The sequence below is a fragment of the Globicephala melas genome, chromosome 3 (assembly GCF_963455315.2).
Source record: "Globicephala melas chromosome 3, mGloMel1.2, whole genome shotgun sequence".
NCBI lineage: Eukaryota > Metazoa > Chordata > Mammalia > Artiodactyla > Delphinidae > Globicephala > Globicephala melas.
In genome coordinates this window covers 132,861,037-133,005,215 of record NC_083316.1, presented here as the reverse complement: position 1 = coordinate 133,005,215, position 144,179 = coordinate 132,861,037, and the positions used below count along the sequence as shown (strand labels likewise).

Here is a 144,179-nt window from a genome sequence, read left to right as displayed (position 1 = left end):
GGAAGTTTCTCAAAAAAACTGAAAATAGAACTACCATATGACCCAACAATTCCACTCCTGGGTATATATCCAAAAAAACAAAAATGCTAATTCGAAAAGATACATACACGCCAATTTTCATAGCAGCATTATTTACAATTGGCAAGATAGGGAAATACCTAAGTGTCCATCCACAGAGGAACCGATAAAGAAGATGTGGTATATATATATAACAGAATACTACTCAGCCATAAAAAAGAATGAAATAATGCCATTTGCAGCAACATGGATGGAACTAGAGATTTTCGTACTAAGTGAAGTAAGTCAGAAAGAGAAAGACAACCACCATATACCACTTATATGTGGAAACTAAAATATGACACAAACGAAATTATCTATGAAATAGAAACAGACTCATAGACATAGAGAACAGACTTGTGGTTGTCAAGGGGGAGGAGGGATGGGGGAAGGAAGGATTGGGAGTGTGGGATTAGCAGATGTAACCTATTATATATAGAATTGATAAACAACAAGGTCCTACTGTATAGCACAGGGAACTATATTCAATATCCTGTAATAAATCATAATGGAAAATAAAATAAAAAGGAATATATATATATGTATATCTACATATAACTGAATCACTTTGCTGTACACCAGAAAGCAACACAACATTGTAAATCAACCATACTTCAATAAATTTTTTTAAAAATTAAATTTCGCCATTTGCAGCAACATGGATGGACTCAGCGGGCATAATGCTAAGTGAAAGTCAGGCAGAGAAAGACAAATACTGTATGATATCACTTATATGTCGAATCTAAAAAATATGGCAAACTAATGAGTATAACAAAAAAGAAGGAGATTTACAGATATAGAGAACAAACTAGTGGTTACAGTGGGGAGGGAGGAAGGGGTACTATGGGGACCGGGGAGTGGGAGGTACAAACTATTGGGTGTAAGATAGGCTCAAGGTTGTATTGTACAACACGGAATATAGCCAATGTTTTTGTAATAACTGTAAGTAGAGTGTAACCTTTAAAATTGTATTTTAAAAATAGTATTGTAGGGCTTCCCTGGTGGTGCAGTGGTTGAGAGTCTGCCTGCCGATGCAGGGGACACAGGTTCGTGCCCTGGTCCGGGAAGATCCCACATGCCGCAGAGCGGCTGGGCCCGTGAGCCATGGTCGCTGAGCCTGAGCGTCCGGAGCCTGTGCTCCGCAACGGAATAGGCCACAGCAGTGAGAGGCCCGCGTACCGCAAAAAAAAAAAAAAAAAAAAAAAGTATTGTACCAATATAAAAAAAAATTTTGGAGGTTCAAAGTGCTGAGCTTTACTGGAATCTACCCATATATCCCCATCTTAATTTTCAGGATCCCACTCCTGCCAACACGAAGCATAAATTTAACATACGAGACCTTGTGAGACTTGCGAACTCCATTTGTGTTGTAATTCAGCCACTCACAGGATTAGACTTCGGGTCTGATTTTCAAAAACCTAAGCCCATGGTTACAAAAGATAAGCTTTTTTCTTTTTTTCAGAGAAGTCATAGAAGATTTGTGTTTCCTTACTTGGCCTTTGCGCTAAGAATTAAAATCCCTGAGCTTATTATTTTCTTTCTCCAAATTCTCTGGTGACCTTGAAGTAGTTAATCAACTGCAGTCCTTAAATTTTTACTTCCACTACAGTGTTTTATGGTAGCAGCTACTTGGTTATCTTGCCTTCCATAGGCACTTGGCTCCAGGTGACTACAGGTGATCAGTAAAGTAAGTGATTTGCCACTATATACCACATACTATCAGTGACCCATTTACCACTGGCAACAGGCTCATTTATGCCATAAAATCAAATCTGATCAAACAGCTAATTCCAGACTCCAATCTTTATGGTTTGATTTCCTGGAACCATTCCAGTACCAATAATCGTATCAGAGAGGGTTCGGTCGGGGAAGCAAAATCACTCTGAGTATATAAAATAAATACTTTATAAAATAAATACTTTAATATAGAAATCGGATCTTACACAATTGTGAAAGAAATTGTGAAAGAAATAAAGGTCAAGTAGGGAAAACCAGATGATCAGAAGAACCACTAACCTGTTAATCTGAGAAGCCAAGAGCAATCAGCCTCTGAAGTATGACCACAAATAAGAAGCTTGTGGAAAGGTCTATGGAAAGCTGTTGTTTCTGTGTTACTACTGCCTCTGTGGGTCCACAGCCAAGCAACTAGTGCTCAGTCTGGGACCCACAGTTAGGAAGACCTGAGAGCACCAACGACAAACTGGAACCCTACCAGCACCTGTCTGTCACCACGACTGACCACAACAACCCTCTGAGAGTAATGGCCACTTCTTCACTGCCACCTGCCCAATCTCACAAAATCTCCTCTTTCAGCCAACTCTTAACACAGAACCATACAGGGAAGGGAAGTCTGGGAAATGATTCCCAGTTAAACCAAGCTGACCCAGCATAATCTAGCACGTATAGTATACTACAACATAGGCATATCATGCTTTCTTTGTTCCTTTATTGATTATATGTACTTAAGTTGACTCTATTAGGTGTTTAAAAGTGCTCCAATAAATATCCTTGAGTATATATCTATATCTATATCTATCTATCTATATCTATATATATATTTTTTTACCAGTATTTTTTTAGGTAAATTCTTAGAATTAAAATTGCTGGGTCAAAGGACATATGTATTTCAAGCGTTTATGGATGAGTCCAAATTGTCCTCCAAAATGGTTATGTCAATTTATACCCTTTTCTGCCTTCTTTCCTTGTCCACACTGAATATCATTTGCCAATATGATAGAGAAAAATGGCATCTTGCTTTTTTATATCTTTCTATCTTTCATATGTCAAGAGATTTACATTTCTTCTTGCAGTTAAGATTACAGTCTTTACTCTTTTTATACAGAGTTATCTTTTTCTTGTTGATTTTAGGAGTTCTTTATCTTTTAATATATTTTAGGTAAATATTTACAAATATTTTCACTCAGCCTGTAGTTTACATTTTAATTTGGTTTATACTGTTTGACTTTTTGTTTTATTTTGTTTTGGTTAGGATCCTATCACTTAATAATGAAAAATGTCAACGTGTGCTTGTGGGCTTAGTGAAAATATGACTCTATCAGTGTAAAAATTCCCCACTTCAAGAAAAACCACAGATGTATAGATCCAATTGATGGCAGGTTAGAAGCAAAGCTGTCCTAAATGAAGCAAAGAATTATAGCTATTCCTCTGCTCTAAACAACCCAACTGTAATTTTGAGGAAGTTCACAGAATCCCAATTCTGAATACAGAAAATCTCTTTGAATATTTAACAAATAATCGCATTAGGTTTCAGAATTCCAGTTGGAATTTCTTAGAGCCTATTTGACCAAGGGATATTAAAAATGAGGCACCCATGCTATCATCACCACCACCGTCCCTTTTTTTCACCCATGGTAGACAGTGCTAATTGATTATTCTTTCTTTCGGAGCCCAGATGTGTTCTAAAAAGCTTTCTCTATGAAGCGTTCAAGGGAGCTGTTCCAATCAGCCAGATAAAATCTCTTTTGCCACCCTTTTCTAATCTAACCTCCCATTTTTAGAGGAATAAATGGGAGTCCAAGGCAGGGATGTGACTTACAAAAGAACATTCAGCAAGTTAGTTGCAAAGCCAGAGCTCAAAGCTAGCCTTCTGCCTCCCAATCTAACACTCCTTCCATGGGACCACTGTATCTTGCCACCACTAGCAAAAGCCCTTCACGGAGGATTTGGCGAAGACCTTTTCAAAGAATGAACACTACATAAATGGTTAATCACAGCATATGTGTCAATAGTATCCTGATAGCTTTAGAGCTGGGTTAACAGGGGACTAAGTTGGGCAATTAATAATCTATAAGAGGCACTGAAATACAATGACAAATCAAAGAAAGTGGAGACCTTGTCTCACTAAAAGCTCCACATGGAATTGGATGAAACATTGAGGATAAGTTGCTTGCAGAGGGCATAGGGAGCAAGGGTCCCATCAAAGAGCAAGCTCAGTACCAAAAGATCGTCTCTAAACTACTGCTCTAGGGACTTCCCTGATGATCCCGTGGCTAAGACTCCGCGCTCCCAATGTAGGGGGCCCAGGTTCCATCCCTAGAACTAGATCCCACGTGCTGCAACTAAGAGTTCGAATGCCACAACTAAAGACCCCGCATGCCCATCCTGCATGCTGCAAAGAAGATGCCGCGTGTGACAATTAAGACCCCGTGCAGCCAAATAAACAAGTAAATATTAAAATAAATAAATAAATAAACTAGTGGTGTAATTAACTTTTGTTTTGCAAAGTGGAGCAATAATAAATTGTTGGGGACAATCAAGGAGAGACTAAAGGCTAACAGAAGCCAGCCTCCTCTCTGATCCTCCCCCATGGCATGTTCCACTTCACCTCTGAACTGATCCTGAATAAATATTTAAGGACTATCAATTTAAAGGATCACCATATTATTGGTCTGCTCTGAGCACCAAATCACTGATCCTCAGGAGGCAGTCCCAGGTCTCCAGCTAACTCCGTTTACCCCCGCCCCAAACTCTACCCATCCTTGCATCTTAACTACTCTACAAAAGCTTTCCTGATTCCCACCCTGCCCACTGTTATCCGTTTCTCCTTTTGCTTCTCATCTGCATCTTGATTAGGCCCTGGGAATGTGCCACCTGTTATCAGCAAGTAGCCCTCTATGGAGGGACAACCTGCTTCTTCTTCTCTACCAGGCACAAACTGTGCCTTTTCCTTATTTGTATGCCATGCAGCACCTGGTTGACACAGTCAGTGCTCAAAAACTGTCTGTTGATTAAATGGCAAAAAGGAAAATTCACAGTGACTCCTGGGCTTGACTTTCAAAGGGTCTGTGGAGACTTTGGAAGCACACAGAGTTCCATTTCCTCAAAGGCCTGACTGGGTCCTGTGCCATTTGTGGAAGGGTTCTGCTTGGAGAGGAATGATTTTGAATTGCCTACACTGTTTTTTTGTTTTTTTGACTGACTCCCATTTTACCATAATACTACACATACAGTAGTAATTTGTTTCTATTTGCTCTCATGCCTAAGTCTAGCAACAATTTGTTGTGAGACCCACAATGTAATTTATGTTATCGTGTATCATAAGGGCTGGAATTAGGGAGAGAGATGAGAAAGAAAGAAAAGTGGGGCAGGAATAAGAGGAGGATGAGGTTGTTGGTAATGTGAGTTCACTGATAAATGCAAATCTTTATCTAGAAGAGTGGCTCTTAACTAGGGGGAGACTGTCCCCCCAGGTAGGTTACCACATTAAATATAGTATCCAGTTAAATTTACACATTCTAAAATTTATTCATTGTTTCTCTGAAATTCAAATTTAACTACGCACCCTGTATTTTTATTTGCTAAATCCGGCAATCCTACCCAGGGGACACGTGGCAATGTCTGGAGGCATTTTTGATTGTCATGACTTAGGGGTTGTTAAAAGATAAACTGAGGCATATTAAAATTCTTAAGAGTTTATTTGAACAAAAATCAATTCGTATTGGGCAGTACCAAATGGGAAGTGATTATGAACCTCCTCCAACAGGAGCTGGGGGCAAGACTTTTAGAGATAAGACCACAGAAGCAACACAAGGAAAGTATTTGATTGGCTATGGCTTAAGTGGTTGCCCTATTTGGGAAAGCCTAGGTTAGCTGTTTGTGCTTGGTTAGCCTTAGGCTTTGATACCTCAACCTTGGGGCATTTACAGCCTTAGTCGTGGTTGCTTACATAGACTAAGTAAGGCATTAGAACCACCTCAATTTAATGGCTTCCTTGTTTAATTAATTTCACAGGGTGCCACTGGCATCTACTAGGTAGAGGCCTGGGATGCTGCTAAACAGTCCCCCCCATAGCAGAGAATGATCTGGTCCAAAATGTCAACACTGCCACTGCTGAGAAGCCATGATGTAGAAGAATAATTTTCATCCCTAAAAAGTACCTAGTATGGCTAAAAAAGCACCGTAGGAAAACAGTATGCATATGTATACATAAGCATATATATATATATATATATATATATATATATATATAGTACCCAGAAAACATGTATGCAAAGCTTTTCTAATTTAAATCTACAAGCTGTGATGATCTACGGTTTTATCACAATAACTTCTCCAATTTCTCCCAGGGGAGATAAGACAAAATTCAGATCACATTTGGAGGAAAAATACTTAGAAATAGTAAGTGATTCTCCAGGATCCCACAGAGCCCCAAGGAAAATAGAACTAAAGCTCACAACTGCTAAACACACTACTCATTCCAGTAAAGCCAGCCTCTCTGCACCTCCCCTGTTCAGCTCTCACCACGCTCAGAATAAGGCAATTGTAACGGGGTTTTCGTTTCCAAGAGATCAAAAGTTTTCACAACTGATTAGTATCCAAAAAGCAACAGCCTCCTTTAACCTGGAGATGCAAATAGCCCAAGATTGTCAAGGGATCTGAAGAGCTGGAGGATCTGATTAGTTTCACATGCAGAGTCACAGGATGGTCCTGCCTACTCTCCTCGAGCAGGAAAGCTGTAATAAGACTCTGAGCTTTATAAACTTGGACTAATTGGTCTGTACCCATCCAGCAGAGTTCATTATTGTCATCCCCATTTCATAAAACACAGAAGGTGGGTAGAAATCTTTTTACTCCACCACCACTGGGCACGGGCTTCTTTATTTCCCTCTTTGGATCACTATACATAAACTCCAGGTACCAAAGGTGGGGATTGCTCTGCTAATTATTCATACTAGAGGGAAGGAAAGGTCTAGAATTAAGTCAAATCTCATTGCATGTGCCTCTTAACATTCCACTTGAAGGTGAGTCCTGGCCTCAAAAAGGTTTAAAACAGTTCAGCACTCTTATCTAACAGTTCAGGAAACCAGGGAGGAAATTGCTGTCAATTACAGCCCGGACTTTGGAGCACGAGCTAAACTGATTTTGAAAGACCTGATTGCTGAACCACTTCCCGCACACTGGCGGCCAGGACTGGAGCCACGGCTGACTTCTCCAGACATGCCGTGGCAATCAAGATCCAGCCAGTTGGCCAAGTCCATTCTGCAGCCTGTTGTCACAATGGATTTTCCACTCACATATGTACAGTTATGTCTGCATGTCTTTTGTCATCACCTCGCTCTCTGAAGGGCAGCATGTCAGCCTCCTCCAGGACCATTTAATGGCTGGAGAATCTTCTACCAGGAGACCCTGCCTGACCAACGAGGTTTATGACAATCCCAGACTCTCTAGGGTTTTCACCTTGATGTTTCCCTTCCTCTGGCACTGATGAGGCTTTATCTTATGCAAGCTGGCAGCTCGCTTTCTCAAATCGGCCAAAGGATACTGGTGGCAAAGACTTGCCTGGAGAGAGTGTGGCCAGCCAAAGATGCTGGTGGTATCCTCGCTGCCAGCATTGACTCTGACTGAACAGCTCGGCACTGACTCCCTCACCCTTTAGGCTTTCCCCTACCTATCAAGAAAAAGGCAAGCCTGATAACAGGAGGTCCAGGCCCTAGAAAGATTTCTGTCCCCCCTTACCTCTCGGGGATGCTTTTAACAGTAAGGTGTGGTGGTTAAGAACAGGGCTCAAGTTTCTGCCACTTTGCTAACCTCATACAAGTTACTTTTTAACTGCCATTTCCTCATCTATAAATAGGGGATAATGATACTGAGACCACAAAGAGTTGTAGGGAGCAATAAATGAACCATGGGCACATGGCAAGGACTCAATAAATATGACCTTGTATAGTGGCGGTGGTGGTGTGGGCTCCCCCTGTCAACCAAAGTCATAGGCAAATTTAAGCCTCAGGCCCACTCTATGACCCACGAAAATCCATCAATCATGGAAAAAACAAACTCCAAGTGGCCTCATTTTCTTGTTAGCCTGTTACCCTCTAAAACCACTCTCTATCCCCACCGAGTCCCAGTGCACTACTCCTGCCCTGTTTTTAACAGAAATCTACACCACCCTTTGACCTTCACTCAGACAGCCCTTTTACATGCACCCTGGCACACATTAAAATCCTGCTGCCCATTCCATCAAAACTCCTGTTGTCTCCATCACTCTAGTCTCCTCCAGCATCACAGCATACACACTGGGCTGGCCCTGGGCACTGGCAGGTCACACCACTACCTTCAAAGGGTGACTTGAGGAATGTCAGGAGGCCATGCTTGTCCAAGGACCTCCCCGCAGTGGTCAGTCTCAGAGCCTTCCTTCTTTCCTTACTGGCCTAAAAGGCCCAGTGTGAAACTTCTAGTTTAGACAACATCAAGTAACCCATGAGTTACTATGGAGATGTTCATTTATTACATGAGAGGTGAAGGAAAGCCACTTCTCTTACTAGGTACCCAGTAAGTCATTAGTTCACCAAAATTGATCAGATTAGTGCATTGAAAAGAGAGCAGACTGAGAGAGCTGGGCCACAGATGGGGAAGTTTTGCTGGGATCATCGGGGAAAACATTTTACTGTATGAAGAACAGGCAGCTCTGGGGACCATAATTATTGGGGGAAGAATGAGGGCTTGATATCTAGGAACTTAGGAGGTAAGAGGCCCAAGACTGTAGGACAGAGATATAGGAAAGGTCAACTTCTCCCACTTCGTGTCCTGTAGCCTGAGTCCTGCCTCCCTGAACCAGAAGGCAACAGCTGACTGGCTGGATATGCATGTTCATGAACCCATGCTGCTGCGGACAGAAAGGCATGAATATTTTAAATCTACATTTTCTGTTTCTGTCAGGAGCTTCAGAAACTTTTGCAATCAAATTGTGGAAGGCAGGAAATCTGAGGGTAGAAGTCATTACCTTATTGGGCTTAAAGAACAATAAACTTTTTTACCTGCAGGGTCTGTTGGGTAACATATCAAAAGAAAGGGGTAGCACAGGGAACTCTACTCAATACTCTATAATGGCCTATATGGGAAAAGAATCTAAAAAAGAGTGGATATATGTATATGTATAACAGATTCACCTGTTGTACACCTGAAACTAACACAACATTGTAAATCAACTATACCCCAATAAAAATTAAAAAGAGGGGCTTCCGTGGTGGCACAGTGGTTAAGAATCCGCCTGCCAATGCAGGAGACACGGGTTCGAGCCCTGGTCCGGGAAGATCCCACATGCCACGGAGCAATTAAGCCCGTGCACCACAACTACTGAGCCCGTGTGCCACAACTACTGAAGCCCGTGTGCCTAGAGCCCGTGCTCTGCAACAAGAGAAGCCACAGCAATAAGCCTGCGCACCACAACGAAGAGTAGACCCCACTCGCCGCAACTAGAGAAAAGCCTGTGTGCTGCAACAAAGACACAATGCAGGCAAAAATAAATAAAATTACATAAATTAATTTTTAAAAAATTAAAAAGAAAGGAAGGGAGGGAGGGAGGAAGGAAGGAAGGAAGGAAGGAAGGAGGGAAGGAAGGAAGGGGTAGGGAGGAACTCCGCACTTCCACTGCAGGAGGCGCAGGTAATATCCCTGTTCAGAGAACTAAGATCCCACCTGCATGCCGTGCAGCGCAAAGAAAGGGTCAGGGGAGGGTGCTCCATGTGGGGCTTTTATCATGTGCCTGTGGTGGGTCACTTTATATGGGAAAAGAATCCAAGAGTAGAAAGAGCAATAATAAATGCAGGTGAGAATAGCACATATTGTAAAGCATCTCAATTTATAAAGTCATTACTTTAGGTGACCTGAAACACTTGAAGTATCAAACGTAATTTTTTTGACTTCTACAGATGCCATTAATATTTGGCATCTAACTCCCTGATGTCTGCACACCTAAAACTAGAGGAAAAAAAGTAGGCAGACACAGTAGGGTAAAAACTCTCCCCCCACCTCCCCAAATCTCAGTGATTTGAGAGATAAAGGTTTATTTCTCATTCCCATCACAGTCCAGTGTGGAATGCAGTTCCTCAAGCACCCAGATCCTTCCAGTGAATTCTCTCTTTGGAGCTGGTCAAGAAGGGAGAAGGAGAGAGCCCAAAGAAGGCTTCCTTGTGCTTAACCGGCTCAGCCCATAGGTGACTTACATTACTTGAGCTTATATTACATGGGTGGGAACTAGTCACATGGCCCAGACTTAATACAAGGAGCTGGAGAAACATAGTCCAATATATGTGCCCAGGCAGAAGAGAAAACGGATTGGCAAGCACCTAGTCTCTACCATAGCAAGTGACATTAATTTTAGCATCTAGTCAGTTTCACATTTGGTTTTCCCTTCATTAGCACAATATATAGTGCAGATTATGGTTGGGTTGAGCAAGATTCTAATTCAAAGCAGTCAGAGGAATCATCTTTCCCTAGATTGCCACATCCTTGGCAGGTTTGCTGTCACTTCCTATTTCCTGACCATAACAGACATAGCTCATTAATCATGACATTCTTCCCTATAACTCTAGTCACAGCCCCACAATCCTTCTCAGTATAGAACTACAGATATTCAGGACCAATGGATCAGAGGCAGCATGCAATACAAAACGTATTTTCATCAAGAATCATTGGATTCTTTCCACCCCTTACATTTTATAGATGAAGGAACAGAAACTCAGGGAAGTAAAATAACTTCATTCACTGACAAAGTTCTCTTTTGTCCCTACTATATATTAGACATGCTAGGTTTAAACAATACTCCTTCAAACAAGATACAGCCCTGCCTCCAGGAATTTAAAGGACAGTGGGAAGTCAGATGAGAGGAGGGTAATTACAATACAGTGTGACAAGTGCTACAAAAGAGGTAGGGGCAGGATGCTATGGGAGAACGTGACTGACATCTAACCTGCTCTTGATGAGGGTTAGGCAAATCTTGCTAGAGGAAGAGCCATCTACGCTAATCATAAAAATGAACAGACTCTAGCCAAGGAAAGGGTGAAGCTGAAGGATAAGAACATTTCAGGCAGAGGAACCAGCCTGTGCAAAGATCAAAAGGTAAAAATCAGGGCTTCCCTGGTGGCGCAGTAGTTGGGAGTCCGCCTGCCGATGCAGGGGACACAGGTTCGTGCCCCGGTCCGGGAAGATCCCACATGCTGCGGAGCGGCTGGGCCTGTGAGCCAGGGCCTCAGAGCCTGTGCGTCTGGAGCCTGTGCTCCGCAATGGGAGAGGCCACAACAGTGAGAGGCCCGTGTACCACACACACACACACACAAAAATCAGGGTGGCAATATATAGAAAACTGCAAGAAATTTAGCCTGACTGGACCCCACAATACAGAGAGATTAAATTAAGGGTGTATCAATTAGCTGCTGCTGTGTAACAAACCACCCAAAACTTAGTGGCTTAAAATAATAACATCATTATTATTGCTCATGAGTCTGTAGTTCAGCTGAGCTGTTCTTCTAGTCTTGGCTGGCTCATTCATGTATCAGCAGACAGCTGAGAGCTGGGCAGGTAGTCTCTCTCTCGCATGTCTGGGCATTAGCTAGCTGTAGACTGGTTTAGGATAGCCCTGGCTGTGACAGCTGGGCTCTCCTCCAAATAGTCTCTCATCCCCCTGCAGGCTAGCCTGACCTTGTCCACATGGCAGTGGCAGGATTCCAAAAGAAAGAGCAAAAGCACTCCAAGCCTCTGATGCCTGGGCTCAGAAATAACACAGTGCCACTTCCAGTGCATTCAGTAAGCCAAAGTGACAAGGACAACTCAGAGTCAAGAGGTGAGAAAACAGACTCTACCTCTTGATGGGAGAAGCTACACAATCTTTTTGCAAAGCATGCGCATACAGGGAGGAAGAATTTAGTCTATTTTTTAAAAAGTCAACCTGCCACAGAGGGAGAGCAGTGGCAAGAGGTAAACCTGCAAAGATAGACAGGTCCAAGACATAAAAAGTCTTGTTTTTCAAACTCAGGTGTTCAGAGAGGCAATGGAGAAACAGGGAAGAGCAGCATGTTCAGATGTGAACTCTAGAAAGGTGTTACTTTAACCCAAAAGATAGTTGATGAAGGCCTGGATCATGGCAGGAGAGATGGATTGCACAGTGATTAGATTCAAGAGAAAACTACAGATACTACCTGTTGTGGGCATGGAAACGAGGGAAGCACCTAAGGTTTTATAGCTGGTGAGCAGAAGAGCTCAGATTAAAGCCAGGCCTTCTACATCCCAATCTCATGTTACTGCCATTCTTCCCACGAGTACAGTATTTTAATTAAGTTCATGGATTTTTCCATCCCTCCCCTACCAGTCACCGTGTTTCCTTGGCTGCTTTCTGAATCCATTACCAGGAAACAGAGGCACCAAGGCCATTCTAAGAAGTAAACCTCATTGAGATATGAAGCCCTGCTTATCAGAGCTAACTATCAGCGGTAGAAAGCCTTTAGAGATAGGGAAATAACAATAGACCCTAATAACAAGGGTGTCCACCTGGTGTGGCCTGGAAAATCATTAACCATTGTTAAAGAAATCCTGCTTATTGCTTACCCAGGAGCATGCTTCTCAAAGTTGCTTATGTGATAAGCAGCTCAGTTGCAAATCAGCACCTGTCATTAGGAGCATTCACCCTTTTGACTTTCAATTTAGGACTCATATTTGAAACCATTTTGTTTTTTTCTCTGCCTACAGCATCTCAGTCCTTTGGCCTGTCTCTCCCAGTCAGCAGTCTGCAGGCCTCAGTTCAATTTTAACTGCTCTAAAGAATGGCTTCTTTAGAGAGAGCTCCTCACAAGTGAATCCCATGCATGCCAAATCAATATTGCCCATATTTTGTCTGATCTTTGCAAACATACCCTCCAAACCTGATGAAATCTACCTAATTGATTTTGTAGGTCATGGTGACAAACAGAAACTACTTCTGCTTATTTATAGTGGATAATTGCCCATACACTGCACTTTTCTAGCAAGGGGCTCAAATCAGTTTTTTTTTGTTTCGTTTCGTTTTGTTTTGTTTTTTTGCAGTACGCGGGCCTCTCACTGCTGTGGCCTCTCCCGTTGCGGAGCACAGACTCCGGATGCGCAGGCTCAGCGGCCATGGCTCACGGGCCCAGCCGCTCCGCGGCATGTGGGATCCTCCCAGACCGGGGCACGAACCAGCGTCCCCTGCATCGGCAGGCGGACTCTCAACCACTGTGCCACCAGGGAAGACCTCAAATCAATTTTTGAATCTTCTTTCATTTAATATTACACCTTGACAGGTATGAATCAGCTATCATTATTCCTTTCTCTTTTTCAGGTCCATTGTGACAGTTGATCTCCAAAGATGGTCTCAATAATTCTGCCCACCCTTTATATTGCATACCCTTTTTCAGCAATTCCCACCAAGAAGTGGAATCTGTTTCCCCACCTCTTGAATCTGATTTGGCGTCTTCACTCACATGAACCAACAGAATATGGCATAAGTGACACTGGGCAACTCAATTGGCCTTGCAGCTTCTGGTGTGGCTCTCCCGGAGCTGCTGCCATGTTAATTAATGGCAGCCTGCCAGATAGCCTGCTAAGCTAGCCAGCTAGCCAGCTAGAGGATTAAACAAGAGAATGTGTACTAAGTCCCTAGCACATAGTAGGTATTCCAGTACATGTGAGTTTCTTGCCTCATTTTCTATAGTAATCAGTTCCTATCTAGGTAAGGCTTGATTAAATCAGTAATTTCTGCACATTTCTTTTTAAGAGTGGGAGAATGGTTTTTCCCTCTTCCTTGTTCAGAAATGTACTAAGAACCTGGTGTGATGGTGGCCAGTTGAAGCGTGTCAAATATGATTACCATCTGAAGGACAACAGCAGGGTTCTTCAGAAACCCTCTGCCCCTTAGTGAGAGAAAGGGTTCACTTTGTAATATGTTCTCATCAATGAGCACAGAGAGGACTTTGAGTTCTGAATACTAAGTATAGTTCAAAAATCCAACTTATTGGAAAGGAAAAAGGAAAATCACAGGTTTTACAACAAAGTCACCCTTCAGGTTCTCGGAATCAGTTTAAAAGACCAATTCTACTGTTTGCCTGCCAAACCTGAGTATTTTCGTCCTATGGCTGCTAACCGCATAGGTCTCCATGGGTCACCAAGGCCTCAGAGACTGGGCTGCTGTAGCAGGAAAAACCAGTCAAACTGGTGGAGGGCAGTGCAGGAGGTGGCAACTTACCTTGGAGTCCTTTGAAGTTTACAAGGAGAAAGGGGCGTGGGAGGTGGGCGGTGGCAGTGGTGAGGGTAGTGTGACATTTTCTTGCCAAGACTGTGTGACAGCAGCAGTGACAGAGCTGATAACAGTCCAAAATCTGGAGAGACATTAAAAGAAAAAAATACAGTGCCTGCTAAAACCTCCTGACCACCAGCAGGAAATACGATCAACCAGGGTCTGTGGTCTTTCAAAAGCACCCATCCAAGACTCCAATGCATGCTCTTCCATTCGCGGAGGCTGTGCCCATATATAGGGTGCTGTGGGTGCTAGGGACTGAGAACAGAGAAGGGAGAAGTGAGAAAGTCAATAAGCCCCACAATCAGGCGGGGAAGGTTACTCCTATGCCAGTCTTCTTTGGCATATGAGTTGATGCCTGCCAATACTTGCAATGAATTGAAGTCTGTATGAAAGTTATTTTAGTGAGTAGAAATTGTGACCCGATTTGAGCAATGTCACATTTTTTTTTAAAATAAATAAATTTATTTATTTATTTATTTTTGGCTGCGTTGAATCTTCGTTGCTACATGAGGGCTTTCTCTAGTTGCGGTGAGCAGGGTCTACTCTTTGTTGTGGTGCGCAGGTTTCTCACTGCGGTGGCTTCTCGTTGCTGAGCACAGGTTCTAGGTGCGCAGGCTTCAGTAGTTGTGGCATGTGGGCTCAGCAGTTGTGACTCGCAGGCTCTAGAGCACAGGCTCAGTAGTTGTGGCACACGGGCTTAGTTGCTCCGTGGCACATGGGATCTTCCCGGACCAGGGCTTGAACCCGTGTCCCCTGCATTGGCAGGCGGATTCTTAACTTGCCACCAGGGAAGTCCCAATGTCACATATTTTTATTTTTATAAACCACACAAAATCCACCTTCATGTCCCAGACGACAAGGTCAGTGAGAAGATGACAACTGTCATCAGTCATTTTTGTGGCTTCTCTCTGTCTTGGTTTGTATCAGAGCATGGGTGTGGTGCACTTCTGGAAAAAATGGAGGTAAGAGCTCTGTTCAGTCCCTGCTGGTCACTATCATCACCACTGTGCCTTCTAATATGTGCGCAAGGGTTGAGAGCTGCTCCCTCCATTTGTTGGTACTGGCCACTCTGTGTGCTTACTCCTTCAGCCTTCCTCTCCCTAAGTCCCTAGGCCACAGGGGCTGAGACATTCTTCCCAAGAGCACAGCAGCTACACAACCACCTGCTGGCCAAGGGCCTGTGATTTTTGAAGGGTTTTGTACAAGAGGCAGCCCAGATTTCAGACACCCTACACAGGAGTCTACAATTCCCATCCCGCCCCCGTCTTCAGGACAGAACTTCAGCACAGCGCTCTTATCTGGAAAATAAACAAGGTGGTCAATGCACCCGTGGACCAGGAACCTGAAACTCAAGGCTGCCTGACCTTCCTCAGATGTGAATGGAAAATCTACCTCCTTATTCTTTGGCTCAGAGTCCACCACAATGAATAAAACAAAGCATAAACTAAGTAATTATTAATGACAGCCTCCCTGATGCTGAACCATGGTCATTTCTCTGTCTTTCCACTGTTGGTAAATAACAGTAAACCTTTCCTGATAGACAAAGAAATGCAAAGTCACTTACACAACGTGTCCATGCTTTCTCTGTCCAAGCTACTGTGGTCTCTAAGACAGTCAATTCCCAGGGAGTCATCACCAATTGTTTACTTTCCAGTATAATTACAATATGATGCACAACTAGGCAGTTATGTATAATGATCCCTTCTAATAATCATCATCATCATCATTATCATTATCATATATTATCATTTATTGGGAGATTATTTTGTAATAAGCACTATGTCAAGAGATATACTTGCATTACCTCATTTTATCCTCAGAACAACCCATAGAAGCAGGCATTATTATCCCCATTTTCCAGCTGTGAAAATCAAAGCTCATAAAGATTAAATTGCCCATGATCACTAGCTAATACATACAAGAAGTGGGGTCAAGGATACATTGTCTGACTTGAGAGCCCAAGCTTTGAACCTCTAGGATACGTAGTCTTCCTACCACATACAGGATATGCCCAAGCGTGGCTTACTAAGCCCCCGCCCGCCTCTCCGGACTTTTGTACAGCCACACATGACATTTCAGGTCCAGCAAAGAACATACAACTCCCTGAACACGACCTGCTGTTTTACACCTTGGAGCCTCAGTTTCTATGGATCACTCTGCTAGGATCACCTGCTCCCCACCGCTTTTGCTCATTCATCTCACACAAATCGGCTGAGACGTAAGTTCCCCAGGAAACTTTCCCCAGGCTGGGTTTGTGTCCTCACTCTGTTGTCCCCTAGCACTCTAGGCATTCTTCTGTCATTGTCCTTACCACATCATGTTGTAGTATTATATTTCCTTTTTATTTATCTGTCCTACTAGACTTCAAAAACAGGAGTTATGTAATATATGTTTTTATATACTATATAGTCATATATAATTTATATAATATATATTATATTATATATAATATATATGAGTCCCTTGAGCCACGGTTAACTAAAGCACAGATGAAATGACAAGGTAGCTGTGTCAAAATACTAAAGCATATCTGTATATCAATCAGGTAAATGGTATTTATATATATATACATATGTCCTGTTATATATATTAATGTTATATTTTATGATACATTTGTATTTTATACATATATATATATATATATATTTTTTTTTTTTTGCGGTACGCAGGCCTCTCACTGCCGTGGCCTCTCCCGTTGTGGCGCACAGGCTCCGGACGCGCAGGCCCAGCAGCCATGGCTCACGGGCCCAGCCGCTCCGCGGCACGTGGGATCCTCCCGAACCGGGGCACGAACCCGTGTCCCCCGCATCGGCAGGTGGAGTCTCAACCACTGCGCCACCAGGGAAGACCCTATATATATTTATATATATATATTTTTAATCTCCAACACGTCGTACATTCCCTATTGTGTATGAGATACTCAATAAATATTTGCTGACTTGTACTTCCAACAATGTTAAGTGAGTTTCCAGATGCTTATCTAAAAGTATTACCCACAGCTTTGAAACAATGTTAAAAATGACCACCATTTAATTCAACCAGTATTTATCACAGTCACTAAAAGAGCACAAAGAGACCTTGGAGAAAATTTAGTTCACAATGGCATATAGATGAAAGACTCTGTCTGGAATGGGAAGCAAGGAGCTGAGTTCAAGTCCCTCTTAGCTACTTTCCAGCTCAGGCACTCGTGACCTCCCTGAGCTTTGGTTGGCTCATCTGTGGAACAGGGTGAATCGTACCTTATCTACCATGAGTGGTTGGTGTGAGGATCAATTAGAATATTTATGAATGCTGAAAACATTATATAATTAAATAGCTTTGTTTTGTTTTTGCTTTGCGTAGAGCCTGGGACATAGTAAATGTCCAATAGTTGCCAATAAAAGGAATTAATGATTAAACTCTTCATTCTCTGGTTAAGATATCAGAGGTCAGATTAAATAACTTGCTTAAGTTTCCCCCTAAACTATAAGCTCACAGAAAGCAAGACATTTTTTTTATCCCCAGCACCTAACACCTGGCCCATGGTAGATGCTCCATGCGTTTGTGGATGGAAGAAAGGGAGGGAAGAGAGAAGGAACATCATACAGCTGGGAGTGACTGAAAAAAGGCCCTTCCGCCTGATTATGGCATTAGGTACTCTAGGTCAGTGGTTCTCAAAGTGTGGTCCTGAGAACCAGCAGCATCAGCATCAAGTAGAAACTTGTTAGAAATGCTCATACTTCATCCTAGACCTTCTGAATCAGAATCTCTGGGGGTGAGTCCCTGCAATCTAGGTTTTAACAAGACCTCCAGGAAATTCTGATGTGTGCCAAAGTTAGACATCATTGCTGGAGGAGAAACTCTTCATCATCCGCTTATATTTGACACTAAATGGACAGAAAAGGGTGAATGTATTTATGGCTTTTAAATAATGTCTTCAAAAACCCTAATGCATATTATTTTCATTGTCATTTCCTTCTGACTTGATATATTTATGATACAAGGGGGGTACATTGCTGGAAAGATTGCATCAATAATGCAATATGTTTTTGGTTAAAAATAACATTTACTGAATTGTTTTCTAAGTATAGAAGACTACATGATCGTTGCTAATAATATGGATAATACTGAAAATTGTAATGATACTTACATAGTGTTACTATATACCAAGCACTATTTTATGCACTTTTCCTATCTTAAATAACTTATTACTCAAAACAATCCCATGAGGCAGGTATAGTTTTTATCATCCTCATTTTACAGAGGGAAAACTGAAGCATGTAGAGGTTATGTAACTTGCCAAACAAAGGTCACATGGCTGTAGAGCCAGGATTTATATCCATGCGGTCTAGCTCCAAAATTCTTGAGATTAACCATGTTATACCATAAATAACCCATAATTTAGAGATAATCACTGATTATTAATATTTACAGAGAATTCAGAATTTTCCTTGAGGTTGGTAAAATATATATATATACATATATAAATATACACACATATCTGTGCATTTACTTATATGTATATAATATATTGATAAACTATTTACTTATTTATAATTTATTTATTTACATGTAACTAATCGTAATACTTTTTACATTTTTAACTCATTTTTATATTTTTTACAAATACATTTATTTACAATTTAAAAAATAAAACTGGCTACAGATTCAATGCAATCCCTATCAAACTACCACTCCATTTTTCACAGAACTAGAACAAAAAATTTCACAATTTGTATGGAAACACAAAAGACCCCGAATAGCCAAAGCAATCTTGAGAACGAAAAACGGGGCTGGAGGAATCAGGCTCTCTGACTTCAGACTATACTACAAACCTACAGTAATCAAGACAGTATGGTACTGGCACAAAAACAGAAAGATAGATCAATGGAACAGGATAGAAAGCCCAGAGATAAACCCACGCACATATGGTCACCTTATCTTTGATAAAGGAGGCAGGAATGTACAGTGGAGAAAGGACAGCCTCTTCAATAAGTGGTGCTGGGAAAACTGGACAGGTACATGTAAAAGTATGAGATTAGATCACTCCCTAACACCATACACAGAAATAAGCTCAAAATGGATTAAAGACCTAAATGTAAGGCCAGAAACTATCAAACTCTTAGAGGAAAACATAGGCAGAACACTCTATGACATAAATCACAGCAAGGTCCTTTTTGACCCACCTCCTAGAGGAATGGAAATAAAAAGAAAAATAAACAAATGGGACCGAATGAAACTTCAAGGCTTTTGCACAGCAAAGGAAACCATAAACAAGACCAAAAGACAACCCTCAGAATGGGAGAAAATATTTGCAAATGAAGCAACTGACAAAGGATTAATTTCCAAAATTTACAAGCAGCTCATGCAGCTCAATAACAAAAAAACAAACAACCCAATCCATAAATGGGCAGAAGACCTAAATAGACATTTCTCCAAAGAAGATATACAGACTGCCAACAAACACATGAAAGAATGCTCAACATCATTAATCATTAGAGAAATGCAAATCAAAACTACAATGAGATATCACTCACACCAGTCAGAATGGCCATCATCAAAAAATCTAGAAACAATAAATGCTGGAGAGGGTGTGGAGAAAAGGGAACACTCTTGCACTGCTTGTGGGAATGTGAATTGGTTCAGCCACTATGGAGAACAGTATGGAGGTTCCTTAAAAAACTACAAATAGAACTACCATATGACCCAGCAATCCCACTATTGGGCATATACCCTGAGAAAACCAAAATTCAAAAAGAGTCATGTACCAAAATGTTCATTGCAACTCTATTTACAATAGCCCGGAGATGGAAACAACCTAAGTGCCCATCATCGGATGAATGGATAAAGAAGATGTGGCACATATATACAATGGAATATTACTCAGCCATAAAAAGAAATGAAATTGAGCTTTTGTAATGAGGTGGATAGACCTAGAGTCTGTCATACAGAGTGAAGTAAGTCAGAAAGAGAAAGACAAATACCGTATGCTAACACATATATATGGAATTTAAGAAAAAAAAATGTCATGAAGAACGTAGGGGTAAGACAGGAATAAAGACACAGACCTACTGGAGAACACACTTGAGGATATGGGGAGGGGGAAGGGTGAGCTGTGACAAAGCGAGAGAGAGGCATGGACATATATACACTAACAAATGTAAGGTAGATAGCTAGTGGGAAGCAGCCGCATAGCCCAGGGAGATCAGCTCGGTGCTTTGTGACCGCCTGGAGGGGTGCGATATGGAGGGTGGGAGGGAGGGAGACAGAAGAGGGAAGAGATATGGGAACATATGTATATGTATAACTGATTCACTTTGTTATAAAGCAGAAACTAACACACCATTGTAAAGCAATTATACCCCAATAAAGATGTTAAAAAATAAATAAATAAACTGGGTCATATGCTGCTATAACCTAATTATTTTATTTAATAATATATTGTATACACATTCCAATATTACTAATTTGTAATGGCTGTACTGAATTCTCTTCTAATTTATTTAATCAGTTCTCTATATTGAACAATCAGGTCATATCCAGTGTTTTGTATGGTAACACGGTAATGAATATTTCTGAACTTAAAGTGTGACAATCATGCACTTCAGTTTTGAATCTCTGAATCACTCTTCTTTATTTATTTATTTTATTTTATTTATTTTGGGCTGTGTCGGTCTTAGTTGCAGAATCTTCGTTGTGGTGTGGAGGCTTCTTTCTAGTTGAGGCGTATGGGCTCAGTAGTTGTGGTGTGTGGGCTTAGCTGCCCCGTGGCATGCGAGATCTTAGTTCCCAGACCAGGGATTGAACCTGTGTCCCCTGCATTGGAAGGCAGATTCCTTCCCACTGGACCAACAGGGAAGTCCCTGAATCACTCTTAAACATGGGCCCACATAAATAAAGAAAAATAACTCTATCCAAACAGAACATACAGTCCATAAACTTTCTCACTTTAATACTTTATGACAGCAAAATCTAATTATGCCCCACTGCCCAGCAGCAAGACTATCTAATAATTGTATGTGTCATTTAAAAATACTCTGAGTGACAATTTTATTAGCTTTATATTAAGGAAACCACAGGCACTATCTTCAGAGATTCACAGATGCAGTAAAGGAAGAACTGAATAGCAATAAAAGGTCAAAATATTTATGAAGGAAAATAAAAGCTCTCCTTGCATCTAGATTCATCCCAAAGGCTAGACAGTGTCTAGAACGTAGCAAATGTTTTGTGAATGAGTATCCATCTAATACCAGTAAGTAGATGAAAACATGAGAGAAACTAGAGAAAAGGAGAAAATAGGCCCTTTTTCCAGACTTCTCTGTAAAAGGCTCTTGATTCCATTGTGGCAAATAATTTGGATATGATTCATACACCAACACTAGAGAGAAATATAAATAGCAAAGTGATTCATTTACATACCACCACATTCCTGGTGCAGACTTCTAGGGCCTCGATGTGTTTGGATTTGGCCTGAGGTTTTTCAAATCCAAACTCCCAAAGAACTTGAGGGAAACCAAAATATTTAAGCCCAGGATGTCTGCTGCAAGCTAGTAATAATAGGATCTCTGGGTCCACACCTGTTACAGTGGGAAGGGGAGATGCAACTCTACTAACCCAGATTTAACTGGAGGATTGGAGAAGAAAAAATAATGATTGAAATAGATGTATACTGCCAGGAGTGAGTCAGTCATTTCAGTGTCAGAACCTACCGAGACCTCGTTTCCCATCATTATCTCATTCATACTTTCTTGCCAAAGTAAAATTTCGTACTGTGGAGAGACAGGTTCTTCTGGTATAACTGATCCTTTTGGATCATGTAACTAAATTTTCAAGGCATACTGTTGGCTTAAATATTTAAAAAGCTTAAGATGCTGAAGTTGGAAGGACTTTCATGTTCAACAAATCTCAGTCTAGCATTTCTCAGATGAGAAAATTAAAACCTAAAGAGACGAAGAAACTTCCAATACCACAGAGCAAATTAGTCACAGCCAAGATGAGGGCCACAATTTTGATTTCTATTCCCATACCACATGGCCACTACTCCATGCTTGTGGCCTCAGTATAATGATATTACACTTCCTCAGACCATCAGCCAACAAATTTTATTTTACCCCAATACTGCTTAATTCCTTTGCATTCTTTTATTCAACACCTATTTACTGAACACTTTCTAGATGTCAATGTTCTAAATGCAGGTGAGAAAGTAAGCAGCAAGATGTGTCCTTGCCTTCACAGATTTAGGGGGATACAGACAAGGAGCAAGTAAAGAAGATAATTTCAGGTCATGATAAATGCTATGAAGACAACATAATACTGTGGCAAAGGGTGTCTAGGATTGGAAGAGGCTACTTTATAGAGAGTAGTCAGAGAAGGCTTATCTGAGCAGGTGACAATTGAGTTAAAACCTGAAATATGAGTAGGAGTTGGTCAATCAAAGATCTGGGTGAAAAGCATTTCAAGCAGGGAAGAAAGTAAGTGGAAAATCCCTGAGGCAGGAGTGCCAGTTCCAGGTAAGATGATGTAAGCACATTCTCTCCCAGTAGATATGGCTAGAAAGCCTGAAGTTTTCTTAACTTAAACCATAGAAGGCAAATTAGAGAAGATCAGAATTTGAAGTACCACCAAACCAGCTGTGAATTTCCCCTTTTTTCCCTGGTATCCCCAACCTGGTTTCTAGACATCCTGATATCCAGAGCTTGTCAGGAGGCAGAGAAAGAGAGGTCCAGGAGAAGTCTTCTAGAGCTGGGCTAATGCTAAGGGAGAATGGAAATTTCTTGGGGGTGGTCCTTTTCTCTGTGCTCTCAAGCACCAGCCCTCAGGCAATCCCACAGTAGCAACGACAGCAACAGTAACAGCAGCCACGACAGCAACAGTAACAGCAGCCAGGGCCTACAGGTGTCTACTTTCTGAGGAGGGGAGCCTTTCTCTCTCATTAGAGGGACTTTGAGCCTAAGGAGTTGGGGAGAACACCTATTGCTTTTTACTTTCTTACTGTTCTCCCACCACTGATGCAGGCACAGCTGTAGGAAATCCAAGGCTGAGTGTTGTACCTAAAGGCCTGAGGACTGAACAGGGGAACACCAGGAACCTGGAAACTACAGGGAGATCATAGAAAGGGAGGAGTCAGAAAGAATTCTTTCATAAAAAAAAGGAAATGCCAATGACTCTTAAACATATGAAAAGATGTCCCATCTTGCTCATAGAGAGAGAAATATAAATTAAAACCATGCTGAGATACCACTTCTTACCTATCAGATGGCAAAAAGTCCAAAAGATTGACCACATATTCTGTGATGTTACTTTGGGGAAACAGAACTTTTCATTCCTTTATGGTGGGAAGGCAAAATGGTACAACCTCTGTGGAGGTTAGTTGGCAATATCTACAAAATTTTCATTTTCTCTTTGACTCAGAAATTCCACTTCCAAGTTTTGATCCCAAAAATACACTTACAAAAATAGGAAAATTTCTGTGTATGCTGTGCCAAGTGCAAATTGCATTACTTGGAACAGAAAAAGACTGGCTACAACTTAAGTGTTCATCGGTAGGAAGCTGTCTGCATAAATAATAGTCCATGCTCACAGTGGAGTTCTCCAAGCTATAAATATGCTATGAAGTGATTTCCAAGGTATAACAATGAGTGAGAAAACAAGACAGAGAAAAGTTATTGCAGTAAGCTCCTGTTTAAATACATATAGGCTTATACATACATGATATCTATGGTATGTATATACACACACACATATTATATATATATTTGCGTATATATAAAAGAGATTACATATATTTAAAACAAAATGTTACCTGCTGGGGAGAGAGTGAACAAGATAGAGGGAATAAGATGAGAAACTAGACTCTGCATATAATGTGTTTTATAGATTTGACTTTTAACCACCTAAATGTCTACATGATTAACTAACAAAAATAAAGGCACTTCCTAAGAAATAAAAACAAAATAAAACAAAAACTAACAGTATATTGAAAGGAATTACTTCACATGGTTTTAAAACATAGTACTTTGGCTATGTATCCCTAGTAAAGAAAAGGAACTGCAAAACTATCTTAAAGTATGTTTAGTAATCATATTGTTAGTAATAATATTGCTGTTATTATTCTGAAACTATTATATTCATGGTAGAATAAAGCAAATAAGTAATTGTTAATGTTGTTAGGAACCAAGATTTTCAGATTAGGAGAAAATAGATACAAATACTATGAAAATCAAAGATATTACATAATACCCTGTAATAATAAATTTGTATTATTATGAACTCACGATGTCTTTCCTTTTTAAAATAAAAAAAGTATTGCCAAGATCTCTCCACTGCAATGTCATAAAAACAATAATAAACCCAATAGAAATGAGCACTGCTAATCTTCAGATCATGGCCTCCAAATACCATTTCCTTGGTAAAATAGTTGACTTGAGGTTGAAGCAGAAAATGTAAAAGACAAGTCTGGATATCGTGTGATAATAAAAAGCGAGGAAGCAGTTAAAGAAGTCTGGTGTTGCGTCAAAAGGACTCAGGAGCCATAGTGAAAAAGTTCCCCTTGGCCAAAGTTGGAATAATCTGAACATTAAATAGAATAACAACTGTAATTAATTCAAACAAGTCAAATGTACTAAACTTCATGAGTTCATTTTAAAAAAGAAGCGTTTCTGAAAGATGCTAGGGAACCAACTCACTATTCTGAATACTGGTGAATACAGAGAAAATCAAGCATTTATTTTTGTTCTCAGAGTTTCCAAACAATTGGTGAAGGAAACATTTCTCTTTAGAAAAACAAATAAATCCCAGTTGAATGAAAAAGTAATGATAGAATTAGAATGTGACCATTTTTGCAAACCCTGAATGAAATAATGGATCTAGTCAATAATCCTCAATGGGGCTTCCCTGGTGGCACAGTGGTTGAGAGTCCGCCTGCTGATGCAGGGGATGTGGGTTCGTGCCCCGGTCCGGGAAGATCCCACATGTCGCGGAGCAGCTGGGCCCGTGAGCCATGGCCGCTGAGCCTGTGCGTCCGGAGCCTGTGCTCCGCAACGGGAGAGGCCACAACAGTGAGTGCGAGGCCTGCGTACCGCAAAAAAAAAAAAAAAATCCTCAATGATAGCTTATATTGCCATAGAGGGAGACGACCTCTCACTATGTGCCTCGTGATAGAAATTCCCAACACCACCTGTGTTCGTTTTCTAGCCTGGGTGGCTGAAACAAAAGAAATTCATTTTCTCACAGAGGCTAAAAGGCTGAAATCAAGGTGTCAGTAGGGTTGATTTCTTCTAAGGCCTCTCACCTTGCCTTGCAGATGGTCCATCTTCTTGGGTTTTCACTCTGTAACTGTCTGTGTCCAAATTTCCTCTTCTTATAAGGACACCAGCCATACTGGATTAGGGCCCACCCTAATGATATGATTTTAACTAAATTACCTCTTTAAAGATCCTGTCTCCAAGAACAGTTCACATTCTTAGGTACCGGGGATTATGACATCAACATACAAATTTTGGGGAGACACAGTTCAGTCCATAACAACATCCATGACATATTCTTGCCAAAAACTAGAATCTGAATTAGATCACAATTAAACACCAGTTTACAGGGAATCTGGGGCGGGGGGAGGGTGGCAGTGTTGTGGGGGTGAGAAACATGTTAAACAACACAATGGGAATGCAGTCCGCAAAATTCAGAATTTGGAAAACTCCAAACTTCCAAGTGACCTGCTTCTGCAACAGATAAATTGCAAGGACAAAAGAAAAGGTACCCACAGATTATCAGAGACCTAAGAAATACATGGATCAAATGCTATCTATGTGCCTCATGGATCCTAATGAAACCAAGCAATTTTTTAAAAGACATAGTTGTGAGACAATTGGGAAATTTGAACATTAACTGATTCTGAGATTTTTTACATTATTAAGGAATTGTTTTTAGGTGTACTAATGTAGGTTGTGTTTTTAAAACAGTCCTTATCTTTTAGAGATAACATACTAAAATATTTACGTATGGGTGATATGATGTCAGGGATCTATTTAAAAATAATCCAGTGGGGAAGGAGGCAGACAGAGTGCAGATGAAAAAAAGAGTGGCAATGAGTTAATGCTCACAACTAGGTGATGGGTACATTGGACTTGCTTATACCACGCTCTCTACTTTTGGGTATGTTTGAAGTTTTCCATAATAAAAAGCTTATAAATCAATAAATGAATGAACGAATGGGTGGTCATACCACGCATCCCACTGGGCAAGAGCAAAACAACTGAGATGAAAACAGGGAAGATTAACATACTAAGGGAAGCAATTGGGAATAAAATGTAACTAACACATAATAGCAACTGCCCTTTGTTGAGCAACAGGTAGATTCCAGGACAAGCACTAGGCAACATCATACATCTACACGTATAGCCACAAATCTCTACTGCTTTTCATCTTTATAATGTTCCTGGAGCAGGGGAGAAACTGGGTCATTTTACAAATAGAAAATCCAAGATTCAGAGATGCCTGAAACCATACACTGGTAAGGACCTGAGATAAACCAGCACCCAAGACTTTGGTCTACAATGTGTATCCCCTTTCCCTTATCCCACTGTACCTTGGGGGTTCAAAAGGGAATGAAATAATGGCCAAAACTTGAGTCAAGAGGGAGTGGCTTCAATCTGGAAATAAAACTTTGTTTTCTTTCTTTGTTCTTAAGGAAATTAGTTTTAAGAGCTTTCTTAGCTTTGTCCTCTATTAGTACTCTTCATTTTTTTTTCCAGAAAAAAAAAAAGTACTTTAAATGGTCCTCATCCAACAGAAATGCTTGCAGTCACATTTCTCTGCAGGTTCACTTTTACAGTAATGAATACAAAGCCTTTTCTTCACCCCCATGATGATATATGGAGAGCTATGACACCAACGTGGAAATATAAAGAAAACAGAGATAGTGTGGAAAATATGTGTGCATTTTTTATCTTCTGCTATGAGTTTCTAGGTATTCCTCTCTGCCAAAATAAAACTCTTCAGACATGATTCACAAGCACATGGTATCTCAAATAAAATGTCATCCATCTTTTTCATTTGTAGACTACGTTTTGGTTCTGTTTTTTATTTTCAGTACACTCTTTTTAATAACGTGGGGAAGTAGACTCCATTTTAGAAAGATTTCCATCAAGACAGATGACACTGAAAGGATCAGCCCATGAAGCTGAAGCCTGGCTCACCTGTGATTCTATACAACCAGCCATTACTCAAGCTACTAGAATGTCAGCTTCTCTCTCCCCTTAGATTTTTATCTTCCTCATGAATGTTAGGGGAAGAGTTGAGGTGGAAGTGGACGTTAATGATTTGTCCCTTCCAGAATCATCTGCTTGACTGCTCCTTCAGGCTACTTGGTCTTTGGCCACTTCTCTCTGCAAAGGTGGTGGGAGGGGTCTGGGGAGAGAGGGCCCTTACTTCCCTTTATGAATCTGCCTTGAGCACAAGGATTGGGAGTAGAGGGGTGCAGAGGGGGCTTTTGGTCTGGCCTCCCATTCATGAACGGACTAAAGTTCTCCTGTAAAGATTTTTCTCAACGGGCTTATAAATAAAGATAGGAAGATAAGGTGACAGGACTGGAAGATACTGATGTTTGCCTTGCCTTTCAGCTTTAGGCTTGTATCCTATCCCTGAGCTACAGTGTCCACAGTACGTAATTTGTATACCATTGTAATTACCGCATAAAGAGCGCAGTTTTACTGCTTGTATTTTTCGTGTGTGTGTTGCAAAGCATTAATTTGTCATATATAAATGTTTAAAGCATACCAATATTTTGCAATCATACTTTGTAATTTCCTTATTTGTTAATACACTGGTAGCCTCAAAAAATGGAAGTAGCTCTGGCTACTTTCGCTGTCTGAAAGGCCTTAAGAGGGACTTCCCTGGTACTCCAGTGGTTAAGACTCTGTGCTTCCGATGCAGGGGCCTCAGGTTCGATCCCTGGTCGGGCAACTAAGATCCCACATGCCACATGGTGTGGCCAAATTAAAAAAAAACAAGAAAGGCCTTGAGAAGAGGAAGAGGAGAAGGTATGGTAACAATAGGCACAACAGTGAACATATACTGAGCATTTTTATGGGCCAAGTGCTGCTGGGTATCCTAATTTAACTCGTTAATTAGCACTTTTTTAAAAAAAATAAATTTGTTTTTTTTTTTTGGCTGTGCTGGGTCTTCGTTGCTGCATGTGGGCTTTCTCCAGTTGTGGCGAGCAGGGGCTACTCTTTGTTGCGGTATGTGGGCTTCTCATTGTGGTGGCTTCTCTTGTTGTGGAGCACAGGCTCTGGGATCACGGGCTTCAGTAGTTGTGGCATGTGGGCTCAGTAGTTGTGGCTCGCAGGCTCTAGAGTGCAGGCTCAGTAGTTGTGGCGCACGGGCTTAGTTGCTCCACAGCATGTGGGATCTGCCCAGACCAGGGCTCGAACCTGTGTCCCCTGCATTGGCAGGTGGATTCTTAACCACTGCGCCACGAGGGAAGCCCTAATTAGCAGATTAATTAACATGTATTAATTTAATCCTCACCTAAGAGGTAGATATTATCTCCATTTTACAGATAAGGAAATTGAGTCACAGCTAATAAGAAGCTGTGTATCAAACTTTACTGAAGGGTTGGAAGAAGCCAAAGGCAATTACAGAGTATGAGGGAAATAGTATACAACTAAATACTAAGTATAACTTTTCGTGGTTAAAAGGAAAAGCACCTAAGAGGTTAAACCCTCCATAAAGGGAATTTCCTTCCTGGAATCCCCCCAGACCCTAACCTTGTTTCTGGACCCTCATATTCTCATATGACAGCACCACCCTCCTCTCTAATCTCTGGAAAATTCCACCCTTTCTCACAAGGACTGTTTTTGCCCCAGCGCCATATCTCTTCCCCAACCAGGGGAGGTGTTTCCCCTAGGGAAAATATCTCAAATTCTGAGTTACTCAGTCTGACATAACACTCAGATATTTGTCGAGGAGGTGCGCTGTAGGGGAGGGGGTTGTTGATACTCCAGGTGTCCAGTCCTCTTTTGGTGTCTCTCTTGACATGGTAGGTGACAAAGATCTTCTATCTTGGCCTGTCAATAACTTTTGGACCTACTTGTATCTTCCAAAACTTAACATTAATCATCAAAGGCAGTTAAATCTAAACCAATCCACAGGGATATAGAGAATCATACCCAAATGCTTCATAATTTGCAAATGTGTCTTTCTCAACACTGGAGTTAGTGCTCTGGATTACTACGGTTCCTTTATTTGGTTCACTGTCCCCCTCCCCTCAAATAGGGTTCCCTTGAGCAAACTATCTTCCTCCCCATAACTACTTGGGGTGGATGGGAGGTGCGTGGACGAGGGTATGAAGACTTAGGTCTTCCAGCTGCACCACAATGTAAATAAGGTCATCTGAGACTTTTTTTTTAAAACATACTTCCTCCATATTCTAAGTCATCAATAAAAGACTATAGTTGATACTATTCAGTCACATTTTACCCCAGTACCAAAAGTATTCGTTGAGAGTTCCCTGAGAGCTTGGTTGTTAATAAACGCTGTATAACTACTTTCTGTGAGGCAAGTACCAGGGCCTGGCCCTTACCGAGCTAAGTTGTAAGAAATCTCATATTAATGTTTTATTATTGTAAACATCAGTTGGGGCTGGTCCCAAGCACAGGGATAAATTGGTACTATAAACAATTCAAGGGTAGTTTTTAGAATGAAAGCAATGCCTAGAATAAGTTTTCCAAAGCACTTTTACACCTACTGCATTGTTTCAGTCTCAACGATAACTCAGAAAGGTCCTTAAACTTGTCATTATTACCTGCGTTCATAGAACAGGAAATTGAGAGTTTAAGTGATTGGGCAAGGTCACCCAGTTAATTAATCAAAGTGCAAAGCTTGCTTTCGGACAACCTAGTCCAACTTTTGCCAAAGCATTGACATTTGCCTTCTTTATATCTGTAATGCATTTCACAGGATTAAAACTCATTTAATCCTTGTGATGGTTAATTTTACGCATCAACTTGTCTTGGCTAAGGAATGCCCAGAGAGCTGGTAAAACAGTGTTTCTGGGTATGTTTCTGAGGGTGTTTCAGAAGCGGTTAGCATTTGAATTGGTGAAACGAGTAGAGCAGATGGCCCTCCTCAATGTGGGTGGACATTATCCAATCTGTTGAGGGCCTGAATAAAACAAAAAGGTAGAGGAAGGGTGAATTCACTCTCTCCCTGTGAGCTGGGACATCTGTCTTCTCCTGCCCTTGACATTATAACTCCTGGTTCTTGGGCTTTCAAACTTGGACTGGGACTTACACCATTGTCCTCCCTCAGCCACCTCCCTTAGTGGGTTCAGCATTGTGTTAATCAAGAATACAAGTCTGGGACTTCCCTGGTGGTGCAGTGGTTAAGAATCTGCCTGCCAATGCAGGGGATACAGGTTCAAGCCCTGGTCCTGGAAGATTCCACGTGCCACAGAGCAACTAAGCCCATGCGCCACAACTACTGAGCCTGTGCTCTAGAACCTGTGAGCCACAACTACGGAGCCCATGCACCACAACTACTGAAGCTTGCGTGCCACAACTACTGAAGCCCGTGTGCCTAGTGCCTGTGCTCTGCAACAAGAGAAACCACTGCAATGAGAAGCCAGCGAACTGCAATGAAGAGCAGCCCCCACTTGCCACAACTAGAGAAAGCCCGTGTGCAGCAAAGAAGACCCAATGCAGCCAAGAATAAATAAATAAATTAAAAATAAATAAATAAAACAAAATAAAAATTAAAAGGTAGATATGGGGGGAAAAAAAAAGAATACAAGTCTGAGATCCTGGAATGACCTCTGAAACAAAAGTACCCAAATTGAAGGAGACAAAAATTCTTCATGGAAACTAAGAGCCAGCAATAATTCTAGTCATTATTATTGACATTAGGAATAACTTCTGACAGTTATCATCAATCAACTAAAATAATTCATTGGGAAAAGAATAATCTTTTCAACAAATGGTGCTGGGACAACTGGATATTCACAAGCAAAGAATGAAATTCACACCATATACAAAAATTAACTCAAAATGGATCAAGGACCTGAATCTAAGAACTAAAACTACAAAACTCTTAGAAGAAAATATAGAGGTAGATCTCTGTGACCTTGGAATATGCAGTATTTAGGTACGGCATCAAAAGGACAAGTAACCAAAGAAAAAAAATTAATAAATTGGACTTGATCAAAATTTTAAAATGTGTGCTTCAGAGGACATTATCAAGAAAGTGAGGGACTTCTCTGGTGGTCCAGTGGGTAAGACTCTGAGTTCCCAATGCAGGGGGCCCAGGTTCAATCCCTGGTCAGGGGACTAGATCCCACATGCATGCCACAAATGAAGAGTTTGCATGCCGCAGCTAAGAATCTGCATGCCAAAACTAATTAGTCTGCATGCCAAAACTAAGAAGTCCGCATGACACAACTAAAAGACCCTGCATGCCACAACTAAGGATCCCACATGCCTCAGCGAAGATCCGGCATGCCTCAATGAAGATCCCACGTGACAGAACTAAGACTCGGTGCAGCTTAAATAAATAAATAAATACGGACTTCCCTGGTGGCGCAGTGGTTAAGAATCTGCCTGCCGATGCAGGAGACATGGGTTCGATCCCTGGTCCGGGAAGATCCCATATGCCACAGAGCAACTAAGCCCATGTGCCACAACTACTGAGCCTGTGCTCTAGAGACCATGAGTCACAACTATGGAAGCCCACACACCCTAGAGCCCCTGCGCTGCAACTACTGAGCCCACACACCACAACTACTGAAGCCCGCGTGCTCTAGGGCCTGCGAGCCACAACTACTGAGCCCGCATGCTTCAACTACTGAAGCCCATGGGCCTAGGGCCCATGCACCGCAACCAAGAGCAGCCCCTGCTTGCCGCAAGTAGAGATAGCCTGCGTGCAGCAATGAAGACCCAACGCAACCAAAAATAAATAAAGTTAAAAAAAAGGACTCAATTGACTGGTCTTAAATCATTATTATAAATAAATAAATAAATAAATAGGTTTTTCTTTAAATTTTTTTTTTTGATTTTTAACTTTTATTTATTTTTTTTTTTAACATCTTTATTGGGGTATAATTGCTGTACAATGGTGTGTTAGTTTCTGCTTTATAACAAAGTGAATCAGTTATACATATACATATGTTCCCATATGTCTTCCCTCTTGCGTCTCCCTCCCTCCCACCCTCCCTATCCCACCCCTCCAGGCGGTCACAAAGCACCGAGCCAATATCCCTGTGCCATGCGGCTGCTTCCCACTAGCTATCTACCTTACTACGCTTGTTAGTGTGTATATGTCCATGACACTCTCTTGCCCTGTCACAGCTCACCCTTCCCCCTCCCCATAACCTCAAGTCCGTTCTCTAGGAGGTCTGCGTCTTTATTCCTGCCTTATCCCTAGGTTCTTCATGACATTTTTTTTTCTTAAATTCCATATATATGTGTTAGCATACGGTATTTGTCTCTCTCTTTCTGACTTACTTCACTCTGTATGACAGACTCTAGGTCTATCCACCTCATTACAAATAGCTCAATTTCGTTTCTTTTTATGGCTGAGTAATATTCCATTGTATATATGTGCCACATCTTCTTTATCCATTCATCCGATGATGGACACTTAGGTTGTTTCCATCTCCATGCTATTGTAAATAGAGCTGCAATGAACATTTTGGTACATGACTCTTTCTGAATTATGGTTTTATCACAGTACATGCCCAGTAGTGGGATTGCTAGGTCCTATGGTAGTTCTATTTGTAGTTTTTTAAGGAAACTCCATACTGTTCTCCACAGTGGCTGTATCAATTTACATTCCCACCAACAGTGCAAGAGGGTTCCCTTTTCTCCACACCCTCTCCAGCATTTATTGTTTCTAGATTTTTTGATGATGGCCATTCTGACTGGTGTGAGTGATATCTCATTGTAGTTTTGATTTGCATTTCTCTAATGATTAATGATGTTGAGCATTCTTTCATGTGTTTGTTGTCAGTCTGTATATCTTCTTTGGAGAAATGTCTATTTAGGTCTTCTGCCCATTTTTGGATTGGGTTGTTTGTTTTTTTGATATTGAACTGCATGAGCTGCTTGTAAATTTTGGAGATTAATCCTTTGTCAGTTGCTTCATTTGCAAATATTTTCTCCCATTCTGAGGGTTGTCTTTTGGTCTTGTTTATGGTTTCCTTTGCTGTGCAAAAGCTTTGAAGTTTCATTAGGTCCCACTTGTTTATTTTTGTTTTTATTTCCATTACTCTAGGAGGTGGGTCAGAAAGAATCTTGCTGTGATTTATGTCATAGAGTGTTCTGCCTATGTTTTCCTCTAAGAGTTTGATAGTTTCTGGCCTTATATTTAGGTCTTTAATTCATTTTGAGCTTATTTTTGTGTATGGTGTTACAGAGTGATCTAATCTCATACTTTTACATGTACCTGTCCAGTTTTCCCAGCACCACTTATTGAAGAGGCTGTCCTTTCTCCACTGTACATTCCTGCCACCTTTATCAAAGATAAGGTGTCCATATGTGCATGCGTTTATCTCTGGGCTTTCTATCCTGTTCCATTGATCTATCTTTCTGTTTTTGTGCCAGTACCATACTGTCTTAATTACTGTAGGTTTGTAGTATAGTCTGAAGTCAGGGAGCCTGATTCCTCCAGCTCCATGTTTCTTTCTCAAGATTGCTTTGGCTATTCGGGGTCTTTTGTGTTTCCATACAAATTGTGAAATTTTTTGTTCTACTTCTGTGAAAAATGCCAATGGTAGTTTGATAGGGATTAAATTGAATCTGTAGATTGCTTTGGGTAATAGAGTCATTTTCACAATATTGATTCTTCCAATCAAGAACATGGTATATCTCTTCATCTAATTGTATCATCTTTAATTTCTCTCATCAGTGTCTTATAATTTTCTGCATACAGGTCTTTTGTCTCCGTAGGTAGGTTTATTCCTAGATATTTTATTCTTTTTGTTGCAATGGTAAATGGGAGTGTTTCCTTCATTTCACTTTCAGATTTTTCATCATTAGTGTATAGGAGTGACAGAGATTTCTGTGCATTAATTTTGTATCCTGCTACTTTACTAAATTCATTGATTAGCTCTAGTAGTTTTCTGGTAGCATCTTTAGGATTCTCTATGTATAGTATCATGTCATCTGCAAACAGTGACAGCTTTACTTCTTTTTTTCCAATTTGGATTCCTTTTATTTCCTTTTCTTCTCTGACTGCTGTGGCTAAAACTGCCAAAACTATGTTGAATAAGAGTGGTGAGAGTGGGCAACCTTTTCTTGTTGCTGATCTTAGTGGAAATGCTTTCATTTTTTCACCATTGAGGACGATGTTGGCTGTGGGTTTGTCATATATGGCCTTTATTATGTTGAGGAAAGTTCCCTCTATGCCTACTTTCTGGAGGGTTTTTATCATAAATGGGTGTTGAATTTTGTTGAAAGCTTTCTCTGCATCTATTGAGATGATCATATGGTTTTCCTCCTGCAGTTTGTTAATAAGGTTTATCACATTGATTGATTTGCATATATTAAAGAATCCTTGCATTCCTGGAATAAACCCCACTTGATCATGGTGTATGATCCTTTTAATGTGCTGTTGGATTCTGTTTGCTAGTATTTTGTTGAGGATTTTTGCATCTATGTTCATCAGTGATATTGGCCTGTAGTTTTCTTTCTTTGTGACACCCTTGTCTGGTTTTGGTATCAAGGTGATGTTGGCCTCGGAGAATGAGTTTGGGAGTGTTCCTCCCTCTGCTATATTTTGGAAGAGTTTGAGAATGATAGGTGTTAACTCTTCTCTGAATGTTTGATAGAATTCGGCCGTGAAGCCATCTGGTCCTGGGCTTTTGTTTGTTGGAAGATTTTTAATCACAGTTTCAATTTCAGTGCTTGTGATTGGTCTGTTCATATTTTCTATTTCTTCCTGATTCAGTCTTGGCAGGTTGTGCATTTCTAAGAATTTGTCCATTTCTTCCAGGTTGTGCATTTTATTGGCATAGAGTTGCTTGTAGTAATCTCTCATGAGCTTTTGTATTTCTGCAGTGTCAGTTGTTACTTCTGCTTTTACATTTCTAATTCTATTGATTTGAGTCTTCTCCCTTTTTTTGTTGATGAGTCTGGCTAATGGTTTATCAATTTTGTTTATCTTCTCAAAGAACCAGCTTTTAGTTTTATTTATCTTTGCTATCATTTCCTTCATTTCTTTTTCATTTATTTCTGATCTGATTTTTATGATTTCTTTCATTCTGCTAACTCTGAGGGTTTTTTGTTCTTCTTTCTCTAATTGCTTTAGGTGCAATGTTAGGTTGTTTATTCGAGATGTTTCCTGTTTCTTAAGGTAGGATTGTATTGCTGTAAACTTCCCTCTTAGAACTGCTTTTGCTGCATCCCATAGATTTTGGGTCGTCGTGTCTCCATTGTCATTTGTTTCTGGGTATTTTTTTATTTCCTCTTTGATTTCTTCAGTGATCACTTCGTTATAAAGTAGTGTATTGTTTAGCCTCCATGTGTTTGTATTTTTTACAGATCTTTTCCTGTAATTGATATTTTGTCTCATAGCATTGTGGTCGGAAAAGATACTTGAAACAATTTCAATTTTCTTAAATTTACCAAGGCTTCCCTTGTGACCCAAGATATGATCTATCCTGGAGAATGTTCCATGAGCACTTGAGAAGAATGTGTATTCTGTTGATTTTGGATGGAATGTCCTATAAATATCATTTAAGTCCATCTTGTTTAATGTATCATTTAAAGCTTGTGTTTCCGTATTTATTTTCATTTTGGATGATCTGTCCATTGGTGAAAATGGGGTGTTAACGTCCCCTACTATGAATGTGTTACTGTCGATTTCCCCTTTTATGGCTGTTAGTATTTGCCTTATGTATTGAGGTGCTCTTATGTTGGGTGCATAAAAATTTACAATGTTATATCTTCTTCTTGGATTGATCCCTTGATCATTATGTAGTGTCGTTCTTTGTCTCTTGTAATAGTCTTTATTTTAAAGTCTATTTTGTCTGATATGAGAATTGCTACTCCAGCTTTCTTTTGTTTTCCATTTGCATGAAATATCTTTTTCCCTCCCCTTACTTTCAGTCTGTATGTGCCTCTAGGTCTGAAGTGGGTCTCTTGTAGACAGCAAATATATGGGTCTTGTTTTTGTATCCATTCAGCTAATCTGTGTCTTTTGGTGGGAGCATTTAGTCCATTTATATGTAAGGTAATTATCGATATGTATGTTCCTATTCCCATTTTCTTAATTGTTTTGGGTTCGTTATTGTAGGTCTTTTCCTTCTCTTGTGCTTCTTGCATAGAGAAGGTCCTTTAGCATTTGTTGTAAAGCTGGTTTGGTGGTGCTGAACTCTCTCAGCTTTTGCTTGTCTGTAAAGGTTTTAATTTCTCCATCAAATCTGAATGAGATCCTTGCTGGGTAGAGCAATCTTGGTTGTAGGTTTTTCTCCTTCATCACTTTAAATATGTCCTGCCAGTCCCTTCTGGCTTGCAGAGTTTCTGCTGAAAGATCAGCTGTTAACCTTATGGGGATTCCGTTGTGTGTTATTTGTTGTTTTTCCCTTGCTGCTTTTAATATGTTTTCTTCGCATTTAATTGTTGACAGTTTGATTAATACGTGTCTTGGCATATTTCTCCTTGGATTTATCCTCTATGGGACCCTCTGTGCTTCCTGGACTTGATTAACTATTTCCTTTCCCATATTAGGGAAGTTTTCAACTATAATCTCTTCAAATATCTTCCCAGTCCCTTTCTTTTTCTCTTCTTCTTCTGGAACCCCTATAATTCGAATGTTGGTGCGTTTAATGTTGTCCCAGAGGTCTCTGAGACTGTCCTCAGTTCTTTTCATTCTTTTTTCTTTATTCTGCTCTGCAGTAGTTATTTCCACTATTTTATCTTCCAGGTCACTTATCCGTTCTTCTGCCTCAGTTATTCTCCTATTGATCCCATCTAGAGTATTTTTAATTTCATTTATTGTGTTGTTCATCATTGTTTGTTTTATCTTTAGTTCTTCTAGGTCCTTGTTAAATGTTTCCTGTATTTTCTCTATTCTATTTCCAAGGTTTTGGATCATGTTTACTATCATTATTCTGAATTCTTTTTCAGGTAGACTGCCTATTTCCTCTTCATTTGTTAGGTCTGGTGGGTTTTTATCTTGCTCCTTCATCTGCTGTGTTCTTCTGTCTTCTCATTTTGCTTATCTTACTGTGTTTGGGGTCTCCTTTTTGCAGGCTGCAGGCTCGTAGTTCCCGTTGTTTTTGGTGTCTGTCCCCAGTGGCTAAGGTTGGTTCAGTGGGTTGTGTTGGCTTCCTGGTGGAGGGGACTAGTGCCTGTGTTCTGGTGGATGAGGCTGGATCTTGTCTTTCTGGTGGGCAGGTCCAGGTTTGGTGGAGTGTTTTGGGGTGTCTGTAGACTTATTATGATTTTAGGCAGCCTCTCTGCTAATGGGTGGGGTTGTGTTCCTGTCTTGCTAGTTGTTTGGCATAGGGTGCCCAGCACTGTAGCTTGCTGGTCGTTGAGTGAAGCTGGGTGCTGGTGTTGCGATAGAGATCTCTGGGAGATTTTCTCCATTTGCTATTATGTGGAGCTGGGAGGTCTCTTGTGGACCAGTGTCCTGAAGTTGGCTCTCCCACCTCAGAGGCACAGCACTGACTCCTGGCTGCAGCACCAAGAGCCTTTCATCCACACAGCTCAGAATAAAAGGAAGAAAAAGTAGAAATAACGAAAGAAAGGAGTTAGGGAGAGAGGGAGGGAGGGAGGGAGGAAGGAAGGAAGGAAGGAGGGAAGGAAGGAAAAAAGAAAGAAAGAAGATAAAGTAAAATAAAATAAAGAAAATATATAATAGTTATTAAAATAAAAAATAATTATTAAGAAAAAAATTTAAAAAAAAATGAAAACAAAAAAACGGACGGATAGAACCCTAGGACAAGTGGTGGAAGCAAAGCTATAGAGACAAAATCTCACACAGAAGCATACACATACACACTCACAAAAAGAGGAAAAGGGGAAAAAATCATAAATCTTGCTCTCAAAGTCCCCCTCCTCAATTTGGGATGATTCGTTGTCTAAAGGAGGGAAGGAAGGAAAGAAAGAAAGAAGATAAAGTAAAATAAAATAAAGGTATTAAAATAAAAAATAATTATTAAGAAAAAAAAATTTTTAAAAACAAACAAAAAACAAACGGACGGATAGAACCCTAGGACAAATGGTGGAAGCAAAGCTATACAGACAAAATCTCACACAGAAGCATACACATACACACTCACAAAAAGAGGAAAAGAGGAAAAAGTCATAAATCTTGCTCTCAAAGTCCACCTCCTCAATTTGGGATGATTCATTGTCTATTCATGAATTCCACAGATGCAGGGTACATCAAGTTGATTGTGGAGCTTTAATCCTCTGCTTCTGAGGCTGCTGGGAGAGATTTCCCTTTCTCTTCTTTGTTCTCACAGCTCTCAGGGGCTCAGCTTTGGATTTGCTCCCGCCTCTAAGTGTAGGTCGCCGGAGGGCGTCTGTTCTTCGCTCAGACAGGACGGGGTTAAAGGAGCCGCTGATTCGGGGGCTCTGGCGCACTCAGGCCGGCGGGGAGGGAGGGGCACTGTGTGCGGGGCGGGCCTGCGGCGGCAGAGGCCAGCGTGACTTTGTACCAGCCTGAGGCGCGCCGTGCGTTCTCCCGGGGGAGTTGTCCCTGGATCCCGGGACCCTGGCAGTGGCGGGCTGCACAGGCTCCGCGGAAGGGGGGTGTGGATAGTGACCTGTGCTCGCACACAGGCTTCTTGGTGGCAGCAGCAGCAGCCTTAGCGTAGTATGAGTTCTTTAAATCCCTTGAGTGTTAGAATCATTCAGAGAGCTGTAGTTTTTAACAGCTAAATGTCCTGGATTTTTGAGCAAAATCCATTGTCCCTGGGAGTATACTTGGTACTTTTGGTACTTAACCAGAGTATATATCCTAGATTTGGGTTCATTTATGGCCCTTGAATTTGAGACCCCAATTTATGATGAAATGGCCAGGAAGGGGAAATACCAGGCAATTCTAGAATTCCAGTCTTTGTGAGATATTTAGAACCCTTGCAGTAACCTTTCCAGTTGGCAGGTGTAACCATAGAGTAGAGAAGTGTGGCTTCACTAGGCTTAGATAGCTTGCTGTGAATGTGGTAAGGATTCTTAACATAAACCTGCTCCCTTCCCACCTCCCCACCCCTTTTTTGAAATTATAGAATTTTTTTTGTTTGTTTTTGTTGATATGTCTCCACATCTTTTCCTTACAACTTTATTTATTTATTTTATTGTGAAGAAATTACCATAAAATTAACCATTTTTAAAGGGAAAAAAATGAGAGAAAGTACTTGCAAATCATATATCTAATAAGGGACTTGTATCTAGAATATATAAAGAAGTCTTACAACTTAACAACAAAGACAAAAAATTCAATTAGAATATGGGCAAAGGACTTGAATATATAATTCTTCAAAAAAGATATACAAATGGCAAATAAGCACATAAAAAGATGTTCAACATCATTATCCACCAGGGAAACACAAATCAAAACCGCAATGAGGTAGCACTCACACCTACTAGAATGGCCATTATCAAGCTCTAAAGAGGATGTGAAGAAACTGGAACCCTCATACATTGCTGTTAGGAATGTATAGTGGTGCAGCCACTTTGGAAAACTCTCTGGCAGTTTCTCAAAAAGGTAAACATAAAAAAAAAAAGTAAGCATAGAAGTATCATATGACCCAGCAATTCCACTCCTAGGTTTATACCCAAAAGAATTAACATATGTCCACACACAAGTTTGTACACAAATGTTCATAGCACTATTTATTCAAGGTAACTGAAAAGCAGAATGAATGTGCATCAACTGATGCACGGATATACAAAATATGGTATATTCATACAAAAGAGTAATATTCAGCCATGAAAGAGAAATGAAGCACTGATGTATGCCACAAATGAATGAACCTTGAAAACATCATGCTTAGTGTAAGAAGCCAGACACAAAATGTCACATATTACATGATTCCATTTATATATATTGTCCACAGTAGGCAAATCTACAGAGACAGAAAGTACATTAGTGGTTGCCAGGGACTGGGAAGACAGGGAGATGGTAAGTGACTGCTAACAAATACAGGTTTAATGATAGTGTTCAGGAATTAGTGCGATGTGAATATGCTAAAACTCACTGAATTCACACTTTAAAAGACTAGTATGATATGTGAATTATATCTCAATTAAAAAAATAAATTCCAGCTTCTTAGAGGTGCTACATTAAGGAAAACAGATAAATCAATTCAGGGCATCTAAGCCCATCATCAGGGAACCCAGTGAGGAAAGAATAATGCTCAGAAAATCACCAGGGAGGTCAGATTGGTTGTTATGACTCTAAAAGTATTCTAGTAGCACTCCATGTCAGTCTCTAGGAAATTTGCATCATGCTTTATACGATGACTAGCCCCAAAGTGAAGCTATGGCCTTAGCTGTTTTCATTTCTCATTAACCTCTATCTTGCCATCTTTCAGGTGTTTCCTCTGCAGTATCAGAAACAAGGACCATCAAGTTTATGACTCTCAGATAACTGAACTCAATTCATTCAACACATTTTATTGAGTACCTGGAAAGTGCCAGGCACTTGCTATACGCAGGGAATCAGATGTGATCAGGATAAATGCTCCCTTCCCTTGATGAAACATATTCTAATATGAAAAATGGATAATAAAATATATGCTGCTTCTCTTCAATGGCTCTCCCATCCCCAACCTATTCAATGGCCTTTTCTGACCTGCTTCTGGGGAGGTAGGGTTCACCTCTGAGAACTGTGTAAACCAGGCTCCCTTTTACTAGCAAGAAATTAGGCAGCAGGAAGAGAGAGATGAGGGTATTTCTTCTCCCTGCCTCAGCCTCTCAGTTCTGGCAGTAAATTTCAACTACTACATCTCCTGTAGGATAGACTTCCTCTATAGCACCAGATCTCACTGGAAATTTTACGTTCTTCCTCTATCTTTTCATACTGAAGCATGTGTGGCAGATTATCTGAAAAGACAGCTACTAATGATTCATTTCAACCTATATGTTCAAGCTGATCCTCCCCTTAAAAAGTAGTATCTAGTTCACCTCCCCTTGAATCTGGACTTGCCTTGTGACTTGGTTTGACCAGAAAAATGTGGCAAATGTGATGCTCTGCCTGTTCTGGGACAAGTCCTTAAGAGGCCCAACAGCTTCCACTTTGACTTTCCCGGGACCCAGCCACCTAATAAGCGCTCAGGCTAAATTATTAAACAGGGAGAGATCACATGGAAAGAGAGACAAGTCTAGCCCACCATTCACCAGTCCAGCCACCCCAGCACAGAGGTACCAGATGTATGAATGTACCTATCTTGGACCCTCACTCAGCTCCAGTGGAATTTTCCCAGCCAACTCTACCAAGTACAGAGCGGAGATGAGCCATTTCTACCAAGCCCTGCTCAAACTGAATAATCGTGAGCAAATAAATGGTGGTTGCTTTTTTTAAGTCACTAAGTTGTGGGCACCTTGTTACATAGCAATAGAGACCTTAAACTAATGGTAATGGGTCCTCAATGCTGCTTAGTCCCAGATGCCTCGACATCCTTATTAATACCCTTAACCCTGACCTTGGCTCCATGAAGGGTCCACTGGCTTCATTCTCTTCAATTAAACCCTCTTGAGTTCTGTTTTATGTTCTGTTTTGAGTTCTGAGACACTGCCCAACACAACAAGTAAATAAATGAATAAGACAATCACAGATCCTTGTTGGTACCAGGATGAAAATAAGCAGGCTGCACGATAGGCAATGGCAGAACCAACTTCAGGCAGGGTATTCAGAGAAGGCCTTTCTAACTAACTCTGCTTAAGCCAGCTAACATCTGCAGCAAAGAGGCTGAAGGAAATGCAGTGCTAGTGGAAGCAAGGTTGGTGACAAACTCAGCTGAGGAATACACTTCAGGTTCAAGTCACTTTTTCTGGTGTCTCTGTCCTATGCCACAGAGCTAAGGCTTGCAACTGCTTTCATATCTCTGGGTATATCACTCATTTCATTCATCCCATTAGGCTGAATATTTGAACTAGAGGAAAGACAAACAAAAAGAATGGGAATGGCTCCTTCCCTGCCATGCTTGCCTCTCATCTCCCAACATACCTGAAAATACAAGTTTGAAGGGTGTGAGCCATAATGCCTAAGAAGAACCAGGACTAAAAAATGGGAGGGATGTTAAAAAGGACTTTTACATAAGGTATGAAAACATATTTTTTTCCCACAGTTAGGAGTAATTTGAAATTAAGGCAACATATTTTTACCAATACAATTGGCAAAAATTCTAAAGAGCAATAGCATCTAGTGCTGGTGAGGATGTGACAAAATGGGCTTTTCAATATGTTGCTTGGTGAGAGAAAGAACTGCTATCCTCTCTTTGGTATACAATTTGCCAACATCCTTAAATAAAAAAACATATAACATATCTTTCCCTGGTCCCACTTTTGAGAATCTACTCTAAACACCATATGTAAAGATAGATGTGCAAAGATCTATTTTATTGCAATATTGTTCACAGTGGCAAAAATAAAAAGTAGGAACAACCTGATTATCCATCAATAAGAAAATGGTTCAATAAATTATGGTACATTCATATTAAGGAATCACACCAGTATTAAAAAGAATGAATTAGATCTATATTTATTGAACTGGAGGGCTATCCATAATATATTATTAAGCAGGTATTTTAAAAAGCAAGCATCATGTATAGTATGATCCTAAAGCAAAAGTTACATATGTGCACATATATTTGTTTATATTTATAGGAACATGAAGACAGTGTGGAAAAATACATTTGCTTTTAACAGGATTACCATAGAGGGGTGAAAATAAATGGAAAAGGATCAACTTTTCTTTACATATTTTTGTACTGTTTCATTTATTGAAATGAGTGTATATAACTTTCATTTTTAATTCTGCTGTCCCCACCCTTCTTTCCACCTCAGGCAACCAGTTCTGACTTACTTCACCTTAGATTAATTTTAACTGTTCTAGAATTTTATATAAATGGATTCATAATTTTTTGTGTCTGGCTTCTTTTGTTCACTGTTGTGCCTGTGAGATTCATCCAGGTTGTTGTATACATTGGCAGTTCATTCCTTTTTCATTGCTAAGTTGTATTCCATTCAAATGGTGTATCACAATTTGTCCATATCCTGCTGATGGACATTTGGGTTGTTTCCAGATTTTGGCTATTATGAACAAAGCTGCAGTGAACATTCTTGCATGAGAATTTTTTTTTTTAATTGAAGTATAGTTGATTTACAGTGTGTTAATGTCTGCTGTACAGCAAAGTGATTCAGTTATACATATACATACCTCCTTTTTTATATTCTTTTCCATTATGGTTTATCAAAGGATACTGAATATAGTTCTCTGTTGCACAAGAATTTTGACATAGATTTCCATTTCTCTTGGATAAATACCTAGGATTTGAATTGTTGGGTCAAAGCGTAGATATATGAGGATGTATGAACATATTTTACTTTTGATAATTAAAAAAAAAAAAAAACAGGCTTCCCTGGTGGCGCAGTGGTTGAGAGTCTGCCTGCCGATGCAGGGGACGCGGGTTCATGCCCCGGTCCGGGAAGATCCTACATGCCGTGGAGCGGCTGGGCCTGTGAGCCATGGCCGCTGAGCCTGCGTGTCCGGAGCCTGTGCTCCGCAATGAGAGAGGCCACAACAGTGAGAGGCCCGCGTACCGCAAAAAAAAAAAAAAAAAAAAATTTTGAAGGAAGAGGATGAATCTGTACTTCAAAAAGATAATAATCCTTGCTATCTTTTTCTCCATCCTTCCCCTCCCAATAGGTGTTTGCATCTGTCAGTTCTTAGGCTTCCCAGGCCAGATCAGTGACCCACTACTTTTCAGGATGAATCATCAAAGATGGGGAAATTCTAACGTTATACCTGCCCAACAGGAACTAGGTTTAGATAACGCCCACCAGAAGCCTTAAGATTCAAATGATAATTCAAGAGAACTGCTAACACACAGGAAAAGCGGCTTCTATAGTCGGAAACTTATTGCAAACCAAACAAAACTCATGACACTCCTTTTCTATAATAACAAGTTGTCACCAGAATAGATACTTAGCATGAAAAAGAAGAAACGAGTCAAATCAATACATCAACAAGAGTAGCAGAAGTAACCCTACTGCAAGGGAGGGTTTACAAACAAATTGTGAACCAAACCTTGGCAACTTTCCAAACCTAAACTGACAGTCCAAGATGCTATAAAAATCCAGTCAATACCATGAAGACCTATTCTAGGAAGGATTGGCTGGAATAAACATATTTTTTAAGTATATATATATATATATATATATATATATATATATATATATAAACATATTTTTAAAAAAAAGGGGTACTGCCACACTGTCAATGACAGATTTTAGCACCCTTTTTCTCAGAACCGGCCTTGAGTCTTAACCCATAAGAGGGTCACAGTTTCAGTATATCCTCCAGGATACAGCTGTTTAGACCAGGGATGGACCTCAGACAGTTCAAGTTTGGATTCGAAGTGCCATGGGAAGCCAATAAAGTATTTTGTGCAAGTAGTAACATGGTCTGATTTATGATTCAAAAAGATCTTGGAAGAATAAATTAGCAAGCATTTGCAGTAGTTCAGATGAGAAATGATTATGGTTGACGATGGCAGTGGAGAAGGAGAGAAGTCCTAGGCAGCCCCTCAACATCTACAAGCCAGGGAGAGAAACAAAGGGTTTCTGAAGGTGTCGACATGGAGACCTAAAAGACTGTGGGGTCATGAAAGCTAAGAGAGAGGGAGTTTTTGAGAAGGAAGAAGTGATCAGCTGCAGCTTCAGAAGTACTGACGAGGAGCCTGTTTGTGAAGAAGACAGCCTTCTGTTAAAAGGAGCAGAGAAACGGGGCGGTAGCAGGAAGAAGATAAAGTGACAAGGAAGTGACTAAAGCATGTTTGTAGCTTCTTTTGCACTGCAGATAGAAATCTAAAAGGCCATGTTCTTAACTTGCCATACAAGTCCCTCCGTAGCGAAACTACTTTTATCAGTCAGGTTCCCAGTAGCAGACACTGGCACACTCAGAGTTTAGCTGAAGAGAACACCGTAATGGGACAATTTACAGCCATGCAGGCAGGGTGAGGAAACACATCATTTGGGGAAGCACCCAGGTGTTAGCTTCAGGGTGAAAACATTGCCACAAAAAGCCTGAAGAGAAAAGGGAAGGAAACTTAGAGCTGGAGCCATGGAAGGGGGGCCACCTGACACCAGCAGTGGCCACAGAGGGCCAGAACCCTGTTGCTAAAGCAGGAAGGAAGGAGAAAGAAATATCTCTCCCCCTGTTTTCTGATCCACCCTCACAACATTGAACCCAACTGGAAACCAGAAGCCATGAGAATGCAGATTATGTACTCCACAGAGGTCAGGAGGGCACAGAGAAAGGCAGAGAAATCCCTGGGAAGTTGATTGAGCAGTTGATTCACCAGCACACCCTTGCTCACCTCCCCAGCTCATCTCTGACCAGTTTCCCTCCCCTCACTCCCACACTGAGCCTTCTTTCACGTCCAGGAACATGCTGAGCTGCATGCTACCTTAGGCCTGGGTACGGGCTGTTCTTTCTATCTGGAATACTATTCCTCTCTCTGCCTTGTTAGCTCAAAATTATCTTTCCACCTTCACTTTAGATGTCACTTTCTCAGAGAGGCCTTTCCCTGCCCTTGTCCCTATCCCATCTTCAGGAAACACCACTGTTACATTCTCTCATAGCACCCTGTTCTTTTTCTTCTACAGCATTCTTCATCGTGTGCAATGATAGCTTTACCGCAGCGTTATTTGTTTAACATCCACCTACTCCCTCAGACTAAACATCATGAGAACAGGAATTAGTGTCTGTTTTCACAGGATGATTTTGGCAGTGGGGTAAATGCCCAAACACATATTTATTTAAAGACTTAATGAACCTGTTATAATACCCTCTCCACGTCACCCATGATCTCTGAACACAAACGGTTTAGCAATGATAACAGATCTTATTTAATCCGTCCTTGTTACATGTCAATCAGTGTGCTAGAAATTTAATGTATGTCATCTCATTCACCACCCACAGCAAAGTCCTAAGAGTCAGGGACTCTTTTCAGCCCCATTTACCCAGAAAGGGCGCCAAGGCATGAGAGGTCAAGGAATTCAGTCAAGGTCACACAGCTATGGGTTGTGAACCAAATCCCACTGATATCACAGCCGGTGCTCTGACCTTCCTCCCCCCACCACCCCCACATTAAACATCTCCCTCTGGTTTTTGCTTGTTTGTTTATAAGTCTATCTTCCATATTAGACTATAAGCCCCTTGGGTAACAACAGGTTTTAGTCAACTATTTAACCTCACTGCACATTGCAGATGCTCTATAAACACTGAACGTCAACTCTTTCCTACCAGAAAAGCATGTCTTGCGCTGACTGACCTCTCCCCTCACCTCCAGTCTTTACCCACATTCATTCTGTTTATTAAAGAACAGTGGTCTCTCAGTCAGACTCTTTTGATGTCCACTGCAGTGAGCTCTTCCACTACAGCACAATTCTTTTAATGAACTGATAAAGAGTTCAAGGACCAGCAAAGCCTCCTGTGAACTCTGAACACCTAGGGGCTTTTCCAGGACGCTTGCCCTTATGCAGAAAGACCTTGCCTCAGAAACCAGCCAGCCCATCCTTTCTGACATCCACCCAATTCAGCCCTGAATCTCACTTGACAAAGCAGGATCAGTTCCCACAGTCACAGGCTGCCTAGTTGCTTCACTGACGGCAACTTGGATTCCTGTGAATAGAGCTTTCAGAGGCCCAGCCACTGGGAGCAGCACATCTACTCTGGGCTCCCCTGTGGTCAGGGGACAGAAGGAGGGAGAGCATTCCAGGAGGCAGAAAAATGATTCCAAGAGCACTTCTGCCTCCATCTCACCTACTGCCAGCACCTGCGCATTCTTGCAGAAGGACTTGGAATGTGTTAGCCCTTTAGAGAACCTTCCAGGCTCTCTGAATAGGTTCACCCAAGCCCTCTAACAGCCCTGAAAGGAGACTGAATTTCAGCCAAGAAGAGCCCAACTGTCAGCAGAACAGAGAGTTAGGGAGGGCATGCCCTCCTACCAGCTTACCTGCTGCACAGTGCTGCGGCTCCACTTAACTCCTTACTTCTTCATCGCTTCTTTTTCTTTTCAATTATCCCCATGGCACTCTTTTCTCTTTTGCTCTCCACAACCCAACTTCTGTGTGATGTGGACCAAAAAAAAAAAAAAAAAAAAGTCAGAGCTAGAAAGAACCTTGTGTCATCTAACCCAAGGCATCCCAAGTCCTGGCAAAATCACTTAAGAGGTTTTTTAAAATACAGATTTCTAGACCGTACCTTAGACCTGCAGTAGTAAATAACTATTGCTTTTGTCTGTCGAGGCATGGCTTTCTTCAGCGTTTCTTCAGAGAACTTTTCTTTCCCCAGTCTACATGGTTCTCCTAGGACTAGCAATTCCATAATGCATGGCCCCAAGATAGGTACATGAACCAAACTGGGCTACTCAGTCATTCCCAGTGCTATCAGACTCAGTGGAGGAAAGATTAAAGTGTCCCTTTCCCACTGGTTGCCTAATCGAAAAAAATGCAACCCACTCTCCACACAGTAGTAGCCCTATTTCCTGCCAACTAGAAGAAACTTATCTGCAATGAAGGAAAATGAAAATCAGAGAGAGTTCTGACCATATCTGCTAAGTTCCTGAGGCAAGTTCTATCTCTGAACTCCTCTGTCTCCTGGGTCAACAAATTCTCTTGCTTTGCTTAAGCTAGTTTTGAGAGTTTCTATCATCTGTGACCGAAAGTATAGGGATTAATACATCTACTGAGTCAATAACTCAAAGGTTAAGAAAGAGAATCTGAAATTTTGAAAGATGTGCAGGGATTTCTGATGTATGGCTAGGTTTAGGATATTCTGATAGACCAACCCCTCACCTTATAAGGATAAAAGCTGAGATCCACATAAGGGATTTGATAATAATGATGAGGTAGAATTTAGTGAGCACTTACTACATGCAGGACTCAATGTGAAATGAGTTATATGTATTACTTCATTCAATCCTCAGCACATCACTTTGAATTTAGTATGTTTACCATATCTATTTGCTTGTTTACTGTGTCTGTTTTATCTACAATTATACATCTACCTCCTTACCACCTAGCACAGTGCCTGCAACATAGTAGGAGCTTACTAAATACTTGCAATATTGAATAAATTTTACAGATTAATACAATTACTAGCAGCAGCAGTAGTAGCAGCAAGGTTACTAACATTTACTGAGTGTTTATTTTGTGTTAGATTCTATTCTAAGTTCTTTTTAAACATTAGCTTAATTGTCTGAAAAAGCTTTTAAGGTAGGTTTCTGTTATCCCCATTATGATAAGAAAACTGAGTCACGGAGATGTCAAATAATTTCCCCAAGGTCACATAGCTAGTAAGCAGCAACACTAAGATTCAAACCCAGGCAATCTGGCTCCAGCGTCCCAGTTCACAACCACTATGCTATACTGGTTTAATTAACTTATTCAGAATGGCCAAGCTACTGAAATAGCAGATACAGAATTTGGGTCTAGGTTTGTCTGAGTCCAAAATCTGCACTTTTTAACCACTACTTTATACTTCCTGCCTGTGGTTAATTGTCTGACAGTTCATGGTAGTCCACATAAATGGTCCTGGGGTCGTGCAATATACAATCTGCATAGCTCTTGTGGCGACCCTCATAATATGATTCGAAACCAAGTATCCTGACTTCTAGAGAGGAATAGTTAGGTGTGATCAGAAACAGCCCTCGCTGGGCCAAATACTGAAACCAAGGTACAACCGTTTGCCTCTTGTGTCAGTTTGGATACTGCAAGAAGCAAAAGCCAAGATGGAATTAGAAGTATAAGAGATTTATTGAAGGATAAGTGGAAGAAGGAACAGGAGTATGTGGGAAGAGTTTCAGACTACAAGGAAGTTCTGTCAAGAGAGAAAGGAGAAGGAAGATTGGGTTGGAAGAGAATCTGTCCAGTTGCAGCAAAGCTCCGAGGAAATGTGGGCCAGGTCAGTGGGGAGCCCAAGGCAATGCTGGCCCAGCAGAGGAGTCCTGCTTTGGGCAGAAACAGCCTCACTCCAGAACACCTTGCTCAGTCATTGCTTGGGAGCAGCCCAGTGACAGCACAGCCTTGGCATAAATGCTGTGGCTGATCCCCAAGAAGTGGCTGTCGGAGCTGCTGGTCATCCACGCTCCTCTCAACTGGTTCTCTTAAAGATAGATCTGGCCGGAGCCTTCCCATGGCTGCCACAGCCCTGTACTAGGAATCAAACTCCTCTGGAGGAAACACCAAGGAGCCAGTCATAGGAGAGAAGCAGTGTTTACAATTGCTCCTGTCACATAAATAACACTGCTGAGTACATTTGCTTTCAAACCTTGTGTTGGTTTGGCCTTACTAAAAGCCCATTTAGTGAAAAATATGTTTTCCTGAAGAGGGGTAGGTGGGACTTTTTCTTGTTTATTTTTCTGTGGACACATTTAAATTGCCACAAAGAAGTTACTATGGAAACTGCTCCCAAACTTGCAAGATAAAGGGTAAAAATGGAACACTTTGTTAAAATGCAAATGATTAGTCTTTAGAGACCAGAGCACTTTTTAACAAACTCTCCTTGTCTGGCTCTTCTGAGTCCATTAAGGGCTCTCTTAAATCAAAGGTAGACAGGCAGGTTTTTTGTGTTATATTCTAGATGGCATTGGTCAACTGTGAAAACACCACAGGTGACGACTCTGGAATAAATCTAGACACTTTCAAACTTGTTGGATCAGGCAAAGTAGATAACAGTATTGTACTCTCTGGGTAACTCTGGTGAAGCTGACTATGAATTACTATGAATGTGCAAACAGGCCGAGGGCAGGGAAGGTGGTTATTTTTATGCCAGGCCCATTCTGCTGGTGTACCCTGAACCCGCTTGTTTGAAAGTTAACTTGCTGAGCTCTTATTTATGGGAAGCAGTTTCCCTTTCTTATCTCCCCAGGCCACATTCCACCCTTTGAATCTTGAGCTGGACAGTCCTTTCAACACGAAACACAAACTTCTCATTCGAAAGCCCCATTTCTCTGCCTATCTCTTTACCTGCCCCTCCCCACCCACTCTCCAACTCACTTTACTTCTGTCTGCCTGAGCAATCCTATCTTGACAAAGCTCTCAGATAGCTTTGTCCTGATTTCTGCTTTTTGTACTTTTCTGCCTGGCAATTCTTTCAACTTGCTTGTCTTGTTGAAATCCCGGAAGTCTTACTGAAACCCTTTTTCAGAGCTGCTTCCAGTTATTAAGTGGATGAAATATGAAGGGGTGATTTGACCTGAAGAACTAACTAAGGGGTCACATGTTCTAGATTCTTGATTTGAGATCATTGTTACCTAGCTTCATGACTAGCAGCAATCAATTTCAGGTCTCCTTTGTGAATCAGAGTCATCATCTGTTCCCTTCACCAGGAATTCTTTTCTTGCAGTTGTTTGTTTTGTTTGTTTGTTTGTTTTTTGCCAGCTCCTTTTTATCATTCAAGTTTCAGCTTAAATAAAATGTCATCAGGGAAATTCCCTGGCCGTCCAGTGGTTATGACTCCAGGCTTCCACTGCAGAGGGCACGGGTTCAATCCCAGGTTGGGGAACTAAGATCCTTCATGCCAAAAAAAAAAAAAAAAAGTCCTCAAAGAGGCCCTAAATACTCCCTAATGTTATTTTCCTCTAACATCATTCTTCATAACATTATCTTCTGTTTTCTTCAAGCACTTTCTATCTGCAATTATCGTAAATGTTCCCTTGATTACTATGTTTTCCTCCAGAGGACCTTTAAGATCCAAGAGAGCTGAGGCCTTGTCTGTCTTCTTCCCAGCTGTATTCCTCACTCCTGGCACATAGAAAATGCTCTGTAAAAATTTGTAGAATGAAAAAAACTATAAAATTTAAGCAGTTGGACCAAATGAACTTTAAGGTTGCTTGTGGCTTTAACATGAACACTGTCAAAAATGAGTAAGTTAAAAATAAAATGACAACAACCATTTAAATAAAACAATGAATGCAGTGTGGATGTATACTTACGCTTTAAGAATATACACCTGCCAAGTTCTTGGGCCTGTCATAGTGTTGTACTGCTGTTTTTATACAGTTTCCCAGGGAGTATGAACGGAATTTCCGAGCTTTATAATACAGTATTTAACAAGGATATCAAATAGCTGTCTAAATATAAGAGCCCCGTAACACAGAATTAGAGTGGGATAGGTTTTAAAATACAATCTCTTCAATTTACAAGGATGTAAACTAAAGCCCTGGGAAGGAAGTATATTTGGACATTTGGAACCAAATTCAGCGTTGCTTCTGTCAATGAGGAATACATATACCAATCACACTTCCTTATATGTAATCATTATTAATAACATAATAATGCTTTATATTGGAAAAACAAGTTTGTGTGACGAGATTCTATACCGGTGGTTCTGAAATGTGAGCATGGAGGATTTGTTAAGGCACAGACTGCCGACCTCACCCCTAAAGTTTCCGGTTCTGTGGGTCGGGGGCTGGGGAGGGGTGCGGAGAACCCCGAGAGCTTAAGAGGAGCCCTACTAATCTTACCTCAGGAACTCTCTCAGCTTGACTGGCCCGCTTGGCGCGGTGAAAGAACTACAAGTCCCAGCGTGCCCCGCGCGCAGCGGGAGGAAAGTCGGGCACTTCCGCTCCACGCAGAGCCTCTGTCCCCGCGTCTCGACGTGTCACTGGCGGCGCCGCGGCTGTGGCACGATAAGGCGCTGACTGGGGGAGTTTGAGGCGGCGGCGACCCCGGCCTGGATCTGTCCCGGCGCGGAAGGGTTCTGGGGTCCGTGGGGAACAGGAAAGGGAGGTGGCGGCTCAGCCCGCTCGGGGCACGATGTTGAACATGTGGAAGGTGCGGGAGCTGGTGGACAAAGCGTGAGTATCTGGGGTCAGTTGTGGCCGAGGCCCACGCGGGGGAGGGGCGGGGGGAAAGGGGAGCCGGGTCTGCGCGCGGGGCCTCCCGCGTCACGCCCCCCGTCTCGGCCGGCCCCATCATGGCGGCGTCCGGCTGTCTCCTCGGCCCCGGGCCGCGTCCCGAACCGCCAGTCTGGGAAGGGACCCTTCCTCGTTCGAAACATCCTCTTAGCCCCCTTCTCTCCTATGCAGGCCGTCCTCACCCTGCCCCTACCCCCACCCTTCTAGGCACAGACACTTTGGTCGGGGAGGGGGCGGGGTTGTCTAGAGATGGGTCAGTGCCCTGGCCGGAGAGCTGTCTTGGCCCCAGGCTTTGGGCTTTGACACCTGGGCAGCAGCGAAAGCTTGTGGGTGGAGGACTCACTTCACTGGCTCTCTGTGCACCTCAGAGTGTGGTGCAGAGACCTTAGGCCTGGTCGGGAGGTGTTCTTTACCTTGCTGGGTTTCTTTTCATTCCTAATGAACCTGAAGTGTTGGAGTGGGTGGTAGGTGTAACAAGTGGCCACTGTGGTCAGAGTGAAGTTGCTCAAGAGGAGACTCATCCTTCGCTTTTCTAACATCAGTGAGAGTAGATCACCACATAGCTTACTGTGATTCTTTTCCTCTGTTTCCTTTTCCACTACACTTCATTTTTGGAGGGCCACTTGTTCCATTTGGTTTAATTAAGAAGTCATTGAATTAACAAGAAATTTCCCCTAAAGAAGGAAACAACCCAGGTTTATATCCTGTTGATCTACTTTTAACTTCCCTGACAGGTAAAATGACTAATTTATAGTTGATTTTCTTTAAGATTTAAGTCGTAACTTTAGTATCTTACACTTAATTGAGTGTATCAGATAGATATAACAGTGGTTAAGTAAGGTCTGCTAGGCCAGCAGGAAATAAAGTTTAAGAATTTTCCCCTTCCTCTCGGGTTTTAGTGACGATACAACGTGTGGTGACAAAAACATTTCATTTGTGCCACTCACCCAACCTAAAATCAGGAAGTGTAGATGGCAAATTCTTGAGGCTTTCTTGACCCCAGAAAAAATAATTCATTAAGAGATACAAACTACTAGGTATAAAATAAATTAGATCCAAGGATGTAATGTACAGCACAGGGAATATAGCCAATATTTTATAGTAACTTTCAACAGAGTATAATATATGAAAATATCTAATTGCTGTTGTACACCCGAAGCTAATATTATAAATCAACTATACTTCAATAAGAAAAAAATTCACAGTGGCTTGGGTAATACGTCAGATAGAATTTAGAGTCTGACCATATTTTCAAGTTTTCTGTGCTACCAAGAAGGGAGTAGAGTGCCTAAGGAGCACAGGTTTGTGAACCTGCAGAGCTGGATTCAAGCTCTGTAACCTTGGCAGATTACTTAACCTTGAAGTGCCCCAGTTTTCTCAGGTGCAGTATGAAAATAATGATAGATACTTAGAGTGTTGTTGTGAGAATTAAGGGCTAAGGACTTAGATAGCATATAAAGCCCTTAATACAGTAGGTTTAGATCAGTATGCTTTTCATAACTATAGCAGATGTTCTGCATCAAGAGTAAGATTAAACTTCATTAAGAGAGAAGCTCCACGTTTGGAAAGTGATTTGGTGATTTTGCTTTATCAACTATTTATTTGACCGTTAAGTTCTCAGTCCTTTATTTTAGGTTTGTTTTGCTATTTATATAACCTTTGCTTTCCAAAGATAAAATAAAATCATGTTGCTTATTTTTTCAGATCCAGGTTCGTTGGTTTTTTAATATTTGGTGTAAGTCTAGGATACCAGCTTAAATAGTCTTTAAAAATCCAAAAGCCTCTACAAAACTATCTCTTTATTTCTTAGCCAGAGGACAGTGGAAGAAAAACCACTAAAAAAACACGTTCTTATCTTAGGGGACTAAATCTGTAGTACTCAAAAATTTGAAGAGACTGTACATTTTTCAGGAGACAAATCAAGGCAATATTTCTGCTTTAATTGTTCATTTCATATTGTTTTTAACACCTTTGTTACTAATTTTCAAGTGCTTCAGGTTAAATTTGTCACATAAATAGTTAGCAAGTCAATCTAATGGAAGAGCTGCTGTTGAAAAATAACTTCTCTCTTCCTTTTTACTACCCAATTTAGAATGGAGACTTGAACCAAGTTATTCAAGAACATGTAAGAACGTTGCCACCAAGGACTTTTTATAGATTTCGTGGGTGTCTGACACATGATATTAGGATTACAACATGAGGTTATTTTACTGATGAATACTCAGAATTTAATTTTCATCTTTCACTGGCAGGAGAGAAGAAATTGTTCCCCCCAAATGAAAGCATTTTACAGAACCAGTACCTGTGGTACTGTGTGCATTTAGACTCTTCACCTTAAATTGCCATAATGAAGGTGAAGCAGATCCATAGAACTGCTGTTCTGATTATCAAGGGGATAAGGTGATGAGGAAACTTGCAAATGAGGAAACAATGAAGTGACTAAGGACTGCTCTGAGAGCTTTGTTGAATAGAAATGAGGCTTTATATGATAGAGCACTGGCTAGAGGTTTAGGAGACCTGGGTTCAGATTCTGATACTGCCTTTTAAATTAGCCGTATGTCTGATCTGAGGCAGACTCATATGACTCTCTAGACCTTGGATTCCTTATCTTTAAATTGATGGGATTGGGCTAGAGTAAGACTTTTGCCAACAATATGCCAATATGCCAACTGGCATATTGGAGGCATGAATTTCTATCAGGGGGCAAAGAAACAGCAGGTATTTCATAAGAGTAGATAAATTTTAGGAAGTCATTATCCTCCAGAGACAGTTTCAGCTGAAAAAGGAATTTTGTTTAAATGTGGCAATCAATAAATGTTATATTTAAATGCTTTATGCAGTAAATAAGTGCAACCCATGACTCTGGAAAATTAGGACTTTCATTTAGCATATATCCCTACCCATTAAGGTTTACTTCAGAAAGAAAAATGTGGTCTTTCAAAATGTGTCCTCTGGAGCTACTGTTAGATCCAGCATGGTGGCAGTTCTTAAGTATAATGATATATTTCAAATACTGGCTTTTGAGATTTTATGGAAGGTTGGGGAGGTATTTTCCACAGTTGTTGCACCTGCTGGTGGTATTAAATGGCTCTGTTTTGCAGAACATTGTGGAACTGAGGAAAAGCAGATAAAACCATAGGCCAGCCAGAGCTTGGAGTGCCAGTTTCCTCCCACTTGTACTCGAGTTGCATTAAAGAGAGCTGTGGCAGGAGAGGATAAGTGGCACCACTCCCACCAACTGGGAAAAGCTTGACCATTGTCATCCTTTGACCTGCCTCCCTTTATTTGAGGCTGTAATAAAATTGAACACTTTTATATTTTGTTATCCTGTTTTTGTATATTGTTTATTGTATATTGTATATATATACATTTATTGTATATTGTATATATATACATATACTGTATATATATTGTATATTGTATACAATATACAATTTTGTATATTGTAATTGTTATCCTGTTTATTGTATAAATTTATCGTATAAATTGCTACAGTTCTGTTGTCTTTTTTCTTCAGATTTTGGAAATGCAGTGAAGGTAACCTGGTAGTGGTCAATCAAACTGCTACTTACTGTTCAAGCCCAGCCAATCCTTCTCTTTCATGCAGGGAGTAGTATTAACAGTAAATCTATTTCATCAGTGGCCCCTGTTTTTTTTATGATAGTGATTCAAACAGGGCTGGCCAAGGTCCTAAGGCAACTGCTATAGATACTTCATTTTAAGTTATTCTCTTAAGCATAGCTTGCATTTTTTCCCCCCATAAGTTGATTTTTTTGGTGTTATTTGCATGATTTTAGTTTCTAAATGGTCACATAATGTAATAGAATTGTGGAAACTACTGATCTAGTCTAGCTGACTCCAGAGGGAGGACCCTTTGCTTTACAGAAAATATTTCATTCAGTTATTTCAACAGATAATACATTTATTATTTCTTGGAATAGTACTGTATTTTCTGAACTTGAAAAATACAATACCTGCCTTCAAGAAATTTGCCACTGCAAATTGGTGCACTTGAACTTATCATTGGTTTTCCACTTCAGTCCTCGGATGTGTTCCCCCTATTTCCGTATCTTACCAGTAAATCTCTGTTCAGTTTGCTTCTTAGAACTTGAAAACAAAGGTGATTTTCAGCTTTCTAGTTTCCCCCTATCAACTTTTCTTTAAACCAGTTGTTATTGCTGAAACAGTAAATTCATTATCCTTCCTTCCTCTCTTCTAGTAACTGGACACAAGTAGATATTAAGAATTTAATTGCAAAGAAAGATGATTTTATCTTTGCCAGCATTTCTTAGGAGTGATTTTCTGTAGTTCAAATTAGTCTGTTTAGTACCATTGCCAAGGTGCTTTTAAAAAGCTCTTAGCTGCCTCTTACATTTTCCTGTGCCCTTCCTGTTTTCAAGTAGTTTTTCATTTGTTTACTATGCATCCACTCAAAGTATTTGGCCTTTTTAATTTTAAGTACCACTTAATAGTACTCACTCCTAGGTTTTACAGTATGACTCCACAGTTGAACCTTTTTCTATGCTCTTGTATTATTTTCTTACTTATTTCCAATGTTTATTTAATATTTCCTTTAAGAAAAAAAGGAAGAGTATAGGCAGCTTAAATAACTTTTTTAGTTTTGAAGAAATTTTATTGTTTAATATTTAGATCTGTCTGGTTGGAATTTACTTTTTGGCTTTTATTATGGAAGATTTCAAATATATCCAAAACTGGAGGGACTGTTGTAATGAACCTCTGTGTACACAGACCTAACTTCAACAGTCTGACTAGTCTTGCTTTATCTGTGCCTCTGCCTCCTACCCCCACTCCGTATTATTTTGAAGCAAATTCCTCACACTGTATCATTTCATCTATAAGTATATCAATCTACAAAAAGTAAAGAGTCAACTTTTTTTATCATAACCATAATACCATTATCACACCTTTTAAAAAGGATGATTACTTAATATCAAATGCCCAGTCAGCATTTGTTTCTCATTTGCCTCATGATTCCTCTTTGATGTTTCTGAGTTGGTGGGTATATCTCTTGATTCTTTTAATGTGTAGGCTCAATCTCTGTCTTCTTTTTTTCCCTCTTAAGGTTTACGTGTTAAAGAAACAGTTTTTTGTACTTTCCTCAGTTTGGTTTTTGCTAATTGGATCCCATAGGGTTTTTAAAGTGTTTTTCTAACCTCTGTATTTCCTGCAATTTGGTGATTTTATCTACTCACTTGATAAATTCAAGTTCCAATTTGGGGGTCAGCAAGACTACTTCATAGATTCAAAGTACATTTTTAGTACTTGTAATGGGTCTTATGTATAAAGATTTAGCTCTCTTTAGTCTCAGCTGACATTACTTAACATTCTGGGACAATGTATTTAACTGTTTATTCTTTTTTTTTCCTAACGTGTCACTGCATATGAGCTTTCATTGTTTAGTCTAATTATGTGATTGTGTGCATATATATATATATATTTTTAAATATATTTATTTATTTATTTTTGGCTGAATTGGGGCTTTTTTGCTGCGCGCGGACTTCTCATTGCAGTGGATTCTCATATTACAGAGCACGGGCTCTAGACGCGCGAGCTTCAGTAGTTGTGGCACACAGGCTCAGTAGTTGTGGCTTGTGGGCTCTAGAGCACAGGCTCAGGAGTTGTGGCACTGGGGCTTAGTTGTTCTGCAGCATGTGGAATCTTCTCGGACCAGGGCTTGAACCCGTGTGGCCCGCATTGGCAGGTGGATTCTTTTTTTTTTTTTTCTGACTGGTGACAGTGTTCTTTATTCTTTTCCTTCTTTTCTACTAATTTTTTTTTTTTGCGGTACGCGGGCCTCTCACTGTTGTGGCCTCTCCCATTGCAGAGCACAGGCTCCGGATGCACGGGCTCAGCGGCCATGGCTCACAGGCCCAGCCACTCCGCAGCATGTGGGATCCTCCCAGACTGGGCACGAACCCGTGTCCCCTGCATCGGCAGGAGGACTCTCTACCACTGCGCCACCAGGGAAGCCCTCTACTAATTTTTTTTTTTAACATCTTTATTGGAGTATAATTGCTTTACAATGGTGTGTTAGTTTCTGCTTTATAACAAAGTGAATCACCTATACATATATCCCCATATCTCCTCCCTCTTGCGTCTCCTTCCCACCCTCCCTATACCACCCCTCTAGGTGGTCACAAAGTGCCCAGCTGATCTCCCTGTGCTATGCAGCTGCTTCCCACTAGCTATCTGTTTTACATTTGGTAGTATTTGTAAGTCCATGCCACTCTCTCACTTTGTCCCAGCTTACCCTTCCCTCTCCCCATGTCCTCAAGTCCATCCTCAACGTCTGCATCTTTATTCCTGTCCTGCCTCTGGGTTCTTCATTACCTTTTTTTTCTTAGATTCCATATATATGTGTTAGCATACGGTATTTGTTTTTCTCCTTCTGACTGACTTCACTCTGTATGACAGACTTTAGGTCCATCCACCTCACTACAAAAAACTCAATTTTGTTTCTTTTTATGGCTGAGTAATATTCCATTGTATATATGTGCCATATCTTCTTTATCCATTCATCTGTCGATGGACACTTAGGTTACTTCCATGTCCTGGCTGTTGTAAACAGAGCTGCAATGAACATTGTGGTACATGACTCTTTTTGAATTATGGTTTTCTCAGGGTATATGCCCAGTAGTGGGATTGCTGGGTCCTATGGTAGTTCTATTTTTAGTTTTTTGAGGAACCTCCATACTGTTCTCCATAGTGGCTGTATCAATTTACATTCCCACCAACAGTGCAGGATGGTTCCCTTTTCTCCACACCCTCTCCAGCATTTATTGTTTCTAGATTTTTTGATGATGGCCATTCTGACTGGTGTGAGGTGATACCTCATTGTAGTTTTGATTTGCATTTCTCTAACGATTAGCGATATTGAGCTTTCTTTCATATGTTTGTTGGCAATCTGTACATCTGCTTTGGAGAAATGTCTGTTTGGCTCTTCTGCCCATTTTTGGATTGGGTTGGTTGTTTTTTTGACATTGAACTGCATGAGCTGCTTGTAAATTTTGGAGATTAATCCTTTGTCAGTTGCTTCATTTCCAAATATTTTCTCCCATTCTGAGAGTTGTCTTTTGGTCTTGTTTATGGTTTCCTTTGCTGTGCAAAAGTTTTTAAGTTTCATTAGGTTCCATTTGTTTATTTTTGGTTTTATTTCCATTTCTCTAGGAGGTGGGTCCGAAAGGATCTTGCTGTGATTTATGTCATAGAGTGTTCTGCCTATGTTTTCCTCGAAGAGTTTGATAGTGTCTGGTCTTACATTTAGTCTTTAATCCATTTTGAGTTTACTATTGTGTATGGTACTAGGGAGTGTTCTTATTTCATTCTTTTACATGTACCTGTCCAGTTTTCCCAGCACCACTTATTGAAGACGCTTTTTCTGCATTATATGTTCTTGCCTCCTTTATCAAAAATAAGGTGACTATATGTGTGTGAGTTTATCTCTGGGCTTTCTGTCCTGTTCCATTGATCTATATTTCTGTTTTTGTGCCAGTACCATACTGTCTTGATTACTGTAGCTTTGTAGTATAGTCTGAAGTCAAGGAGTCTGATTCCTCCAGCTCCGTTTTTCTTTCTCAAGATTGCTTTGACTATTCGGAGTCTTTTGTGTTTCCATACAAATTATGAAATTTTTTGTTCTAGTTCTGTGAAAAATACCAGTGGTAGTTTGATAGGGATTGCATTGAATCTGTAGATTGCTTTGGGTAGTATAGTCATTTTCACAATGTTGATTCTTTCATTCCAAGAACATGGTATATCTCTCCATCTGTTTGTGTCATCTTTGATTTCTTTCATCAGTGTCTTATAGTTTTCTGCATACAGGTCTTTTGTCTCCCTAGGTCAGTTTATTCCTAGGTATCTTATTCTTTTTGTTTCAGTGGCAAATGGGAGTGTTTCCTTGATATCTCTTTCAGATTTTTCATCATTAGAGTACAGGAATGCAAGAGATTTCTGTGCATTAATTTTGTATCCTGCTACTTTCCCAAATTCACTGATTAGCTCCAGTAGTTTTCTGGTAGCATCTTTAGGATTCTCTATGTATAGTATCATGTCATCTGCAAACAGTGACAGACTTACTTTTTCTTTTCTGCTTGGGATTCCTTTTATTTCCTTTTCTTCTCTGATTGCTGTGCCTAAAACTTCCAAAACTACGTTGTATAATAGTGGTGAGAGTGGATAACCTTGTCTTGTTCCTGATCTTAGTGGAAATGGTTTCAGTTTTTCACCATTGAGAATGATGTTGGAGTGAGTTTGTCTTATATGGCCTTTAATATGTTGAGGAAAGTTCCCTCTATGCCTACTTTCTGGAGGGTTTTTATCATAAATGGGTGTTGAATTTTGTCAAAAGCTTTTTCTGCATCTATCGAGATGATCATATGGTGTTTCTCCTTCAATTTGTTAATATGGTGTATCACATTGGTTGATACTAAAGAATCCTTGCATTCCTGGGATAAGGCCCACTTGATCATGGTGTATGATCCTTTTAATGTGCTGCTGGATTCTCTTTCTCAGTATTTTATTGAGGTTTTTTGCATCTATGTTAATCAGTGATATTGGCCTGTAGTTTTCTTTCTCTGTGACATCTTTGTCTGGTTTTGGTATCAGGATGATGGTGACCTCACAGAATGAGTTTGGGAGTGTTCCTCCCTCTGTTATATTTTGGAAGAGTTTGAGAGGGATACATGTTAGCTCTTCTCTGAATGTTTGATATAATTTGCCTGTGAAGCCATCTGGTCCTGGGCTTTTGTTAGTTGCAAGATTTTTAATCAGAGTCTCAGTTTCAGTGCTTGTGATTGGTCTGTTTATATTTTCTATTTCTTCCTGGTTCAGTCTTGGAAGGTTGTGCTTTTGTAAGAATTTGTCCATTTCTTCCAGGTTGTCCATTTTATTGGCATAGTTGCTTGTAGTAATCTCTCATGATCCTTTGTATTTCTGCAGTGTCAGTTGTTACTTCTCCGTTTACATTTCTAATTCTATTGACTTGAGTCTTTTTCCTGTTTTTCTTGATGACTCTGGCTAATGGTTTATCAATTTTGTTTATCTTCTCAAAGAACCGGCTTTTAGTTTTGTTTATCTTTGCTATTGCTTCTTTCATTTCTTTTTCATTTTAATTTCTGATCTGATCTTTATGATTTCTTTCCTTCTGCCAACTTTGGGTTTTTTTTACTTTTTCTTTCTCTAATTGCTTTAGGGGTAAGGTTATTTGAGATGTTTCTTGTTTCTTGAGGAAGGATGTATTGATATAAACTTCCCTTTTAGTACTGCATTTGTTGCATCCTATAGATTGTGGGTCGTTGTGTTCTCGTTATCATTTATTTCTAGGTATTTTTTGATTTCCTCAGTGATCTCTTGGTTATTAAGTAGTGTATTGTTTAGCCTCCATATATTTGTATTTTTTAAAGATATTTTCCTGTAATTGATATTTAATCTCATAGCATTGTGGTCAGAAAAGATAATTGATACTATTGTAGTTTTCTGAAATTTACCAAGGCTTGATTTGTGACCCAGGATATGGTCTATCCTTGAGAATGTTCCACGAGCACTTGAGAAGAAAGTGTATTCTCTTGTTTTTGGATGGAATGTCCTATACACATCAAATAAGTCTGTCTTGTTTAATGTATCATTTAAAGCTTGTGTTTCCTTATTTATTTTCATTTTGGATGATCTGTCCATTGGTGAAAGTGGGGTGTTAAAGTCCCCTACTATGATTGTGTTACTGTTGATTTCCCCTTCTATGGCTGTTAGCATTTGCCTTATGTATTGAGGTGCTCCTATGTTGGGTGCATAAATATTTACGTTGTTATATCTTCTTCTTGGATCGATCCCTTGATCATTATGTAGTGTCCTTCTTTGTCTCTTCTAATAGTCTTTATTTTAAAGTCTGTTTTGTCTGATATGAGAATTGCTACTGCAGCTTTCTTTTGATTTCCATTTGCATGGAATATCTTTTTGCATCCCCTCACTTTCAGTCTGTATGTATCCCTAGGTCTGAAGTGGGTCTCTTGTAGATGGCATATATACGGGTCTTGTTTTTGTATCCATTCAGCCAGTCTGTGTCTTTTGGTTGGAGCATTTAATCCATTTACATTTAAGGTAGTTATTGATATGTGTGTTCTTATTACCATTTTCTTAATTGTTTGGGGTTTGTTATCGTAGGTCTTTTTCTTCTCTTGTGTTTCTTGCCTAGAGAAGTTCCTTTGACATTTGTTGTAAAGCTGGTTTGGTGGTGCTGAATTCTCTTAGCTTTTGCTTGTCTTTAAAAGTTTTAATTTCTCCGTCAAATCTGAATGAGATCCTTGCTGGGTAGAGTAATCTTGGTTGTAGTTTTCTACTTTCATCCCTTTAAATATGTCCTGCCATTCCCTTCTGGCTTGCAGAGTTTCTGCTGAAAGATCAGCTGTTAACCTTATGGGGATTCCCTTGTATGTTATTTGTTGCTTTTCCCTTGCTGCTTTTAATATTTTTTCTTAGTATTTAATTTTTGATAGTTTGATTAATATGTGCCTTGGCGTGCTTCTCCTTGGATTTTTGCTGTATGGGACTCTCTGCGCTTCCTGGACTTTATTGACTATTTCCTTTCCCATACTAGGGAAGTTTTCAACTATAATCTCTTCAAATATTTTCTCAGTCCGTTTCTTTTTCTCTTCTTCTTCTGGGATCCCTATAATTCAAATGTTGGTGCGTTTAATGTTGTCCCAGAGGTCTCTGAGACTGTCCTCGGTTCTTTTCATTCTTTTTTCTTTATTCTGCTCTGCAGTAGTTATTTCTACTATTTTACCTTCCAGGTCACTTATCCGTTCTTCTGCCTCAGTTATTCTGCTATTGATCCCTTCTAGAGAATTTTTAATTTCATTTATTGTGTTGTTTATCACTGTTTGTTTGCTCTTTAGTTCTTATAGGTCCTTGTTAAATGTTTCTTGTATTTTCTCTATTCTATTTCCAATATTTTGGATCATCTTTACTATCATTATTCTGAATTCTTTTTCAGGTAGACTGCCTATTTTCTCTTCATTTGTCAGGTCTGGTGAGTTTTTACTTTGCTCCTTCATCTGCTGTGTGATTTTCTGTCTTCTCATTTTGCTTAACTTACTGTGTTTGGTGTCTCCTTTTCGCAGGCTGCAGGTTCGTAGTTCCCGTTGTTTTTGGTTTCTATCCCCAGTGGCTAAGGTTGGTTCAGTGGGTTGTGTAGGCTTCCTGGTGGAGGGGACTAGTGCCTGTGTTCTGGTGGATGAGGCTGGATCTTGTCTTTCTGGTGGGCAGGTCTATGTCTGGTGGTGTGTTTTGGGGTGTCTGTGGCCTTATTATGATTTTAGGCAGCCTCTGTGCTAATGGATGGGGTTGTGTTCCTGTCTTGCTAGTTATTTGGCATAGGGTGTCCAGCACTGTAGCTTGCTGTCGTTGAGTGCAGCTTGGTCTTAGCATTGAGATGGAGATCTCTGGGAGAGCTTTGGCCATTTGATATTACGTGGATCCGGGAGGTCTCTGGTGGACCAATGTCCTGAACTTGGCCTTCCACCTCAGAGACACAGGCCTGACACCCAGCTGGAGCACCAAGACCCTGTCAGTCACATGGCTCCGAAGAAAAGGGAGAAAAAAGAAAGAAAATAAATAAAATAAATTTATTAAAATAAAAAAGAATTATTAAAAATAAAAGAATTTAAAAGTAATTTTTAAAAATGGACAGACAGAACCCTAGGACAAATGGTAAAAGCAAAGCTGTACAGACAAAAATCACACAAAGAAGCATACACATACACACTCACAGAAAGAGAATAAGGAAAAAATATATATATATCTTTTTCCCAAAGTCCACCTCCTCAATTTGGGATGATTCGTTGTCTCTTCAGGTATTCCACAGATGCAGGGTACATCAAGTTGATTGTGGAGATTTAATCCGCTGCTCCTGAGGGTGCTGGGAGAAATTTCTCTTTCTCTTCTTAGTTCGCACAGCTCCTGGGGTTCAGCTTTGGTTTTGGCCCTGCCTCTGCCTGTAGGTCGCCTGAGGGTGTCTGTTCTTCGCTCAGACAGGACGGGGTTAAAGGATCAGCTAATTAGGGGGCTGTGGCTCATTCAAGCTGGGGGGAGGGAGGGGTACAGAATGCGGGGCGAGCCTCTGGCGGCCAAGGCTGGCATGATGATGCAATGGGGCAGGTGGATTCTTAACGACTGTGCCACCAGGAAAGTCCCATCTATATATTTTTATAGTAATTTGCTAGCTATCCACACTTTTTTTATTAAATTTTTTTTGGCTGCTTTGGGTCTTTGTTGCTGCATGCAGGCTTTCTCTAGTTGTGGTGAGCGGGGGCTACTCTTCATTGTGGTGCACAGCCTTCTCATTGTGGTGGCTTCTCTTGTTGCAGAGCACGGGCTCTAGTCCCATGAGCTTCAGTAGTTGTGGCAGGCGGGCTCAGTAGTTGTGGCTTGCAGGCTCAGTAGTTGTGGCACACAGGCTTAGTTGCTCTGCGGCATGTGGGATCTTCCTGGACCAGGGCTCGAACCCATGTCTCCTGCATTGGCTGGCGGATTCTTAACCACTGCGCCACCAGGGAAGCCCTATACACACTTTTATATTTAGACACCTCCATGTGATGTTTACTGGATCTGGGAAGAAGTGTGGTTCAGAGATCGGAACTGGATTGAAATCTTAGGTCCACCACTAAGAAATAGTGATCTTGGGGATTGGGACAGTATCTCTAAACTTTCCCATCTATAAAATAGGATGGTATTTATTTTACAGGGTTCTTGTGAGGATTATATTTATGTGAAACACTTAGCATAGCACTTGACATAAAATAAAGTCTTGAAACACTGTCATTATTGTATAATTAAAAAAGTAATTTATAACAATTTATAACGTGTAGAGAAAAGTGAAAGGAATATAGTGTTTGAAGGAGTAAAGAAAATGTCAAAGTAGATTATTTACAAGTATATAAGAGCTGTGTCTTAATCCATAAATCATCATTTTCAATGTATATTCACCTCAATAGACATGTAAGCAATGTATAGGAGAACTTATAAAAATATCTGTAATATGTGCCTTATGTTGTGTTCACCAAATCACAAATGCCTTTAATATTGTAAAGCATATTACAGAAATAACTCTTTCAAAAGACATAAGTAAGGAATAAAGTCTTTGGAAGGACATATTGCATTTCCATCTGCTAATTTTTATTCAGCTTGTTTTGTATTTTCTCAAGATTTTAAAGATGCTGCTAATCTAAAATATTTCTTCTACAATATAAAAAGATATATTTTGTGAGGGCAATTTGAAGTTGACAGTCTATCCTTAAAGAAACTGAACAAAATCAAGAAAAAGAATCCTCTAAAATGTGATATCCAATTCACAATCTCTGATAATGGATGAGCAGTATATATAAGGAAAGCACATTGCAGTGTGCTTTCCAGTTTTTCGGTACACTCTCCCAAACTGGCAAGAAATTCTTTTGGCTTACCAGAGCCCTTTAGCCAGGTAATTTCATACAGGTAAAATAACATAATGCATTCCCATGTATTGATAGCTCCTCATGACTATGACTATAGTATATATGAGTGATTTTGTTAATGTGCAACAATAGCCAAGAGTGTTTTGTACTTAAGAGAAGTCTAGTTAGCCAATTATTTTGGAGTGTCTTCTCTTGACATACGAATTGTATTTAGTTTAGAAATTCTTAGGAGAGTAAATTCTACCTAATTCTAATATAAATAATTTTTTTATAACTTCCACACAAACTCACCATTATGTGATAAACGTGTATGTATGCATTTAAAAATGTTTCACTCAAAAAAATTCTCGTCCAGATAGGGTTTTTTTTTTTTGGCCATGCCACATGACTTATGCAATCTTAGTTCCCCGACCAGGGCTTGAATGGGACCCTCTCAGTGAAAGCATGGAGTCCTAATCACTAGCCTGCCAGGGAATTCCCTTAGGTAGCTTTTATTTTTATAATAGAAAGAAGACATATATTTAAAATTCAATTTCTTATTTTTCTTGCTATTTGTTTCTATGCAGTTTTAGCAGTTTTAGCAAATCATTAAAGAACAGTGCATATTCATCACTTGTAATTTTTAAAAGTGACTTAAGATTGTATGATTAAAACTTTTTACTTGAAGTTAAACCATAATGGTTAAAAATAATATCCTTAGTTTGATATGTTTGGTTTATAGTTATAAGTTTGGTACTGAATGGGTTTCTGAAGTGTGGCTCATTTCTCATGAAGCCAAATAAAAATTTTAATCCTATAATCTGTTCCGTCTGCTGCCTCTGGGATATAAGCTCGTTGAGGGCGGGGACTTCGTTTTGTTTACTGCTATATTAGTTACTCCAAGTACAGTGTGTGACGTACAGTAGGTGTTCAATAAATATTTTTTTGAATGAGTATGTTAAATTTGGTAAGTTTTATATTACTGAGGAAATCTTTTAAGTACAGATATTTCTAATAAAAACAAATCGTTATTGAGCATTTGTCGTGTGCCAAGAACAATAGTGACAACATTATTATTATTCTGAATTTGTGGTTGAGGAAAATGACCACAGAGAAGTCCAGAAACTTGCCCGAAGTAACACATCTAGAAAATAGAGTCTAGATTTAAATCTAGTGTCTGCTTTCAGACCATATATTTAACAGTTTTTGCTAACTTGTACAAGACATTATTCACTGTAATAGAGGTGAATTACTAGTGTATGCTTTAAACAAGTTAAAAATTACTTGAAAAAAGTTTATAATAAGCTTCTGAACCAAATTCAATGAGTATTTATTCCTTTCTTCCGTATATGTACCAGTCATAAAAGAAAATTTTTCTGGCCTCTTTTAATACTCTGAATAATGTAAGTAGGATGCCCCTCAACGATCGAGAAGCAAACAGTTGTAGGTGAAAAAGGAAATCTTTTTTTTCTTGTAATGAACTTGCTCACTGTAATTAATCCTAAAAAGAAATGTCATGACAGTCATGAGCTGTAGTATGTGTTTCAGAATTAGTCCCCTGTAGCCAGCTTCCACAACTTTAATAAGGTTCACACAATTTTTTGATCTTTATATTGTGGTCAGTTAACTGTGCCTGTAGTGCTATGTCTTATTACCCTGATTTATGTACAACTTTTCCCAATTTTTCTTATGCTCAGATTGAATAATTTGGGAATAATTTTCCTTAGTTCGTTATGTACCTATCCAAGGAGTATGTTTTTGGCATAGGTTGTGTTTAAATGGTATATAATAACTGAAAATACATTACTGATACCCTTACTAATCTTCGCCATATCTTATAAGGATCTTTCAGTGAGTGCTTATTAAATATCTACAACAAGCACTGTACAGTACTGTAAACTGACTGACAGACCTTATGGTTCCAATAGCAGCTTATGATTCTGTGAAGTGGATGCACATGACAAGCACATGAAAAAGAATAATATAAGATGATATGATATCTGAATTTGGGGTATAGGTATATATACTGTAGAAATTCAGAGAATGGAAAGAACAATTAAGACAGAGCAAAGGCTTAATGAAAAAGATAGATCCTGGTATTTCAAAATATGTGTTTGCTGAAAGGAAGATAAGGCCAAATAAGGAATCAAACATGGAGTGAAAAATCTTAAACACAGGTCAAACGATGTGGGCTCACTGATAAGAACCTACTCCCAAATGGTTCCAAGCAGAGGATGACATTACTGAATACTGTCTAAGAAGCTGTTCTGTTGCAAAGGGAGGTCCCCCTTCTACCCCAATCACATAGTCCAGATTAAATAATTTAAAGTGTAGATGTTTGGTGGTTTGTGTTTGTTTGAGTTTGAGAGGAAATAAATTATATAGGCTTCAAAATTTTAGTAGTGAGGTTCTGGAAACAATTTCCTTCATGTCAGAAAAATTGAGCCTAGTTTTTGGGATTTGGAAATGCATTTGAGTAAATCTAAGTTTAATCGATCGTGGATGAAAATGGAAAAAAACTATTGCTGACAATATTTTTAAGTTTTAAATTTTATTTAAAATTTTTTAATTATTTGAGTTCACTTACAGGTAGTTTTACAAACTTATCACTGCTGAGGTGCACGATTTCTCATTTTATTATTCTATTGATAGGATTTCTTAGTTATATACTTTCAGTTAGTGTTTGATATTTGGAAGTGCATCTGAACTTAATCACATAGAAGTGAAAACATCTACAAGTGATGTGATCAAACTACAACGTCAAGCATTTGTGTCTACAAAGATGTAGTTTTCACATATTGTCCCAGTGCAGGATGTTTCATAATTTTGTCATTCTCTTAGAAGGGTTTTATGCTTTTTTTTAAGCTTAAGTAATTTTAGTACTTTCTTTTAGATTTTTTTCCTGAAGGAGTCTCATAATACAGTTAATAAACTTACCTTAATAGGGTATTTTAAATAGGGTGCCACATATTTTAAAGGATAATTTGTTATGAGTATGCCCAAGCTGAGCAAACTTCTTTGGGTTTCAGTTTTATTTTTAAATGAGGGGTGGGAGGAGTAATTTGAGGGAAGACATCATAAGTCAAGAGACTTTTTGTGCATTTCTGTATGAAATGGGCATAAGGTCTACCTTCCAGGAATGTTGAGAGAATTAAATGAGTTAATATATTGTGAAAAGGTTTACCATTGTGTTCTCAGTAAATTCTTGTTCTTTTGTTTTGTTTGGTCATTATGAGATAGCTTTAAAAAGGTGTAACCTAAAATTAAAAGATATAGGTGAACAAAAACTGTCATTCCTTAGATTAGTTCTAAAGAGTAGGAATTTAAAAGTTGGCAAATAATTTTAATAAACTTTAAACCCCTTTAACAGTAAAATTTTTACTGTTATTTTAGTAGCTACTCTTTTATTATACCTGTAAAAACTAGAATTGGGATTTATAATGCTAACAATTCTTATGCTATACTCTTTTTTTAATACACTGGGTTATTTGATTTGCTTCTGAAACCAGTTTAACATATGACATCTCTTGATAAGAAAAACATCACACTGTCCTTTCTTTTTTGGAAAAAAAAAATTGATTTACTAAGTAACCTGAGCAAGTGACCTTAAGCAACTGTCAGCAATAGGAAAGATTGTTTCGCAATTAAACTTACACACAAAACAATGCAAGTCTGAAGCTGCTTAAAGTAGAGAAGGACTGTTTCTGGTTGTTGAATAGGAATAATATTCCCATACTTTAAAAAAAATATGGACCTCAGGAGCTTACGCTTTCAAAATTTATTAGAAGTTGCATTTGAGGAACTTGTGCTTGAATTGTTAACGTGTGTCATAAGATATACAGTTGAATTTGAAATGACTGGTATTTCCAGAGCAATTTTCAAATAAATATGTTATGCTAAATATTTAACTAAAAGTTTTTCTAGCAAGTGGGAATGGGTGTCCTAGTTATTTAGAGTCATAAATAGAACATTGCTGTTGTATCTAAATATAACATTTAGCTAGCTTTTATTAACTTTTGTTATTAAAAAAAATGGTAATAGATTACTGTTTTTCATGAGAACTTTGTAACTAGAATAATCCTAAGAGAGTCCTTGAGGGTGTGATTGGCCTATTTATAAGTTGTGTGAAATGTTTAACCTTGAGGATTTTTTACTCATATAAGTACTTAACATTGCTTGACATGTTAACGTGGTTTGGGGGGTGTGTGTGGTAGCTGGTGTACCAAAAGAATGATTTGCATATGCTATGCTACTAATTGTTCTTTTTTACTATAATTTAATTATAAAATAGAATGATACTAATTATAAAAAGTCAGGTGAGCCTAAATTTCATAATGCATTTTAACTGTGATAAACTTCCTTTACGTTAAAACTGATGCATTCTATATCTAAAAGCATAATGTATAGTGTTCACTCTATCAAAACTCTTCGATGCTTTAATGGAGGAATGACTGCACTTGAAAAAGCTAGTTACTGCCTAATTTGACACTGAAATAAATGTTCTCCAAATTATAGAATCAAGAAAATGACAGCTTGAAATGAAAAAGAAATAAACCAATCAATCCTTTCATGAAGTTTGACTTTGTTCCAAGTTATTTGTGTTACTTAGAGGGGTAGTTTTAGGGAAAAAAATGTTTTTTATTGCTGTTAAGATTCATATAGCATGAAATTAACCATTTTAAAGTGTTGAATCCAGTAGCGTTTAGCACATTCACAGTGTTGTGCAGTGAGGCAGATTTTTAAATAACTTTTTATTTTGAAATCAAAGTTTTAAGAATAGTAAAGAGAATACCTGTATACCCTTCATCCATATTCACCAATTTTTAAGATTTTGCCATAATTACTTGTCATTTCCCTCCTTTTCTACTCTCTATTTCTCTGCGCACGCACGCTCTCTCTCTCTCTCTCTCTCTCTCTCTCTCTCTCTCTTTCTCTCTCTCTCACTCACTCACTCACTCACTCATCTGATCCATTTGAAAGTAGGTTACATGACCCCTTTGCCTCAAGTGTGTATTTTCTAAGAACAAGGTTTATTCTCCATATGGCTATGATATAGTTAGCAGATTCAGAAGATTTAACGTTGAAACAATAATTTTATCTCCCTGTAGCCCATATTCCAATATTGCCAGTTATCCCACTCCAGTACAGGATTCTATCCGGGATCATGTATTTAATTGTCATGACTCTTTACTCTCCTTTAATGAAGAGTTCCTTAACCTTTCTTTCCTAACAAAAATGACACTGGCACTTTTGAAGGTTATAGACCAGTTATTTTATAAAATATTCCTCAATTTAAGTTTAGCTGATACTTCCTCGGGTTATGTTTTCTGAGCTGGAAAATTACATTAAGTGATGCTGTGTCCTTTTCAGGGGGAAAACAATTTCTGTATGTTGCTCAATAGTGATGTTAATTTTGGTCACTCAGTCAAGGTGCTGTCTGACTCCTCTACCATATAGTCACTATTTATCTAATTGCAAGTAATAAGCAATCTGTGGGGAGATACTCTGAGACCCCCTCCTCATCAGACTCCCCCCTGGATTTAGCATCTACAGATGATTGCTTGAGCCAGTCTTCACTATAATGGTTAAAAATAGTGATGCTCATCCCTCCCCTTCTCTTCAGAGTTATCAGTTTACTTTAAGCAAGAGCTGTTATTTTTTTTCTTTCCTCCATCCCTCTCTCATGGATTTTCATTTTATTCAGTGGATTGTAATCCATTACTGTCTGCCACTTATTTCAGGACTCAAATTGTCACTGATGTAGCCAGTGAGAGCCCCGTGAAGCTGGCCTGTATCCTTTCGTCATGCCGTTTTATTTTTTTTCGCTCTTTCTGGCACAAGGTGTTTCAAGCTTGTCCTGTATTTTCACTGCTTCAGCCCTGGAGTCAGCCATTTCTGCAAGGACCCCTGGCTTTGGTTCTTTTTAGCAGTGGGACAGATTTTAAAAAGAGATTTTTTGGTAGATTAGAGAGATTTTTGTCATAATTAAGATGTTGCTAGAACTTCTTACATGTAGGAACACCTACAGTACAGAGAGGTGGCACATGGGATAAAGACCTCTTTGGAAATGTGGTGGTGGTATTTTTCTTTTGGATAATTAAAGTTTAACATTTTGTTTTCGTATTTTTAAACCTTAAGAGAATAAGATTTGTGAAGGATGCTGCATTGCTATTCTCTCCTGCTATTCCCACATCCAGCAATGTAATTTGCTTTCAGTGAATCAATTAAGTATGAAAAGACAAAAATCAAAGCACTTGCTATACAAGTATATACATTGTAGATAATCTGATTATGTCAATAAAATGCTGTCACAGAGTACACTTTTCCTAATGGTATTTCATGTTACAACCATCTACCTGTACTTCACATACTTTTTATTATATCTCCTGTTTGGCTTTTGAATTGTTTATACTAGCAGCTGATTACTGAGTAATTTAAGTCTCACTTAATTATGGCAGTACTGTTCTAATTAGAATGCTGGATGTTGGTGCTTTATTTAGCTAGCAAATGTAAAATACTTATGTTTGTGATATTTGTAGAAATAAGTATTGAAGATTAATTTCCTGTAGATAATCTTGGGATGTATAGCTTAAGTGTAGACTTATGCCTACTTTACCCCCAAACCAAATAGATAACTCATTTGGAGTATGAAACACTTTTGACTTAAATTGGAAAAAACTGGCCATATGTTGAGAGTCTCATTTTCTGAACAATTAAAAAAATAACTATATATGCATAAATGTTAAAATGCAGCAAAATTACACAATTTTAAATAATTAAATAAAAGTAATTTGAACATTAAGAGTTAGAAGAGCTTGAGAAATTTGCTGGAGATACAACACTGGTGTTTGAATTTAACATAGGTAATATCCCTTTGGTCATGTTGAGATTTATAAGGAATAATTTGAAAATAATAACTACATAATTAACATTCCCTTTAGACTGATAATATTTTTCAGATGAGTTTTTTAGAATAAATGGTGATGATCATCTTTTAATGAATGAATTATATTCTTAATGCTTAGATAATCTCTGATAGAGAAAACTCAAATTATAGGTATGCTTCTCATGTCAGATACCCATACAACAAAGAGAATGAGGTGTTGTACTAAGGATTGCAGGAAGCCACAGGACAACCTGGCTCATTCACTTAATGAATATTTACTGATCATCTGGAACTCTTTCAGATACTTGAAGTATAGTTGTAAGCAAGTTTTGGTGGGGAGAGATAAGAACAAGTAAGCAAAATAATTACGTATTTTTTGAGAGTTATGAAGAAAAGGGGCTGAAGTAGAGAATGATGAATGGGGCTGTTTTAGTTAGGGTGGTGAGATGAGACCTGAGAATATGGTATCTACATTAAGACTTAAAGAATTTAGAGCACACAGAGTAAAGGAGGAGTGTTCCAGAGAGAGGGCATTATGGAGTGAGCAAAGACCCAGAGTGGGGAAAGAGCTGGTGAGAAAGTTAGAGAACAATATGGTAAGAGCATGTGGAAGAGAAGTGATAGGCTCAGGGACTTGTAGGCCACTGCATGGAGTTTGGATTTATTTTAAGTGTATAAAGCCAGTGAGGAATTTTGATAAGCAAAGGAGTGAAATGATCTCACTTATGTACCTTACTCTTGGTACTGAGTTGAATAATAGATTGAGGGTGGGGACAAGAGTAGAAGGGGGGCACTGGTTAAAGTCATGATTATAGCATAGCAGTTAGGAGTGTAAGCTCTGGACCTTTATCTCTGGAGTCAGATCATCTAGGTTCAAATACTGAGTCACTAATGGTTGTGTGGCCTAGAGTGAGATAACCTCTTTGTACCTCAGTTTCCTCATCTGTAAGATGGGGATAATAATACTGTCTCATAGAGTTGTTAGGAGAATTAGATGAATTGTTTTTAAAGGGCTTAGACATTGCCTGGCCTGTAGAGTTACATAAGTGTTTAAGAACCAATAAACAAATATATATGGCCATCTTATGGAATAGAATGTGAAGCAGGCAATAAAATGTCCTCATTTAGCTCTGCCATTTGTGTTACTTTGGAAGGAACACACAAGAATTACTGCTATGCAGTCTTTGCTTTGCTCAGTTCTTGTGTGGTAATAGATTGTGCCAAGTGAGGGCCTGGCCCAGTATGTATGAGTTCCAGTTAACAAGGTGCCATGCAAAGGGAGGGCTGCTTGTATATTAGAATTCCAGCATCTAGAGAAGTGAAATTCATGATGCTCTCAAATTCGTAGTTGATACTGAGCATGAGTAGGAAGTTTAAAGTGTTTGAAGTTTTTTGGGGGGTTTTTTTAGCCTTCAATTTCATATTTAGCTCTTTACATGTTTCTGTGGGACACAGAAGTCCTTTGCCAAGGTATCTTAACTTTTTAAGTCTTTGCTAGGGGTCAGTAAGCTAATTTTAAGGGATATAGTAAATTAACAAGTCTTTCTTGCTGTGATTCCCAAAAGCCTGAGATTGAAACATTCTATGTCAGCTTTTTAAAAAAGAAATTTTATGAGGGTAGTATTTCTTATGTCATTCTCTTTTGTGTATTTGTTGGTCAGTGGGTGTTTATTTTAGTCCTCTCTATTCATATCTTAATCTCAGCTTCCTTATCTTCCATCCGCCCCTCTCTGTTACCAGGAGATCATAGATTTCATTTATGTATTCACCGGTCAGTTATTAAATACCCGTTTTATGTGAGGCATTCATTGTTAGGCACTGAGAGGGAAACAAAAATGCATAACATGGAGTACAGTCAATTCTGATTATTTGAGGTAGTTATGTTTTAAAAAGTCACTGCGGACACTGAACCTTTGTTCATAGGGGAAGTACAGGGTTAGTTTCCTGTAGGCCTCTGGTCACATTTTCATCAACCAATTAGTAACCTTCTTTTATGTGTGTTTCTGTTTAAAGTCACCTTCTCTAATATTGTTGATTCATTGACATTGAACTCAGGGCCAAGTACACTATACTTTATGTCTTATTTAACATAGGTATATTCTCTGTAAGGCACATCATAAGCCTCTTACTTTTAGAAACACTAGACAGCTCTTCAGCAGTCAGCTTGGGGGCCATATTAAACAATGAAATCAAGAAAAATCATAAAGATGTGAAAAAGCAATACTGAATAGACCAGAGAAAGGACGTTTGTTTATAGTACAAGAACTCAAACAAGAAGACAGAGCATCAACTTTTTGACCTCATCTGGGAATGCATGACAGATGACTCTAATGTTTTGCTGCACTCTTCACAAATGACCACAAAAGCACTGTGAATATTGATTTTGGTGTTAAAAATACATTTCAGTGAGCAAATATAAACTAACAAATACAGAGTCCTCAAATAATCAACTCTACTTGCTTTTTAAAAACTTATATTTTATTAAGGGAATTAAGATAAATTCATACATAGCCATTGTACGGGCAGAATATAATTCATAATGTTTATTTCTTCATAGGAAAGGGAGACTATGGGCTGGAAAGAGTCAGGAAGTCTTCATTTTTGCATCTTTGTTTAATACTAGGCTTGATTTTAACTGAAAGAAGAGGTGGGGATTCCAGGAGTGAACAGTTACTCAGGTAAGAAAGTAAAGGGCATGTTTAAATTCCAACTAGTAATACAGTATGATTATCCTGTAAAGTAAATGAAACAGAAGTAGTGGGAGAAAAGGCTAGACAGATAGGTTGAGTCCAGATTATGTAGGTCCTGATCACCTGCATGATCAACAAGGACTTTTTTTAGTCAGAGGAAAGAAGCTATAAGGATTTTAATCCTTTTGTTTAATTAGTCAATAAATATTTATTAAACATCTGCTGTCACCAAGCCTGTTCCTGGTACTGGGGATTTTAAGTGAGTTAGAAAATTTGTGTCCTCTGGATGTTTTCAGTCTAGAAGGGGAGACAGGCAAGTAAACAAACACGTCCATTATATAGTGCACTGGTTTTAGTTTTAGTTCAAGGTAATAGAAAGCACATAATGTGCTTTGCTGTGTAGAGCACATAGGCAGATCCCCAGCGTTGAAGGAAGATTTCTTGGAAGAAGTAGCATTTAAGCTAAAATCTGATGATAAGGTGGGATTAGGTGGGGGAGATGGGATGTTTGGGCAGAGGATTTAGAAACAGAGGGATAGCATGTGCAGAGACCTGGAGAAAATAACAGTGATGGGACTGAAGAAATAAATTGGTATCTCATATGAAGGAATGTGGACTTCATCTTGAAGGTAATAAGGAAGACTTTGCTGGATTTAAAATGGGAGCTGAGATAGATAGGATTTGTATTTCAGCAAGAGTTCACTTTGTTTCTAGCCTGTTGGAAGATAGAGGGGAAGCAGAGAGACTGGTTACAAGGTTGTTGGCAGGAATCCCTGTGAGAAATGGTGGTCACCCTGGACCAAGGTAGTGGCAGTGTGTGTAGCTGGAAGTGGATGGACATATTTGAGAGATACTTAGAAAATGGGGTTGAAAAGACTTGGGAATGGATTGGATGCTAGCTAGAAGACGGGAGAGAAGTAATCAATAGTGATCTTCAAGCCATAACCCAGGATGGTACTGTTCACTGTACAGGAGGAGGAAGATGTTTCAAGGGGAAGGTGGTAATGAGTTTGTGGTAGACTAACATGATCAACACTAAATATTAGGAAGATGAATCTGATTGTGCTTTGGAGGATGAATAAAAGGAGAATACACCTGAAATGGAGAGATTGTTAAATGCTTTTGTAGGAGTCTAGGCTAGAGGTAGTGCCTGTATTTTTAATGCAGATTGAACAGGTTTTGGAAATTAATGGGAAGTAGACATTGAGGGAAAAGACTCCTGAAGATGACTCCAGACATCCCAACAACTGCACCCAGCCTGCCCAGCTTTATGATGTGCCCTGAGATTATATATCAGGATGCAAAACAGTGAAGCTACCTTCATGTTGCTACCTCTCAAATACATAGGAACTAACATTTTATTGTTAAAAAGCAGCACTAATATGTAAGAATAATCATTTTTTTCCCGCTCTTGGGACTTTCTTTGGGGGTATCTCATATATGTATTTAATTGATCCTTGTGAAAAATGTTAGCTCTGCATGAGGGAGCCTAGAAAAGCAGCTACCAGTGTGAGAGTAAGGGGCCATGGGGAGAGGCCATCCATCGCTTTTCCTGAGCTCTTTGCTGTGGTTCTTCTTGTTCAGCTGTGCATTATAAAATATCATAAAATAAGTAAAATATATAGGAAATAAAGATGTTTAACATATGGTTATTAAATGAGGATTAAGAAATTAAAACTTGAAGCTGAAATAAAGTGAGAACTTTGAAGGGGTTGGAATAAAGTTTTAAAGTTTTTTAAAACCCAATGCAGAAAGGCCTTTACAAAAAGAGTAAAACAGATGAGTCTTAAAATAATATTGAGGGAATTCCCTGGCAGTGCAGTGATTAGGACTCAGTGCTTTCACTGCCAGGGCCTGGGTTCGATCCCTGGTCAGGTAACTAAGATCCTGCAAGTTGCATGGCACAGCCAAATTAAAAAAAAGAAAAAGTATATGTATAACTTAGATCAACAATAAAGTTCAATCAGGAGTTTTTTTTAAGTGTGATAAAAATAAGAAATAAAGCACGGTAAAAGGCTGAAAGCCAGTCAACAGATAAGAGTTTAAAAACATAAAAGGTTTTCATTAGGTTAAAAATGAGAAATAACAGATACTAAAAATAATGGTAAGGTAAAAGGTATCAACTGACAATATTTTTGGAAGTTTGGAAAAAAGGGCCTTTTAAAAAAAATACATCAAAGTGGGTTTCTTGGGACACTTTCAAAATGTCCCAAGGGAAAAGGTGTCTTGTCCCCAAATTTTTAGAAATGTTTAATATAGTCCCTGTTGGAGATTCATAATACACTTGAGAATAGTAAAGCCTCCAACAAGTGTTGCAGTAATAAAGTTGCCTTTGTTTTACATAACATTTCCTAAACCTTACCATGTAACACATTTCTCACACACCTATTAACGTCTCCCAGAGTATTTTTCACAAAACACTAGAGTACTGTTTCAAAAGAAAATAAAAAATGAAAATCTTAACAGTTACAGAGTTATGTGATAAAAAAAAAGTCAGCTGGAAATAAGAAAATGGTTTTGGGTTGGGACTGGCATTCATTCCTTGGGTATGTCTCCTGTTGAGGCAGCAGTGTTCTGCAGGAGCCAGGGGGCAGAGAGCAACCTGATACCTTTACCTTCTGGCCCTCCATCCATAGCTGTTTTCTTAGAAAGCTTTTTATCTGTGCAGACAGAGCATTGCTATAACACACAGGCTGCTGAGGCAGGGGAGTGCAAGCTGATCCTCCTCCAGCCAATGGACACTTACCTAGCAAGTGAAAAGAAGTTTTATATACAAGTACTGTTTTTCTTTTCTTTAAAAAAAGATCATGCTTTTTCATTGTGTAAGTGAAATTTTAAACAAATGTGCCTCCACCCCAACACTTCTTATGGGCTTTTTTCCTTTATGCTTTGTCCACATGCACATGTGTTTTTATATAGTTGGTAGTGGTTAATGTTCATACAATTTTGTGTTGTGAGAGCTTTTTTTCTATGGCCATGAAAGGAAGAATTTCCTAGTGGTGGCTGCCTCTGCCTGTTCTGTTGCTACATTGTTCCAAGCACCATTTCTGCAACATCTTGGGAGCAGCTTTTCATTCTGCTTCCCTGAACCACTCAAAAAGTCTTCCCTTTTTCCAGCCTTCCCAAACTTTACTGCTGCCAGAGTGCCTCTCTGGAAAATAATAACTCCTTAGCATTGTGGGACTAGCCTATGTTGGGACAGCTTTTTTCTAAGCCTATCGTCTGCTGCCCAGGTCATGTTAGCAGTGCTTATGCTAGAGAGACATTAGAAGGGCTTCCATATAAACCATCAAGACCTGTGAACATCCAGACATTTCCTAGTATAATGATTTTGCTGTTACAGAGGAAACAGGATAGAGAAACTGGGTGTCATGGCTTTTCTAACATCCTTTGTTCAGCTAGACACCTCCTGGAGTGAGTTACATGGGCCTTATTTTTGGTACTTTGAAGCTCAGAATTCTGCAACTTTTTCAGTATCCCCAAATTGTAGATACAAACTTCATGCTAAATATGTTTCTTCTTATAATAGCTTAAAAGTCTTTGTTTTTTGTGTAATTTGCTTTGGGATGTGTGGCTTCAGTAGCTGATATTTATGAGTTAGTTTAGTGAATCCAAAAAAATTAGAGACATTATCAGATGATGTCAGATTACCACTACAGGAGAAATTGCTGCTTAATGTAAAAATAAAAACCTAGCTCATGGTTGGTGGTGTACCAAGATTAAGGAGAGTGAACTTCAAAATACAAACTCTGTTAAGCATAAAATGGCAGTTCTGTGCTAGGGCTTGTATTGATACTTGTCCTGTCTCTTAGTGAAACTCATTTCCAGATCTTTGGCCATTTTTAAATAATAGCCATCCTGCCTTGCTGTATAGTTACAATAATCTTCATTTCAGTGTGCACACCGGGGTCAGATAGGCTGCCAGTTACCATGACTGTAAAGTCCCACAGCAGTGAATGAGATGGGTAAGTAATAAGTATTAATACCAGTGTACTCTAAGGAGCCATATAAAGAATATCTTCAAACTAAAAATGATAAATACTGGCAGAAAAGTAACGATGTGTGCTAAATGCTTTACATGTCATTTCATTTAATCTCTGTAATACATAGGAACTACCTTTCAGATGAGGAAACTGAGACACATCAGTGGTTGATTTGTCCAGGGATCAGAGACAAGATATGGGCCCTATTCATTTCTAATAAATTATTGATCAATTAATATACATATTACTTTGCTTTTCTACAAAATAACCATAAAAGATGAACCAGATCATGAAAATACATAGATGTGCAATGTTTTCCTCTAGTGTGGCCCTTGTGTTTTGGAACAGTTCCTGGAGTCAAGGCTCATTTTAATGTCTGAATAAGGGCTGCTATAAAATGGGTTATGTAATTTGCTATTGCTAACCACTGAAGTTGTAAGGAAAGGGAAATAGTTTTATAGTTTCTCCCACAGGTCATAATTTAGTTGTGGACATCAGGATGTTTTTCTTGGCTTATCTCATCCATGTAGTTTTCCTTTGCACATCTGTTACATAAATTACTAAACTATTTTCTTGAAAAGTTGCCAGTTTAAGTCACACTTAATAGTGATCAAGGGGTTGGTACCTTTTGGAAAAATGAATTAAATGACAGACTTGGAGGGGCAGAAATCCAACTACTATCCCAATTTAAGTATTTTTTTGTTTTGGATCAATTCCTGTATTTTTTGAAAATTGAAATAATTATATGTGGTTTCTAGTGTTTCCCAAAAGACTTTATGTTGGACTATAAATATTTAATGATCTTTCATATAAAATGAGGTATTTTAGTTACTGCTTCTGTAAATTATCTTTCCAGTGATCAATTTATGTATACATTCTAGTCTGGTACAAAGTTTGCCATTTGAAATTAAATTTGGAGTATTGACTTCTTTAATGATTATTCATCTTATGTACCCTTACCTTGAATTCTACATAAACCATAAAATAATGATTTTTCTGGGGGGGTTTTTTGGGGGGGAAAATTCATAAGATTTATTATGTCTGCTAGTTACATGTTAGGACTACTTTATACTTAAATGATGAACAAGTCAGTTAGGAATCTCAGAAATTTTAGATGTGGGTCTGGTTAATTTTGGCTTGTGCAAACTGATACTGAATCAATACTGGAAATTTTCATGGAATGTTTGGTAAACTGTTACATAAGCAAGGGCCCAAGTATTTTTTTAATGCATATTGTGAAATTGTGTAGACTTGGAATGCTGGTTTTTAAGCTTGAAATCTTTAGATAAAGATATCATTTAGAATACTGATAATCTGTAATGGCTGTTTTTAGAGACGGGAAGAGAAAGTACGTTATAAACCGGTGTCAGTTACTGATAAAAGTTCTTAGATAAAATTTTTTTACATTACATTTCCTACTGTGTAACCGTTCTCCTTTCTAAATTACGGTAGAGTCTTGATAGATTTTTCTATTCAGAGTTTTGACTTTTTATAACAGATCTTAGAAGATTTGTTAACAGAAAATAATGTATAATTTTGTCATGATCCAAATCTGACTTGCAGTATGGGAATTAGTCACTTAGCTAATAAGCCAGTCACTGGCATCCACCTTGCAGCTCAGCCCTGTTGTGCTCCAGTTCTGGGGCTGTGGTAACACCTTAACTTTTTGTGTGTGAAAAACGACTCAAAAGAAAGCCAACCTCTGGTACTGGTATTGAATGTGGCAGAGCCTAAGAAAATGATGATTCACAGGCAGAAAACAAGTTTTACGCGTATTTAAAGAGGAACACATTTAAGGGTTTGGTAGTACCTTGGACTGATGACACAATCAAATCCATATGGAATCAGTAAAAGAAATGTATGGAAAGTGTTCTGCCATGCAAAAGTTTCTCACCTAAGAAATAAAATTTAGTGAACCTAAATATTGGTTACCCTGTGTTAAGGAAGTATAATATGCACAGGATACTTTAATTTTTTATTGAATCTGGGAGATTGTCAGGAGTCTACATTAACATTTTTATTTTCACAATTTTAAAGATACACAAAGGTCTTCAGCTCATCTTTCAAGAATGCTAGGGGTTTATTATAGTTCCTTCTACCTGCAGAGTAGTGTTTAGTGTTCATTTTGCTCTCTATTTGCCTTGCCCCCCCCCCGGAATGAAAAATACTTTTATAGAAAACAGTTTTGTACAATTTATCTTTCCACTTTATCTGTAAGTAGTACAAATGCAGTGTAAAATTTTGAGTTAAGATTACGAAAATATTGAGCCATATCTATCAACAGTGTTCAGTAATAGTAAAACATCACAGGTGATTAAAATTCTATAGTTTATTTCTCCACCCCATGATAATACTGGTCTGAACTATTTATTGAAATTGAAGGCCAGCATCACTCAGAATGGATCAAAGAATTTGGTAGTAGAATTGATGTGAGAATAGCTTTTGATTAAGAAAAGAGTATAAAGTCCTTAATTTTCTTACAACTTAAAACAATTAGAATTTCAAAAATAGTTATGTCAGTTAGGAGTACTTTTCATAATAATATGTGGGGAGGGAAAAATTAAAATGGTGTTTTGAACATTAATACATTTTCTGTGGTTTTAATGTCATATTTTAAAAGTTAGAAGCTTTAAAAAGGACTATGGGACCCCCTTCCTCCCTCAATAAAACCTGGCAGCAGATTGCTCTTTAATATTTATTTGGGTTTATTTATTTATTTTTTTACTGTGATAGCTAAAGGAAGAGGTGTAATATTTCAGTGCATATTCTTGTTGATTATTTTTAGAAGTAGCAATTAAATATTGTAGCATTTAGCATTTTAATGTTCCCTCTTGAAAAGTGAAGAAGAAAACAGAAGGTACATAATCCAGCACAGTCCTCCGTGTAAATAGGTGAAGTCATAAATAATATGCACATGAGCATACTACATACCTATAAGTGGATTGAAATAGGGTATTTTCTTTTAAGTAAGCAGGTTATTCTTTTCTGAAATCTTGTTACTGCAGAAGAATGGTTGAGAGCCTCAGGTTTTAGATGTCTTCAATTTCAGTTCTTTCCTATTTAAACTGTTTTCTTTACCTTGCTTTTAAGAATATGTATGTTTAAGAGGGGGTACATTGATTTCCTTCTTTTCAACTGGATAGTTTGTTTTTAATTTTACTAAAACCAAAGAAAATGTAATTTCCATGACCGAGAATATATCTTTTTAAACATTAATTCAGCATTTAGTTCTTTTAGTAGCACAATTTGTGATGTCATCTTATATATTAATTAGTAGACTTTTAGCTCAGATGATACTACTAATTCTCTGATTTTAGAGCATTATGGCATAATAGAAAATGGGCTACATTTAATTAGAATTAGAAAGCCTAACAAAATTTGGACATCTATTGCTATTTACTAGTCATGTGATCCTGAGTGTAAGTTTATTTAAAGTTCTCTACTAAGGAGATGCTATTAAATATTTTTCCCTCTCTCCTCACTCAAATTTTTAAATTATTTATTTTTTGGTAGGGGGGCTTTTGCTAGTAATGGCAGCGTGGTAGCACTAGAGAGAAAGTGGCAAGCATCAGATTTGTTATTTGTTTCTTCTGTACTTATCAATATTTCATTAGTTTTCTTTTTATGATATGGATGGAGTACTGTAGTTTTTTCCTTGCTTTAGCACTGTAGCTATATAACTATGTTACTGTATAATCAAATATGATAACATCTGCTTTAGCAACATTAATTCTTCTACTGAACCATTGCTTGTGTTAAGACATAATTCATTGCTTTGTGTTTCATTTTCAGATCAAGAAAAAGCTTTTTTTTTTGGATGGGTAGCAGTATGAGTATTGAACCTGTAAATGTTCACCTTGCAGATAAGGGTAATGTGGTGAAGACCATCATCCCCTGATGAAAAATGAATGTCACATGGTCCATTATCTAGCTTTTAGAGCAAGTATTCTTAAAACTGTTTCTCTGCTCTTTTGGTTAGAAACATTTTTAAAAAGGAACAGATTTTTCTGGCATAAGTAATTTGTTACCTGAGAAAACTGTCTTTTTCACTGTTCATTTTAAGGGTGTTTTGTTGTTTTTAAAAAGTTTCTTAAAGATTGATATTTTTAGAGGGAGCATAATAGTTTTACCTATATCGTAAAAGTATCTTCTGAAATCTGTGGCATTAAGATCAAGAGGTCACTTTTAAATATAGATTTTAATGTTGGGAATTATTCTTCCCTAATACAGTTTTTTTTTTAATCACATTAATTTCAATATTATGTACCTAAGTTGTCCCTGTGGTTTTGCACACATAGCATTTGGTATACATATTTTAGTTTGTATACATATATTTTAGTTACTAGTTTGCTACACTTACTAGCCTGATAACAAGACATTGGAAGTACAAATAATACTAATTTGGTCTACCATGATGCTTATTTGCCTATAAATAGTTAAAGTGTTGCTAATGATGATATAGTACTCGATTTGTATTCTTAATGGCATTTTAATACTTTTCCCTTGGTTACAATATAATGTTCATAGGGGAAATTTTGGAAAATATAGAAAAAAAGAAAACACAGTTTGAAGAAAAAAAACACATTATTTAAAGCCATTACTTTGAATGCTGTATTTGTCTCTGTCTCTTGCTGCCTCTGTTTTTCTGACTCTCCTGTGTTTGTAAGTGTGGATGGTTGTATGAAAAAACACAAGTTTAACCATCTAATAGAAAATACTGCTGAATATTTTTTCCTGAGCTCGGAATGAATAAAGTCTTTACAATAACTTTAAAACAAAAAGAAGGGGCTTCCCTGGTGGCGCAGTGGTTGAGAGTCCGCCTGCCGATGCAGGGGACACGGGTTCGTACCCCGGTCCGGGAAGATCCCACATGCTGCGGAGCAGCTGGGCCCTTGAGCCATGCCCGTTGAGCCTGCGCGTCCGGAGCCTGTGCTCCGCAACGGGAGAGGCCACAACAAGTGAGAGGCCCAAATATCGCAAAAAAAAAAACCAAACAAACAAAAAGAAACCATATTAAAAATACAGACCCATTTGATTCCATTTTGTTTAGAAAGAAGTAAAATTTAAAAGGCAGGCTAGGAAAAAGGCTTCTTACTAAATCTGTTTCAATTTTCGTATTCCTTTGTTAGCAGTTAAGACTGGATTACACCTGTACTTTACCTTTTCTCCTGGTCTGTCGTTTTGTTTAGCAAAGCATATTCTTGAACTTTTGGCAGGAAAAAAATACCATAAGACTATTCAAGTTTTTTCTTGTCAGTCATTTTACTGATTATTCTTAATGCAGATTAGAAGAATCACTGACCATCTGTAGGTAAAGCTCCATTTTAGCTTTTACTTTCAACCAATTTTGCCTCTAAAACCTGGACCCAAACTGTTACTGAGTAAAATAACTTGATATTTATCAGTAGTGACCAGTGATACAAGCAGAAAATGGGGAATAAAGAGGAGGGCCCAAATGAACACTAATCATTAACAAATTGAATAATCAACCCTTGACTTATTATATTGGCTGTGTTCATATAGCCATAGAAGCATGTGTACAGGACTTGAGGATGGTAACTTTTAGTAGTTAGCATTAAAAATCCAACTGAGTGCGTAGGTAGTGCAGAGTTAAGTACTCTCTTTGGGGACTCTTAGTCTTGTCCTACCTGCCTGTTGCTGGGGTGCTGTGAGGAGCACATGTGAAGTGTGTGAAAACACTGTGGTTTGATTTTAATTGTGGATTTTATCCTTATAAAAAAGCAGTGGTTCGGGCTTCCCTGGTGGCACAGTGGTTGAGAGTCCACCTGCCGATGCAGGGGACACGGGTTCGTGCCCCGGTCCGGGAGGATCCCACATGCCGCGGAGCGGCTGGGCCCGTGAGCCATGGCTGCTGAGCCTGTGCGTCCGGAGCCTGTGCTCTGCAATGGGAGAGGCCACAACAGTGAGAGGCCTGCGTACTGCAAAAAAAAAAAAAAAAAAAAAAAAGCAGTGGTTCAATATTACTTTAAGGTAAAAATCTTCAGAACATGAGCAGCTTCTCATATTTTTCACTCTGGTCACTCCCTGGTAATTTCCTTTAATTTTGTTTGCAGAACAGATCCTTGACCTTTGTCTGAATTTTGTGTGTTTTAAAAAACTGATGAGAGATCCCCCTCTAGTGTCTGAATTATCCATTTTAAAACATTTGTGTCAATCATAAGAAGTTTTAGGAATTAACCTGAATGTTTTTTCCTTTCACATCTGGACATAACTTTTTTTTTTTAACTTTTCTTTTTTGGGGGAGAGGGGAGGAGTTATTTTCCTTTCTTAAAAAGGGCACTGGAATTATGGGTAGGGTGTGGATTGAGGGCAGTAGAAAACATGGGAAAGGAAGGATCAAAATGCCATTTCTACCTTTTTAGAAACAGTTATTTTTAAATGACCTGGAATAAGGCCAAACTATACAGTGTTGTTTTGTTTTAGTTTATATTTGTTTCTGAATTAAGTGCAGCTTAAAAATACTTTGTTTTGGAATTCTTTATGCCATCGGATCTCATCTTGAGCATTCCAGTTTCTGGAAAGCAGCGGTATTGTTAGAAAATGGTTTTAAAATAGAGCCTGATACTCTTCATGGAGGTGTTCTAACTTTGTTACTTTTTGTTACTATTGTTGCCATAGTTTTCCATGTTGTTGCCATTTTATATTTTATGTTGTGTGTTTAATGGCAAGTTGTCCTTTTACATAGTTCCCATTGTTTCTCAACCAAGGAAATAGGGAGATTCTTAAGCAATTGGCTCTCTGCCACCTCTTCCTCTGAAACACACAGCACTCAAACACATATAGGCCTTCAGCTAAGAATCTTGCGAAGGGTAGGGAAACAGGACCTTTCTCATTTGACCCATGGGTTTTTGTAGCTTGAACAAGGAAAGTAGTGTTCGGAAAGCTACAGCATTTATGAAGGCTCTAGTAAAAATATTTCATGTACATGAGCTAGAGATTAACTCTTCATCTTGTTCTCCAACAAATTAAACAGTGCAAACAATTTCAAGTGCATTCTTGGTCATGAAATGCTTGGATGAATTATAATCTAATTGCTATTGTTCATTCCCACAGCTACACTTTTAACTGCCTAAGCCGTGCATTCTTCAGCCAGTAAGATAAACAACAGCATTTTGAAATCCATTATTTTGTGGCATCTTAAATTGCAAATGTGTCATTGCCCGCCTTAATTTTATTTTGATTCAGTTGTTAACAAAATTAGAAAAAAAGTTACTATTTCTTTATATTTATACATAAAATTTTTAATAGAATGATTATGGGGTTTTTATAAAAATCCATTCATTAATAGTCTTAAATTTTGAAGGAAGCAGTGGAGACCAGGGATTTATTTTAGTGCCATGGAAATAATTTGTATTTGTTATCAAACAGTTGATATTTTAGGAGAAAGAAAGTAATAGGATTTCGCTTTTCTACCTTAATAGAACAGTATTCTGAATGTAAATCTAGAAGCCATATTTATTCTGTGATTTGTCAAGTCATATATATGCATAATGGTTCCTTTAAAATTTGAACTGTTTATTAATTGAAGTATTTGTAATAAATTTGAAATTTATATTTGAGAGATTCGAGTGCCAATTATAATCAAACCTTCCTTATTTAAAACAACTTTTTGATGACTGAAAAACCGTACAGCAAAAGTGGGGTAGATATAACTAATAAGAGTTACCAAATTCTTATTTTTTCACTATTTCTAAAACTCAATTTTAAGTGGAAGATTTGAATTACCATATTTACAGGCATCTGTTATAACAATTGTTCAGTAATAATTGGAGTGTTACATGTCAAATGAGTACTACTATAATGTGTCACATTTCCATAGTATGTATTCCTCAGAATGTCTTTGAATTCTTCAATCCATATAAGCATGAGAAATTCTTTTTTAACAACCACACATTTTGCCATCTCATCTCTTAATTGTAAGGTATTCTTTTCAAAGTTAGTTCTTTCTTATAAAAATATTACTTAATATTGATATTTTTAAATTCTAATAGGTGATATTATCTCTAATAATAATAGCTAACTTTTATTGAGCACTTCCTGTATATGTCAGACACTGTACCATTGTGTATCATTTGATATGTTACCCTTTGAGATAGTAGTAGTTTTCTTCCTTATTCCCATTTTACATTTGAGGAAACATTAAGAGAAGTATTGGGTTGGCCAAAAAGTTCGTTCAGATTTTTCTGCAAGATCTTATGGGAAAAACCCGAACGAATTTTTTGGCCAACCCACAAAATAATTTTGCCAAAGATCACAACGTAAGTTAATTGGAGTCAGATCTTTCTGACTCCTAGAATCCATGTTCTTGACCACTGCTGAAGTCTTAAGTGAAAGTTAAATACATTATCATACAGTCTCCAGATGGAATATTATGTAGCCATTAGAAATGAGGGCTGAGACTTCCCTGGCGGTCCAGTGGTTAAGACTCTGCGCTTCTACCACCGCAGGGCCACGGGTTCGGTCCCTGGTTGGGGAACTAAGATCCCACATGCTGTGCAGCACAGCCAAAATATAAATTAATTAATTTTAAAAAAAACAACCACTGAGGGTTACAGTGACTACACAGTGACATAGAAAACACATGTGGTACAGTAAGTGAAAGAAGACAAGGACTACAGTTAAATGTTCATAGTGGTTCTAAACATCTTTAGACTTATCTTTGATTTTTCATTGCTTTTTTAATACAGTATAAATAACATTTAGCTTTTATATAATTTTGCTCATTAAAGAATTTCTGTGAACAGGAAACCTAAGACTGCATGTAAACCAGGTCTGGTCAGCAAAATGACAACTTAGCTTTATAATAGACTGTAGCATGTTCAATTTCCTTTTTAATTTGACCTAAAGCCATTTTTTACTGGACTTACGCCAGCTCTAATGTAATCTCTCATCTGTATTCTTGAAGCCTAATGGAATAGTAAAATCTTCTTAAAGATAACTTAAATGTGTTATATAGTGTCCTCAGGGTAGCTTGGGCACAAAAGATGTTTTCTTTCCCACCCTGTAGAGGTATCTCATTAGGACACCCAGTAGTGTCATTATTAAGTTTTCATGTGTTTCTCAGTTTTGATGCTAATCTTTGTGCGTATGTGCATGCATTTTTTTTCTCTGCAGCACCAATGTGGTTATGAATTATTCAGAGATAGAGTCTAAGGTTCGAGAAGCAACGAATGACGATCCTTGGGGACCTTCTGGGCAACTCATGGGAGAGATTGCCAAGTAAGTGATAATTTGACTCAGCAGTGCAGAAAGAATGCAGCTATCTTCACCCAGAAATGTGAAATTTGCTTTCAGTTTTAAACTGTTTAGCTGCCAGATATAAATTTTGCATATAATCATTCATATATTAGTGGGGGAAGTTTTACAGCGGATCCATTCCCCTTAGATATTAGCTCAGAAAAGTCAAACAAAATTTTTCTTTTTCAATGAAGTTTAGACAAACTTTGTTAAAATTTTGACAAATGCATATAAAATGACTTAAAGCTAGGAAAATTTTTTCCTGATGAACATCTGGACGATTACGCCAGTGAATGAAGGGCTTGTAAAATACGATATTAATTAGTGGGACTTATGAATGTGCTCAATATTGTATAAAATATAAGAAAGACATTTTTAAGGAAGCATATCTAAAGTTTTTTGAATTAAGCTTATTAATTTTTTAAAGCTCTTTAGGAAAACACAGAACAAGCCTGCCATCTACTGTCAGAATTAACACACTGCAAACTCTTAAGGAAAATTATTCTTTTTTCAGGGCTACATTTATGTACGAACAATTTCCAGAACTTATGAACATGCTTTGGTCACGAATGTTAAAAGACAACAAAAAAAATTGGAGAAGAGTTTATAAGGTATGGGTTTTAGTCTGTATTTATTATTTGACATGTTCAAGACAAATGCTTGAAGTTTTAAGGTGTACATACATAAGTGATTATGAAGGATGTTGAATCCTAGAATAGAATATTCTAAAACAGGTAAAAGAAGTATATTTGCTGTTTGTGTTCTGTTTTCTAGTCACCATAAACCACTCTTCATATATTTGTCCATATCGAAAGTAATGAATCTATAGTAGTATGCATGTTTAGTGTATGAGCAATTAAGATGAAAACCACCCTCTAATATGCTTTGTCATCTCTACATAAAAATTTGCCAGTATTATTACAGTATTGTACACCAAAAGTATGTGTTAAATTTAAGTATAACAGGAGATTCTAAAGCATTAAAATTCTAACTTTTTAAAATTTGCAAATATGTACTCTTTTGTTAGATTCCTTTCATTTAATACTGATCTCATCATATAATGTAGAATTCTAAAACAAGATAGTAATCTGTTCTTCCATCCCCACGATATTTTCTTGCTGCTCAGAAAGTTTTTCTGTGCTTTCCAAAATGGTGTTATTATATTTATATTTGAAACTTTGAAAGAAACGTTTCTGGCTTTCAGTATTGAAAATCAATGCTTTATTTAGTTCCATGTTTTTGATGTTGTTTGTCTCTGAAAACATTCACTGTCATTCCTTTAGCTTATACAGTAGTAGTGATGAAATAGTTTAAATTTCTATAAATTAATTTTTTTAAATTAGAGCTTTTTGTTTGTTTTAATAATTCTTGGGTAAACTACTTTTTTAACGAATAAACTCCTAGTAGAATGAGGGTTCTTTGCCCCTCAATTTCTTCAACCTAACTAGATCTAATCATCTTTATGTGAGGTTTGTTCCAAACAAAGTTAAGTTCAGAATTCATAATTCATTGGTTTTTAGTGCATTCACAAAGTTGTGTAGTAGTTACTAATGTCTAAACCAGAACATTTTCATCACTTCAAAAAGAAATCCTGTAAACATTCTTTTCTCATATTTGTTGGCAGCGAGTTTTTTTTTCCTTTGATTCTTTTTTTTTACGTGTCAGCATAAATCACCTTTTTAGCAGAAAATATCTATATTTTCCAAAGCAAGCAGCAAGTTTTTTAAACAAAAGCCACATCATAAACCTCCCAAATTAAATTTTATCTGAGGAAAAATGCTGTGAGGTCATGTAATTACGAAATAATTGTTCTCTTTAAACTGATGCTTCTAACACTAAAACTGAACCAGCTTTCTAAAAAGCTTAGTGTTCATTTATATCATACATTCAGATATTTAACATCTAAGTTTTTTTTTTAATCTTTTGACACGTGTATCCAGTGGACAGTTTATAATTACTTAGTACGCTTGGTATAAGAGGAACTTTAAATTGATGATAAGAGTTTTTAAAGGTACTTTTAAAGTCTAATGTAAGGTAAAGAACCCACATACACATACGCACACAAAGATTATTTATTTGCTAATGTTAGAATTTTTTTTTTTAGCCATTTACCAGAGCTCTACCAGAATTTATTTCATTAAATCTCATTTGGTGCTTTGTATTTTTACAGTCATTGCTGCTCCTAGCTTACCTCATAAGGAATGGATCAGAGCGTGTTGTTACAAGTGCCAGAGAACACATTTATGATTTGCGATCCCTGGAAAATTACCACTTTGTAGGTGAGCAATGGAAAAACCTATAAGCAAATTAAAACAGTAGTTGGAGTTGTCAGTCACCTGAACCAGCTTAGAAGCTTCTCCGCTCTAATTAGAATGTGACTGTTGCTGGTTGTGTGACGAGTGCAGAATCCAAGACGTGGGGCCCTAGAGTATTAATTAGTGAAGACAAGAACTTGCAGAAAATACTGGCTAATAACAACAGAACCAACACAACATGAGTGTTCGGGTTTATATTAAAATATGCACTAGAGACTGGTCCCCTGTGGTGTCCATAAAGGAATAGCTTTAATCATATGGGAAGAAAAGGTTAGAGCTCCAAAACACACACATCTGTTTGAAGCTGGGGGTTTTTTTTCCTCCCACCAAATAATATTTACTGTGCAAAGGCAGCAAGGCCAGAGTGTGTTTTGAATGTGAAAGAGGATACAGAATGAACCACATTTCATTTTGTAGCATACCCCAGTTGAAAGCATTTTAAAAATTCAGTTTTTCAGCTACACTAAATCCTGGTAATTAGTGTTTCCAAACTTGTATTGGGGAGACGAAGGCGTTTGGGTGCTTTTCAGTCATTAAAATATACGTTTCGTTTTGTTTTGTTAAAATACCATAGAAAAAGAAAATAACATTTTTGGATATTAGTCCATTTTGTATGGTTATTGTTAGTAATCCTTTTTAGTGGATCTTTAATTGATTTTGCATAGAACTGTTATCTGTGGTCCTTTTTAGTTCATCTTTGCACTCTCTTATAAGCCAAAATTGCATCTCAAGACTTAGGATTTGATGAGGAAATGACAAAATTCAGTAACACAATTTGCCTCTTTTTATTCACTTTAAAATATTGAACTTGGTTTCTTGTGTTGAAATTTTCATGTCTTTTTTGTGTGTGTTAAAGAGTTTGATACATATTAACTGAATTCTTAAGGTTTTGTTTCTCCCTTACCATCCTCACAGATGAGCATGGCAAGGATCAAGGTATAAATATTCGCCAGAAGGTGAAAGAATTGGTTGAATTTGCCCAGGATGATGACAGGCTTCGTGAAGAGCGAAAGAAAGCAAAGAAGAACAAAGACAAATATGTTGGGGTTTCCTCAGACAGTGTTGGAGGATTCAGATACAGTGAGTATCAAAGACAGACTGGCACCTAAGCATCAGTTTAGCTTCTTGGGTGTATTTTAAGAATCATTGAAATACAGGAGACAAAAATGCTATTTTGAATACATACAATACTGAGATAAATGTAATACTCATTTTGGCTCCTGTGGATCTTAGGAATCTTTCTATTTTTTACTTTTGTGTTTCAAGAATATGATTTTAACCATTAAGCATTATTGAATGACGAAACTTTGAGTTGACATACAGAGAATAAAATAGATATATGCCCTTTCCTCTTGGGGTTCCCATTCTAAGAAAAAAAAGGATTTCTGTAACTTACCATGTAGAGCATTAAAAAAAAGTTTGATGAAGAGATTGATCCTCCTAATTCAAAACCAGTTTAGTTCTATTTTTGGCCAAAAATAGAGCTACAGTTTAGTCCATCCTGAGTCTGTTCCCTTAATTAAGCACTGCATTAATTTGATGTAGAAAAAGGTAACTGACAATACCATCAGTTTTTCATCTAGGCCTACACTGTATTGTTCCTAACATATTTAAGAACAGCTAGAACATTCATCTCTCATGTTTATTTTTAATGTAATAATATGGCTTTCCTAAAATAGATCTCTAGGCAGGTGCTTGAAACAGATACAGAAAATAAGAACTCTCTTTCATGTTCCTTTGGACTCGTTCTGTCTTCTCTGAACACTGACAGTCCCTTGTCATTTTGTATATACACAGACAGGCCAATGCCACGTATACTTAGCAGCTGCATGTTGGGGATCTCTAACTGCCCCCCAACTAAATTTGTTTATATTTGAATTATACTGAGATCTCGTAACTCCTTCATTGTAACTGTGTAAAAATTTTCTATTTCTTACCTTGCGAGTATCTATAAAATGTCTTCGCTCCTTTTCTCCTCTGCTTTCTTGCCCTCAAATTAAAAATACTGCACTTAATTGGTTAATGTTTCTAACAGCAGAAAAATTCCTTTTTTTAATGTCCCATATCACATTTAAGTCAGTTCTTGAATTGGGCAAAAATGTTTCTCTTAAATAAATCACAAAAATATGTTTTGGAGTTTTTATTTGTTTAGGGGAGTAAGAAGTCTTTCAATTATTTACCCAAGTAAATATTTTATTCTTTAGATTTTTCAAAGTAGCTTTAGCAGTTTAATGTGTTTTTGAGTAGAAAGAGCTGTTTGCCACTCCTTTCCTCATTCTACTTGCTAGTAGTCCTTTTTTTAATCAGCACAATATATAATTAGATAAATTTAGACAATTGAGTAAGTTTTTAGACTTAGAGTGAACTAATTACATCATCTGCATTAGAGATAGAGCTGAATGTCCTGTGCATTGCGTTCTTTTATAAATTATTTTTAATGTTATATATATTATTCAGAGACTTAATCAACTTTAACTATTTTACATGCTTTTTATTTTGACATTAGATAATGTTTTGCCAATATCCAGTATCTCTGGCACTCATTTAGTATGATGTCCACCGTGCTAATTTAGTTTTCACCTGCTTTCATTTATCCTGTAAATTTGTTTCTTTTCAAAGTCTAGTTCATCACATTGTTATTGAAGTGTACATATACATTGTTGGAGAGCCATTCATTTTTATAATACCATCCTGGCTTAAATTTTGTCTAGAAAACATTTTTTTCATGTTCTCTTTAAGTTGGTGGTCACTTTCAGATTTAGTAGACGTATTTTTAAATCCTCAAACTCTCACAGAAAATTTTGGCTTTGCAGTTTTACTGAGTAATTCAGCAAAATGGTTTTGTTAGATCTCCAAAGGGCATGTATGCCATCAGAACTTGTTAACCAAAGTTTAAACAAAAGCTCAGTTATCCACCTTTTGATTATTTTGCTGTTTCTCATTGGTCTTCCTTTTTCTCTGCACCCTGCCTTAATTTTCGGTCTTCTTTTTAACCACGCATGATTTTTCTGCACCTTGTACTCTTGCCTCTTTTGTTGAGTTTGGACATGAAAATGCAAGAGGGTCCATTTAGCGCCTGTAATTCCTGTCTCTTCTTTAGGCCCTCAAAGTCAAGGACTAAAACAAATCTTGACATTTTGGGGCTTTTTTTCACTGCCAGTGATCTACTATCTCCATTATCAAATTCACACAGAGGCTCCCTAGGTTTTGCCAGTCCCCGCATAATGTTTGGACTTGGTGTTTGAATAGATCATCACTGTTCTGAACTGCCTGAGCATATTTCATGATTCTAGTCTGTATAGTTTTTGGTAGTTAGAATATTCTTTTCTTTTTAAAATAATTGAAGGATGCTTTCCCATGCCATGAATTACATTTATTTTTCTAGTTTGATGGTAAAGAATGACAGTTATGAGTCTTTACAGTATATTGGGATATGTAGCATTCAGAGTAGTGTTTCCTGTAGTTTGTGTTTTGTAAGAGATTGTTGCTGTCCAGTGCTTTTCTAATAATTGAAAAACCATTAAGAAATGGGAATGAAATATAATGCATTAAGTGACTTTTGTGAAAACAAAAGATTTCCATTTCTCTTTTGCTTATATAGCTCGTGTTGGTTTTTGTGTTTTCCTCTACTCCTTTCAGCAGCCCTTAAGAACTTCCTGATATGCTGTGCTGTGCATTAAGGTTGTGTTAGTTTTCATAAACAAAAGCTTTTGAATCTGCATTCCTGCCACTTAATGACTGGTACTACATGCTGTGCCTTGCTGCAGTTGTGTTGATTCAGCACTGCGGGAGCTTTCTGTTTTCCTTTGAAAACTATTTTATTATGAGGAAAAGTTTCAGAAATAAGGACTATAGACACCTTTTGAATTTAATGTCCTTAGAGTTGCTTTTTTTTAATGCTTTATATAGGTGAACGATATGATCCTGAGCCTAAATCAAAATGGGATGAGGACTGGGATAAAAGCAAGAGTGCTTTTCCATTCAGTGATAAATTAGGTGAACTGAGTGATAAAATTGGAAGCACAATTGACGACACCATCAGCAAGTTCCGGAGGAAAGATAGAGAAGACTCTCCAGAAAGATGCAGGTATTATTAACACTTTGTCTCCTGGGTCTCTTGGAAAGGGAACTAAATTGACACAGCTGGGTCTTGGGTTTTTTTATTTGTTTTGGGTGTTGGCATTATCTGAAATTCAGCTTTATTTGTTTGTTTCTTTAATTTATTTTTTAGAGCAATTTTAGCTTCACAGAAAAATTGTGCATAAAGTACAGGGAGTTGCTGCATAACCCCACCTCTCCAAGTGCAAGAATGCATGCACACACACACTGTTTCTCCTGTTGTTAACATCTTGCATTAGTGTGGTACATTTATTAACAATTGATAACCAATATTATTAACTAAACTCTTCAGTTTGCATTAGGGTTTACTGTGTTGTATAGTTGACAAATGCATAGTATCCACCATTACAGAACCATACAGAGTAGTTTCACTCCCCTAAAAATGCCTTGTGCAAAAATATGGAAAAATTCATGAATTTGCATGTCAGCCTTGCATGGGGGCAGGCTAATCTAGTTCCCTGACGAGGGATTGAACCGAGACCATGGCAGTGAAAATGCCAAGTCCTAACCACTGGACCGCCAGGGAATTCCCAGGTCATGCGAATTTTCACTGTATTGTTCCATTTTTAGTATATTTGCTGCTGATTTATACATATATATAGTGTGTGTGTGTGTATTTACACACACATATATACAGTGCAGCTGTTTATAAGATGCTGTGTCAGACATTTGCATTTAGTATTGACACACTTTCCTTGTCTGTGTCCATTTATTTCTAAAATTGATCACATTTCCTGTATGTTTTTATTCAGGCCATTTATTGGAATTTTTTTTCCCAGTAAGAACTTGAATAGCTTATTTTGCAATTGGGCATCTGATGATCCAGGGATCTAAGGTATTGCTGAGGGATAATGAAGTTTATTATTTTATTAGATTTAAACAAAAGTTAGGGGTTTGAAAATTCTTCCTGTGACATTTCATTAAGATTCTGTGTCAGTTTATACCAGAAAAAAAAAACTCCAGATGGATATTTGGACTAAAATGTTTTCGAGTATGACCTGTATTTTCATAGATTACATTTTCTAATGGTGGGGTATTTGTATTTAGTTTTACATAGAACAGTACTAGGAACCTTTTAGCATTCACTTTTTCTTACCTACCAATATAGCTATTAACTAGTTTTTCTGCCAGTTATAAGGGCAATATATGTAGCACTTAATGCGCAAAGCAAGTTTTATAAGATCTTTGTCATTTGTGCCTCACTGTATCTCTATTAGATAGTCTAGAGCAAGGATTTTACCATTATTTTTGGGGAGTAAGAACTGAAGCCCAGTCAGGCTGTGTGGAACTTGCCTAAAGTAACGCAGAGATGCGACCAAAACTTCAAGTGAGTTCTTGTAACTAAGTACCATCTCTTTTTCTCTTATTAAAAAATCTTTAACAGTTCAGATTTAGGGGTCATTAAAAAGAAATAAAAATAATAATTTTGAAACTATTCAGATTCTAAAATATTTTAGTGTCTTCTCATTACGTTTCCATATTTATTAAATCTGTGGAATTCCTGTCTGTTTCTGGAATATGACCTTTGAAGAACCAGAATTTATTTTTAATACTTTGAATATATTTTACAACTATATTTCTAGCTCTTTTATACTGAAGGTGTATGCATATGGTAATAATAAATAACTAAACTATGGAAAACGATGCCTACCTCAAATACTCTGTGCTGTTTTTCCCTCTTTAATGTTCTTGTGGCCTTTGTGTTCACACTTTTGGTTTGACTTAGAAAACATAGTGGCCACATATTCTGTTGCTATTTCCTGAAGAAGTATGGGAATCAGGTAGGTAGGCTGGTTAGAAATCTAACTATGTACCTTCTTGTTTTGTTTTCTCTTCTTTGCCCTCCACCCACAATTTTTCTTTACTTGCTTTGTCTTCCTATTCTTTTTTTCTGTTTCTTCCTTGATTTTTTCTTTTCTACATTTGCCTCTAAGACAGGATCTGCTAGAGTTCCTAAATCTTTTATATATTCAGGTTTAAAAGAGTGAAAATGTAGTGTATGTTATTTGTTTTAGTAACTAAAGAGCAAACCAGGGACTTACATCTTGGAGTATATGTGAGAGAAGAATAGATTTTTAGACAAAGTTGCATGGGACCTATCTGGCATGTTATCAGAATTTTAGACTTAATAGCTCATTATTAGATTCAGGAATTCTTGAACACTGATCATATCTGAAGCTTTCATTTCATTGTGTGCTAGTAAGGTTTATATTCTCACCTTGTAAAGAAATTACCTTGCACTATAATCAAATTGGACATCAGAAAGGTAAGAAGTTTCAGTCTTAGATATAGGACTGATGGTGGTAATTTTTAGGTCATTTGTTGCTGAGAAATTAGTAAGTGACAAGGGGTTTTGAACACTTGATCAGAACTTGTAGATTCCCTAAAATGTTTATAGATAAAAATACGTTTAACCCCTTTGCTCAGTGTGGGAAGCCATTCTTCTTGATTCTTGATTTATACAGGTTCCAAATTGATTTATATTTAAGTAGAAATTGCTTTAGATTAGTCCGAGTTAAATTGCATCAGTAATAATAGTCATAGTTTTAAGGAGAATTAAGTATTTTACTTCAGAATATTTATAATTTAAACCACCTACTCTGAAATTAAGAAATAATAGGTAATGGAATGTATTTCAGGCAATTTCTCTCTCTGTCCTACTTGCACCAGAAAAAAAAACCCAATGCGTCATTACTGGAGAGCACACTAGTACTGACATATTTAATTTGGGGCATATGAAAAACACAGTTCTTTTACTCGTTCTGTATTTTTTTCCTTTCGCATGTTAAGAAGAAGAAAAAATCTTTGAATGTGCCTGAAAAGGAATTCTTTTAAAATATTTTAAATATATTTAAATTTTCTGTGAAGCAGTTTTCTTAGTTTTGTGAAAGTTTGATCTCGCGATTCTATATAGTAAAATAGAGCACAGTTCTTGTAAAGTGCATTACCTCATTTTTCTGCATTTACAGATGAGAGTTTAATCATTTGAATGCAGATAGGATAATATTTAAAAGCTATCCATCGAAATTATAGTATTTTATTATATATTTGCATTAGTATAGGAGAGTCAGTGACAGATTCATGTTATATAAATGGAATTGTAGTTGTTGCACAGTCCATTTCAAGAAAATGGTTATCAAATGCAGCTATTTGAGCTCCTAGACTCTAATCAATTGATTCTGATAGGAGAATAACCCTGCTATTTTATTTTTTAATTAAGCTTTAAATCTATAATAAATAATCACTTGAATTATTTCAGGCTTTTTTATTTGTACACATTTATGTAAATACTTTTTTGTAGCAGTGTTTTAGACTTACCTGGGGAATTTGATGGGTTCCCACTTCCGCTCCCCAGTGCATACATATGATTATTCAGATAGCTTAGATAACATTCTCTTGATCCCTGTCAAATAGTCAAAGTATGGAATTTTGGAGTTACTACATTTGAAATTCTTTAGCTCAAATCACTGAGGGCTCCATTTTAAAGTAATCACTAGTCTTATTATTTTCCTTCTTTTTTAATATCTTTTAGTGACAGTGATGAGGAAAAGAAAGCAAGAAGAGGCAGATCTCCCAAAGGTGAATTCAAAGATGAAGAGGAGACTGTGACGACAAAACATATCCATATCACACAGGCCACAGAGACCACCACCACAAGACACAAGCGCACAGCAAATCCTTCCAAAACCATTGATCTTGGAGCAGCAGCACATTACACAGGGGACAAAGCAAGTCCAGATCAGAATGCTTCAGCTCATACACCTCAGTCTTCAGTTAAGGTGGGAATGGCACGAGTTTACACATTATACACAGTTTTATTCTTATAAATTACTTTTAGAATTACTGCATTAGTAGTCTCAGGCATTTCTAGGTAATCATATTAATTATAGATCATCTGGCATGTATTAGTCATTAATAATAAGAAATCTCTTTGGAGGAAGAAACCTGTCCAATTGCTGAATGATTATCTATATACTTTCTATGAAAATAGTAATAACACTCTTGGTTCATTTGGGAAAGGCTGTGAATCAGAATGTAGTGCCTCTGTTTCCTTCTAGACACCACCACTGGTACCAAGTGTGAGATTCACTAAGGAAAACATGGTAGTGTTTGGAAATTGTAAGAAATGACCACTTGTATATATGACAAGTAGTTATATAGCGGAACTGGTCTTGTTTAATACAGAGATCGTTCCTCTGAAAAGGAGGTTTATTTGCCCTGTGGTCAGTATTGATTAGTAGCAGCACTAATTCTTGTAACTGTCTTCACTTTTTATTCCGCACAGAAATGAAATCCACCTGATTGATAGATACCTGGCTGCAAGCTAGTCTTTTGGACAGAAATCTGCCTAAGAGGGAGGTTTGCCCTGAAAGCCTCAATAGTTGTTTTGTTACTCTCCCCCCACTAGTATTCACCTAGCTTGTATCTTTGCATCAAATGTAGCTGAAAGCTAGGGAAAATATTTTTCTAATGTATCTTGCAAATTGCAGGTGACTCTAAAAATAAAGCTAGTCCTACTTAGTGTCAAGAACTGTGTCAAGTTTTCCCACATATCTTCTGGTGTATAATTTCACCCATATTGTGCTCTTTTTAGTTTTGAGGAAAACCTCAAAATTACAACTCAACTTTAGTTGTAGTTAAAAGGGGGAAATGGATGTGTTATTTCCTTGTGGTCTTAGTTTTCCCCTGCTGTGGATACAGTTGCTTACTGATGACTGTCTAAGATCTGGTAGATAGTCATAATTAACACCCAAATAATACATGATGGCTGTTATATGAAGAGTTCATTTATGGTTGCATGGGGAAAATCATCCAACCTGTATAATTTTTTTTAACAGTAAACTGAGACTTTTATATCTTAAAGGGATTTTAAGTATCAATATGTAGTACAGCCTGAATGTATGTCCCTGGCATAAATACTTTAAATTTATAGTGTAAGCTTTTTGACTTTGTTTTTATTACCAAAAAAAATGCATAGAACTCTGAAGTTCTCAGCAAGTTACTCAGCTGCTTCAGATCTCTTTCAACCTCAAGACCTTTTTGAACCACAGTATATAGTGTTTTAATCTTCAAAGCTCAAATTAACATGCCTAGGAATTTACAGTGTTTTCCTGTTGCCTAGCACTTCTGTTCTAATTTAACATGTATGTATTGAACATTGAGGACCTATGCATTAGGGTGCTTAGAACTATGTATAGGAGAAAAATCATATTACAACTCTAGGCCCACAGTTTAGTTTGGGAACTAAATATAAAACAGATGTCAAGGTATATCAGACCAACATAGAATTATACTGACCTGAGCTAGATAGGATGTTGGCCTCCAGTCCAGTAGATCTCAGACCTTCTTATGCATTGGAATTACTTAAAGGAGCTTTCTAAGACTGTACAGACCAAGATCCCAACCTGGGCAATTATGATTCAGTATGTTGTGATGGAGCTGGGCGTATATATTTCTTTAATGCTTCTCAAGTGATTCTGTGTTAAGATTTGAGTGGGATCTGGAAGGTATGTTTTTTCAGAGTGAAATGCAGTAAGAAATGAGAAAGTAACCCAGGAGTAGTGGACATGCCTAATCTTGTCTGATCTCCGAAAAGAAGTGAGTTAGGGAAAAGAGGAGTGTGGATGTTAGGGACTTTTACAATGGTAGGCATTTAAAAATACTATCTCTCCATAAGGATTCAAGGTCACTTCTCTTTTTTCAGAAAAGGAAATCTACCTTTATTAAGATAATTACAGGTATTTGTGTCTCAGTTGGGAATTAAAGATGAGTAGAGCAGATTTTTTTTAAAAAAATAGTAGAAATATGTTTTCTAAGCTTATTTAGTTCTGTGTGTGTTTTCAGACTTCAGTGCCTAGCAGTAAGTCATCTGGTGACCTTGTTGATCTGTTTGATGGCACCAGCCAATCAACAGGTAAGCTTCCATATTGGCTTTTTCTTTTTATCAATAGTATTCTTGGTTTCAGAGTAATTTTTTTTAATGGCAAATAAAAGATGGAATGAAAATTTAAAAAAAAATTTTTTGCATTAGATTTATTTTTAATGTGAAATTAATTCACTTTGAGCATTATTTGGGAGGAAGTGTTTAATTGCCTTAAATAAGGAAGGTGAGCACTTAAATATTTGACTGGTAATTCAGTAATCTCTCTCAATTTCTTTAGCACTGAGTATTTGGCGTCCCTTTGCTTTTTCTATAAGCAAAATGGACTGCTCTGCCCATTTCACTGTCTTTCCATAAATCTTAATTCTGGCTGTCAAACTACCCACGCCTAGAGTTCATTTAAACTTTTCATTCATTTATTCACTAAACATTTATCGAACCAGACACTGGCCTGGGTGCTTGCAGTATAATGCTTAGTAAAACAGTTCTTGCCCTCACGGTAAGGTCAAGTGGAGGAAGTAATCATTAACCAAAGAGTCACAAATAGTTACCTAGTTATAAACATACAGAGTGCTTTGGAGGAAAGGGGCATTCTGTGAAAGTGTGACATATTTTAAAGAGGGCTGCAGCAAAAGAATAGTCCATTTACCAAGATTTTCTCACAGAGAAGATTAATGGTTTCTTCAGTTTGATGTCCAGTATGTGCTAGATTTTTTTGAGTAATTCCCTATAAATTGTTTTCAAGAAAATTGATTATTTTAGGTTGCATTTGATGATTATGGAGTCGTAATAAACTGTACTGCAAGTCAAAACAGCTTAAGAAATAAAACTTATGTTTAAAGTTCATTTCACATTAAAATGTAACTGGCGAGATTGGCATAGAAATAATGTCAAAGTAAATCTGTTGTTTCTAGTTGTGTGTAATAATTTTTCAAAACTGAATTGTTTTAAAATTTACATTAGTGTTTATGATGAAAATTACTTCTCACTGATAGTTTAGTACATATGATTAAAGTCTCCTATTATTTTCTCCCTGTCCTTGCCTACTATCATAAAATTAATTCTTAGACTAGGTGTGAACTTACTCGGGTGTCTGGTTCAATCCAATTTCTGAGATTCTTCAGTTCCCACTCCCTTTTTTCTGTAAATGTAACTACGTAAAATTATTCCTTAAACTCTATTGAACTGTCATGCCCAAGTTTGCAAACAACTACATTAGTTGTTTAACAATTTATGTGCTGTCTTTTTGTACATTGAAGATTTTCATAGTAGTATTAACTGGTAGTTAGCATGTAGTCATATAATACAGACTTAGTGTCACAGAATATCAACTATTTTGGATTGCCTGGTATGAAATATTAAAGAGCCCTTTTCATGCATCTGTGAAAATTTTTAATGGAGCAATCAGAGAAGAATTAACTAGGAAGGTCAGATGAGTGAATCTAACTTTTTTCCTTGGTGTTAGCCAGATTGCTTTGAACAGAGAGAATTATTAAATACCAGCATGCTTCCTTTGCTTGGCAAGAAACCTTTGAGTGGTTTTTCTTCTCTAGTGCAAGCAGTAGATTGGCTAATTAAATAGAAGTAGCAATTAATATTAATACAGTAATTGAGACAAAGTCTGAATGAAATTTGGAATATTTCTTGCCTTAATGTTTTTATCTTAATAATTTCTAAAAACCAACCGAAAATGGGTTGACATCATAAATTTTTTTTTAATTGTTCACTGTTTATTATCACGGTCACTCTTTTTTTTTAATTAATTTTTTTTGGCTGCGTTGGGTCTTCATTGCTGTGCGCGGGCTTTCTCTTGTTGCCACGAGAGGGGGCTGCTCTTTGTTGAGGTGTGCGGGCTTCTCGTTGCATTCTCGTTTAAGGTGGCTTCTCTTGTTGCGGGGCACACGGACTCTGGACGTGCGGGCTTTAGTAGTTGTGGCACAGGGCTCAGTAGTTGTGGCTCGTGGGCTCTAGAGTGCAGGCTCAGTAGTTGTGGCACATGGGCTTAGTTGCTCCGCGGCATGTGGGATCCTTCTGGACCAGGGCTCGAACCCGTGTCCCCTGCATTGGCAGGAGAATTCTTAACCACTGCACCAGCAGGGAAGTCCCCATAATTATTTTTTAAAGTTCACTCCTGTTTGAAACAGTTTAACCACTTTGTGTAGAACCCCCTCCAATCAGTAAGATGAATTTCATTACTATGAATTTCTATTTAAATATTTTAGTAGTAATATATTTTAAATTGAATTCAGCAGTGGAAAAAAAAATTGGATGTTAAATCTTTAGCACCTACATGTAAGAAAGTCTAAGAATCTACCATATCAGCATTGCTATTTGGTATGCCATTTGGGTGTCATTTCCAATGTGTGCCTATATTTATAATACTGCTGTCATGCAAGTAATATGGACATGAACTGTAAACCTAAGCAGATACAGCTTCTGTACCATTCACCAGATAAATGTCTCCTTGGAGAAAATGCTCAGATTTTCTTTTTTTATGTGTTATTTCATCCTTTTTGTTAGCATCTTCAGAAGTATATGTGGTAAAATCATTGTGGAATATCAACCAAGTTTAAAAGTACACATGTGAAACCCATTCATCAAGATTTTCTTGAGACTCTGATGATAAATGTCCCACTCTGGTGATGTTCTTTTAAAATCTGTACTCAAATGATATTTTGGTGACATTTATACATAGTATGTCTCTAAGTAAACATTTTTTAAATGAATAATAATGTATTTAGAAAATAAGCCAGTTACAAATATAATGCCAAGAACCATTCCATTTCATTTTTAGTATATCTCGTCTTCAGAGTTTCCGTTGTCTCCTTTTGTCCCTTTTGTAATTAAGGAATTCAGATCTTGATTAACATACTACTACATAAGTTGTTTCTAGTACAATGAATGAGGTTGAAGAGAAAATATAAAGACTTTACAAGGCTTGCAATATCTTTTGATTTTTTGGTTGTTAAAAAATATCTTTTAAGATTAACGTGTATAAAATCCAAAATGTTCATTACATTTACATTTGAACCTGTTGCCTTGTACTCCGTTATCACTAAAGTTAGTTGAGGATATTTACATGGATGTGAACCACCTTGTTATAGCCAAGTTACTGGTTATTACAACCCAACTTACATATTAGAATTTTCATGGGCGTTGTCTCTAGTTTAACCTAAGTTTACTAAGAATGAAATGTTTTACCATATTCTGTTTTCACTAATATAAAAGTAGTGTGTGCTCATTTTAGAAATTTTATGGAAAAAAAGTAATTCACCGTAACTTAGGTGCATAAAGTTAACTATTAATAATTTTGGTGAATAGTCTTTCTTTAAACATTTTCTGTATAATCAGTCAATATATTTTATTTAAGCATTTATTTATTTATTTTTTTTCCACAACTCACACACACTGTATTTTATTTTTACAAGAGATAAATAAACTGACACCAAGCATTGTAAATAAAGCATTTATTATGTTGCAAATCTTTTTCAGGCTTCTAGATAAAGATTTTATTGTTATTATATTTTTTTGTAAACTCTTTTTCATCTAAAATCTCATGACCATTTCCTTATTATAGTTGGTATTTTACAGACCTTTTAATTGCTTTATAGTCTTAACATTATGTAAATATGCTGTAATTTACTTGACCAGTCAGCCTCTGATTTTTTGGACATTAGGTTTTGATTTGTTTCCAAACTTCTCTCTGTTATAAAGTAGTGAAGTAGCATCTTTCAAAATCTTCCATTTTGGTAAGGAGAAAATAATATTTCATTCTATTTTGCATGTGTTTGATGACTTGACTTTGAAACTTTTCATGGTTTTATATTGCTAGTTGTAACTTGTCTATTCATGTCCTTTGTCCTTTTTTTTTAAATTGGGGTTGTTTATCCTTATCGATTTTTTAAAAACTTATTTATATTAGTTCTTCATCATATATTTACAATTTTTTGTCATTTCTATTAATTTTGTATTTATTAGAACTCCTTGTGCAAAAGTTTTCATAACGTAATCTAGATTAAATTCTTCATTAAAGAATATTTCCATTTATAGTTAAAGCACTGTCTAGTTCAACTATATTTTTCCTGTTCACAGTGTTGCTTTGGAAAATACATGTTCCCAGCTGGTGATTGTAAATAACCTCCTTGCTTCCCTGAAAAGGCAGATGGAAATGGTTCATTTATAATGACACCTCTCATGTGGGAATCTTGAAGGATAGCTCTTATTGTGAAATTTAGCAGTCTTCCACATGCAGCAATTTTTGGTAGACTCTTACTTAAATTCCCTTAGATAGAAGTTACCTGGGAAAAATGCTTAAGTATAGAAAATGTCTGTTAAATTTAAGGCATTGGTATGAATAACATCATGCATATAGGTTTGGATAGTCCCTCCTAGGAGGGAGAAACTTTTCCTAAATGAAATAAGAGATTTTTAATTTCTGAGATAGTTTCCAAAGTTGAGGATCACATTATGTAAAACACAGTAGAAGTATAATCTGTGGCACTTCAGAAGATGGAGAAAAGTTAAATCCTTTTCAAGGAAAGGTGGCTTCTATTTGTTAAATTCTTATGTGTGTTTCCACTCTTTTACCTCCAGTGTTCTTAAATTAGTCATGTTTGAAATTAAACTCCCTGCAGTGTGGATGGAAAGAATAATATTTGCTATAGACAAGTTATGAACATAGTATAATTTTAGCTTAGGTGTTAGAATGTAGAGCAATAGAATAACAAAATAATTATTTGAAATGTTAAATTCAGGATAGGACAAAAATAAAATATGTCACCCAGTTTGAAGATGTGATTCACAGTATTCAGTGCTATACTCCACAGCATGAATTTTCTTTGTAGCCCAGACTGGATAAGATTTGAAAATTCCGAACTCATTTGGCATAATAAATTACATATTGATGTTTATTCACTGCTTGGATGAAGAAAATGAAAATAATCCCCTATTTTCAAATCCCTTAATGTTATAATAAAAGATGAACTATCATTCTGTTACCTAACAGTATACTTTGATCAATATTTTTAACATGAAGGAATATTACAGAAGACATACTTATGAATATTAAGCAGCAACTGTTCACACCATTGATTTCCCTGCTAGATTTTATTAATATATGTGCTTGTTTATATAGTTTAAAAATATAGCTCATTGATCTTTTGTACCTGTTGTCACATTTATTATGACCTATGTACCTTTAAAGAAGAGAAAAATCACTGTGATATTTTCCTTTGGATAAAGCAAAAGCAGACATATAAGCTGTAGTTGTTGCTAGGAGTAGAGAACCTTGGCCTTGGTGGAAGTTAGTTCACGGTGAGTGAGTATATATGTGAATATGTGCATCTGTAATGAGGTGAAGGAATAAGGAATTTGTTAGGCCTGCTGATAGTTGACTACAGTAAATGTGCATTAAAAAGAAATACCAAGTTCACCTGTGTCAGAAACTGATTTGTTCCTTTTATTACTGCTGGCTATTTATTAAGAAGGGGAGATGGTTCTAGTTTAATTAACCCAGTTGAGTGTAGCAGATGGGACAGAATGTCTTGCAGCGATAAGACAATTCAGAAATGGCACCAGATGTTGGAAGCTGTCCCTGGTGGTATTTGAGTGCAGCCCAGATGTTCCAGTCCCACCTGGCTAGTTTCTAAGCACTGCAGGCTAAGCAGCTGTGATGTAACCTATATAATGTTCACATAACAGTAAAAGCACTATAATTGAACTGCCGCTCTAAATTTCTAAGGTTGTGACTCTTAAGAGGTGAAATCTTTAAGGACAAAAATAAGGACAACTATTTAAGGTTTTAGATCCTTTGACTATTGCTGTTTCATTGATAACTGAATTGAGGAGAAGTGGAATATAAAATTTAACAATGTTACTGTTCAAATTATAGATAAAAGTAAATATTCGTACCTATTTAGTGTTTACAAATGAAAATTTGTATGAGAATGTGATGTTATGCATGCAGATTGATCTGCAGCCTTATGATTTGACTCTCACCCCTTTAAAAACACCAGTCTGGAAGTAGCAAAAAGCTACTGGTTTTTTTTTCAAGGATTAAAAATGCAAGTATTTTGCAAATATTTGCAAGTAAACAATAGGAAAAAATAGTCCACGTAAATCATTGCATTCATTTTTCTTCCTATAGCTATTAAAACTGATTACTATGCAGATCAACTTCAAGGGTTTTTGGGGTTTTTTTTTCCCCTTTTATTTTAAAAAAAGTCAAACTGCAGAAAATTTGTCACATTTTCTTTGTCTCTCTCTAGTTCTTTTTTGGTTTTGTTTGTTTATTGTGCACCGTTTGAGAGAATTGCAAACATCATGACATTTTGCCCCTAAAATACTTCAGCGTGTATCTCCTTACAAGAAGGACATTCTCCTTCACAATCATAATATAATTATCATACTTGGGGAATTTAACAGTAAAACAGTACTGTTGTATAATAGACCATATTCACATTTCCCTGGTGTCTCAATTACGTCATTTCAGTATAGCACTTACTTAAATATCCAGAGTCCAGTCAAGGATCACCCATTTCATTTACTTGCCATGTTTCTTTAGGCTTCTTTAATCCGGAGTGGTCCTAGTCTTTTTCTTTTATGATGACATTTTCTGAAGAGTCTTGAGAGCTGTTTTGCAGAATGTCCCTCAATTTGTATTTGTCTGATTCATTCTTCATGACTGGAGTCAGGTTAAATATTTTTGGGAAGAATTTGGGTGATGATTTCTTTTTTAGTCCCTTTATATTAGAAGACCCATGAGTGCTATTTTGTCCGATTATTAGTGACATTAAGTTTGAGCACTTGTTTAAGGTGGTATCTATCTGATTTCTGCACTGTAAAAGTAGCTTAATCTCTTTTTATTTGTAATCTGTGGAGTGATGATTTGATTACCCAGCAACATTTTACCCAGGTTTTAGCATCCATTGAAGATTCTTATAAAGAGCATAATTGGCCAGATAAACTGCATGCCTACATTATGTTCGTGAAATGTGAGTAAGGGGTAACTGTAACCACAGTTGTAGTATCTATTATATTACTAGTTATAGAACTGAGGGATACTGTAAGAGCGTCTGTCCTGTGGTAGCTTAAAGGGAACATGGTGACATGAAAAGCTGGATCAACTAACTAGCTGTTATGATGGGTCTTGGGGCTCTAGTATTGGGTATTTTTTGAGTGCAGTGCTAAAATGGCTTCCTAAAAGTGCTATCAGTTGTGCTGTGGTTCTGACAGTTTTTTTTCCTCATACTTAATTTCTAGGAGGATCAGCTGATTTATTTGGAGGCTTTGCTGACTTTGGCTCAGCCGCTGCATCAAGCAATTTCCCTTCCCAAGGTACGATATGATTTGATTGGCCAGAAATCTAGGGGCAGTGGAAATGTTACCAAAACAAAACAACCCTTCACCACCCCACCCCCATCTGCTTCTTTTGGCCATCTTCTACTTGTAGTAGTATTTATAATTCCCAATTCCCAAAGAATTTATTCACAAAGGTACTTTATTGGGCCAGTATCCTAAATGTGCCAGACGAATTAATCTGGTTGCAGACTACTCAGGTACACCTAAATAAAATTGCCCTCACTCATAAGTGACTCTTGTTTTATTTTAGGGGGCGGGGGGGGGGGCAGGGAGTAGGTGCGTAGGGAGTGTGAATAAGTATAAATCTCGTTTTAGCAGCAAGAATATTATGGTTTATGTTTAGCTTATATGATTTTCTTGAATGAAATTCAGGGACATTGGAGTTGGGCACACCATCTTACCAAAATTCATTTCTTTATAATTTAGACATCTTAAAAGAATTTCTATGAAAAATAACTGAATTTCATTTTGGCATATCCTTAAATGTGAGCAGTTGAACCTCAGACAAAAAAGAATTCCTCATTCCATGTTAAATTAGAAATTTTAAAATACTCTAGATTTGTTGTGATCATTTCACAATATTTGTAAAGATCAAATCACTATGTTGTCCACCTGAAACTAATATAATGTTATGTGTCAATTAACACCCTCAATTTTTTTAAAATGGCAAAAAAAAAAAGCTAACATCCAAGCAGAATATAGGCTTAAACATAATGGACTGAGGTGAAGGGCTTGTGTTTTTCCCCCTTATTATTAATATTTTTATCTTACTACCTCTGCCATATACTTTGGTAGCTATTTAACTTTATGAAAGCCTCTGAGCCTCCACCTTTCTAAAATTGGGAATAATGCTACTTGTCATGGTTCTTTATAAGGATAGAGTAACGTCTGTAGAGACGTGTAGAATAGGGTCTGAGTTCATTATTAAGTGTCTTTTAGGTTGTAAAGGGGTTGTTTCTAATGTTTTTTTCCATAAAATTTGGTCAGTCTGAAGTTTGAGAGATAATATAAAAAATTTAGCTATAAAAATCATAAACATGAGGTGAGGCAAGGAGGAAATATTTAACTGAATTAGTTCTATTATTCATTTCAAGTAGAGTCATCTATCCCCATTAATTGGATTAAAATTTATATTTAGTACCGTCTAGTTTAGGTTAGTGAGGATTTAGGAAGAAAGACGCATAGGTTTTAATGTGATTTGGGTTATTTGGACCACTTGTGTAAATTCCAAGTATTTCCCAGAAACCAGGATTGTGGAGTAATGAACTGCTTTATTTTAGAAGTGTGGTTATACCTTGTAAGGGTTAATACCTTGCTATAGGCAAATCAAAGTGGAAAATGAACATTGCCCTAATTTTACAGACTGCCTGTGTAATTCTCAAAGTTTTTATGTATATAAAGTTGGCTACTATGCAAATAATTCAAATATGTTAATGTTGCTAAGTGATAACATCTCTTCATCTTATGTGATTAACATAACCTGATCACCATTACGCAAGGGGCTGAAACTGTTGCAACAATGATTAATGATTGCTGAACAATATATGCCTCACTAGAAATCTCTTCCTCCCATGATTAATCATCTCAGATAAAGTTTTCAGATGGGGCAACACATTTTGCCCCAGTTTCCATTCTTATTCTGTTTTCTAGATCAAGCAGATAGAAAATCAGCATAAAGTTTACCTTTATCCAGCAGTCTTCCTAAATTAGTTTAAATTGTTTAATACATAGAACTAATTGTAAAACTCTTAATTCAGTCTTTTTGTAAAGAAGATCAAAGACATTTTAGCAAAACCCGGAAGTAATGAATATCAGCCCAGTTCTTATATTAAATTGTTGGTAGAACATGGGGTTTCTAAGTGAATTATTTTCTCTTTTGAGGGTGCTTACATTACAAGATGGTAATAGAACATATAATTTTAAAGACTTAATGTTATTGTTCTCTTGATATTTAGCATAATGAGACACAATATCATAGTGGGTGGTTACCTTTTAGGCTAGACAAAATGTATTTCCTAGTTGTAAGTGAACATATAGTGCAAAGAAATTAACTTGAGCTACATACTGTTTGCTTTCAGATGACAGTTTATATGTAGCTCTTTCTTCACCTTTGCTTTTTTCAACTTCCATTAATTCATATTTATCTGTTTGTCCCTTTCTTAAAGCAAGGTTTGTTTACTTAGTATAGCCTAGTTTAAAAAAATTTTTTTGCAAGTATCACTTGCCTTTATATTTATTGTGTTCCAAATAGTATTATGTATGCAGAATTTATAGAAGCTTGACTTATACTTTTATATGGCATACCTAAAGGAAAGAAAGTGTGATGCTTTGCCTCTCCTCTGTCTTCTCACAATTAATCCAAAGTAACAATAAACCTCAAATGGCACTTACTATATATTAAGTTATTCAGTCTTCGTAACTTAGATTTTTTAAAAAGTATGGCACGGGGGACTTCTCTGGAAGTCCAGTGGGTAAGACTCCATGCTTCCACTGCAGGGGCATGGGTTCGATCCCTGGTTGGGGAACTAAGATCCCGCATGCCTCACGGTGTGGCCACATAAATAAATAAAAGCTCTCCTTTAAATAAAATAAAAATACAAAGGCACAGAGAAGGTTAAGTAAGGTCACACAGCCAGTAAAATACAAAATCCGTTCTCTTAAATATTTCAGTCTATTAATTAACCTATTAATTTTTTTTTTTTTTTCCACGGTACACGGGCCTCTCACTGCCATGGCCTCTCCCGTTGCGGAGCACAGGCTCCGGACACGCAGGCTCAGCGGCCATGGCTCAGGGGCCCAGCCGCTCCACGGCATGTGGGATCTTCCCGGACCGGGGCACGAACCCACGTCCCGCACATCTGCAGGCAGACTCCCAACCATTGCGCCACCAGGGAAGCCCTAACCTATTAATTTTTATATTATTAAATGCATTAAATCTTTTCTATGCATTAAATCTTAAACTTGTTATAATTATACTTTGAAGCATAGTGATAGTTTTGTTTCTTTTTTTAAATATTAGCATGAGTTCCCCTCTTAAGACTATACCCCGCTTTTTACTTAAATAGATTGAACAGTCCCATTTGAAGTAAACAATGTACTAAGGTTATATATCATGGCTCTCTGTAGCCTTTGTGTTGTCAGTGGAAGCATGGCCAAATGGGTGAGAACTTCTTACAGAAATTTAGTAATCCTAGTCTTAATTTTATTGAGTTTTTGGGTTTTTCTTTTTAATGAATTTGGGGTTTTATTTACATGAGATGGTATAAATCATAGTCTGATTTCTCTTTGAACCTTTCCAAATAATGATTGAACAAAATGAGCTGAACTGTCTGATTTTACTGAGTTACTCCTTGCATGAAGATTCTGGATCTCCCAGCAAAGAGTTTAACCAGTTTAGAGGTTTTTTTCTTGTTTTTTGGGGATCTCAGGCTAGTTCATATTTGTTTAGCTAGAAACTTATTTGATATGCAAACTTAGGTTGAAGGAAAGTTATAGTTTCTGTCATTTCTTTGTGTCACCTCAGACCTGCCAATGCCAAGAGATGGATTTTCCTTTATATGTGGAAGTTTTTTTTCTTTGCCACCTTGTTAACACTGGTGGAATATTCATGAGAAAGAATAATGTCCAGATGGAGATGGTACCTGCAGATGTTAATCTGGATGGACACAGATCAGCTCTAATTTGTTTCAGTTGGAAGATTGTCTGTGCATTTCAGAAACTTTCTTACCCTTTTTTCTTTCTCAGTAACAGCAGCAAGTGGGAATGGAGACTTTGGTGACTGGAGTGCCTTCAACCAAGCCCCGTCAGGCCCTGTTGCTGCCAGTGGTGAGCTCTTCAGCAGTGCCTCACAGCCAGCTGTAGAGCTTGTCAGTAGCTCACAACCAGCTTTAGGCCCACCTCCAGCTGCCTCAAATTCTTCAGACCTATTTGATCTTATGGGCTCATCGCAGGCAACAATGACATCTTCCCAGAGTATGAATTTCTCTATGATGAGCACTAATACTGTAGGTCTGGGTTTGCCCATGTCAAGATCACAGGTAAGTTGTCTGCCTCCCTTGGAAACTGTGATTCATAATCTTTGAGATGCTCTAACTATCTAATGGCAGATTAGCATAAAACAGAAAAATAAGCAAGTGACACATAGATTACTTTTGTACATTGCGTTTACCTTGTGTCCCTACCCTGGAATAGTCATTTGGGTTCTCCAGGGCAAGGCCTTCTCACTCTTCTTGCTGTCCATGCAAAGCCAAGTGTGATGCCTTGCACAGAGGAGGCATTTGTTGAAAATTTATTGAACTAATAAATTGGAATTTAATAGTTTAAAAAATTGTTTTTAAGATTAAGGAATAGAGGAGTTCCCTGGTGGCCCAGTGGTTAAGACTCTGCGTTTCCACTGCAGGGCATGTGGGTTCGATTCCTGGTTGGGGAACCAAGATCCCATGTGCTGTGCTGCACGGCCTAAAAATAAAAAATTAAAGACAAATTCAAACAAGTGCAGAATATATGTCTGAGTTGTATCAGGAACTTGCTATTTTTGACTCAGGCTATTCTGAATATTTGTTTATGATGCTAATTATTCATTTTAATATGTAGAATCTCCTATTTTGGGTGTTAGGATGAAGGAAGAGAAGAAAGAAGCAGAAAGGTGACTGATCTGTATAACAGATATTAGACCTAACATTAAGAAAAAGGACATGAAAGCCATACCAGTACCATTAAATTGAACTGAACAAACTCAAGCCAGTTCACTGTTTCTTTCATATGGTCTAAGCATAAAGCCAATCTACTAATTTTCAATCTTAATTGCAACTGTGTTGTGAGTCTTTGCATTGGTCCATTTTAAATTATTCTTCCTATTTGTATTTATTTCCCTTTTTCTGTCCTTGTTACAATTATTCTGGTAGTAACTACCAGGCACCTCTGCTGCTTTTACCTGAATTTCTCCTTTCTTCTGTATTGGTCCGTACTGTACCAAATTCCACTAGTGTTGCTTGCTTTAGGCAATAGAAATATACATGGAGCAGGGATATGTCAGGTTATGTGGAATGTAATTTGCTGTTTTGATGGTTTTGTTTTTTTAACATGAGAAATCATACCCCGAATTCCATTTTGTAAGAATAAATTTCCACTTGTATATTTCCTTAAAGTTGTACTAACCCGAAGTTAATAGTTGCCCCAGGATTGTGGCTTCTAGACTTGGGGTGATGGGAGGATAACTGTTAGTGTACATATGTTTTTTCCCCACCCCAAACATGATTTGGACTTCAGAGGAATATTATGGGAAGCTGGTGATTCAGGATATTGAAGACCTTAATGTAGAACATTTGTTGTTCTTATTGGTTTCAAGAATTTATTACAAAGTCTAGTATATATTTGGAGTTACTATGATTAAATTGCCGTCTGGTAATCTTTATAGAGCAGATGCTTAATTTTTAGAGCATTTTTCTATTTTCCAGCCTTTGCAAAATGTTAGCACAGTGCTGCAGAAGCCTAATCCTCTCTATAATCAGAATACAGATATGGTCCAGAAGTCAGTCAGCAAAACCCTGCCCTCTACTTGGTCTGACCCCAGCGTAAACATCAGCCTAGACAACTTACTACCTGGTATGCAGCCTTCCAAACCCCAGCAGCCATCACTCAATACAATGATTCAACAACAGAGTAAGTTACTGCAAGACATCCCATTTCTTTGTGTATTTGTAATCCTTTGCCCTTATGCCAGGACTACTTCAAGCCATGAAATAAAACTGTACTGAAAGCAACTGTGTATTCACTTAAGATTGTTTTCACATAATACCTGGTATCCCTCCTGGCACATTGAATTGCTTTGTATTCTGCTCTTGACATGTTAACATTTATTGTATGGTGGTGAGTTTGGGGAGCCTGATCACTAAAATAAAAGTATTTGTTGAGAAAAAATTTTTAATATAGGCAGATATGTCAAGAAACAAAAATCATCTGAACTCCATAATCCAGGGATAATCACCATTAATTCATATTTCTTCACAGTCCATCTTTTCTAACCACATTTTTAATACTTGAGATCATTCTGTCTATATTTTGTTTCTTGCAGTTCATATTCAACATTATTGTTTTTTCTGTGTTAAATATTCTTAAAGAAAGAAAGCATGGGGCTTCCCTGGTGGCACAGTGATGGAGAGTCCGCCTGCCGATGCAGGGGATGCGGGTTCGTGCCCCGGTCCGGGAAGATCCCACATGCCGTGGAGCGGCTAGGCCCGTGAGCCATGGCCGCTGAGCCTGCGCGTCCGGAGACTGTGCTCCGCAACAGGAGAGGCCGCAACAGTGAGAGGCCTGCGTACCACAAAAAAACAAAAAAAGCGTGATTTTTGGATCTTTATAGTTATCCATCATATTAGTGTGCATTTCCTCTCTTGCTGGTTATTTCAGTTGTTTCCAGCTTTTTTCCTATTATAAATAACTCCATGGTTTTGTATAAATCTTTTTACTTGTGATTTTTTCCCTTAATATAATGTTCTAAAAATAGAGGGAGTCAAAGGATATAAACTTTTTAAGGTTTTTGATACACAGTAGCTCTTGACAACTTGTTAGGTCGGATTCAGTAATAGATTTTATAGGAATGGTTTTAAAGTGCCTGATGTTTTCTGCCAGCCCACTCTTACTGTTTCTACATCTTGGGGAAATCAGAGCTAACAGCCACTGAATATTTCTCAAGAGTAAACAATACAAGTTAATTGACTTCTCTTATAAAAAAATCACTATAAAGTAATTTTATTGGCGCTTACAAGTATTGATGGTCAGGAAGATTGTATTATTTTTCTGCTCTGTGAATCTAAGAATTCAGTGTGATAAAGTTCTTTTGTCTCTTTTCTGCTGTTAGATATGCAACAGCCTATGAATGTGATGACCCAAAGTTTCGGAGCTGTAAACCTCAGTTCTCCATCGAACATGCTTCCTGTCCGGCCCCAAACTAACCCTCTGATGGGGGGACCCATGCCTATGACCATGCCCAGTTTGATGACTGGCACCATGGGAATGGCCCCTCTTGGAAATAGTCCAATGATGAACCAGAGCATGATGGGCATGAACATGAACATAGGGATGTCAACTGCTGGGATGGGCCTGACAGGCACAATGGGAATGGGCATGCCCAACTTAGCCATGACTTCTGGAACTGTGCAACCTAAGCAAGATGCCTTTGCAAATTTCGCCAACTTTAGCAAGTAAGAGATTGTAAAGGAGCAGATTGAATGAAGGATTTTTAGTGGTGCAGATAGGTGATGTTGGGATGGAAAATGCTAGTCAACTCCCCTTTCTTTCATCAATTAATTAAAATAAACCTACATTAAGAACCAAAAAGGTTGTTTTATAAAAGCAAAATATCTAGTATTTCAGATGGCCAGGCAAGGGCGCTTCAGATGAGGCAGTCAGAATCATTTTTCCCAGTGAGACTTAGACCACAAATGGGGCAGTGAGACCACTGAAAGCCTTTATAAATTGAGGAGCCCATTTTAATATCATAATATGTGGGAATACTAGAATAGGGCTGAATAAATGTGTTTGAATCTCTAATTTTATACTTTTCTTTTCCTGAAGAACTTGATTTTTCTGTCCCTGAATTGCCTTGTCACAATTGGGTCTGTTCCTTTTACTACCACTCTTGAGTCCATATATGAAATCATTAAAGTTGGATGATCAGTTTTTTATAAAAATATATATTTTTGTCCAAAAAAGGCATACATATGTGATTATGGCTAAATCAAAGGTAACTGGAATGTATATACTTTTGCTAATGTTCCAGCAATACTGCTATTATACTATCCAAATTTTTATTGTAACAAAACCTCTTTAAGCAATTGGTGATAGCTATGGGACTTTTCCCATTTCTTCTGCTATAATTATCCTGTGCAGAACTCGGAAAAATATTTTTTTCAGGACTGCTCTATGGTTTCCTTTAAAAGAAAAGAAAAAACAAACCTCCAGTATTTTTATTTGTTCTTAGCAGTCATTATTTACACTTTGCAGTGATAACTTGGCAAGGCTTCCTTCTGTGTTTATCCCTGTAGCCACCGTGTAATAGTCAGGAACAGTCAAAAAGAAAAATATTTATTTTTTTTTTTGGTGTCTTCAAAAAATTTTTGAAAAGGGTAAAAATCCATTAAGACCTTCAATATAAATGTTAGAACTCAACAATGTTGGCTTTTAGATTTTATACAGTATTGTTTTGGTTTTGAGTGTATATAATATGGCATTAGCAATATGGTTCCAATAGAGAGGAGTTAAATATATATATTATTAAAGGAGACCTGTAGCAGTCAAAGATTTTATCGATTTAATGGCAAATAAAGGAAATTAATTAAATTGTTTTCCTGCTGTAATTCTGCATTAAGGTCACATGAAAATCATGATTCTAGAGTTTGGAATGCAAAATTGTTTCACCCTTAAGCTGGGAATATTTTTTAAAATAAATACTATAATATAGGCATCAAATTATTACCTCCCCACTTTGTGTTGAAATTTTTTTTATTGATAAAACTTTGTTTCCATTGTATTCATAATATAGTTCTGTTATACATAACATTAAAATGTTCATTAAAATCAATGTGGAACTGCTTTTTCTTTCATTATGTTAGACATTAGGGACCGTTTGGGGAAGAAATAATTATAATTTGGGCAAAGTAATTTTTATAAATAATTTAAAATTTTTTAATGACTTCTCTATTCCTTCCTATCAGACTGCTGTTAGGAATTAAAAATGAAGCAGCAAAGATATCCTGACCTGCTCCATTCTTGCTAATGTTCCATCTACAACATTTCTAATTAGGCAGAAATTCATGTACTTCAGCTAAGTGGTAATGAAGAGTGATTCATTTGCTGAATAAGAGATGAGAGAGAGTGTAATTAGCTGACTGTGGTTTTTAATCTTTCAACAATTCAATGTGTTTAAATTAGTTTCAAAGAATAGGAGCTTTCAAGTGTTGTTACTTCAGAGCAATCAAGCCAGGCTCTGGTGGCAGTTTGGAGAATATCTTTACTGATATTTAAAACCCGCAATCTTAAATGAATTTTTTCTTTAAATTGAGAGGTATGGCATCACCTTTTCGAATATGTATGGTTCTTAAAGGAAATAAATATTTTGTTTCTAAACTTTCGTGTTTAAAATTTCTTTCTAATAAAACTGATTTATTTCTAAAGCATTTTCTTTACTACTATGCCTTCTTCCAATGTTGTATTCTGAAGACAGAAGGGAACCCCTACCTTAGTTATTACTGTACCTCAACATACAGTCTGCTGTCTTACCAGTGTTTTTTGTTTCAGAGCCCTTGAAAGAAGAAAACAAGAATTGCCTCACTGGGGTTCCATTCAATTTAATGACTTGTCTCTGAAGGGGTTATTAAGTGATACCTAAAGAAAGGTCTGTATACCCCAAAACAGTTTGGAGCTGGCAAGAAAATACTCTTCTTTAATAGTCTTTTGGGCTCCCTTTTGCCCATCCTGTACCTCTTTCCTTTTTCAATAGCTTCTCTGTTGTATCTGTTTTTCATTTTGCCTACTATTTTGTGGAGGGAAGGAATTAGTTACTCTTCTTGCAATTTACATATAATGTGTGAATCTCCCCTGCCATTCCAGATTCATTTTTTTCCCTCTTAAAATGTTTTTTACTTCTCTGATATGATCTTCAGGAACCATAAATAGACACAGTGTTCTTGTACAGTACTTGGGATGTCTACTTTTTTGTTTAAAATAAATTGCGTGAATGATACCCCATAATGCCATTGGTTAGGAGCTAGTCACTAATAAGTTGAGGCCTATAGTTACTTATATTTGGAGGGAAGGCTTAATACCTTTTTCTTCTCAAATATTTTTGAAACACTAGAATAAAGCTAACTGTCCTAAGCACAGAACATACCTTACGGTAAATAGATTTCTGAAATAAACTGGCTTTGTGTTTCAGCTCTCCTGGGAGATAGCACTGCATTGTGGAAAGAGCATGGACTTGGAAGCAGACAGATCTAATCCCATTTCAAGCCCTCACTGTCTGTGTGACACCTTGATCAATTGACCTGACTTTTCTGGGCCCTAATACATTTTTTCTAAAATTAACTTAAAATATGGAAGTGTTGGATAATTAAAATAAGTGAGATCAGCAGCACTGACATATATATGCTGTAAATGTTTCTCTGCCTCTCATTTTTATTATTTATGCAAATGTGCTTACGTATCAGGAACTTCCTATGTGCCAGTCACTGTGCTAACCGTTTCACATGCACGTCATTTAATCTGCATAGCAAACCCCCAAACCTAATACTCCTAAAAGGAGTGTGTAGTTAAGAAAGCCTGAGAGGGACTTCCCTGGTTGCAGTGGTTAAGAATCCACCTGCCAATGCAGGGGACACGGGTTCAAGCCCTGGTCCAGGAAGATCCCACGTGCTGTACAGCAACTAAGCCCGTGAACCACAACTACTGAGCCTACGCTCTAGAGCCCGTGCGCCACAACTACTGAGCCTGTGCTCTAGAACCCACGAGGCACAAATACTGAGCCCGCATGTCACAACTACTGAAGTCTGCACGCCTAGAGCCCGTGCTCTGCAACAAGAGAAGCCGCCACACCACAATGAAGAGTAACCCCTGCTCGCCGCAACTAGAGAAAGCCTGCGCGCAGCAACGAAGACCCAATGCAGCCAAAAATAAATTAAAAAAAAAAAAGTTTAAAAATAAAAGAGAGACTGTTACTAAGCTGATTTCTAATTGAGGATTTTCCTATCTGCCTGTATTTAATTCTACTTTCTTTTTTTAACCGACAAGCAAATTGTAAACGAACTGCTTTGTGAATGTATTGAGTCACTTATAACTTACCACATTAGTGCAGATGTGAGGGAGAGATCTATGAAAGTGAGCTCTTGACTTGCCACACAAATAACCCTCAGAATGTTCTCAGCTTTTAGAAGCAGTAGAGATCTCAATTTTTCTATTGACTTCTTGCAATTTTCTTGACTAAGATCTTGTTATTCTAATATCCAGAGAAGCAATCTGATATAAAAACTAAAAGAACAAAAACATAAAAGAGGATTATTTTCTTTCTTTTTCTTTTCTTTTCTTTTCTTTTTTTTTTTTTTTTTGGCTGCTTGCAGGATCTTAGTTCCCCAAGCAGGGATCAAACCCCACACCCCCTGCAGTGGAAGCACAGAGTCCCAACCACTGGACCACCAGGGAAGTCCCTAAAAGAAGATTTTATGTTTACTTTTAACTCATTATGACCTTAATTCTTATGTGTCTTCCTTCTATGAAAATGGCAGCCTTGCTAATGCACTGCTCTCACAGACATAATAAGTAACTCCTAGCACCCCTTCACACTGCACTGGATTACCCCAGTGGGGGAAGAATCAGCATGCAGCCAATTCAGATGCTAAGCTTCCCAGAGATTTTGAATGGATTTGAAAGTCCTGATGGGCAAACATAATTTTCATTTGTTACCCTTTAAAACAAGTGTCAGGAATTCCTTGCAGGTCCAGTGGTTAGGACTCAGCGCTTTCACTGCAATGGCCTGGGGTTCAATCCCTGGTCAGGGAACTAAGATCCTGCAAGCTGTGCAGTGCAGCCAAAAAAATAAAAATCATAAATGTCATTAAATAACTGAGTTCTGGACTATGGAACCCTACATTTCCATTTGATTTTTCTTAACTGTCCATCTGTGTTCTTTAAATGCTCCAAGCACATTTCTTTCATTTGAGATAAGAGTGCTTAGAGTTGGTATATGGAACAGTTTGACCTCAGGACGCCCTTAATGCCATTAACAACTAATGAGGACCCCAAAGAACTTTTGTTTATGTGGGTCATATCTGTTAATACTAACTGAAATAAAAGGTGAGAAACTTTAAAATTTGAAATAAAAGCTGAGAAACTTTAAAAATATTAATTGGTTTTATAGTAACCAAGCCCATCACCTGCCAAATTACAGTTTTATTAAAAAACTTTTTCAAAATAAAAATCTGTGAGAAGAGGCATTGTTTTACATTTCTGAAAATCTCTTTATTACCTGGCTTAATAGAATACAGCTGGATTCTCTTACCTGCTTCTGCATTCGATCTGCTGTGCCATGTTGTTTTGGTGGAAATACATGAAAAAAGTCCGGCCTCAGAAATACGTGGTTGGAAAAGGTGGAACCTCGCAGGTCCCCTGAATGGGTCTCAGGGGTCCCCAGTTGTCCTCAGGCCACGGGTAACTGCTCCTGTTGAGAATTAACAGGTAAGTATTTCTTAGTAACTATGTATCCATTTACTTGATTTATTCTGTTTATAAGGTGATCTGCTTGAGGTACAAAAAATTTAGTTTTGCCTTTCACTTCAGTCACAAGCAAAATGCCTGTCATGAACTTGCTCTCTGGACCCTGAATATTAAAAATTGGTGACACCAGAGCTCTTGCTCAGTTTTCAACATTATTTCTTCTGACACATAGTGCATATTTACTAGCTTTTTATAATTATGAAGAAGTGAGTTTCTTACCCATTATAGGTTTTTTTAGGAAAGCTTAGCTTGAGAGACTGGGTGTTGAGTGCTTTGTGAATTATAAACCTTTTGAACCTCCTTTTCTATCCTTTGAGAAGGGAGAGTAAAATGGGTCAAACCTGAAGGCCTCTGAGTTATTTGCAAGGGGGCCTGGCAACTTTGTACACTGTTCTCTGTCAAATACTTCACAGAAGGATATGGCTATAGAAATAGTGCATCCACATTCATATGCATGTGAATCCTTATGAATCCTAGATAAATTTTATCCCTAACAGAGGAGGAATCCAGCAAAATTTCCATCCTCTTCATGAAATGGCGGTAGCTAGCTCCGTCCTTATATACATCAGCTCCCTTCATTGTCATAACCTATGGAACAATGACCTCCCTCTGATAAATAAAGAACAGGCATGTCAGAAACAAATTAACCAAAAGTAGCTTTGCAAAGATTGTTGTGCAGGGTCCCCAAAACAGATTTCCAGTAACTGATCACCCTGATCAGCCTTCAGTAAGTATGCCTGGCAGAGTTTTTTTTTTTTTTTTTTTTCTTCACGGTACGCGGGCTTCTCGCTGTTGTGGCCTCTCCCGTTGCGGAGCACAGGCTCCGGATGCGCAGGCTCAGCGGCCATGGCTCACGGGCCCAGCCGCTCCGCAGCATGTGGGATCTTCCCGGACCGGGGCATGAACCTGCGTCCCCTGCATCGGCAGGCGGACCCTCAACCACTGCGCCACCAGGGAAGCCCCTGGCAGAGTTTTAATCATGGAAATAGGAAGGAAATCCTAGGCAGAATTTCCTCCCATATCAGAAGAGCTCTGTTTTAGAAACATGCATACAGTAGTCACAGAATCAGCTTTTGTTAATGAATGAAGTGTTGAAGATTTGATCTTTTGTGTCTGGTAATTTAAAAACCAGTTTTATTGGACTGTATTTTCTAAAATGTAGCTAAAATATTAGGTAGTAGACTGAGTTCCAGTATTCCTAGATTTTTTTCATGATATTTCACTTCTCTGTCATCAAAATTTTAAATCTAGGAAAACAATCACAAAACAGTCATGATAAAAGTGTAGAAAGTCCAAACACTCCCAGCTACGAAACAAGACTACAATGTGGTAATAAGCCACTAAACCAGAGGACCACCACCCACACGTTCTTCCATGTGTTTATGCACGTGGAGATCTGAAGAATGATGAGAAGGAGCCATCCCTGTGAACTACACATGTGAACACCCCAAGTGGACAAGAAACATCAGAAGTTCAGTAGGGTGTGTCCAGAGCTTGATGTAGAAGGAGTGGGACTGGGGAGATAAGCAAGGACATGGTAATAATAGGTGCTTTGGGCAATCTACAGATTTCATGCAATCCTTATCAAATTACCCATGACATTTTTCACAGAACTAGAACAAATAGTCCTAAAATTCATATGGAACCATAAAAGACCCACAAATGCCAAAGCTATTCCTGAAGAAAAAGAACAAAGCAGGAAGCGTAACACTCCCAGAGTTCAGCCAATACTACAAAGCTACAGTAATCAAAACAGTGTGGTACTGGCAGAAAACAGACATATGGATCAATGGAACAGAATAGAGAGCCCAGAGATAAACCCACACACCTATGGTCAATTAATCTTCGACAAAGGGGTCAATGGGAAAAAAGTCTCTTCAGCAAGTGGTGTTGGGAAACCTGGACAGCTACCTGTAAATCAGTGAAGTGAGGGCTTCCCTGGTGGCGCAGTGGTTGAGAGTCCACCTGCCGGTGCAGGGGACACCGGTTCGCGCCCCGGTCCAGGAAGATCCCACATGCCACGGAGCGGCTAGGCCCGTGAACCATGGCCACTGAGCCTGCGCGTCTGGAGCCTGTGCTCCGCAACGGGAGAGGCCACAACAGTGAGAGGCCCACGTACCGCAAAAAAAAAATAAAAAATAAATAAAAAATAAAAAAATCAGTGAAGTGAGAGCACACTCTCTCACCATACACAAAAATAAACTCAAAATGGCTTAAAGACTTAAACATATTACATGACATCATAAAACTCCTAGAAGAGAACATAGGCAAAACATTCTCTCACATAAATGGTACCGATGTTTTCTTAGGTCAGCCTCCCAAGGCAATAGAAATAAAACAAAAATAAACAAATGGGACCTAATCAAACTTACACGCTTTTGCACAGGAAAGGAAACCATAAACAAAACCAAAAGACAACTTACAGAATGGGATAAAATATTTGCAAACAATGCGACGGACAGAGGCTTAATTTCCAAAATATATAAACAGCTCATACAACTCAACAACAAAAAAACAAACAACCCAATCCAAAAATGGACAGGTGACATAAATAGACATTTCTCCAAAGAAGATATACAGATGGCCAGCAGGCACAAGAAAAGATGCTCAACGTCACTAATTATTAGAGAAATGCAAATCAAAACTACAGTGAGGTAACACCTCACACCAGTCATAATGGCCATTATTAAAACGTCTACAAACAACAAATGCTGGAGAGGGTGTGGAGAAAAGGGAAACTTCCTAACCATTGGTGAGAATGTAAGTTGGTGCAGTCACTGTAGAAAACAGTATGGAGGTTCCTCAGAAACCTAAAATTAGAATTACCATATGATCCAGCAATCCCACTCCTGGGCATATATCTGGATAAATATATAATTCAAAAAGATACATGCACTCCTATGTTCATAACAGCACTATTCACAATAGCCAAGACATGAAAATAACCTAAATGTCCATCAACAGATGAATGGATAAAGAAGATGTGGTACCTATAAACAATGGAATACTATTCACCCATAAAAAAGAACAAAATGATGTCATTTGTAGCAACATGGATGCAACTAGAGATTATCATACTAAGTGAAGTAAGTCAGAAAGATAAAGGCAAATACCCTACAATACCACTTATATGTGGAATCTAAAATATGACACAAATGAACTTATCTATGAAACAGAAACAGAATCACTAACATAGAGAAGAGACTGGTGGTTGCCAAGGGGGAGGGGGTCAGAGGAGTGATGGAGTAGGAGGTTGGGGTTAGCAGATGTAAGCTTTTATATATAGAATGGATAAACAACAAGGTCCTACTGAATAGTACAGAGAACTATATTCAATATCCCATGATAAAACATAATGGAAAAAAATACATATTTTAAAGAAGGAATGTATATATGTGTATAACAGAATCACTTTGCTGTACAGCAGTAATTAACACAACATTGTAAATCAACTATACTTCAATTTTAAAAAAGGAGTCACAGTCCCTCCCTTTAAAAATGCAAACACTTTATACTCTTTTTTTTAAACATCTTTATTGGATTATAATTGCTTTACAATGGTGTGTTACTGCCTTATAACAAAGTGAATCAGCTATACATATACATATATCCCCATATCTCCTCCCTTTAGCATCTCCCTCGCACCCTCCCTATCCCACCCCTCTAGGCAGTCACAAAGCCCCGAGCTGATCTCTCTATGCTATGCGGCTGCTTCTCACTAGCTATCTATTTTACATTTGGTGTAAAATGTGTATATATGTGTATATATGTCAATGCCACTTTCTCACTTCGTCTCAGCTTACCCTTCCCCCCCCCATGTCCTCAAGTCCATTCCCTACATCTGTGTCTTTATTCCTGTCCTGTCCTAGGTTCTTCAGGACCTTTTTTTTTTTTTCTGTAGATTCCATATATATGTGTTAGCATATGGTATTTGTTTTTCTCTTTCTGACTTACTTCACTCTGTATGACAGACTCTAGGTCCATCCACCTCACTACAAATAACTCAATTTCGTTTCTTTTTATGGCTGAGTAATATTCCATTGTATATATGTGCCACATCTTCTTTATCCATTCATCTGTCGATGGACACTTAGGTTGCTTCCATGTCATGGCTATTGTAAACAGAGATGCAATGAACATTGTGGTACATGACTCCTTTTGAATTATGGTTTTCTCAGGGTATATGCCAAGTAGTGGGATTGCTGGGTCCTATGATAGTTCTAATTTTTAGGTTTTTAAGGAATCTCCATAGTGGCCATATCAACTTACATTCCCACCAACAGTGCAAGAGGGTTCCCTTTTCTCCACACCCTCTCCAGCATTTGTTGTTTGTAGATTTTTTGATGATGGCCATTCTGACTGGTGTGAGGTGATACCTCATTGTAGTTTTGATTTGCATTTCTCTAATAATTAGTGATGTTGAGCATCCTTTCATGTGTTTGTTGGCAGTCTGTATATCTGCTTTGAAGAAATGTCTATTTAGGTCTTCTGCCCGTTTTTGGACTGGGTTGTTTTTTTTTTTCATACTGAGCTGCTTGTAAATTTTGAAGATTAATCCTTTGTCAGTTGCTTCATTTGCAAATATTTTCTTCCATTCTGAGGGTTGTCTTTTTGTCTTGTTTATAGTTACCTTTGCTGTGCAAAAGCTTTTAAGTATCATTAGGTCCCATTTGTTTATTTTTGTTTTTATTTCCATTTCTCTAGGAGGTGGGTCAAAAAGGACCTTGCTGTGATTTATGTCATAGTGTTCTACCTATGTTTGCCTCTAAGGAGTTTTATACTGTCTGGTCTTACATTTAGATCTTTAGTCCATTTTGAGTTTATTTTTGTGTATGGTATTAGGAAGTGTTCTAATTTCATTCTTTTACACGTAGCTGTCTAGTTTCCCTAGCACCACTTATTGAAGACGCTGTCTTTTCTCCACTGTATATTCTTGCCTCCTTTATCAAAAAATAAGCTGACCATAGGTGCATGGGTTTATCTCTAGGCTTTCTATCCATAGTTCTGTTTTTGTGCCAGTACAATACTGTCTTGATTACTGTAGCTTTGTAGTATAGTCTGAAGTCAGGGAGTCTGATTCCTACAGCTCCGTTTTTCTTTCTCAAGATTGCTTTGGCTATTCGGGGTCTTTTGTGTTTCCATACAAATTGTGAAATTTTTTGTTCTAGTTTTCTGAAAGATGCCATTGGTAGTTTCATAGGGATTGCATGGAATCAGTAGATTGCTTTGGATAGTATAGTCATTTTCACAATGTTGATTGTTCCAATCCAAGAACATGGTATATCTCTCCATCTGTTTGTATCACCTTTAATTTCTTTCATCAGTGTCTTACAGTTTTCTGCATACAGGTCTTTTGTCTCCTTAAGTAGGTTTATTCCTGGGTATTTTATTCTTTTGCTTGCAATGGTAAATGGCAGTGTTTCCTTAATTTCCCTTTCACATTTTTCATCATCAGTGTATGGGAATGCAAGAGATTTCTGTGCATTAATTTTGTATCCTGCTACTTTACCAAATTAATTGATTAGCTCTAGTAGTTTTCTGGTAGCATCTTCAGGATTCTCTATGTATAGTATCATGTCATCTGCAAACAGTGACAGCTTTACTTCTTCTTTTCCAATTTGGATTCCTTTTATTTCTGTTTCTTCTCTGATTGCTGTGGCTAAAACTTCCAAAACTATGTTGAATAAGAGTGGTAAGAGTGGGCAACCTTTTCTTGCTCCTGATCTTTTTTTTTTTTTTTTTGCGGTACGCGGGCCTCTCACTGCTGTGGCCTCTCCCGTTGCGGAGCACAGGCTCTGGATGCGCAGGCTCAGCGGCCATGGCTCACGGGCCCAGCTGCTCCGCGGCATGAGGGACCCTCCCAGACCGGGGCACAAACCCCTGCATCGGCAGGTGGACTCTCAACCACTGCACCACCAGGGAAGCCCTTGCTCCTGATCTTAGTGGAAATGGTTTCAGTTTTTCACCATTGAGAACGATGGTGGCTGTGGGTTTGTCATATTTAGCCTTTATTATGTTGAGGAAAGTTCCCTCTATGCCTACTTTCTGGAGGGTTTTTATCATAAATGGGTGTTGAATTTTGTCAAAAGCTTTTTCTGCATCTATTTAGATGATCCTATACGGCTTTTCTCCTTCAATTTGTTAATATGGTTTATCACATTGATTGATTTGCGTATATTGAAGAATCCTTGCATTCCTGGGATAAACCCCACTTGATCATGGTGTATGATCCTTTTAATGTGCTGCTGGATTCTCTTTCTTAGTATTTTGCTGAGGATTTTTGCATCTATGTTCATCAGTGATATGGGCCTATAGTTTTCTTTCTTTGTGACATCTTTGTCTGGTTTTGGTATCAGGGTGATGGTGGCCTCATAGAATGAGTTTGGGAGTGTTCCTCCCTCTGCTATATTTTGGAAGAGTTTGAGAAGGATGGGTGTTAGCTCTTCTCTAAATGTTTGATAGAATTCGCCTGTGAAGCCATCTGGTCCTGGGCTTTTGTTTGTTGGAAGATTTTTAATCACAGTCTCAATTTCAGTGATTGTGATTGGTCTGTTTATATTTTCTATTTCTTCCGGGTCCAGTCTTGGAAGTTTCTAAGAATTTGTCCATTTCTTCCAGGTTGTGCATTTTACTGGCATATAGTTGCTTGTAGTAATCTCTCATGATCCTTTGTATTTCTGCACTGTCAGTTGTTACTTCTACTTTTCCATTTCTAATTCTATTGATTTCAGTAGAATTCTTCTCCCCTTTTTTCCTGATGAGTCTGGCTAATGGTTTATCAATTTTATCTTCTCAAAGAACCAGCTTTTACTTTTATTGATCTCTGCTACTGTTTCCTTCATTTCTTTTTCATTTATTTCTGATCTGATCTTTATGATTTCTTTCCTTCTGCTAACTTTGGGGTTATTTTTATTCTTCTTTCTCTAATTGCTTTAGGTGTAAGGTTAGGTTGTTTGAGATGTTTCTTGTTTCTTGAGGTAGGATTGTATTGCTATAAACTTCCCTTTTAGAACTGCTTTTGCTGCATCCCATGGGTTTTGGGTTGTCATGTTTTCATTGTCATTTGTTTCTAGGTTTTTTTTGATTTCCTCTTTGATTTCTTCAGTGATCTCTTGGTTATTAAATAGTGTATTGTTTAGCCTCCGTATGTTTGTATTTTTTAAAGATATTTTCCTGTAATTGATATCTAGTCTCATAGCGTTGTGGTCGGAAAAGATAACTGATACGATTTCAATTTTCTTAAATTTACCAAGGCTTGTGACCCAAGATATGATCTAACTTGGAGAATGTTACACGACCACTTGAGAAGAAAGTTTATTCTGTTGTTTTTGGATGGAATATCCTATAAATATCAATTAAGTCCATCTTGTTTAATGTATAATTTAAAGCTTGTGTTTCCTTATTTATTTTCATTTTGGATGATCTGTCAATTAGTGAAAGTGGGGTGTTAAAGTCCCCTACTATGACTGTGTTACTGTCGATTTCTCCTTTTATGGCTGTTAGCATTTGCCTTATGTATTGAGGTGTTCCTATGTTGGGTGCATAAATATTTACAATTGTTATATCTTCTTCTTGGATCGATCCCTTTATGATTATGTAGTGTCCTTCTTTGTCTCATGTAATAATCTTTATTTTAAAGTCTACTTTGTCTCATATGAGAATTGCTAGTCCAGGTTTCTTTTGATTTCCATTTGCATGGAATATCTTTTTCCATCCCGACTTTCAATCTCTATGTGTCCCTAGGTCTTAAGTGGGTCTCTCGCAGACAGCATATATATGGGTCTTGGTTTATTTTATTTATTTTTTGTTGCTGTTGTATGCTGGCCTCTCACTGTTGTGGCCTCTCCCGTTGTGGAGCACAGGCTCTGGACGTACAGGCTCAGCGGTCATGGCTCACGGGACCAGCCGCTCCCCGGCATGTGGGATCTTCCCGGACCAGGGCACAAACCCGCGTCCCCTGCATTGGCAGGAGGACTCTCAACCACTGCGCCACCAGGTAAGCCCAGGGCCTTGTTTTTGTATACATTCAGCCAGTCTATGTCTTTTGGTTGGAGGATTTAATCTTTTACATTTAAGGTGATTATCAATATGTATGTTTCTATTACCATTTTCCTAATTGTTTTGGGTTTGTTATTGTGGGTCTTTTCCTTCTCTTGTGTTTCCTGCCTAGAGAAGTTCCTTTAGCATTTGTTGTAAAGCTGGTTTGGTGATGCTGAATTCTCTTAGATTTTGCTTGTCTGTAAAACTTTTAATTTCTCCATCAGACCTGAATGAGATCCTTGCTGGGTAGACTAATCGTGGTTGTAGGTTTTTCCCTTTCATCACTTTAAATATGTCCTGCCACGCCCTTCTGGTTTGCAGAGTTTCTGCTGAGAGATCAGCTGTTAACCTTATGGGGATTCCCTTGTGTGCTATTTGTTGTTTTTCCCTTGCTGCTTTTAATATTTTTTCTTTGTATTTAATTTTTGATAGTTTGATTAATATGTGCCTTGGCGTGTTTCTCCTTGGATTTATGCTGTATGGGACTCTCTGCACTTCCTGGACTTTATTGAATATTTCCTTTCCCATATTAGGGAAGTTTTCAACTATAATCTCTTCAAATATTTCCTCAGTTGCTTTCTTTTTCTCTTCTTCTTCTGGGACCCCTATAATTCGAATGTTGGTGTGTTTAATGTTGTTCCAGAGGTCTCTGAGACTATCTTCAATTCTTTTCATTCTTTTTTCTTTATTCTGCTCTGCAGTAGTTATTTCAACTATTTTATCTTCCAGGTCACTTATCTGTTCTTCTGCCTCAGTTAATCTGCTATTGATTCCTTCTAGAGAATTTTTAATTTCATTTATTGTGGTGTTCATCATTGTTTGTTTGCTGTTTAGTTCTTCTAGGTCCTTGTTAAACGTTTCTTGTATTTCCTCCATTCTATTTCCAAGATTTTGGATCATCTTTGCTATCATTATTCTGAATTCTTTTTCAGGTAGACTGCCTATTTCCTCTTCATTTGTTTGGTCTGGTGGGTTTTTACCTTGCTCCTTCATCTGCTCTGTGTTTCTCTGTCTTCTCATTTTGCTTAACTTACTGTGTTTAGGGTCTCCTTTTCACAGGCTGCAGATTCGTAGTTCCTGTTGTTTTTGGTGTCTGCCCCCAGTGGCTAAGGTTGGTTCAGTGGGTTGTATAGGCTTCCTGGTGGAGGGGACTAGTGCCTGTGTTCTGGTGGATGAGGCTGGATCTTGTCTTTCTGGTGGACAGGACCACGTCTGGTGGAGTGTTTTGGGGTGTCTGTGACCTTATTATGATTTTAGGCAGCCTCTCTGCTAATGGTGGGGTTGTGTTCCTGTCTTGCTAGTTGTTTGGCACAGGGGTCCAGCACTGTAGCTTGCTGGTCATTGAGTGGAGCTGGGTCTTAGCGTTTAGATGGAGACATCTAGGAGAGCTTTCGCCACCTGATATTACGTGGAGCCGGGAGGTCTCTGGTGGACCAATGTCCTAAACTCGGCTCTCTCGCCTCAGAGGCACAGGCCTGACACCGGCTGGAGCATCAAGACCCTGTCAGTCACATGGCTCAGAAGGAAAGGGAGAAAAAAAGAAAGAAAAAAACAAAATAAATTTATTAAAATAAAAAATTAAAAAGTAATAAAAAACAGAAAAAAAAGGAGAGCAACCAAACCAATAAAATAATCTACCAATGATAATGAACTCTAAAAACTAAACTAAGATAAACATAAAACCAGAAACAAATTAGATGCAGAAAGCAAACCCCAAGTCTACAGTTGCTCCCAAAGTCCACCGCCTCAGTTTTGGATGATTCGTTGTCTATTCAGGTATTCCAGAGATGCAGGGTCCATCAAGTTGATTGTGGAGATTTAATCCGCTGCTCCTGAGGCTGCTGGGAGAAATTGCCCTTTCTCTTCTCTGTTCGCACAGCTCCTGGGGTTCAGTTTTGGATTTGGCCCCGCCTCAGCATGTAGGTTGCCTGAGGGCATCTGTTCTTCACTCAGACAGGGCGGAGTTAAAGTAGCAGCTGATTAGGGGGCTCTGGCTCACTCAGGCGGGGGGGAGGGAGGGGTATGGAATGTGGGGCGAGCCTGCAGCGGCAGAGGCCAGCGTGATGTTGCAACAGCCTGAGGCGCGCCGTGTGTTCTTCTGGGGACGTTGTCCCTGGATCACGGGACCCTGGCAGTGGCGGGCTGCACGGGCTCCTGGGAGGGGAGGTGTGGATAGTGACCTGTGCTCGCACACAGGCTTCTTGGTGGCTGCAGCAGCAGCCTTAGCATCTCGTGCCTGTCTCTGGTGTCCATGCTGATAGTCACGGCTCATACTGGTCTCTGGAGCTCATTTAGGCGGTGCTCTGAATCCCCTCTCCTCGCGCACCCCAAAACAATGGTCTCTTGCCTCTTAGGCAGCTCCAGACTTTTTCCCGAATGCCCTCCTGGCTAGCTGCAGTGCACTAGCCCCCTTCAGGCTGTGTTCACGCAGCCAACCCCAGTCCTCTCCCTGGGATTGGACTGAAGCCCGAGCCTCAGCTCCTGGCCCCCACCCGCCCTGGCGGGTGAGCAGACAAGCCTCTTGGGCTGGTGAGTGCCGGTTGGCACCGATCCTCTGTGCGGGAATCTCTCCGCTTTGCTCTCCACACCCCTGTTGCTGTGCTCTCCTCCGTGGCTCCAAAGCTTCCACCCCCTGCCATCTGCAGTCTCCGCCAGTGAAGGGGCTTCCTAGTGTGTGGAGACCTTTCCTCCTTCACAGCTCCCTCCCACTGGTGCAGGTCCCGTCCCTATCCTTTTGTCTCTGTTTTTTCTTTTTTCTTTTGCCCTACCCAGGTACGTGGGGAATTTCTTGCCTTTTGGGAGGTCTGAGGTCTTCTGCCAGCGTTCAGGTGTTCTGTAGGAGTTGTTCCACATGTAGATGTATCTCTGATGTATTCGTGGGGAGAAAGGTGATCTCCACATCTTACTCCTCTGCCATCTTGAAGGTCTCCTATACTCTTAATAATTTGTACTAGAGTTTAAAAGCTTAAAAGAAATAATCGCTGCTTTGGGGACTGAGGTAAGTGATTACTCCATTGTCCTCAAAAGTTCCTCAGAGGGAACTATGACCACCAGAGGTGGTTTGTTCTAAAGGCATGGCTTGCTTTCATTGCCATGGTTGTCATACGGCTCACTTTATTTATTTATATTTAAATTTTTATTGGAGTATATTTGATTACAATGTTGTATTAGTTTCTGCTGTACAGCAAAATGAATCAGTTATACATATACATATATCTATTCTTTTTTAGATTCTTTTCCCATATAGGTCATTACAGAGTATCACAGGGCTCCGTTTAAAAACTTTACTTGGACTTTAAAAACTTGAGTGGAAAATTGTATGGCAAAAGTTTGATATTTATTGTTGAACCTGAAATACATTAATAGTGAATTTATATGTGAAATATATGAATTTTTGGTATCTAAGGGGCATTTATAAAGACAAGTTGAGTATTTCAAATAGTCATAACTTGCCTTTGCATATTAGTTTACAGAATGGATTCACACTCATTTCCTCCCTGATATTCACAATAGCCCTAAGCTAAGAAGGTAAAACAGTTATTATCCCCCCTTGTTAAAGACGAGGAAACAGGCTCCAAGAGAGCAAAGCTGTCAGTGAAGCCATGTCTCCTAGGATAGGTTTTTGGAATCCAAATCCAGTTTTATTCCACTATCCCTCATTACTCCTCTATTAATATTTCAGACCTTTCAATTTAAAGACTGTACATGCCATACAGGTGTACTGTCAGCTTTTTGTTACATATCCCTGATCTCTGACCACACTGTCCCAGATGCCACACATAGTAGACCACTAGTAGATGGTTAACTATTATGTTTTTTAAGTAAGCACTGAATGTTTATGAAGTCTTTTTACATTTTCTAAAGGTTACCAGCTGGAGATGAGCCACAGGGCGAATAAAAACTGATCTATTCTGAAGAGTAAACCTTTGATTTCTTTTGCAGGAATGGTGATATAACTTGCACAGGACATTAACCAAATCTCAAAGTCAGGGATTTCCCTGGAGGTGCAGTGGTTAAGAATCTGTCTGCCAATGTAGGGGACATCGGTTCAATCCCTGGTCCAGGACAATCCCACATGTTGCAGAGCAGCTAAGCCCAGGCACCACAACTACTGAGCCTGCGCTCTAGAGCCTGTGAGCCACAACTACTGAGTCCACGTGCCACAACTACTGAAGCCCGTGCACCTAGAGCCCGTGCTCTACAACAAGAGAAGCCACCACAACGAGAAGCCCACGCACCACAATGAAGAGTAGCCCCCGCTTGCCACAACTAGAGAAAGCCATGTGCAGCAATGAAGACCCAACACAGTCAAAAATAAATAAATTAACTAAATAATGTGTAAAAAATCTCAAAGGCAGGGCTTCCCTGGTGGTGCAGTGGTTGGGAGTCTGCCTGCCGATGCAGGGGACACGGGTTCATGCCCCAGTCCGGGAAGATCCCACATGCCGCGGAGCGGCTGGGCCCGTGAGCCATGGCCGCTGAGCCTGCGCGTCCGGAGCCTGTGCTCCACAACGCAAGAGGTCGCAGCAGCGAGAGGCCCACGTACTGCCAAAAAAAAAAAAACAAAAAAAACTCAAAGGCAGAAAATTCCAGCAGATTTGGACTAGTGTAATACAATGGCTCCTCAAGGGATGGGAAGACATATTAAGAGCAAGCCACAGTACAGTTGGATGGTCTTGGATTACTTGTTTAGGAAATCCATTTTAAAAAGAGTACTGCAATGTTTTCTAAAGATTATGTGCTCTAGGCTATTTTTAATTTGCTCCTGTGATTCTTGCACTTGAGAAATAGAATTGAGATGCCCAGTCACCAAATAAAAGTAGAAGTGGAGATTGTAGATTTAAGGTGCTTTTAAGGGAATATTTGAATTGACATCTTTAGAATAGGATTTTTAAAGGGCATTTAGAGACATTCAGGGGTTAAGATGGCAGAGTAGAAAGACCCTGAGTCTTGGTGTGCTCACCTCCTCTCATGAGCACACCAATATCACAACTATCTGCAGAACAGCCATCGATAAAAAAAGACTGGAACCTCCCAGAAAAGATCTTCTACAACTAAAGACATAAAGAAGGAACCACAATGAGATGTGTAGGAGTGGCAGACTCACAATATAATCAAGTCCCATTCCTCTATGTAAGCAACCCACAAACTGCAGAATAAATATAATTGCAGAGGTTCTCCCACAGGAGTGAGAGTTCTGAGCCCCAAGTCGGGCTCCCCAGACTGGAGGTCGTGCACCAAGAAGATGAGCCCCCAGAGCATTTGGCTTTGAAGGCCAGAGGGGCTTATTTTGGGGAGTCCAACAGTACTGGTGGAAATAGAGACTTCACTCTTAAAGGGCACATTCAAAATCTCACATGCACTGGGACCCAGGGTAAATGCTGTAATTTGATAGGAGCCTGGGCCAGACCTACCTGCTGGTCTTGAAGAGTGTCCCAGAGAGGCGAGGTGGGGGAGGGTGCTGGTTGCAACTCACCCTGGGGACATAGACACTGATGGCAGCCATATTTGGGGACTATCTACTGCATGGACACTCCTGCTGGTGGCCACTATCTTGGAATCCTCCCTCTAGCTCATTAGCACCAAGACCTGGCCCAACCCAAAAGCCTGTAGGTACTAGTACTGGGATGCTTCAAGCCAAACAACAAAATGTGGGGACACAGCCCCATCCATCAGCAGAGAGGCTGCCTAAAGTCTTCCTGAGCACGCAGCCACCCCTAGACACGCCCCTGCCCACTAGAGGGCCAAGACCCAGCTCCACCCAGCAGCAGGCAGGCACCAGCCCTGCCCTCCAGGAAGCCTGCACTAGCCACTGGACCAGCCTCACCCACCAGGGGGCAGACACCAGGCACAAGAAAACCACAATCCCACAGCCTGTGAACCCAGCTCACCCACAGCAGGCCAGACCCTGCCGTGAGACCAGCTGGGTTCTGGCCCTGCCCACTAGCAGGCCAACGCAAGCTTCAGGACACCCCAGACCCCATACCCAACTGTGTGCCAGGAACGAGACCCCGGCCTCTACTGCAGTGATCTGACACTGGCTCTGGGATCCCTGAGCCTTGTAGCCAGCCAGACTCAAGGACCTAGCTCTGCCAGTAGTCCAGCACTAACCCCAGGACCTGGCTTCACCCACCTGTGGGTGGGCAACAGCCCCAGAGTCTTCTGGACCCTGACTTTGCCGATCAGTGAGCCAGCACTAGCCCCAGGACCTCCTAGGGTTCAACAGTCAGCTGCCTAGTGACCAGGCCCTGCTAGCCAGCAGCCAGCAGCACCCACACAAAGCAGGGCCTGGCAACCACCCAGGCTAGGGGCCAACCAAGCCTACCAGACCACCCACATACTTAGCTTGCCACAACAGAAGGACACACACGGCCCTCTTAGGGGGACCCCATAGAGCATACTGCTTGGGTGTCCAGAGGGGAGTGTACTGCTGGGAAACACAGGACGTCTCCTACAGAGGGCCACTTCTCCAAGGTCAAGAAATGTAACTAACCACAGACATAAAAAAACAAATAGCACCTTAGGCAAAATGAGGCAGCAGAGGAACATGTTCCAGACGAAGGAACAAGATAAAACCCCAGAAGAAGAACTAAGTGAAGTGGAGATAGGCAATCTACTTGAAAAAGATTTCAGAGTAATGATCTAAAGATGATCAAAGAACTTGGAGGAAGAATGGACACACAGAGAAGTTAGAAGTTTTTAACAAAGAGTTAGAAAATATAAAAAACAATCAAACAGAGATAAAGAATACAATAACTGAATGCAAAATATACTAGAAAGACTCAATAGTAGACTAAATGATATAAAGGAACGGATCAGCAAGCTGGAAGACAGAGTAGTGGAAGTCACTGCTGCTGAACAGAAAGAAGTAAAAAGAATGCAAAGAAATGAGAACACTTTAAGAGACTTCTGGGACAATATCAAGTACAGTAATATTTGCATTATAGGGGTCCCAGAAGGAGAAGAGAGAGATAAAGGGCCTGAGAAAATATTTGAAGACATAATAGCTGAAAACGTCCCTAACCTGGGACAGGAAACAGTCACTGAAGTCCAGGAAGTAAAGAGAGTCCCATAAAGGATTAACCCAAAGAGGAACACACCAAGATACATTGTAAACAAAATGACAAAAATTAGATAGAGAATATTAAAAGCAGCAAGGGAAAAGCAGCAAATAACATACAAGGGAACTCCCATAAGGCTATCAGCTGATTTTTCAGCAGAAACTCTGCAGTCCAGAAGGGAGTGGTATGATATATTTAAGGTGATGAAAGGGGAAAAGCCGATAACCAAGAATACTCTAACCAGCAAGGCTGTCTTTTAGATTTGATGGAGAGGTCAAAAGATTTACAGACGAGCAAAAGCTAAGAGAGTTCAACACCACCAAACCAGCTTTACAACAAATGTTGAAGAAACTTCTCTAGGCAAAAAAAAAAAAAAGGCCACAACTAGAAACAAGGAAATTATAAAATTAAAATGCTCACCAGTAAAGGCAAACATACAGGAAAGGTAGGAAATCATCCACACATAAAGCTAGTAGGGAGGTTAAAAGCCAAAACTAGTAAAATTATCTATACAGCAAGTCCCCTACATACAAACCTTCAAGCTGCAAACTTTCAAAGATGGGAACCTGTGTTCTCATGTCCAATCACATAAGTTACTTCCCTTGTTTGGTGTATGTTGTCACGTGCATGCATCTACTATAAGTGGTTGTGCTTTTGTGGACTTTACTGTACTGTACCCTATACAGTATCTTTATTTCAAGCCCAGGATGTCCAGAAGCAAGTGTAAAAGCAGCGGTGATATAGCTGGTACTGCTGAGAAGTGCCAAGTGATAATGATGGAACTTGCTGTGCAACATAAGAAGCTTACTAATGAAGACCTGATGGAACTGGAGGCCCAGAGAAAGGACGAAGAGAGACAAGAGGAAGAACTAACTGAAGAACCAAAGAGATTCACGATGCAGGAAATGGCAAGGGGATTTTCTTTATTTGAGGAGGCACTGTTAGTTTTTGAGGCACAGGACCCGAACGTAGAACAGTACACAAAGGTTGCAGCAGCTGTTCAGAATGCAAACCAGTGCTACTGTGTCATCTATGATGAGAATAAAAGAGCTGCTACCCAGACATCACTGGATCATTTTTTTCAAAAGGGTAGATAGAATTGAATCCAGCAAGGAACCAGAACCTGTGCCATCAACATCAGGTGTGAGTGAAACTGCAGCTTGCCCTCCATCTCCTATTGCTGATGATCCTCCAGCTCTACCATCTCCCACCTCCTCTCCCTCCTCCAGTAAGTAACTCTTCTTGCCTGTTCACTCAATGTCAGCCCCAGTATGCCAGCTGTTGTACTGTACTACTGTACTTTTCAAGGTACTGTACCATAAAATTAAAAATGTTTTCTTCATTTTCTGTGTTTGTTTTTTATGTACTATTTGTGTGAAAAGTATTATAAACCTATTACAGTACAGTACTATATAGCGATTGTGTTAGTTGGGTACCTAGGCTAACTTTCTTGGACTTATGAACAAATTGAACTTATGAACCCACTCTCAGAACAGAACGTTTGTATGTAGGAGAGTTACTGTATCCACGATAAGCAGTTAAGGGATACACAAAACAATTAGATGTAAAATATGATATCAGAAACAGTAAACATGAAGGGAGGAGAGTTCAAATGCAGGGTTTTTAAATTGCATTTGAGGGACTGCCCTGGTGGCATAGTGATTAAGAATCCACCTGCCAATGCAGGGGACACGGGTTCAATCCCAGATCTGGGAAGATCCCACATGCAGCAGAGCAACTAAGCCCATGCACCACAGCTACTGAGCCTGTGCTCTAGAGCCCGTACTCTGCAACAAGAGAAGCCAGCACAATGAGAAGCCCGTGCACCACAAGAGTAGCCCTTGCTCGCAGCAACTAGAGAAAGCCCGTGTGCAGCAACAAAGACCCAATGCAGCCAAAAATAAACAAATAAAATAAAAAATTTTAAAAGTGCATGTGAAATCAACAGATCACCAACATAAAACTATATATATATATATATATATATATGTATATATATATACACACACACACACACACACACACACTGCTATAAAGGGCATTTAGAAATACTTGGCAATTTGAAAATACTAGTTTGATTGCCAGTAATTGAACTATCTTATTTTATTTATTTATTTTTTTGCGTTACGCGGGCCTCTCACTGTTGTGGCCTCTCCCGTTGCGGAGCACAGGCTCCAGATGCACAGGCTCAGTGGCCACAGCTCACGGGCCTAGCTGCTCCACAGCACGTGGGATCTTCCCAGACCAGGGCACGAACCCGTGTCCCCTGCATCAGCAGGCGGACTCTCAACCACTGGGCCACCAGGGAAGCCCTGAACTATCTTATTTTTGCCAGGGAAAAAATACTAATTTTAATGAAAATATAAAAGTAAGTTTGGGCTCCCTCTTGCAAGAGCAACGGAATCACAACTAACTGCTGAACAATCATTGACAGGAAGACACTGGAATCAAAAGCTTTTCAGACAAGCAAAAGCTAAGAGAATTCAACACAACCAAACCAGCTCTACAACAAATGCTAAAGAGACTTCTCTAGGCAGGAAACACAAAAGAAAAAGGCCCACAAAAACAAACCCAAAACAATTAAGAAAATGGTAATAGGAAAATACATATCGATAACTACCTTAAAAGTGAATGGATTAAATGCTCCAACCAAAAGACACAGGCTCGCTGAATGGATACAAAAACAAGACCCATATATATGCTGTCTACAAGAGACCCACTTCAGACCTAGAGACACTAACAGAGTGAAAGTGAGGGGATGGAAAAAGATATTCCATGCAAATGGAAATCAAAAGAAAGCTGGAGTAGCGATACTCATATCAGACAAAATAGACTTTAAAATAAAGAATGTTACAAGAGACAAGGAAGCACGCTACATAATGATCAAGGGATCAATACAAGAAGAAGATATAACAATTATAAATATCTATGCACCCAACATAGGAGCACCTCAATACATAAGGCAGATGCTAACAGCTATAAAAGAGGAAATCGATAGTAACACAATAATAGTGGGAGACTTTAAAACCTGACTTACACCAAGGGACAGATCATCCAGACAGAAAATTAATAATGAAACACTAGCTTTAAATGACACAATAGACCAGATAGATTTAATTAATATTTATAGGACATTCCATCCAAAAACAGCAGACTACACTTTCTTCTCAAGTGCACACAGAACATTCTCCAGGATAGATCACATCTTGGGTCACAAATCAAGCCTCAGTAAATTTAAGAAAATTGAAATCATATCAAGCATCTTTTCCGACCACAACGTTATGAGATTACAAATAAATTACAAGGAAAAAAATGTAAAAAACACAAACACATGGAGGCTAAACAATATGCTACTAAATAACCAAGGGATCAAGGAGGAAATCAAAAAATACCTAGAGACAAATGATAATGAAAACACGACGATCCAAAATGTACGGGATTCAGCAAAAGCAGTTCTAAGAGGGAAGTTTATAGCAATACAATCCTACCTCAAGAAACAAGAAGCATCTCAAATAAACAATCAAACCTTACACCTAAAGGAACTAGAGAAAGAAGAACAAACAAAACCCAAAGTTAGTAGAAGGAAAGAAATTATAGAGATCAGAGCAGAAATAGATGAAAGAGAAACAAAGAAAACAATAGCAAAGATCAATAAAACTAAAAGCTGGTTCTTTGAGAAGATAAAAAAAATTGATAAACCTTTAGCCAGGCTCATCAAGAAAAAGAGGGAGAGGACTCAAATCAGTAAAATTAGAAATGAAAAAGGGGAAGTTGCAACAGACACTGCAGAAATACAAAGCATCATAAGAGACTACTACAAGCAACACTATGACAATAAAATGGACAACCTGGAAGAAATGGACAAATTCTTAGAAAGGTATAATAACCTTTGAAGACTGAATCAGGAAGAAATAGAAAATATGAACAGACCAGTCACAAGTAATGAAGTTGAAAATGTGATTAAAACTCTTCCAGCAAACAAAAGTCCAGGACCAGAGGGCTTCACAGGTGAATTCTATCAAACATTTAGAGAAGAGCTAACACCCATCCTTCTCAAACTCTTCCAAAAATTGCAGAGGAAGGAACACTCCCAAACTCATTCTACAAGGCCACCATCACCCTGATACCAAAATGAGAGACACGACGAAAAAAGAAAATTAGAGATCAATATCACTCATGAATATAGATGCAAAAATCCTCAAAAATATACTAGCAAACAGAATCCAACAACACATTAAAAGGATCATACACCATGATCAAGTGGGGTTTATCCCAGGGATGCGTGGTTTCTTCAATATATGCAAATCCATCAATGTGACACACCATATTAACAAATTGAGGAATAAAAACCATATGATCAGCTCAATAGATGCAGGAAAAGCTTTTGACAAAATTCAACACCCATTTATGATAAAAGCTCTCCAGAAAGTAGGCATAGAGGGAACTTTCCTCAACATAATAAAGGCCATATATGACAAACCCACAGCAAACATCATTCTCAGTGCTGAAAAACTGAAAGCATTTCCTCTAAGATCAGGAACAAGACAAGGATGTCCACTCTTGCTACTATTATTCAGCATAGTTTTGGAAGTCTTAGCCACAGCAATCAGAGAAGAAAAAGAAATAAAAGGAATACAAATTGGAAAAGAAGAAGGAAAACTGTCACTGTTTGCAGACGACATGATACTGTACATAGAGAATCCTAAAGATGCCACCAGGAAACTACTAGAGCTAATCAATGAATTTGGTAAAGTAGCAGGATACAAAATTAATGCACAGAAATCTCTTGCATTCCTATACACTAGCAACAAAATATCAGCAAAGGAAATTAAGGAAAAAATCCCACTCACCACTGCAACAAAAAGAATAAAATACCTAGGAATAAACCTACCTAAGGAGACAAAAGACCTGTATTCAGAAAACTATAAGACACTGATGAAAGAAATCAAAGATGACACAAACAGATGGAGAGATATACCATGTTCTTGGATTGGAAGAATCAACATTGTGAAAATGACTACACTACCCAAAGCAATCTACAGATTCAATGCAATTACCAGTAGCATTTTTTACAGAACTAGAACAAAAAATCTTAAAATTTGTATGGAAGCACAAAGACCCTGAATAGCCAAAGCAATCTTGAAGGAAAAAAACGGAGCTGGAGGAATCAGACTCCCTGACTTCAGACTATACTACAAAGCTACAGTAATCAAGACAATATGGTACTGGCACAAAAACAGAAATATAGATCAGTGGAACAGGATAGAAAGCCCAGAGATAAACCCATGCACCTATGGTCAACTAATCTATGACAAAGGAGGCAAAGATATACAATGGAGAAAACACAGTCTCTGCAATAAGTGGTGCTGGGAAAACTGGACAGCTACATGTAAAACAATGAAATTAGAAGACTTCCTAACACCATACACAAAAATAAACTCAAAACAGATTAAAGACCTAAATGCAAGACTGGACACTATAAAACTCTTAGAGGAAAACATAGGAAGAACACTCTTTGACAAAAATCACAGCAAGATCCTTTTTGACCCACCTCTTAGAGGAATGGCAATAAAAACAAAAATAAACAAATGGGACCTAATGAAACTTGAAAGCTTTTGCACAGCAAAGGAAACTATAAACAAGACGAAAAGACAACCCTCAGAATGGGAGAAAACATTTGCAGATGAATCAACAGACAAAGGATTAATCTCCAAAATATATAAACATCTCATGCAGCTCAATATTAAAAAAAACAAACAACCCAATCAAAAAATGAGCAGAAGACCTAAATAGACATTTCTCCAAAGAAGACATACAGATGGCCAAGAGGCACATGAAAAGCTGCTCAACATCACTAATTATTAGAGAAATGCAAATCAAAACTACAGTGAGGTATCACCTCACACTGGTCAGAATGGCCATCATCAGAAAATCTACAAAAAACAAATGCTGGAGAGGGTGTGGAGAAAAGGGAACCCTCTTGCACTGTTGGTGGGAATGTAAATTGATACAGCCACTATGGAGAACAGTATGGAGGTTCCTTAAAAAACTAAAAACAGAATTGCCATATGATTCAACAATCCCACTACTGGGCATATACCCAGAGAAAACCATAATTCAAAAAGACACATGCACCCCAATGTTCATTGCAGCACTATTTACAATAGCCAGGTCATGGAAGCAACCTAAATGCCCATCAACAGACAAATGGATAAAGAAGATGTGGTACATGTATACAATGGAATATTACTCAGCCATAAAAATGGAATGAAATTGCATTATTTGTAGAGATGTGGATGGACATAGAAACTGTCATACAGAGTGAAGTTAGAAGGAGAAAAATAAATATTGTACCTTAACGCATATATGTGGAATCTAGAAAAATGGTACAGATGAACCAGTTTGCAAGGCAGAAATAGAGACACAGATGTAGAGAACAAACGTATGGACGCAAAGGGGGGAAGCGGGGGGGTGGGGGGGATGGTGGTGGTGGTAGGATGAATTGGAGATTGGGATTGATGCATATAAACTAATACGTCTAAAATAGATAACTAATAAGAACCTGCTGTATAAAAAATAAATTAATTAAATTAAATTAAAAAGAAGTAAGTTTGAAGCATAAGTTACACAAAAACCCATTTTTAAGTCATCTTTTATAGGAAAGTGATTAAGATTAAAGAAATATTAAAGTAGCTTTAATTAATTTACTAGGTTCATCAGTGTTGTCCTTTGGACCTAATTCCTATAATGAACCAAGGAAAGGATATTGTAGCTGAAATTTTTCAGTTGTTAGGAACGTTTCACTTACTTTTAATTTCTCCAACATGGAAGGGTGTGTATGTATATCTCCACACATACAATATCAGTCTCTATATATTTATGATTACATAATAAAGGTTGGCTCTTAAATATTGTCTCTTTACCAAATTTTTTAGATGTCCCAAGAGCTCTCAAATTTGAATGATAAAAAGGTGCCATAAGGTATCGCTTTAGTAATTAACTGGTTCTTTAATAAGGCCTCAATTACTTTGTTTCATGATAAGGAAAAAAAAAATGTTCCAAGACAGAGTTACATTCGACACCTGGGAACCTCCTAACAGCTGGCTACCTAATGAATATGCATCTGCTTAAGAGGCTGTAGACCATTAATAAACCAATAGATGTAAAGCAGAAACAATCTTTGTCAGCTTCAAATGAGATTGGATGCAATGTGCTGTGAAGTGTCACTGTCACATTGAATCGAGTTTGGGAGGTTAATAATCCACCGCTAGCTACTCAGGTCTTTGTAGCTGTACACTCGTGCTAACACTCTCTCCAAACTGGTGGCCACGTTTCCAGCGTACCACTTCTTTCTCCTGCGCACCTGATTTGAGGCTTACAATGTCTGTGTTTCAAAAATGTCTTCCGTTTTATTCCACTAAACAACACGTTTGCCAAGACTCTTTTAAAACAAAGGAGACTTTTCCAGATGGGAAAGGCAGGAAATATCAGGGTCAAGTTGGTGCAAGATGGACTTGCAGTGAATTAGAAACTATTTAGAATGAAAATTCTGTGTGTCTGCAGGTAACCTGGGTACTGCTGGGTCCCTCTAAGGGAACCCTTCACTCCCCGTGCAGGCAGCGAGTCAGGTATTGATAACCTGTCTGAATGAGACCCTCAAGTAAGTGGTACACCCACCTAATATTAATAGTTGTGTGATCAGGACCATACTTCCCCAGTTTATCGATGAGATTTCTTGAGGGACATATTCATGGAAGACTTGTTTGAGACTATATCCTAGATGAGGGGAGATTATACCTAAAAGAGCTTGCACTTTCAAAACTAAATGTGTACCCATCACTCTGTTCTCACTGAAGTACTTGCTTACATATATATTTTGGGAGAACGTTAAGGGCAATGAGGAAAATTGGACATTAATTCTCATAAATTCAATTCAACTACCTTCTCTATTTCACTTGGCTTCTCTTTTTAAATTATGATAAAAGATACACATTTTATGTGTATAATGTGGTGAATTTATGTGTATAAATGTGGTAAAATAACACAAAAATTACCATTTTCATCATTTTAAAGGATTGGTCCCCAACCTTTTTTGCACCAGGGACCGGTTTCATGGAAGACACTGTTTTCATGGATGAGGGTGGGGGGATGGTTCAGGCAGTAATGCGAGCGATGGGGAGTGATGGGGAGCGGCGGGGAGCGGCAGATGAAGCTTTGCTCACTCGCCCGCTGCTCACCTCCTGCTGTGCGGCCCGGTTCCTAACAGGCTGTGGATTGGTACCCGTTTCCGGCCTGGGGGTTGGGGACCCCTGTTTTAAAGCGTCCAGTTCTGGTAGATACATTCACATTGTTATGCAACCATTACCACCATCCATCTCTAGAATGTTTTCATCTCCCCCAACCAAAACTGTGTACCCATTAAACACTAACTCCCCACTCGCCCCTCCCTCAGCCTCTGGAAACCATCACTCTACTTTCTGCCTGAATTTGACCACTCTAAAGACCTGATATAAATGGATTCGTATCCCATTTGTCCTTTTGCGTCTGGCTTATTTCACTTAGCATATCTCAAAGCTCATCCAAGGTTTAGAGTATGTCAGAATTTCATTTCTTTTAAGGCTGAATAATATTCTATAGTGTGTACATACCACATTTGGTTTATCCATTAGTCTATTTTAAATGTACACTGTTTCCACTTACTGGTTATTGTGA

The 144,179-nt window shown here is 38.4% G+C and overlaps 1 protein-coding gene and 1 pseudogene across 3 annotated transcripts; one reads left to right on the top strand and one right to left on the bottom strand.

Moving 5' to 3' along the window:
• The first annotated feature begins 51,895 nt into the window (after positions 1–51,895).
• Positions 51,896–116,683, top strand: CLINT1 (clathrin interactor 1). 3 transcript variants are annotated; one of them, XM_030834259.2, is made up of 12 exons: positions 51,896–52,109; positions 88,306–88,410; positions 88,943–89,039; positions 90,599–90,707; positions 91,659–91,823; positions 94,653–94,830; positions 98,395–98,641; positions 100,707–100,776; positions 108,004–108,078; positions 111,847–112,139; positions 113,613–113,763; positions 114,962–116,683. In XM_030834259.2, the coding sequence occupies exons 1-12, from the start codon at positions 52,069–52,071 to the stop codon at positions 115,306–115,308; spliced, it is 1,878 nt and encodes a 625-aa protein (XP_030690119.1). In that variant the 5' UTR covers positions 51,896–52,068; the 3' UTR covers positions 115,309–116,683. The 3 variants fall into 3 exon arrangements, with proteins under 3 accessions (XP_030690119.1, XP_030690118.1, XP_060152533.1); XM_030834258.2 differs by having other exon boundaries at positions 113,559–113,763; XM_060296550.1 differs by lacking the exon at positions 51,896–52,109 and adding an exon at positions 75,157–75,175 and having other exon boundaries at positions 113,559–113,763.
• LOC115840839 (U6 spliceosomal RNA) lies at positions 95,256–95,456 on the bottom strand (annotated as a pseudogene).
• Positions 116,684–144,179: the final 27,496 nt, after the last annotated feature.

Coding starts and splice junctions, on each gene's coding strand:
- CLINT1 (XM_030834258.2), top strand. CDS start 52,069: ATGTTGAACATGTGGAAGGTGCGGGAGCTGGTGGACAAAGC. Junction 88,411..88,942: donor CTCATGGGAGAGATTGCCAA/GTAAGTGATAAT, acceptor TTCTTTTTTCAG/GGCTACATTTATGTACGAAC. Junction 94,831..98,394: donor GACTCTCCAGAAAGATGCAG/GTATTATTAACA, acceptor AATATCTTTTAG/TGACAGTGATGAGGAAAAGA.